The sequence below is a fragment of the Gymnoscopelus microlampas genome (genome assembly GCF_963454915.1).
Source record: "Gymnoscopelus microlampas genome assembly, chromosome: 14".
NCBI classification, from domain to species: Eukaryota; Metazoa; Chordata; class Actinopteri; order Myctophiformes; family Myctophidae; genus Gymnoscopelus; species Gymnoscopelus microlampas.
The window spans coordinates 12,303,739-12,447,742 of record NC_139951.1 but is presented as its reverse complement, the minus strand read 5'-3'; the positions used below and the strand labels follow the sequence as shown (position 1 = coordinate 12,447,742).

At 39.6% G+C, this 144,004-nt stretch overlaps 3 protein-coding genes across 5 annotated transcripts; 2 read left to right on the top strand and 1 right to left on the bottom strand.

The window, feature by feature from the left end:
• Nucleotides 1-29,127: 29,127 nt before the first annotated feature.
• On the top strand, nt 29,128-38,284 carry LOC311060679 (adhesion G-protein coupled receptor F1-like). The gene is made up of 10 exons (XM_084078957.1): nt 29,128-29,227; nt 29,522-29,580; nt 31,204-31,331; nt 31,538-31,713; nt 32,765-32,938; nt 33,294-34,682; nt 35,245-35,286; nt 36,293-36,361; nt 36,453-36,528; nt 37,403-38,284. Exons 1-10 carry the CDS (start codon nt 29,153-29,155, stop codon nt 37,465-37,467), a joined length of 2,253 nt encoding a protein of 750 aa, XP_083935083.1. The 5' UTR covers nt 29,128-29,152; the 3' UTR covers nt 37,468-38,284.
• Nucleotides 38,285-44,253: 5,969 nt separating this feature from the next.
• LOC311060678 (NACHT, LRR and PYD domains-containing protein 3-like) lies at nt 44,254-76,454 on the bottom strand. 2 transcript variants are annotated; one of them, XM_084078956.1, is made up of 10 exons: nt 76,354-76,454; nt 59,924-60,061; nt 55,120-55,168; nt 54,627-54,875; nt 51,564-53,355; nt 51,289-51,462; nt 49,838-50,008; nt 49,452-49,625; nt 47,676-47,722; nt 44,254-45,000 (listed from the first exon to the last, which is right to left on the bottom strand). In XM_084078956.1, exons 2-10 carry the CDS (start codon nt 60,011-60,013, stop codon nt 44,411-44,413), a joined length of 3,336 nt encoding a protein of 1,111 aa, XP_083935082.1. In that variant the 5' UTR covers nt 60,014-60,061; nt 76,354-76,454; the 3' UTR covers nt 44,254-44,410. The 2 variants fall into 2 exon arrangements, with proteins under 2 accessions (XP_083935082.1, XP_083935081.1); XM_084078955.1 differs by lacking the exon at nt 76,354-76,454 and adding an exon at nt 73,097-73,186.
• A 12,491-nt stretch (nt 76,455-88,945) lies between these two features.
• LOC311060677 (uncharacterized protein) lies at nt 88,946-109,555 on the top strand. 2 transcript variants are annotated; one of them, XM_084078953.1, is made up of 22 exons: nt 88,946-88,996; nt 94,240-94,338; nt 95,018-95,110; nt 95,930-96,011; nt 96,646-97,344; nt 97,502-98,191; nt 98,572-98,684; nt 99,282-99,921; nt 101,234-101,385; nt 103,149-103,206; nt 103,296-103,337; nt 104,291-104,326; nt 104,593-104,642; nt 104,736-104,785; nt 105,023-105,249; nt 105,473-105,723; nt 106,537-106,656; nt 106,765-106,900; nt 107,020-107,109; nt 107,212-107,274; nt 108,033-108,287; nt 108,379-109,555. In XM_084078953.1, the coding sequence occupies exons 4-22, from the start codon at nt 95,939-95,941 to the stop codon at nt 108,396-108,398; spliced, it is 3,765 nt and encodes a 1,254-aa protein (XP_083935079.1). In that variant the 5' UTR covers nt 88,946-88,996; nt 94,240-94,338; nt 95,018-95,110; nt 95,930-95,938; the 3' UTR covers nt 108,399-109,555. The 2 variants fall into 2 exon arrangements, with proteins under 2 accessions (XP_083935079.1, XP_083935080.1); XM_084078954.1 differs by lacking the exons at nt 88,946-88,996; nt 94,240-94,338; nt 95,018-95,110; nt 95,930-96,011 and having other exon boundaries at nt 97,247-97,340.
• The last annotated feature ends 34,449 nt before the right edge of the window (nt 109,556-144,004 follow it).

Here is a 144,004-nt window from a genome sequence, read left to right as displayed (position 1 = left end):
GTGGTCACTGGTGGACTGGTCCACCAGTGACCACCGACCGGTCCTTGAGGGGGCCCTTGAGGGAGTTCCAGGGGGGGTGCCCAGCAAAATGATTAAATATAAAATCAGTTTAATCAGCTATTTGAAAATAATAGAACTACAATTTTGTGCTATTTCCAAAACGCAATATTTTTGAAACATTTTAACAATACAAATCTTCTATTCCCTGGCACAAAATATTTTCAGATGGGGGTCTGCGGCTAAATACATGTTAATTTGGGGGTCTTTCACATGAAAACGTTTGAGAACCACTGCTGTATTGCACCAACGACAGAGCCCACCTTCATCACAAGCTCATTTCAGTCTGTTTCTATGTTCTACTGTATGTTCCTTACGTTTATGTAACCCCCCCCCCCCCCAGCAGCTGCATAGAAGAGGACGCTGGCCACCACAGACTGATAGAACATCTGCAGCATCCTGTTGCACACGCCAAAGGACCTCAGGAAGAACAGTTTGCCCTTCTACGGGTTAGAGTCCCACACACCATCAAGGTACTGGAGGACCTGTGAGGGGCCTTATCCCTCCCCCTGTTGCCTGAAAAGTGTGGGGTCCTACAGTATAAGCCAGCTGCATTATATTTTATTAGTTGAAATAAAATATAATGCACAGAGAAACCCTGAGAGGGTCAGATATACTGTATGTACATCAAAGGCGCAGTGCAAGTTTCCCTGTGCCTTAAGTGTAATTTGCGCTCTAGTGAGTGGAATTAATGTCTGATTTACCAAGGCAGCTGCTAATTACACGGTTGGTGCGCTGTACCTTCTAGCCGCATTCTACATTTGCAGCAGAGCTTCAATAGCACAACAAGTACAATGCAGTGAATATATGCAGAAGAACTACAGCATGTGACCATGGTTCTGTGAAGGCTGAAGTGAGATGGGTGTACATACACGATGTGTTCCCACAGTGTGTGGGGGTTTGACCAACACCAACAACATTTTCCACATAGTTTAAGTGGCGATGACAGGACAGTTATTTTGTACACTTTAGGATTCTCCAATTATTCTCTCAACACTACTCTCCTACTCCACCAGTGGTTACTGGTTACCCACAAGGTTTGGTTCTGTTTTCGTTCTGTAGGCCGCACAGCTGCGACTGGCAGATAGGACATAGGTGACTGTTTACAATTTAGGCATTTAGCAGACGTTCATTATCCAGTGCGACTTACAATAAGCAAGGTAAACACATACAGTAGCCTACATCAAATACATAGAGACAGTGTAGTGCCTTAGTCATTTAGGATCATAGGTAAACCAAGAATCTAGCATCAGTCTAAACAGTATAATAGTAGAGTATACAGATAAGAGTAGAGGGATAAGATTAAAGAATAATAAAAAAAAAAAAAAATGAACAGACTTAGAGTCAGCCTACACTATATGACTGGGTGTATGTACGGAGACTACGGACTGTCAACAGTGTATATGAGACTGATATATGTATGTACACTTTCAGTCGGCATTCAGCTGCGGATATCTGGATTTTATTCGTAGTGACATCTTCAAATGGTCCATCTGCTGTATTTGATTCATTGCATTACTGTGTTCCCACAACCCAGTCAATTATACTGTCAGCATGTCAACTGATTACTACACTGTCTGCTATGCTTTATTTGACAGTTTTAAGAAAAAACATTTAAAATAGTCATGAATGTAAATCACAACAATTTAGGCATTTAGCAGACGCTCTTAATCCAGAGCGATTTACAGTAAGCAAGGTAAACACGAGGTAATACATCAAATGCATAGAAATAGTCATTTAGGATCATAGGTAAACCAAACAGTATAATATAAAAAAATAAAAAAACTGTACATTTAAACTATACATACTATAGAACGCCAGGTTTACAAATTAATCTGGCATCTGTCTGCATAACATGCTATCTAAATGACTTTTTAGCCTTTTCATAAGCCTGCAAGGTTGTCAAGGCTAGGTCAAATGCTACGGGCTAAGGTGGAGTCTGAAGAGGTGAGCCTTCAGATTACGGCGAAGGTCAAAGTCTTATTTCTATTATCAAGGGAGAGACAATGACAGGTCAACAAGTCAGACAAGACATAACACTACGTCAAACACGAATACATAAATAAATGGACATAAAAATAAACCACAGACTATTATGATATAGCCTTTTTAACAGGCATTTCTTTAACTCATAATTTTAAACTCCTCTCTGCTTACAACTGTTTGAAATATGGAATGCCAAAGTACTGCAGAAAAACAAAATACAGTATAGCAAGTTAGTTGACAGTTACGTTTTTGACAACTTCAGGAAAACATTGTACATATTATGTTATATTGTATGATATTCAGTAGCAACTAGCAATGTGTGGACATTACACATGGTTCTTCAATTTGGTCTATGTGTTCATTGCTCATTGGGGCGAACCCCTCCCTCGTTTTTCATCGTATATTTGAGTCTAACTTTCAGGTCCATAATTACCCAACACGTAGCTCAAATAACCTCAGACCCCCAAAGGCCTGTACCTCTCAAACTCAGTTTAATATAGGCCTCAGAGGGTCTAAAACAGGGGTGGGCAGCATTTATTTCCAGAGGGTACAAGTGAATTGAAACACAAAGTGGTGAATTATGTTAAAACTGCATGAATTTGGTAGACATGCCAGAATACTTTACAATAAGCTCCTTGCTTTCGCGACAAGAATTTTCTGTTACAAAATGTTTCTTTTTTTAACAACTGTACTGTATCACTCTGGTGTACTCTGTACGTACAAGCTTAGTTACAATGAAAAGATTACTTAGATAAAACAATCCACGTCAATGCCGTATCAACGTTTAAATGAGCCTATAAATTTATACAGTATCTTATCTTATGTGCACCACTGCATAGGTCACTGATAAAACACATTGTATTATGTTATAAATATGTACTCAAGGTTGACTGTTTCACTGTTTGAGTACATACGGATTACGGATGGAGGAATGCAGGTATGTACTCAAATGGTAAATATTAAAGGTTTTTAGGCATGAAATCCTGTTTTATACAGTAGGTGGACCACATACGAGTATCGTAAATGATGAATGCATAATGATGTATTGATGTAGAATGATGGAACATCTACTACAGTATACAGTTTATTTATCTTAATACCATCCAATCACAGGGTTAATTTGAGATTAGTTAATTGATTAATTCATTCATTCATTCATTCATTAATGTATCAGGAATATAAAATAAAATACCAAATGGAAATAATGATAATAACAACATCTGACGTTTATGTTATTTCTCAACAATGACCTGCTCACCATTCATTTTCCCTTGCATATTGTTGCTGTCACAAGCTCTTGTTTATACATTGGTTTAATATTCATAAAACCCACACACCCATAACCACTGTCACTACAAGGTTTCCGCCCGACAGTGACAATATTTTGCTGTACTGCACAAAGTCATAGTGTCACATCATGTACTGAAAGAAGCTTTGCCCACAGCTAGCTGACGTTCATATTATCCTTTCCCAGCTTAGCAATTAGCCATTAGCAACAGCACAGCGCAGAGGCATGTCATCATGTTGTTAATGGTGTTGAATTGGGAGCCAGGATGCCCGATGGCAATCTTAACGAGCAGAGCTAATTGGCTAATTAGCTGTCTAATTAGCTACTTCGTCCCAGGAAAGACCCATCTCCTTCAGCTCCATCATCACTGTCCTTCGCCAGGTGTTCTTTGGTCTGCCTCTCTTTCTTTTCCCAATCGGGGTCCATCTCAAGGCAACTTTGGGTAACCTTTCATTGGGCATCCTCAACACATGACCGAGCCAGATGTGTTTCTGCAGTTGTAGAAATTGTTGCAGTTTCTGTAACATGACTGTTACAGAAACTGCAAGATACAAACAAACAAAATAACTTAACTTTTTTTTTTAAAGAAAAAAAAAAGAAACATTTTACTTAACTGAAATAGAAAAGTCTTTACAAAAAAACGAACTGAAACCGTATTATGTGTTTGCAAAACTAACAAAAATCACAGAGAAAATGTGTCTTTTAAAAAAAAATAACGCATCGCGTGTGAGGTTGTACTGTAGATCTGCTATTTTAGCTAGTTCAGGCAGACAACTCAATGAGCGACAATTCCTGATCAGCAGTCCGTTTGATTGGGGCAGGCTATTTAAACCTCACAGCTCATTCGTTTGCTGCTGCTCTGCTATGCTGCTGCTCTACTGCTGATTGTCCTCTGCTCTATGAAGTTTTTGCTCCCACCACCACCCTTGCGTCCACCTGTGGGCTCTGTTTCTATATGATTCCCTTATGGGTCTCTATTTCATTCCCTGTAAAAATCTATTTGGCAAATCATTTATTATAATATTTCATGCTTATACGGAATTAACTATGTGAAGACTTTGTCTTTGTCACAAATCAACACATCGCGTGTGACGTTGTCTTAAAGTCAATTACAGCAACGATGTCATGTGATATCATATCAGCAGTTCTACTGCTGTGTACTTTTGTCCAGAGTAATTCCTTACAGCAGGTTAATGATTATAGAGTTTTCTTGATTTAAAGGAATTCCTCCTCAGTGCATACAACACTTGGAGTCTGGACGTGATTCTTCTACCACACATCTTGTAGGCAGGTGATAAGGTAAGCACAGCCTGTATGAGATCATCACATATAATTACAGATCAAATTGAATCAAATTGCAGGTGTGCTTTTATAGGTGGAAGACATAAGCGCATAGAAAATGATGAATGCATAATGATGTATTGTATAATGATTGAACATCTATACAGTTTACATTAGAAGTAACATGTATAATCAGGAATATAAAAATAAAAAAACAGATGGAAATAATGGCAATACTATACAATTCAGTCAGCATTCAATTAGGCATGACCAAATTACTAAACAAAATGAGTTTTGGATTTGGATATTTTGCAAATACGAATTGTAAAGTAAATTGGAAAAGTAATCCATCTTCAAATGCATTATAATAATTTAAACCACCGGCTTCGAATGCTATCAATGCATTGAATGGGAGATTATCACGTTTTATCAGACCATTGAATGGGCGAAGTAGGCGAGCTACCGTCTACCCCGCGATTTGTCAGACCATTCATTGGGCGTAATCAGGAGCTACTGACCTACCGACGGAGGCGGAGCAGTCCCCACAACAATATTTATGATTCTGTCCATATCGGTACATAACTCGAACGGCGCTGAGTAGGCACAGGCGAGGGTCGCACCGCTCCGGACGGCAACTCAGTCGCCTTAGCTCCTTCGGTGGCCCGTCGCGGGGCTCCACCTCGCCTGAGACTGCGCGCCTCCGTCATGGTCCGAAACCGAAACAACCAAAACCAAAACCGAAACTAAAGTATTTAAGTCATCTCCGTCGGTAGGTCAGTAGCTCCTGATTACGCCCACTGAATGGTCTGATAAATCGCGGGGTAGACGGTAGGTCGCCTACTTCGCCCATTCAATGGTCTGATAGAACGTGATAATCTCCCATTCTATGCATTGATAGCATCCGAATCAGGTGTTTAAACAACCAATCAGTCAATACAAACAGAAACAATACTTCTTGCATTCAACAAATAAGATAATATTGAATGCTTGATGGTCATTCCTCAGTAATCCTTTGGTCAGAGGTCTTTGGTGAACAAAGTATACAATTATTAAATATGGCCTATCTTGGCATAGTACATTATTTATTTTGATTATTGTTATTGGTCAATGTCAGTCATCTCTTTGTATATCTAAGGTATTTGCCCTGTTACATATCTGCCCTGTGCAATGTTTGTTTACAAAGCCTAAAAGCCAAACAGAAACGACATTTTTATGTTCCAATTTACAATGGAAAACACAATTCAAATGTCATGATCATGACTAGGTCCAGGGAGACCGTGATTCAGGATCTTTGGCATCTTGGATCAGGTGTGTGAGGTGTTGCATCCCAACCCCCACACAGGACCAGTTCTTCGTAACAGAAGCACTGTTAAGTAGGCCTTGAGCAGCCTTTTGAATGATAGTATCATATTATCTCTATATTATATCATGGAGATTGAGTGTAAAAGTGGTTGTGTTAAATGTCTGTTGCACCTCAGCTGTTCTTAAGAATCATAGAATCATACTCACATGCTCCAATACATTGTATTGACAACGTTTCGAGCCTGGGTTTTTCGTTAGGTCAAACTTCAGAGGTGTGTATCCCACCTACATATATACACAGTGTGGGTGGCAAACACATCTCTCAAGTTTAACCTGACAAAAACACAGGCTCAAAATGTCAATAAAATGTATTGGAGACTGTGAGTGTGCAGGCTATGCTATTCTCTTACAATTCTCTATTCTATTATTATTCTTCCTAATCATATTTTAACCCAGCACTCTGACAAGTGATGTGTGTATTCTATTAGATTTTTATATACTTAAAAGCTGCACTTTCCTCTTCCTCCCTACCCCGGATTTGAACCGGGTTTCCTGTGCAAGTGCTGATTTTTTTTTTACCATTGAGCTAATAGAGCCTGCCTGCTTGCTCAGGGGATACATTGAATCTTGACCATCAGGTCAAAATTTGTGTCAGGTCCTGTGTCTATGTGAGACATGACCTTTGACATGATCTAAATGTCTCAATAGAAGAGCAGGGAGACAAAATACAACCATCCTGATTGTATAAGTTATATTGTATAAACATACTCTACCATACAAGGTTGGACAAAATGACATTTTATTCATTAAACAATACATAATATACATAATGCTGCTATAACAATCCCAATTCAACTGGACAAATAAATGGTTGTATTGCAGTTGCTGCAGTGACATCGTCATGGCCCATGTCTGTATCTGCTGTATTGTTACTTCATTTGTTTTTATTGCATTTCCTTGTTCTCATACCACTGTCAGCATGTACTGTAAATGATTACTACACTGTCACCTGTTTCTCCCTGGATTACTGCTACATTTCTGCTCCTCACCTCAAAGAGGGGAAAACAAGTTTTGTTCTCATTCCAGCTAAGGGAAGAGAGAGAGCATATATTTTCAGCAGAGTATAATTGATTGATTGATTGATTTTAGTTGGTGATATCAATTAAAAAGAGTGCAATAGCACTTCCTGACATGCAGCAAGTAACATCACAAATAAAAAAAATAAAATAAAAAATAAAAAAAAAGCCCAAGGGCTATTTCCATTCTGATGCTGTGTACTAGACACAAACAACTTAAAACAAAAACTTAAAAGTCAACAATCAATAAGTATAAAAAACAAAACAATATAAGAGATGATTAATAAATAGAAGTTTAAATAAAAGCTACTTAAAACATAGTAATTACTAAATATTCACAATTGTTGGATTTTTAAAGGGCATAGACCGGAACCCCTTTTAATGTGCATAAATGTGATCAGGGTAATAGCAGGCCAGTAGAGCTAAGTATATTTAGTAACACAAATGTACCAACATTAATCCAAAATGTAACTATTGTCTTTTAGCCAATTCTTAATGTCTCTTTTGAAAGAATTCTGAGAAGCACTTATTTCCAAATTGTTCCACTTCTGTGCTGTACAAGAATGTTTTTACTCATGAGGCTTTTTTTTTACAGGGAACAAAGTCCATTTAACTGTAACAAGTGGAGTACCGGTGAGTCTTATTTACATGTCTAGTGCAAAGTAATTCATCAGATACTTTGGGACCTTGTTTGATATGATTTTAAAAGTGAACAGCACTTTAATATAGATTGTGCGTTTCTCTACCATTAACCAGTTTAGTCTGTTTTTTAAAGTATCACCTCATATCCCTTAGTTCACAGAATTAAAAGTACATTCATCTATTTGTATTGCATGTATTATAAAATTACCAAAATGCATACATTCCACCCTCCCTTCCGTCCTCGCTATCTCGTTATCCTTCTTTAGACCAAGGGTGCATGCACAGCAAACTTGTTTCTTTTCTAGCTTGTAGATCTGCTTAATACAAATATGTTATAATAATAATGCACATTATTATTTATTTATTATTATTATTTCCCCCGAGCCCGGCCCGACGGGTTCGGGCTGACAATGTATGCTAAATGGTCGGGCTGGGCTCGGGCTGCTGGGGGAAATAATAATAGGCCAGGTCCGGGCTGAAATTGAGAACTCTAATCTTGATCATATGACACCAGAGATATTATGTGTGAAATGTTGACACTATCTGTAGGAGTAGTAGCAAAAAGAGCGGCCTGTTGTAGCGCCACCATTAGGCCAAAACATTTAGGGTGGTGGTTCTTCCTCGGCCTACTGGGAATGTGCATGTAAAGTTTCAGACCAATCGGTCCAGCGGTGCTGGAGATTAGCTGTTCATAGACAAACAATCAGACACAAAAATGTGCAGGGACAAAAACATCATCTCCCCCTGGGGCCATCCGGCCTTCAGCTGTCTGGTCTACTGGAGTAATAATAATAATAATACATGAATGTGACTTACTTAAACTGTTTTTCAGTTCAAACAACAGCTGTAGACAGGATGTCCAGTGGAACATCAGCTTCCATCAGAGGTGAGTTCTTCTAAAACAGAAAAAAACAGCAAACTGCTACTGGTTTAGTCACATCTGTGATGAATATTACATGTATTCATTTTTCAACCAGGGAAGAACCAGGTCTCGTCAGAAGAACTGAGAATTGTTCTGATCGGGGGAAGACGTGGAGGTGAACCCAGCGGAAAGAGTTCAGTAGGAAACATCATCCTGGGCAGAGATGTTTTTGAAACAAACAGAAGAACATCTAAGAGTGTCATGAGACAAGAGGAAGTGTCTGGTAGACAGATCACTGTAGTTGACACTCCAGGATGGAGGTCTCAATATCCCCTAGATCTGACCCTAAAACGGACTCAATTAGAAATCCAACAGAGTGTGAATCTGTGTCCTCCAGGGCCCCATGTCTTTGTCCTAGTGATGCCATTGGACTTAGCACATGTAGGAACAGGAATGTCAGTAGAGGAGCATGTCAGTTCTCTCCTCAGTGACCAAGTGTGGAAGCACACTATTCTGGTGTTCACTGTAGCTGATAAAAGCAAAATGAGACCTGTGAGGGATCTCATTAGATCTAACTATGATTTAAGACATCTTGCTGAAAAATGTGAAGAGCGCTTCCATGTTCTTAACATTACTGACAGAGGAGATGGAAGTCAGGTCACAGAGCTGCTTGAGAAGATAGACCAGATGGTGACTAGTAATAGATGTCACTATGAGACAGAAAAACACGTCTCAGAGGGACTGAAGGAGATGGAGAGAACTATGAGAAGAAAGGCAGAACAAAGGTGAACAAAGATGTTCAGAAACAAACAACTAGACTTCCAAAATATATTGGTATGTTTTGTTTTACTTGGTTAAGAAATATTGCATGTTAATTTTCAGTTTGTTTAGTTATGTAGTATTAATTTGATATAGCATAGTTTATAATAACATGGACATTGTGTCTTTTGTCCATAACAAACAGTTGTCAAAGTGAAAGTAAACCTTGTTTTCTCTCACAGGACTGACTGACCTCAGGATTCTGCTGTTTGGAAGGCATTTATCTGGGAAGAGCTCAGCAGGAAACACCATTCTGGGAGGAAGTGTTTTTAAAGATCAGAGGTCAGGGTACTGTGAGGTAAGAGATGGTGAAGTAGCAGGGAGACACCTGACCGTGGTGGACTCACGTAGCTGGCTGTATAACAGTCCAATACAGGACACCTCAGAGATGGACAAACTGGAGATCCAGAACAGTGTGTCTCTCTGTCCTCCTGGACCACATGCTGTCCTTCTGATGGTTCCTGTTGATGAAGCATTCACCAATGCACAGAGAGTAGCAATGGAACAACACATGACACTTCTGACACCAGGGGTCTGGAGTCACGCTATAGTACTGTTCACCTATGGAGACTGGCTGGGAGACACAAGCATTGAGCGGCACATTGAGACCGAAGGGGAAGACCTCCGCTGGCTTGTTGACAAATGTGGGAACAGATACCACGTCTTCAACAATAAGGAGAAAGATGACCCTCAGGTCACAGAGCTGCTTGAGAAAATAGAGGGGATGGTGGCACGAAACAGAGGTGGACACTATGAAGTTGATGGGGATGTTTCAGAGAAGCTGTCAGAGAGGAAGAGGAACATAGAGGAACATGTTGAAACATTAATCACCATGACACGCATACAAAGAACTGCTCTGAAAGCTCTGTTTGAAGGTGATTTTTATAAATACTGTCTGTCTGTCTGTCTGTCTGTCTGTCTGTCTGTCTGTCTGTCTGTCTGTCTGCCTTTATACATTTAATATTGATGTGTGTTGTATTAATGTTGTATGTACTGTGTTGGTTTTATATATTAAGGCTGCTGTACAACTAAAGTTTGTTATTGTGACCCAATGACAACAGACTGACATATACTGTATAGGGTTTCATTCATGAATGTTCAACACATTTACATTGATCACATGAGAACATACAGTCTAATACTAAATGAGTTAGTTCTACTGTTCTGTGGTCAGTTATGGTAGAATTGTTTATTATACTAAATGTAACTAAATGTTTGAATATTTAGATTAGTGTTAAGTGAACTAATATTGAGTTTCTGATTGTCAGGAGAACACCAGAGTCTACCAGATGTGAGGCTGATGGTTGCTGGAGAGGAATCTATGAGGCGGAGAGCTGGAAATTACATCCTGCAGAAGAATGCCTTCAGGATATTATGGAAGGTGAATAATATGAAATTAATTAATGTTAGAATTAATTACCTCAAAGTAAACCGTTACAAGATCAAATATAAATGTTTCTGATGATAAAGTGAATGTATCTGCTGTCATGAATGTTTGAGACAGCATGTAATCAGTGAACTGTCAGTGATCAATACACACAGATATTCTCAGTGATCAATACACAGATATTTCCTCTCAAATCAACCCTTGTGTTGTTTCCCCAGACGTTCTGGCCGGATGGTGTTTATAAAAAATAAATACATCTAAAAATGACCAAATTCTTCATAAATTGCCAAAACAGCTGATTTACATGGTTAGCCAAAGAGTCATGACAGTAGCCTGAAGTATTTTTGGGTGCTGATTAAGTTGGCCTATATGTAGCCAAGTTGTTTAAAAGCTTGTTGATAGTTTTGAAGACAATCCAACAAATATCCTGTCTGTAATTTTAAGCCTTGTCTGTTTTACATTACATTTTCACTGTGATCTGTGCTAGCTGTCACTGTATAAATAATAATAATAATGATGATAATAGCTCAGATTTATATAGCGCTTTTCTAAGTACCCAAAGTCGCTTTACATATAAGGAAAGGAATCAACTTCATTAAAAAATGTATATTCTATTTTGTTATAGTATATATTGTATAGTGTTGTAGTGTGTGGCACTGTTAGACACAGTGATGGAGAATAATAAACTCAGTGAGTTAATTGAGGACAGAATAGATTTAGTTTTATAATGGTTTTGATTAGAATGACTAACATTAAACCTCATATTCCAGGAGTTTAAAACCCAGGCTAACCTGACAGAATGTGATAGACAACAGAGACGAGTTGCTGAAAGAAATGTGACTGTGGTGACCTGTCCAGACTGGTCGACTACACCTCCATCACAGAAGATGAAAGAAGTCCTTCTACACGGTGTGACTCTGTGTTCTCCTGGACCCCACGCTGTCCTGTTGACTGTCTCTGTAAGGTCCAGTTTCTCTGAAGCTGAGAGGAGATCAATGGAGGAACACATGGAGCTGCTGGGGGACGGAGTCTGGAGACACGCTCTGGTTCTGTTCACATGGGGACAGTGGCTGGGAGGGAGATGTGTTGAGGAGTACATCGAGTATGAAGGAGAACCTCTCAGGTGGCTCCTGGAGAAATGTGGCTACAGATACCATGTTCTCCAGTTCTTCAAGTGGGACGTTTCAGAGGTGACAGAGCTGTTGGAGAAAATAGAAGACATGGTGACGAGGAACAGAGGACACTTCAGACCTTTAGAATCAAGAGAAGACAGGTCTCTCAGAGACACAGGACACTTCAAGGTGGGAGATGAGACAAGACAGATGACCCTGTTTGAAAGACTTAAAGGAAAGAAAACATTAACAGATGAAGAATGGAACAGCCTGGAAGAAGAATGGAAGAAGAGAGAGGAGGAATGGAGGCGAGAGGAGGAGTGGAGGAGGAGAGAGGAGTGGAAGGAGAGCGATGAGGAATGGAAGAGGAGAGAGCAGGATATGATAGACAGGATGTTGCAGTTTGTGATGACCCTGCCAGCTGTCAGGAGAAGGAACAGCAAGGACCTGTACCATGGTCCAAGTAGTGAGTATTCTTACAGTGAATTTTCTCATCCGGCATTACAGTTACTTTCCTCAATGTATAATTTCTTCATGTGATAAACTCCAAAATATGGATGATATCCCCCCCCCCCAGCCTCAAAGGGGAACTATCCGGGAACCCACCCCCCCCCTTCCGTTTTTCTCAGTTGTACTGGTTTCTCACATGTAGCCTGCACGCACGCACGCACGCGCGCGCGCGCGCGCACGCACGCACGCACGCACGCACGCACACACACACACACACACACACACACACACACACACACACACAATTCAATTAAATTCAAAGGGCTTTATTGGCATGAGAAAACATATGTTTACATTGCCAAAGCAGAAAGCACAATACAACAATACAGCAATACAATCAAAACAAAAACATTTGAAAGTCAGAATCTTCAATAGATCAATTTTTATGTACCAAGATCACTGGGTGCAGGTATAGTGCAGGAATATACACAATGATTAGTCTTTAGGGTGGTTGTGTTCCGTTTGATATCCTTCTCCTTTGACAGCAACTCACGAATCTTGCTGCTGTGTTTGCACATTGTTGTACTTCGCCCAGCAGATATGGGAGTTTTTTGTCATTGGTCATGTTTTCAAAATCTCTGTGTGTGGTTGTAATCTGTGGGAAGTATGTGTCTCTGATGTCTTGGTACAATGGACAGACGGTTAGGAAGTGTAGCTCGGTTTCCACTTCATTTTGTGTGCAGTGGGTGCATAGTCTATCTTCTCTCGGGATACAGGTCTGCCTGTGACGACCTTTCTCGATCGCATGCAAGACTGTGCTCACTGAGTCTATACCTAGTTAAGATTTTTCTTTGTTTTGGGTCGGTCACAGTGCTCAGGTATTCTGCCACACACACACACACACACACACACACACACACACACACACACACACACACACACACACACACACACACACACACACACACACACACACACCAGTGGGCTCTGCTATTGGTTCTGTTCCCCATGGGGGGTTGTTATTTATATCTATCTCCCTGCTCTTAATGGTTAATGATGGTTGTCTTAATTGTGCTGAGCAGGGAGAAAAATGTAGCAGCCAGGGCCTGAACACCAAGATAAAATATTACATCCACACCTGTATTCTGATTCTATAATATTTGTTCAATATATTCGGTCTATTATATTGGTTCAATCTATTTGTGAGTTATCTGACTGAAATATTATAGTTTATACAAACTGAATAGGATCTGAATGTTAATATATTTATTGACAATAATAATTGTGATCAGTTGCAGTTCATTATTAATATATTAATATTTTATTGTAAATGTCTTGCTGTCTGTTGTCCTCTGTTCCAGTGAGTGGGGGAACCAGTGGAACACCATCTGAAACAGGAAGTTCATACTATGACACACCTGACAAGTGGGTTCTTGATTGGCTCAGAAACAGACGTCGTGGATCAACAGCGCCCTCTTCAGGATTTGGCTCCATGACTGAAGTTCTCAGCCATGTCAATGTAGACACTGCTGTGATGAGTCAGAGTGTGAGAAATGAAGATGTTTCATAGATGAACATTTTGTTTGACATCAATCACACACCAAAAACTCTACACAGTTTTCTTCACCTGCAGTGAAAATACTTTCATCATGAACATTGTTCAGTGGAAAGACTTTCATCAGGTTCTCTTACAGAAACAATGGAGACAACATCTCATACAGGTTGATAAGGTTGATTGAGCGACATGGACCTATAGGTCACACTAGACTGACCTCAATTATCAAATCAAGCATCATAATATGCAGTCATGATGCCATGTACAATATAATCACACTCTATAGTCATGTAATCAAGACGGATCTGTTAGATTTTTCATATTCCATCCTCATTGGCTAAGATTGACATTGACAGTTTGCAGGAGTGGCCCGTTTTGAACAAAATGTTGCAAATCATGAACGCAGCGTCCGATTGTGGTGAAACTTTGCATGCACATTCGCACTACGTTGAGGAACAAATGCCACCCTTTGACATTGCCGTGCAAGGCCTAAGAAGAAAAGGCACCCTTTTCACATTGGCCTATTGTAGCGCAGGAGGCCACAATAACCTACCTGACCTGGCGGAGACCTGTGCTCCGAGGAGCACGTTTTCTAGTTTGTTATGTGTTTGTTATTGTCATATCAACTTCCATGTGTAAAAGTTACTTCCACTTTATTTATATATTTCTAGATGTTTCAGTTCAAATTTAAATGTGAACTATCTTTAAAGTTACCTGCTGATTCATTGTGAACTTCAGTTCACAGTGAAATGATTGATATAGACTCAGTTCTTTAATATTGTTTATAATGTTTCATATTTATGGATTCATGTTTGTTGATTTTGTTTTATATTCCATTTTGCATGTGGGATGCTCTGTATGTACTGTATATGTACAGTGTTTTCAGAAAATAAATCACTGATTAATGTAAAAGTACGGTAGGCTGGATTTTTTTCTATTAGGTTTTATCTCTTATATACAAAACAAATACATTCTTAGTTTACTATCTACATACACATGGATGACTGACACTGGGTGATTAGTAGATGTATAATCAGTGTTTTTTTTCTTCAGGGCAGACATGAACCCTGCCATGGAACAACTAATGTCAAAGTAGGTGACTGGATTTGATCTGAAGTTCATCATTTAGATACTTTATCTCATTATGTTAATGTAAATTAACTCTCTGTTAATGCCAATCTCTTCTGCCAATCAGGAAAAAGTACCCAATTTATCAGCTTGAGTTTTATAGAGTTCCAGTTCCAATTTTCTTCTGTTCGTTTCTTTGTTTCATCACTTCCAATTTCACTTGTTTGTACAGTATTCTGTATGAGTTATCTCTCCTAATTGGATGAAATTGGTATCCCGAACTGAAAATGAATTTTTCTGTTTAATATCTGGAGAGACATGGAGACTCCTGTTACTGAACAAACACTATAGCAATGAGTACTACTACTATCAGAATATAGAGCTATTTAAAACTTATTTTAACCAAAGAAAATCACTTACCCTACCTTAAGTACAGTACTTGAGTAAAGGTACTTAGTTGCACATTAAAGCACTGTAGCCCAGAAAACAGCAGATCTACAAGCTCATAGCGTGGCTCAAAGTCACACGCTATGAATTTGTATATCTGCTATTTTTGAATAGCCAAAGTATAAAATATGGTATGGTATGGTATGGTTAAGTAGTTAAAATGAGAGTGACGCTATATTGACACATTTTGCTGGGGGTCCTCGGACCCCATTTTGAGAACCAATGCTTTATCTAGTATGATTTCAGTTGAGTTGTGTTCCATTCTTTGTTTCATGTAAGTGTGGGAATCTAGGTGTGGTGACCTGGTCACATGACCAGGAAGTATAAAAGTCTAGTTCCTCCCAGTAGAGAGCCATTTGACTCTACTGCAGAGGATGGTGATTTCCCCTCTCAGCAAGGGTGAAGGAGAACACATGGTAGGCCAAAGCTCATCTTTGTGTAGCACATTATAACATTTGTAAGGCTACCATTTTGTTTGTTGCAGCTAATGCTACTGCTAGCCTATTGTTTGTTTGAGCACATGCTACTACTTTGTTTGTTAGCCTATACTGTTTGAGCACATGGATGCTACCATGCCATAGCACTTTAATTTGTATCTACATTGTTATGTTATGTTTTATTCTATTCAAATGTATTTATTTTATTTCAGTTTACAAACGAAGTGACCACCAGTGAGCTGCTGTGCGGTGTCTAGAGACCTGGAGATACTGGTACAGCTGTATAGATTTTATGTGTTGCCTCTGTGTGCATTTTAATGTATTTTTAGTTTTGTAACATCACTGTCTTCTTCTTGTAGCTGTGGTGCTGGAATTGTCCCCTGCCCTTGTCCCTGCATTGTGCTGCATGTGTGCATTCACTGCAAAGCAAAGTAGGTTTATGCTGTTTGTTCTTTTTAATGATTTGAATAGTGTTTGCATTATGTTGAAATACTAGGGCTGCATGGCAACTAACGTGTTTTGTCTGTTTCCTTTTTATTGGTGTGTATGTAAAATCTTGACACTGCATGTTTTTGTATTGATTATTATATTTTATTATTGCATGAGTTTGGTGCCAGGCCTGTCCCCTTCGCTTTCCCCCAATAGTAACCTGGTAGTAACATGTGTACGGGCCGACCCGACCTTCCTTATTAGGAGAGAGAACTGAAACTTGTCACGACTTTATATTCTTGCCTTACTGACTATTGCCTGATACTTTAATAACCCATAGTTGTTTAATAAAGTATGTTCTATTTCAACACAAACTGCCTCTGGTAAATTGTTCCTGTTTAAGGGAAAGTGGTCATATTACAGAGTTTCAACATTCTAAGGTTTAGGGGTTCCTCCTGCCCCCTCCACAAGCTGGAGGTGGCGTAGTCAGGCATATCATTTAGCTCCAGTTACTACATTAGCAAAACATTATACTGAAACCATGGTTTTGCTTGTCCCTAACCAAGACAATTCAACACAAAGAATTACTCAAAAATGTTGCCTTGAGTTTTCATTGTATATTCTCCTCCATATAGACCATTGGTTCTCAAAGTGGGGTTCTTGGACCAGCAAAAGTAGTTAACATAGCATTACAATCATTATAACCACTTCATCCATTTATACGTTGACGATTCAAAAACAAAATAGCTTGTAGATCTGTTGTTTTTGAGATTTTTTTTTAAATTTGAAAAAGTTTGAAACATTTTGAATACTTTTTATATATATTTTTTTTTCATAAATCTTGATGGGGGTCCACAATATGGTACCTTTAGTTTAGTTGTTATTTTACATGAAATACCATTAAACACCAGTGTTTTGTAGTCAGTAAATAGGATTCACTAACTCTGCCTGACTCACACAAAGCACATCATGGTTGTGAGAGATTTGGTGATAGTCTGGTCTCTAGTGACCTCTAGTGGTGCGTATAGGTCATTGCATGGTATTGGGTGTATTGTATATATTTTTTTGCATAAGTTCCTAGCTGTTTGGAGGTACATCAGTCAGCCCATACAAATACAGATGGAAGAAAATGTAAGCTTTCAAATCATGAATGGGGCTATACAGTATATCGTCTCTGTCGGGTAGAAACCTCATATGTGCAAAGATTTTAGGGTAGACTGGAGTCAAAAGTAACACTATTTACATTTTTCTTCATAATTTACAGAATACTTGAAATATACTAGTCATCTTTTGTTACACGAAACATGTATATGTGCCCTAATTAATAATACAATGTATAAGCTTTCCCTAGTAAGGACAACACTAAAATATTACTTTTAATGCAATAAGTCAATGCAAAAAATATTATTTCCAAAAATGTACATTCATTTTACATAATAAATTAAAGCTTGACGTTACATTTCAATTCAGTTTTATTGAATCGAAAAACCTCACTGAAAGTAGAGGTCACTGCTAGGTGGTTTACAATGAGCATTTTAGCTAAATCCACAACAGACTTTTGTTTAGGTATCTGGTCTCTGAAACATGTTCTAAAAGAAAGCAGCTGGCTAGGGAAGCTGAGGCCTATGTCGCGACTGTAGTGCTCACTACAGTCGGGCAGCTTCGTATATCTCCTCATCCTGAGCTTCCAACAGTGTGTTGGGGTGAATTGCCTCGAATATATTTGCAGTTACATGTAAGCTGGTGAATCTCTGGGAAAGTTGCTGTATGATGATATCAAGACAGGCATTGAAAACGTTGACCCGAAAGTTGCTTTCTGCGCCAGTAAGGCGACTGTCTTCAGAAAGTTCATCAAAGAAACGTTTAACTTTTCTCGCCCTGGTTGTTTCGAACTGTGTTGTAGCCTACTGCCCCATTTAGTTGCTAGAGCAAGAGTTGTGGATTTGGCCTCATCAAATTGCTCCCTGCACTCCTTCAAAACACTGATGGCGTTCTGCAGCAGAGTAGATGCTTTGAGGATATCAGTGTGTTTCGCTTGCATTAACTGTGAGGCAGCGTTTATACATTCCAAAATCTTGCTCTGCATGTTAACCAAAAATGTAAACGAAAATTTACTGATTGCATGCTTTAGTGCACTTGCGTCATCGCGCTCATTTTTTTTGTCACTGGTGAGGTTTATTTTCAAAAGGGCTTTTACAATGTCCCCATATCTGTGCCTTAACGCAACAAGCGCATCATGGCGAGAGGACCAGCGAGTTGGACATAAACGGTTTACTGTTATTTTTCTCACTGAGCAAAGCCCATCTCTTGATACTGTGACCGAAAAGGTTGTATAACTCCTCTACAGTGTCATAGAACGGTTTTACTTCAGGGACGTTTTTAACAGAGTCATTGAGTGCTAAATTGAGATTATGATTATTATCATCAAACCATACCACCACCCCCTCCACCCATTACTGTTTAGAGTCCGTACAGCACATATCAAAGTACAGCATTAAACAGACATGTACACAAAAGAGAAATAAAATAAGAATAATTGTTGAAAAGTATGAGTCTAGCGTCACTCGAATAGTGACGCTAGGGTTCATGTGGTTAATGTCACCTCATCCTGGGACATACAAGGTACAAACTAAAAACTCACTGCAGAGTTTTATAAGAACAAAGAAAGAAGAGATGAGATCGAATGATTTTATGACCTGTCTATTGACCATCTGTTGACCTGTCTGTTGATCTGTCTGTAGCCTCGATCTCCAGGCTGTTGTTTAGTTTTGCTAAAAAATAAAAGCCTGGAGCAGCGCGTCGGTGTACCCGATATAGGAAGTGTTTCATTTTATCCTTATCCTTAACCCAACCAACCAGAGTGCAGTGGGCGTCGCTCGTAATGTTGTGTTGACGGGGAGGGGGCTGATGGACAGATCGGTGAAATAATGGGATCACACGGATATTCTCGCCGGAGATGTTAAACACGCCCCTTTAGGTCAGAAAACAGGAGCGTTGCTGCAGCCTAATCTGTCTGTGACCTGTCTGTTGATCTGTCTGTCAACCTGTCCTTTGACCTGTCTGTTGATCTGTCTGTCGACCTGTCTTTTGACCTGTCTGTTGATCTGTCTGTTCACCTGTCTGTTGATCTGTCTGTTGACCTGTCTTTTGACCTGTCTGTTGATCTGTCTGTCGACCTGTCTGTCTGATCTGTCTGTTGACCTGTCTTTTGACCTGTCTGTTGATCTTTCTGTTGACCTGTCTGTTGATCTGTCTGTCGACCTGTCTGTCTGATCTGTCTGTTGACCTGTCTTTTGACCTGTCTGTTGATCTGTCTTTTGACCTGTCTTTTGACCTGTCTGTCTGATCTGTCTGTTGACTTGTCTGTTAATCTGTCTGATCTGTCTGTTGGCCTTATGTTTTTGTATGATGAACTTTTGGCCCAACAACAGTGTGTAAATGTTAATGTATGTTTTGTCACGTACACAGTGTCTCAGGTCTGAGTTGTCTTTGCACTTGTTAGTTGACCCATTAGATTTAACTACATTTTGAAGCCATTTTATCAGCCTTTATTACAACCTTTTCGGCAACCTATGCTCCTCTAGAGTCTAGTTCAGCTGTATAGTCTCCTTCTCTTAACCACAAACGGTTCACATCCCGTTCATCTTGTGCCTTGACAGCAAGGGGCCACCAACAGGTTTCCTGCTCTGATGCACTTACAGTTGGAGCAGTTAGTATGCATAATACACGTTCAGGGGTGGAGTGGAAGTCCGCCTCTCAGAGTTTGTGTTTCCAAACGAGCCATTGAACGTGCATTGTAAATACATATGCTTTAATGGTCTGTGACTGTGATACACAGATACACGCGCAAAACCCCGGACATTTGAAGGAATTTATAAAAAAAAAAAACGGACAGGCCCCCAAAAGAGGACACGTTCGGGTAAAAGAGGACGTATGGTCACCCTAAAAAAACAGCTGAGATCTTTTCATGAATGATGGTGAATATATATATATATATATATATATATATATATATATATATATATATATATGCGCCTGTTATCCTCAGGGCAAGTTTATTACAAGATAGAAGTGGATTTGGCCGTGTCTGAAGGGCTTCTTTGTGACATGAATGAAAGGAGTTGAGAAAGTTGCACAGAGGAGTTGGGCTGTTTAGTTGACTACACACGTACACAGTATAAAGGCTATAAGTGTTTTTGAAATAATCCCTCGTGCACACATTAATAGTTTGATTGTTACCTGTTACCTATCCACTTCGTGCCTTGTGGCACATAAGGCCTCAAGGCACGAAGTGGATAGGTAACAGGTAAGAATCAAACTATTAATGTGTTAGTTTGATTATAACTGAATAAATGTGGCATAAGCTGTTGGATTTAATAAATGCTATTTTCTCAGTTTTAAGCATATCGTTCGCATGGATCAGTTGTGATGTGACTTTGTTATAGTAACGTTAAAATAATGGTTGGATTGCTTGGACAATTCTGTACTTTTGGAAGACATTAGAATATATGTTGTTGTAATTAATTGACTAATTTAGGAGTTATACCAAAGCTCAGAAATAATTCTGCTAAGCCGTTTGTAATGGAAGTTGTTGCGATATTTTTATGAATGTTAAAAATAATGTTGGCTTGTCTGAAAAAACATGTACTGTTGGTAAACATTTAGAATACATATTGTTGTAATTAAATGAGGCATTTACAAGTTAAATAGAAGCAGGGAAATATGTAAGAAAAGGGATTTTGAAAGGGAAGTTTGGACGGTTTGAGACACAACACAGCCATGGGTTTGGGAAAGTGAAAATAATATTTGACTGTGTTAAGAAATCCAGATACGGTTAAAAAAAATAGAACAAATGTTGCTAAAATAAAGTCAGTAATTTAGAAATTAGCTTGAAGTTTATACATACTTTTGCTGGCCGTTTGTATAAGGGCAGGTTGTGGATGGTGCACACACACACATTTTGACAGTAAAGGCTAGCATGTTATTGAAGCTAAAGGCGGTGTTGGCTAAGTTGGAAAAATCCTTGTGCGTTTGATATAAATACAACAAATGTTGTTGAAATTTAATGAGTAATTTACAAGTTAAAGGGAACCTGGAAATATGTCTGAAAAGTGGTTTTGTAATGGTAGTTTGGCGGTTGTGAAGCACAGTACAATCATATCTTTAGGAACGTTAAAGTACTGTTTGACTGTGTTTGAAAAATCCAGGTTGAGAAAAATAGAACAAATGCTGCTGTGATGTAGTCAGAAATGTAGAAGTATATCTGAAGTTTAGAAAAATGTTTGCTGGATGCCGTTGCAAATGCAGATTAGTCGTTGCTTGATACACACACACACACACACACACACACACACACACACACACACACACACACACACACACACACACACACACACACACACACACACACACACACATAACCTGCGGAACTGGTGTCTGTACAGCTTCCTGGAACACAGAAAGAATGTTCTACGTCAAAGTATTAAAGCCATTTGTACATGAATGATTGTCGGTTTGTGTGTCTGCAGAGACACACAAGAGGTGCCTGATTGAGCATCAGTGACAGCAACATCCTTTGTGGCAGAGGAGTAGCCTACTGTACGACAGGTAAAAAAAAGAATTATACATGAATTGCAATATGTTCAGATTGACATGTAAGCCCTGAATATGATGTTTGAGTGTTGTTGCTAACTAAGTTGGGTGTCTTAAATATTTTATGTAAACAGTGCATCTGATTGTGCATAGATCTAAAGGAAAATACAGGGGCTTTTCTTTCATTATTTGGTATTACAGTGGAGATTGACAGAAAACAGGGAGAGGGTTAGGTAGTGAGTGACACGCAGCAAAGGTTTGCCGAGCTTAGGAATGTTGCATGTTGGAGGAGAGTGGTGTGGTTGAGAGTGGTTTACTGTATGTAGCTGGTGTCTTTTGAGGTGAGCCCCCCCCCCCTCCCCCGCATTTCCCTTTGGTAAATGTAGACTGTTTGGTTTGATGTTTCGGTCCTCATTCCAGAGTACAAGAGGGAAGCACAAAAATCCCACAGGTGCTGAATAAAAATACGTACAATGGAGAAGAAGGGAAGTCCGCACACTGATCTGTAGCTCCCAGTAGAAAATATTTCATTACGGCGAGGTCAGATCTGACCTGACGAAGGCCCACACGGGTTGAAACGGTGTCACCTTAATACAATATTTTCTACTGGAAGCTACAGATCATTGTGCAGACTTCCCTTCTCCTCCATATGTTTGATAATATCATATTTGAACACATTAATACATTTTTTATGTTAACCACATTTTCAATAAAAGAAATAGTGCAAATAGCAGATTACAAGATCACAATCCCTCATGATGTGATGCATTGTGAGTTTATAGATCTGCTATTTATTACTGTATGACAAATTATTTGGGCCTAAGTGTCCTTTTACAAATCGAACCCAGAACATCAGTATCTTTTTCATTTTTCAAATTTAACATGGGGGCAGCAATCAACAATGTTGTCCCCAATCTAGAACCCTCCCCACCCACACCCACACCAAGGCACAGTACAGGAGCAAGCACATATACTTACAGTAGATAAACAAAACAAAAACGGGGAGAAAAAAACCCATAAGAGGCACAATACAAGTTATATATAAAACAGGGGTTGACACTAGCGGTTGCCCGACTGCCCGTAAATAAAACAAGTAAATAAAACGTTCAGACAAGTAGGGTTTGCTTTCAGGTTGCCCGACGGGCAAGTGCGTTTGAGTGGACAAATATTATTCATTCATTAGAACAATGCTACCTTTCTACAAGTAGCAGTTGCACTCATTCTATCGCCACTCGGCAGTTATCGATTGCATTTAAGATTAATTTGTTCAATGCCTTTGATGTAAGTTTCAAGCATGCAAGTAGAAAGTTTAAAAAAAAAGTGTTCAAATGAACGGTAATTCATTTTACCTATCATTTTGTAATGATAGGATTTATTTTTCAGGGAAGTGGGCATGACCTTTGGGAAAGTAGAGCAAACCCTGTACTTGCCCGATGGTCAAGTGCTTCTGAGACCTTAGGGTCAACCCCTGAACATACAATAGTACAATAGTAGTCACTACGACGTTGACCATAATTCATAAAGTACATTGGGGAAACAGACCCAACCTCCTGGCACGGCCACTGACCAGAGATCCAACCATAGACATCCTAAACCTATTAATCATCATGTGAACGTCAGCTTCTTGACATAACTTATAAAAGGAGACCATGGAAGATAACATTTTGTTAGTGTCCCAGATGTCGTATATCTCATCTTCTCCAGCGGCAATAATGTCATAATCTCCTCAACCCACTGGAAGAAGGAAGGTGGTGTTATAGATTTCCAATTAATGAGAATGAGTCGTTGAATAACAAGTGAAGCAAAGGCTATAGCGTTTGACTGATGTATTGTGGGCTTATATTCAGTGGGGGAGTACCCCAAAGATGGCAGTATATGGATTGGGATTAATTGTCTTATTGTAAATATGTGAGAATGTTTTAAAAAACTGTCCCAAATGTCTGTTAAAGATTGGCAGAACCAAAACACATGTCCCACAGTTGCGGGGCTGTGGCTACAGGACATAATTTGGTCATGGAATTGTGTACAGCAACAATAACTGTTACTGTATGTTATTGCAGTTATTTGAGCCAAGTCATTTCTGTATTTTTAAACTGAATTTGCTCATTATTTACTGGTTTGTGTTACATGCATTTGTTATGTGTAAGAACAGGCTTGAAACATCTTAGAAACATTAAGTTTGCCTGAAGAAGATTTATTTTTGGTCAAAGAATGTTGTTTGTCTTTTTTAGCATTAATTATTGAAAACATGGTTATTGTCAGCATTTATTGTTAATTAACTATGAATACACACTACACTGGGTAGGGTCATGAAAAGCAAAGATTGACGTTTCTGGGTCATTGCTGAAAATGTTTGCGCACCACTATCTTAAGCCTGATTTGTGCTTAGTTGTGCATTGGTGTTACATGCCAAAAGTACAGTAGCTAACCCTGCAAGTACAGTACAGTACATGTGTCTGTTGAAGACACGTGCTGACTCCCTTCTCTTTTGCTTTTCAGAGAGTTGCTCATGCTCACAAACTAAGTGCTCGCAAAAGATTGTGCAATATCTTAAAGTAATATTACGTTTTAGATTGATTGATTGAATACTTTATTAACATTTTCAAGGCCCAGAGGGCTTGTTTCCATTGTGGTCCTACTAAGTATTCAATTAATCAAGACATATAAATACTATACAAAACATCATCAATACTAGGAGCAATAAAAGTATATTTACAGAAAAACAGTGAGGGGTAATTTCTTCTGGCAAGCTAGAAGTAACAAATAATAATATAATAATAAAAACATATAGAAAAGAATATAAGATCTTACATACATTAGCTTATCAATATGCAGCAGTAAAAAGGAGCTTTTTGCATTCGGGTTGCTAAATGTTACTATCATTTACACAAAATGTGTGTAAATCATTTATCGTCTCTATCGTCTCGTCTCGACATCGTAGTTATATGGATATATTTACCATTAACATGGTACATTGACAATGGCAGATTCATCTTCCACCCAGATACCTAAATCTCCTGGTTTCAAATTCTGGTACTTTATTCCTAATCCCTGTGATAAGAATAACGTCTGTATTTTTATTTTGTCCAGTGTTTCATAACTGCGGTATTGCCATGACAACTGAATTCCCTGTGTGGGATCAGCAAAGGTCTATCTCTCTACAATTCGTAACCTCATCATGGTTCATGCCAGAGCTGACTCTTGGTATTTACAACTCTGTCAACCTCCTGGTGGCAAACTTGGAAAATTATAGCATTATCAGTTTTGCTAGGACCGGTGAGCTCATGCTCACTTCAGGGAATAAATACCATAACTGCTATGGTGAGCACTGCAGAATTTGGAATGTACCGTAAAGATGTCATGTCTGATAAGAACAACACATACCGGTAGGCTACAGCTAGCACTGTTTCCTTATAATAGTTTCCTGTGTGACCTTCATGCCAATAAATACAAGTCACGCTGAACAGCAAAGATGAAAAGTGATTACACAATAAACCTGACTAAACTACTTTTATTTCCTCAAACATGATAACCATAATACTACTGTATACTCTGTGACACTGTCATCTGACTGAGATTCATTTCTTTGTATATTGGCATTTCACACAAACATGATGCTGTTGCTGTCCATGAATATATACTGTAATTGCTGCCCAAAGCAGAAATTCGTCTGCCATCTGTCAATATTTATGCTGCAAACATTGTTTGTAACTTTGTTGGAGTGCCTGGCCAAGTCGGAAGCACCGTAATATTTGTAGCATTTTGTGAATTCATGTTCTCTATCGTATCGAGACTACTGTATATCTCCACCCAACATATTTCATATGTATGGGGAATGACCCCACCTCGCATGGAACGTGGATATTTCTTTAAGACACACCAGTCCTACTGGCACGCCCAGCCCTATATAAGGCCCGGCTGTGCGTGATCACACTGATTTATTGATCTCCACCAAGCAGTCAAGAGCGTGGTCTTCTGAGCAGAAGCGTTGAGCAGAAAATAGTTATATAGAATAGGACAACAGTATCTTTGTGGAAAATATACTATCACATTTCTAGTCGAAACTACTCACGGGTTGGCAGCCGCTGAAATCCACTGCAAGGTGCAGTCAGAGAGCCGGTGTCAAGGCGCTCCTCTCGGGGTTGCTGTCACAGCTTGTGAGTAGTCCAAACAAACAAATAACTAAGTGTGCAGTCACTAATAGCCTGCTATACGACGTATCACCGGCTAGGTCGGTTCACGCGTTCGTGGCGGAGTCTCGTCAGTGGGAACACGGGGCGCGCTGGTGGTCTGATTAAACACACTTAAAACAGCCATTATACCCGCTATACGGCGTATTACCGGCGAGGCCGGTTCACGCGTTCGTGGCGGAGTCTCGTCAGTGGGAACACTTGACCTGTCTGGGACCTGGTCACGCCATAGCAGCTCGTAGGGATCCCGCCTCCTGTATGAATTGCTTCGTTTTACCAGCTAGGGCTAGGGAGGCTAGGTGCCTATTGTTTGGAGGACAAAAGCCAGCCATGCCCACTCCAGCCCGGCAGACTAAGCGTCCCAGGGAGACAGAGCTGGGGGAGCCAAGCTCGGGCTCTCCCTCTTCGATGACATCGGGGAGGCTGCAGCGCCACCCTTCTCAGTGCCTATCCTCGAAGATTTCGAGAAGTTGATCCGGGGACAGTGGGGTGACCCCTCCCGGCCCTTCCGCCTCTCCAAAGAGGGCAGGCTACTTGCTGCTACCAAGGATGGGGGGAACATCGGTTGTGACCGGCTGCCCCCTGTGGACAGGACCTTGGGCGCCTTGATCTTGCCCTCAAAATCTATTCTGGGCGTGGCAGGTGCCCCCAGTAAGAACTGTAGAGTGATGGAGGCCTTACTGGCTAAGATGCACGGAGCCATGGCGGTCCAGACGCGGCTAGCTAACACGGGGGCTATTCTGTCACTATACCAGCGCCAGCTCACACAGCACTTGGGGGACGAGAATAGCCCCGACCTTATTGAAGAGCTACAGCAACTAGCGTGCATACTCCCCAAGCTGCAGCGGCAGCGGGCAAGGCGCTGGCTGCTCTCTGGTCAGTGAGGCGCCATCTGCTGCTGTCCCAGTCCAGGCTGCAGCAGGAGGGCCGAGCCTGTCTGATGAAGCTGCCCGTTGAGCCATCGGCCATGTTTGGCCAAGGAGCCAGTGTCTTGCTGCAACGAGCTCAGGAAGCCCGTAGATGTGCACAGGAAGTGTCCGGTTCCTTCGGCCGCCGCAGGGGTGTGCGTAGGACACCAGCGGCTGCAGGCAGGGAGCAGGCTGGGAACCCTCAGGGGCTCTCGGACGACCTGAGGACTATATTGGATGCCTCTAGGCAGAGTAGTCAGAGGCGCGGCGGTCGGCGTGGTGGAAGAGCTCGGGGCAGAGGCCCCCGAGGGACATCGCCTTCGTCCTGACGCCAGCAGGAACCCAGCTCTCCCCCTTGTCCCCTCAGCCCGTCACAGAGCCTGTCACCCCTTTCCCAAGAAGCAGGGACTTCGGCTCTGGGCCTGGTCCCTGAGAGGGCCGGCCTCATGGCAATGGGTCTGCCACACACAGTGGTGCGAACCCTGCAAGGGGCAAGAGCTCCATCTACAAGGGCCATATACTCATACAGATGCGGGTTATTTGAGCTATGGTGTCGGGAGAACCAAGCGGACCCACTCTTGTGTGGGCCACAGGAGATCCTGCTTTTCCTGCAGGATCAGTTGGACAAAGGAAAGGCCTTTTCAACCCTTAGGGGTATGGTGGCTGCCATCAAGGCTGCCCGTGTAGGGGGGTGCAGGCTTTCGGCAGAATGCAGTAACCTGGTTACACTCCTTCTGAAGGGCGCCCGGAGACTCAGAGCTCGGGCTAGGGCCCCGCCGGTTCCACCTTGGGACCTGGGATTGGTCCTGGAGGCTCTACGACGAGCCCCCTTTGAACCCCCTTGAGTCAGCGAGTCTAAAATGGCTGTCACTCAAGACAGCATTCTTGTTGGCGGTCAAGTCGGCAAAAAGAATAGGGGAGTTGCAAGCTCTGTCAGTCTATGAGAAGCTTTGCAGGTTTAGGCCAGACGATGGAGGAGTAGTGTTACGTCCCAACCCGGCCTTTCTCCCCAAAGTAATCTCAGAGGCACATCTCAACCAGGTGATTGAGCTCTGTCCTCTCTTTGACATACAGACAGATGGAGTACAGGGACAGAATCGGTCCCCTCTCTGCCCTGTTAGGGCACTAGGGCACACTCTAGGGCACACTCCACCCGTGGGATGGCGGCCTCCTTGTCTCTATGGAATGGTGCGTTGCTGTCAGAGATCTGCACAGCAGCAACATGGTCGACTCCATCGACATTCACCCGGTTCTACCGGCTGAACGTGGCGGCATCCGCTCCCTTTGGGGAGTCGGTCTTGCGTACGGTGAGGTGAAGGTGTCACCTCACCTTCACCAGTCAAGTCGGCTTTGCGTCTGGCAGGCTGGCTTGAGTGGCCCTTTACCCCTGTGGTCACTGGCCTTAGCGTCTTGCGGGGCCGGGCTCTGGGTAGCGCCTTGCGCCCGGGCATTTAGCGGCGGATGGCTGTCTGGCTGTCCGGCCGCCCCAGGGGTTGTACATATTTTCAGTTGTACATACTTGTAAATATTCTACATTGTACATACTTGTACATATTATACATTGTACATACTTGTAAATATTTAAAAATTGTACATAGTTGTAAATATTTTAAAATTGTACATACTTGTACATATTGTAAATTGTACATAATTGGAAATATGCTAATTGTACATACTTGTAAATACTTTAAAGTGTAAAATATTTTAACGCCAGTATGTGCTGGATCGTAGCCCGCTGGTGTTGGCTCTGGGGTCTGGGACTGCTTCGCTTCCTCACGAGGTGTCTTACAGAGTTCCCCATACATATGAAATAGGGTGGAGAGATAGTCTCGATACGATAGAGAACGTTCGGTTACGCTGTAACCTTTGTTCTCTGAGTGAAGAGACTATCTCTCCACCTAGATGTTGCTCGTCAGCGGTGTCGATCAAAGTAAAACCAGTGTAATCACGCACAGCCGGGCCTTATATAGGGCTAGGCGTGCCAGTAGGACTTGTTGTGTCTTAAAGAAATATCCACGTTCTATGCGAGGTGGGGTCATTCCCCATACATATGAAATATGTTGGGTGGAGAGATAGTCTCTTCACTCAGAGAACAAAGGTTACAGCGTAACCGAACGATCTCAGACCCACAGTCCCTCCATATTTGGGATCCAAAGAGAATCCATGACATTATTAGACCCAGTCTTTTCCAGTTTGTATGTGTTTATTGCTGTTTTGTCTCTTGTCTTTCTTTAGTGATGGCATTACCAAAGGCAGTAAGATACATGTTTGCTCTTCTGGTGATCTGCTACCATCTGGTGATAGTGGGAAAGGGAGATTCTCTAAATTTATATTTAGAGGTAAGTGGGCAGTGCTACTTTTTTTCAAGTTTTGCATTGAGTTTTGGATAATTTAACCATTTAAGCGCTATATACATTGTATGATGAATAGCCTATTACAAGCTCACAAAAACCCTATGGGAAAAAGCATGGGAATTTTAACCACCACACACTGTAAACTTGCTTCCGGGTTTTAAAACGGCAAAAACTCTTCATACATTATAACAGAGATTTTATTATGATCATATATTTGAAATCTCTAAGCTCTGCTGCTATTGAATAACTGTAAAATATTCATGATCCTTTCTCAAACAGATTAAAGCTGTTGCCTTAGGAGACAAGGATTTCAAATCAGCAACACTCCTCGGTTTCAGGTATCAAAGTTTCAATCTTTTTTCATTGTCATTGTCTAGGTATGTTTGCACATACGAGAAATGTATCTTGATGCATAATATTTAAATTACTTACATTTATAACTATTTACTCAAAATATAAAGATAAGGAAAACAAATCCTGCCACCTTTGGTTTTGTGAAAGTTTCGGATCACGGTTCACATGGAATCCAGGCTGCTGTAAGGAATTGTGCCGGTTAGATTTGCACAGTCACAACTCACAACTGTGATTCAGAAAACAGAGAAGGGGGAATAAAGTCTCTATTTATCCTTGAAAGGAGGAGTTTGTCCATGTTGTTGTACGGTGAGTACACATTTGACAGGAATGTCCCTGGTAGGCATTCACAGACTTCTCTGTGAAGTCAAGATAGGGCCATGGCTCGCTTTCATCTGCACTAATTGCCTGGTTCGGGTGACAGGCAGCACATCCTAGACCAGAAAGACCATTACATCCAAGGAAAATTGGAAACATCAATTTCATTCATTCATTATTTGTGTTATGTTAACATTTACTCTCCTTTGAACGTAATCCTTGTGGGTCACAAAGAAATCCTCACCATGACTGCCTGCTTAACTCTTTCACTGCCACTCTTTCAAATCCAGACTTATTTCTGGCTGCGTTTGCCCACTGCCAGTGATTTTTCGCTTTTTGAAGTACTCACAGAATATTTATCTCCAGTATGATCGATCCCCTGATGGTTGCTAATCACAGAGGGTTTCACTGTGCATCCGGGAAAGAAAAAAAAATGTCATCGCGACCTCCCGTTCGATTTTATACACCTTAGAAAATAGCTTGTCTCGGCCAAAAATGCATAGTAAAAAAAAAAGTACACAGGAGCCGAGATACAGGATTTTTAAGTAATAAGTTAACCAAGAAGTGAATGGAGCAGCAAATCTTCGGATCACGATATCTTGGGTTCTGTGTGAGATTTATTTTATTTTATTTTATTTTATTTTATTGCGTTTTACGTCAGTGGCAGTATTGGTAATCGGTTAAAAAAAAAAAAAAAAACGTCAGTGGCAGTGCTGTCTTCTGATACCAAGATGTGGATGTAGTAGAATAAATCCAATGTTAACGTGTTAGTTTTTATCCATTGAACCACTCGGTTATTTCTAAGAAGATTCCCATTAAACCTTATGGAAGGTTTTTGCAGTGCTTGATTCTTAACAATGTAGTTATTTGAGCCTTCATGTCATCTCATAAACCTGCTCCTTTATGTAGGAAAAATATTTGCATGACATTTTTTTTCCTTTCGTTTTTTGTTCACTAGTCCTAAAAACAGATTATGTTATTAAATAAAATCATTATTGTCCTTGACCTTTTTTGTTGTTGGGCTCAAGAATACAATTTTGATCTTTATTGTCTTGGACTTTAAGAATAGAATAGAATAGAATACAAGCTACTCTCAGACACAATACATACACAGTCAAATGAATAAAACACAAGGGGCCCTATTTTGCTTGTCTTAAATATCAGGTCTTATGACTTAACTTAAGACCTGGAGGCGTGGCCAATGCAGTTTGGCCACTCAAAATAATGAAACAGCATTGGCCATGCCTTTAGGTCTTACAACAACAATATTCTTTAATTCTGTTCTTTCACAGGGAGGGAAGTGGCATTGCATTATATGGTGTGACTGCAACCTCTTTCCAGAACTCAAAACGAACTGCTCTACACGAAAATAATTTCACAAAGATACAAACAGACCATGGATACACAATAATACTTGAAGGTAAAAATGATATACCTTATTTAAACATTTCTAGTTGAAAAATATTAACACAAATAGTCTCTTAAAAAGTTGGTGAGGGGAGGGTCACCAACTCTAAGTCTGTGGCATAACACAGAGACCACTTTCACAAAACTATCAATGAAAACATATCTTGTGTTTTGTGAGTCCAGTGCTGGAGTGAGACAACCTTTTATTTCTTTCCTTAGACTATGTATGTCGTTCAGTAGAGTTTGGTGATGGAAAAGTTGGGGCCGAAGCTAAAGGTTGCAACGATGGTGAAGTGGGAGAGAGGACAGCAGTTTGTAGAGCAGATGGAAACTGGGATCTTATACAAGACACGTGCATCCTGAAAGATATTGACAATCTGATTGATCGGTCTCAGGTAACATCCACAGACTTTTTTTTACTTATTAAGTGTCATGCTATATCACATGACATACTATGACAGCTTCTGATTACCATGAAACTTTGCACGCTTTCTGTTTTGGCCTTTAACTGTTGAACCGTAAGTCAAACAATTCCTCAGATCATGATGCAACTCCCCAGATAGACTCATTTGTGCCAGACTACATTTTCTGCCAATTAGCTTTTTCTTCAAAACACTTTTTGTTACTACTCCTACAGATGTTGTCCAAAACTCACACACATTGGTACACATTGTCTCTGGAGTCACCTTTCTAGCTTGACCTATTTTCCAACAAAGTAGTTCACGTTCTTACAGATGTCTATTGTAAAAACCAGGTGTTCAAATGATATTATGGTATGTTAACAGCCTGTGCCAAAGTTCCCATACAAAAACACTGAAGCACACTCTTCTTCACTGCCTGGTCACTGCCGCTGATCAGGAGTGCGCTTCCATGTAAATTTAGGCTGTCAAAATACCCTATTTAAACTGTTGTTGCACAGCGGAATATCATTTAACCACCCCACTGTTACTACAGACAGACATCTGTACGAGCCCAAATAGTAAGGCACATTTAAATACCTTTAAATTTCCTTTACAATTTGGAGAAATAGGTCAAAAAATACACCTAATCGCCCAGCACCCCAGTCCTGAATGATAATACTATGTGACTGACATCACGCCTCGCTACAGCAAAGGGTGAGGTCACAGCTGGGGCTACACTTTGGTGGCATTGACAATTGTTCCTGAGATACGATGATTATGCATTCTAAACCTTGACCTGGATTGTAACCATGACCTTTTCAACCCAAAATATAATAATCTTGTTAGGGCAGCTTACTGATCATTCTCACAAAGTTTCATAATAATCTACCAAACCGTTTGAGTTTCTTTGTTCAGAGACAGACACGGATACATAAAAAGGAATGATTACAATACCCTGCCACACACCACTGCAGGCAGGTTAACTCTATAGCTGATCTCATGATGACCATTCAGATTTCTATGACAAAGTGCTTTTATATCTCAGGATCTACAGTCTCTGACCGAGGAAGAAGTTTCAGACTTTCTGGGAGAGTTAAGCTCAGTCACTGAAAACAACACTGCGGAAGTGGTTAAATCACCTGCCAACATTGGTGCCATTGTTGGCATACTGAATAGTGTGGCAAATACAAATATATCGCTAAATAAAGCACTAATGACGGTAGGCAACTATTATACAGCATTATTTGTTTATTTTGTGTCAAAGTTAAATTATTGTTGCATTTTAAATATTTGAAAAGTATATCGAAAAATAGTCCCTGGAGAGCAGATTTATTTACAAACTAAATTCAAACATTCATAACTTGGTAACTGCACATACTCCACATTTGGCCATTGCTGATTTGATTATTCAGGTAAGTTCAGTAATGTTTTAATAATTGGACAAAATGTAAACCAATTCTAGTCTTTAATTCTAGTTATACACAGTTTTTGTATTTCTGACTGAGGAATACCAACTAGAAATACATCTTCAAAACAACATTTTGTACATATTTGTTTTTCTCCTTATTTTGTAGGATATCCTGAAAACTGTAGATATCCTCATATCTGATGCAACAAGGGATTCATGGAAGGTTTTAAATGACGACGCCACTGAAAGCAAAGCCTCAGATAGAAGAAATGCTACTGCTGAACCTCAAAGTGGCTCAAACTTACTGAATGCTATTGAAACAATATCCGGTAACCTGACCAGTGACTCTTTTGTAATTGAAAGATCGCTCATTACCTTGAACAAAACCACATTCACAGACACCTACAACAATGATCTGAATTCATCTGTTGAGATAGACATACCAGTATCTAACATTCCTCCCAGTGCAATCACCACTGTGATATTTGTCTCAATGCATAATGTCCTTCCCGCGAGAAACACCACCAACAACGACACAAATTCCACTGTCATCAGTGGAAATGTGGTTCTAGTCAAGACTAACGGCACTATCAACAATGTATCATTCACCTTTGATATATTTAATGAGACTCTGGGAAACCCTCAGTGCGTCTTCTGGAACTTTAGTCTCTTCAGTGGTCTTGGCGCATGGGACAGTGAGGGATGTGTGTTGGTGAGTCATGCTAATGGAACTGTGACCTGCAACTGCAACCATCTCACCTCCTTCTCTATCCTCATGTCGCCCTTTATTCCGTTTGACAAGGAATTTCGAGACATTCTGGACTACATAACCTACATTGGAGTGGGCATATCCATGTTTTGCTTGGTCATATGTCTCATCATTGAAAAAGTCATCTGGAGAAAAATTAGAAGGAACGTCACCTCCTACTTGCGACATGTGTCCATCGTCAACATTTCCGTGTCGCTCCTGATTGCAGACATTTGGTTTATTATTGGAGGAGCCATTTCAGACCCAGAGACAGACAGCGTACGAGCATGCAATGCGGCAACTTTATTTATCCATTTTTTCTACCTGGCTCTGTTCTTTTGGATGCTGGCATCAGCTTTGCTGTTGCTATATCGCACAGTATGCGTCACGGGGAATTTGTCCAAAAAAAGCATGCTAGCTATTGCTTTCTCTCTAGGCTACGGAGCACCTCTCATCATCACCATTATAACCATAGCCGTAACTGCACCCGATAAGAATTATATCCGAAGAAACGTGGTCTGCTGGCTGAACTGGGACCCCTCCAAGGCTCTGTTGGCGTTTGTCATCCCTGCCCTCATGGTAGTGGCCACAAACCTCTTGATCCTCATTGTGGTGATATACAAAATGTTCATAAGCAGAACAGTTACAGTAGGAGAATCGTCGTGGCATATCCTGGTGACCATCGCTAGAAGTTTGCTTGTGCTAACGCCTTTTTTCGGAACTACTTGGGGTCTGGGAATAGGAACCATGGTCTCTCCACACGACAAAGGAATCCATATTGTGTTTGCAATCTTTAATTCACTACAGGTATTTGACACAGAGCAGTTAATGTTATGGAGTAATGTACAACTTATGAATATGGAGTACATTCAAGTTCATGGTATGAATAACACCATGAGGAATGTTCTTTAACAGGGTGTAACACTTTACCTGACAGCGTTCAATATTACAGTACCTGTGTTTTAAGGACAGTTTTGTGTTTGTATTATTTTTTTTAATTATTATTTCTATTAATTCTAACCTCTCAAATATATACTCAGGCACAGGTGTTTATTTATACTGCAGTATATTACTCTGCAAATACATAATTATGATATTTTATTATATGTCAGGGGTGCAGTACGTTAGTCCGACAGCGCATTCCTCCGACAGTGCAGCGCTCCGACGTTTCAATACTAAACCCGAACCAAACCCGCACCCTAACCCTAACCGCACGCGGATGCCACATAGTCGGAGAAATGGGATGTCGGATTATCGTACAGCTGCCATATGTCAGTACACATGGTAACGGCGGCATGACGCTATTAGAAAGTAAAGTGTTACACAGTTAATCCTGCATTTTAACTGATCTCAATGTATCTTTACAAAGGGATGCTTCATATTGGTGTTTGGAACACTGCTGGACAAAAAGGTGAGTACTGTGTATGGAACATTGCAATGAATGGCTTTCTGAAAGCCTTTACACTACATATTTTTACCACATGCAGCCTTTATTTTGCCCGTGGAAGAGGGTGATAACAGAACCACAAGGGTATAAGTACTGGTGTGACTATTTCTGTACCTAACAATTTTGATTATTGGGGTCAAAAGATTCGATTCAAAATCTCAATTGAAAATAGATAGAAGTGCCTTAAGGTATTTCTTTTTTTTTCACAATATGCACTGGCAGCACACAGACTTCCTCAGCGTGATGAGATCATTGCATGCGTTTGCTTGCTGCTTGTGTCGATTTAAAAGTACCTGAAAGACACTTCCGTGCTGGCATTCTTCTGTTTTAGCTCATCTGTACAATCTAAAGCAGTGGTTCTCAAAGTAGGGACTGGGGGCCCCCAGGGGTCCTTGAGGGGGTTCCATGTGTGTCCCCAGCAAACTTTGTTAATATAGCATAAAAACCACCAGTTTAGCCACTTCAACCCTACTATATACTGCACATTGAATAGCAGATTTACAAGCTCATTGCATGCGTTTGTGTGCTGGAGTGAGTTTGTATATCTGCTATTTTCAAAGAAATCTTGAAAAATAGTGAAACATTTTGAACATTTGTGAAATATTTTAACAACACAAATCATGTATGGTGGTCCCTGTCACCAAATACTTTCAGGTGGGGATCCGCGGGCACATACATATTCATTTGGGGGTCCTTGACATTGAAAAAGTTAGAGAACCACTTATCTCAACTTAAAGTACATTGTGAATGCTCAACTGGCACAGCGAGCATCCTAAGGAGCTCACCATGTCAATCTTGGCTTCCAAACACGGCTGTTGTGGAGGCTTTGGTCAAATAAAATAAATAAATTGTCACCCGGCATTGAATATTGCCCTCGTTACTTTAGGCGGCGAGGAGAATGATAACCTCTATTTATTTCAGGGCTTTAGATGTATTAATTTCTGATCTCACTTTTCTGATTGTATTTCAGATTCAAAAAGATGTTTTTGGTTGTGGTTGTGGTTCTGGTTCTGTTTCTGGTTCTGGTTCAACAACAAGGGTAAGAGTTGTTTTGTCTTTGAATCGCTATACTGTGGTGAACAGTGCATCAGTCACATCTCAAATATCTGTATATTTGGTTTTCCTTTCAGAGCATCCCAGAAACATTATCAACGAGACCGGGCCGCTTCTGGAATTTGCGCTTCTGGAATTTGAGAAGAGGACAAGGTATGATAAATTGCCTAGAGGGTGGGTGGGCGGGGCGGACAGACGTTGGACGTCAAAAACGTAACATGCAGACTTGCAAGGTGCAACGTTGGTCCGATCCGCACCAAACTTGGCACAAACACTGGTCCACATGTGACCCTCAGGGGCCACGTTAGGGCCCGGGGGCCACAGGCACAGTGTTGGTCCAATTTGCAGCAAACGTAGCAAAAACACTGTACAGGGGTCTGCCATGACAATAGTCGCACCAGGGGTCACGTCATGGTCCCCCAGGGGCCACAGTCAGGCACACCGTACTGCTCCAATCATCACCAATCCCAAATGCTGTTCAGGGATCTGCCATGACATGACAAAAAAAACTAAATTGCACACATACTGTATAGGGCACCACAGCAGTGTTACAGCTGTTTGTAATAATCCTGTGACCATTGCTGTGTAATATAGGGCTGGATTTGAAGGCTGTGTACCAGCCTGAAAATCTAGTCCATTATAATCACTTACTTCTGAAAGGTGATTGAAACTGACTTTTCTACTCCTGGCACATGTCAGTGTGAGGAAAATTGGCACTTCAACTGAAAGATTGCATTTTTAATTCCTCGTTCACGTCAACGGGCATTGGGTGTAAGTGCAGACAGAAAATAGCAACAATGCTAACAATGATTCAGTCATTTGGGTTTTATGGTTTCTGAAGGACAAAATGTAGAAAACATTTCCTGCATTTAACAAGAATCTAGTGAAGAAAATGGAACAAAATGAGCTAGTGTCTGGCTCGGCTTATGTCTGGTACAGGATATCTTTTAAGATGTTATCTTCCCTCATGCATCACTTGTTCCATTGCTGTACTGAACATGTCATGTTCTCCTCTCTTTTATATCAGATGTTCACAACGTGACTTCAGGTGAAACATCTACTGGTGCATCCGAGTCCTTTGCCAGCAGTTAACACCATAGCAGGCGATCAACATAATTACCAAACAAGCCAGATGGCTCAGGAGTCACAGAGAACAATAATTTCTCAGTCTTTCACCGTGTCTGGCATTAAGTGTGTATCTGGTTGGAGAGAGTTTTGGTTAAAAATCCATTCGGAAGGGGAATAATATCAGAATTTTATGACCTGTTAATGTCATTCTCTCCGGAATCCTCTGAGCATAGGTTTAATGCCTGGAGAGCAGATTTACAGGAGGACCTAACAGTGGAGCAGTGGAGTACAGCTTGTAAACTGGCTCAATCCCAGACTGGGAATACACGCCTAAAACTTCTTCAATACAATTGGCTTTTGAGAGTGTACATCACACCTGTGAAGCTTAATAAGTTTAATAGCGATATTCCGGACTTATGCACCAGATGCGGTGAAGATAGAGGCACATTGTTCCACTGTTTATGGTCATGCCCAAGATTGATGGACTTTTGGAGGGAGATTGGGCAGGAAATACAAAGGATACTTTTAATTAACATTGTACCAGAACCTAAGTTCTTTCTGCTAGGCCTCTATCCAGTTGGACACAGAATAAGGCGCAATGAGAGGATATTCATAGATATTTGTCTTTTACAAGCCAAAAGAGTAATTGCATTGACCTGGAAGAGGCCGGATAGACCAAGCATTGCACAGTGGTTCAGGGAACTGTCTTTATGCCTACCCCTAGAAGAAAATCACATATATACTTAAGGACAAACAAGAGATGTTTCAGGAGGTGTGGGGTCGTTTTATACAGTATATGGAAACCAATAATCTGCCACATTTAATGGAAGAATCTGGAGAGTGCTGATGTCAATGTATGTTTTTCTTTTGTTTTTGTTTTTTCATTGATTGTCTTGTATGTTTTATTGTAATTGTCCTTTTTGTTTTCTGTTGTGTTTGTAATATAATGTTGATGAAAAGATATATAATAAAATATTGTGAAAAGAAAGGAAAAATAAATAAACATATTGTTGAAAAAAGTTTGTATCTGGTGCATTGTCTGCAAAAAATGATTAGTAGTGCTCATATATATACAATCTGTGTGTGTGTGTGTGTGTGTGTGTGTGTGTGTGTGTTTCTTCTGCGCTCTGCCAGTAGGCCAAATCAGTACCAACACACATTTTCTTCCCCAAAAACATAATGTTTTATATTTTTCTTGAAATATTTAACTTAAATGTTATAATAGAAGTTATTGGGGCTCAGATTGGGCTGAAACTGAGCCCAAATCTGAAAATGACATCAATATGATGTCATTGATGTGCCAGATATCATTATAAAAGCATCTTCATTGTCAGCTGTACAAGGTAGTTTTTTCTACAACAAATTGCCTCGTCCTGGGGACTGTCAGTCGTCTATGACGATGATGGCTCCAAATTTGGTTAAGGTTTCAGCATGATCAAGGGCCTTTTTACTTCCATTATAAAAGTAAAGTTACATAAAACATGTTGAAAGGATAAAACATGTTTAAAGAAAATAATGGATGTACTTCTGTAGTCTACTGGCAGCGTACATACAAAGTTTGCATCCAACTGTTTCCATCCAACTGTTTGTGTGTCCATATTAGCACTGGACACAGGCACACGTACAGACCCTGTTGTGATAGACAGCTTCTTGCAGGCAAAGATAGACAGCTTCTACACTGCAGGCAAAGACAACTGAGTTACTGTCTGTTTAAAGGTAGGATGTTCCAAAAAGCAAATACGGTGAGCACGTTTACATCAGCGTTACTAAGTAAGTTGTATTTCCAGAGAGAGAAAGAAAGAGAGTCATGTCATTTAATAATTATTCCTTGCATTTACTCATCCTAACTCGTAGGATGTAAATACAGTCTTTGTATTTTATTTTATTTCACTTTGTTTTTTGCTGCAGAAATTGCAGCACTAAAAATGTATATTAATAAGATGCAAAATGGGTTTGTTTTAGTTTAATTTGCCTATCAAATCCCTTACTGAAAGGAAAATCACAGTGGCAAATTTAGACTTAGACAGGGCCATCAGCTAAATCTAATATTAAGCCAACTCGATTGTGTCGGACAGTGGACGCCTCAGCAGTGAATTGTCGGTTGCTGAGAGACTCATTGTGAATTAAATTTAGACCAAACTGTCATCTAAGTCACTGCAGAACGTCACTGCAGAAAACGTCACTGCAAAGATTGAGGGTCATTAACCACTTTCACCCTGATGTCCCTACTTTGGGGTCTTCATACAGTAGTAGGTGTATTTTTCATGTATGTCCATGTTCAGTGCGGAAAGGTCTAGCTTAGTTAGAGTTAGCCAGCTTTGTCCCCCTGGATGACTAAATATAAACAAATAGTGGTAATCATAGAAAAACAAGTTACCTTTAGGACTGTATATAGGCCACATTTTATTATGAAATGGTTCCTTAAAACAGAAAATGGTTTAGAGCACATGAGTGCCATTAGACGCAAGGACGTCAAAACTCCAACTGCTAGGCCTTTTATGGAAGCTGGTCTGTGACAGATAGTTATTGAACAAGTTAGGAAATCTCGAAGAGGTGGTGATTTGGACTCTAGACTCCTTCCGAGTGAAAGCAGATGGATATTTCATTCAACCCTGGAGGCATGAATGAGGACCTCTCCCTCCAGCGCTTCCTATAGTAATCCCTTTTCCATTTAATGGTTAGATTATTTTGTGATATCTATATAGGATAGGAATTGTTTTTTGATTCATGATAATCTTTACATTTTGAGCTGTACAGAATTGGACATGGGATAAAGTGTTTTGTTCTACTATACTAAATGGATTTTCTAAATTGAGAGATATTTCATTTGTAAAGCATGTTAAACAAGAACTTTCTACAACCATGTATTTTTGTATTGCATTGTGGTCAGTCACTGTGGTATGTAAGAGTTCATTTCTTCCTGTTTAGAGCAGCTTTTCTACGTGATGTAATACATAAGAGATGTATTTTCCATGTATTTTGTTGTTTGATGTATATATGTAACTTTGGAGTCTTTGATTTGTATATGAGGTAAAGTTGTATTATTTTCCCTGTAAATGCCATAGTGATGAACTTGCCATGCCATCCCTGATGATTCTGATCATGAGCACCTGGGTTGGTCTATATGAGAAGCATGTCAGTCGTGGTTCATATGGCAATGATGATGGTCACATGACCGAAACGTTTGCTGCACTTAGAGCACTTTGAGTACTTTATTGAGCATGGAAAAATAAAGAGAAATGTAGTCTTGAGTTTTTCTTAAAGTTTTTTCTCGATTTTCCCCCCTGACTTATTGCAGAATTACTACACTTTGATACGTGATGTTTGGATCAGTTTTGACGAAATGCATCAAACAACTTTCTCAAGAAATAGGTTCTTACATCACTATGTCATACACACTGAGATCTGGAGAATAACTCAAAACATCTCTGAATGTATTATTTGAATGGTGTCGAAACTTGGTTAATGAGGTCATACTGTAGAACTCCTCTAGTCTCATCAGCTTTATCATCGTAAAGTAAAAGATACAGTACATACAGTAGTTACATTGCTGGAACATTGCATTCTGTGTTGCTATTAATAGAGTCATGTTAAATAAAAGTGCATTGGTTCACCAAACACTACTAATCCTACTATGTTCACCACACTACTTTAACATTCATCACTGCATACAATTGTCAGTACCTCAAAATTGTATTGTGCATTGTAAGCACTTGTAGTACTTGAGTAAATGTACTTAGTTACTTTGCAGCACCACTGAGCAGCCAATGACTGACAGGCTAGTTTTCACCAGGTGTAATGATTGCTAGAGTGTGAAGAGACATGGGTTGATAGTAATGGTCTTAACTCGAAATATATACATCACAGAGCTTAGATCTTTGGATTAAATGAGAGAGCAGACCTGTGCGAACTTGGTGATGTAAAATAAACATTTGTAGCCACAGTGACACAGTGAAAACACAGGGCATTTCTCCTCTCTCTCCCCACTAGCAAAACCCATTGGAAATGCATTGGGTGCTTAAACTTAATTATTTAAAAAACTACAAATTATTTAAAAAGGAAAAGTACAAGCACACATGTACACAGTAAGCTGGATTTGTTTACAGTTTGAATGGAGTTTCTAAGTGAAAGTATGTAAGAGTAGTGTCATACTTTTCGGAGAGAAATAAAGTGACAACAGCTATAGTGTGCTTGCTCAGCTTAGCGAGCCCACAACTAGAAAAAGTGCTCCTCGGAGCACAGGTCCCCGCCAGACCAGCAATGTTTGGAATTCAGTCATATAGAGGTGAGTGGAATCACTGTGTTCATGATTTGAGGCGTTTTGTTCAAAACAAGCCACTCCAGCAAACTTTAGATGTCAATCTTAGCCAATCCGGATGGAATATGAAAGATCGACAGATCCGCGTTGATCAGATGACAATAGAAATAATGTGTACCGATTTGAGTGATGTTTGGACAAAATCTGTAATATAAAAAAAATGTTTTTACAACATCAGCCTCCTGGGTGGCGCTATAAAAGGCTGATGTGAAAAATTAGGTATTACCTTAGCCTCTTGGGTGTGTGCGTGGAAAGTTTCACGCCGATCGGTCTAGTTGTAGGTAAAAACGCGAATTGGCCTGTCATAGCGACACCAGGAAGCTGAGTTTGTGTCCGATTTTGCCATTTTGCCATCCTGATTGGCTAAGATTGACTTCCAAAGTTTGCAGGAGTGGTCCGTTTTGACCAAAATGCCTCAAATCATGAACGCAGTGTGCGATTGACGTGAAACTTTGCACGTACATTCCCACTAAGCCGATGAAGAAATGCCACCCTACATTTTTCAAATCAGCCATGTGGTTGTTCTGTCCTCTAATGGCAAGTGTTACCCGACCCATGCACCTACTGGCCATTCAATTTATTTTATACAACAGGTGTTGTATTGTCCTGATTTTTCATATTCCATCAGGATTGGCTAAGATTGACTAGTCTAAATCTAAAGTTTGCTGGAGTGGCTTGTTTTGAACAAAATGCCTCAAATCATGAACACAGTGATTCCACTCACCTCTATATGACTGAATTCCAAACATTGCTGGCCTGGCGGGGACCTGTGCTCCGAGGAGCACTTTTTCTAGTTCCTAAATGTACTCTGACAAAGTACCCATTCAGATATTTTAGATACAGAACATGTACAGTATGTATGTTGGTTTAGAGACTGTGCTCATTGTGTTTTGACAATTGTATGCAGTGCTGAATGTGAAAGCAGTGTGGTGAACATAGTAGGATTCTAAGTGTTTGGTGAACCAATGCACTTTTATTTATCATGACTCTATTAATAGCAACACAGAATGCAATGTTCCAGCAATGTAACTACTGTATGTACTGTGTAACGGTCAGATATTATATATTTGACTGATACTATTTTTTAAATCACGGGTTGTGAATGATCTCTACAGATACAATTGATTAGGCTGGAAACAGTGCACTTCAATAAATAAACAGCAAATAAACACAGCCAGAAATAAAGCACGAAAGTTTGTGGTCAAGTTTAACCCTTTTTAACAATCTATATTTTAGGCGTTAGATTAGATTAGATTAAATTATATTAGTCATTATAGGCGGAAAGTTTCCCAAAACATTTTCCAAAGATAAAAAAAAAAGTGAAAGTGAAAATAGCAGATCTACAATCTCACCTTCTCAATATAGGAGGCGTGTCTGATCAGATGAATATCAAAAATCTAATTATTGAATCAAGCAGCCAAAGCCTGAGTAGATGTTGAAATGATCCCAGAATGGTTTTAAATTGAAACATCCCTTTAAGTTACAATAATAATAATAATAATAATAATAATAATAATGGTAATGGTAATGGTAATGTTAATGGTAATAATGATAATGATAATAATAATAATATGAGTAGCCTACTTCTTACACAACAATAAAAAGTTGTTACAAATTTAACACAATAAAGACAAAGCAAAGATTAATAGAAAAGGATTGCATTTTATTTGTTAATAAACAAAAACATTTCTGGATTGCTTGAACACATTACTCCAAACAGAAGTGTCTTTTACTACAGGGGTTCTCAAAGTGGGTTCCCAGGGGTCCTTGAGGGGGTTGCAGGGGGTCCCCAGCAAAACGGTAGTTGTGAACCAAATGGACCCTTACGGGTCTCTAACTCTGAGAGTATACAAATGGAACCAAATGGATCCTTACAGGTCTTGGTCTTGAATGGGGGTCTGATGGCCTAATGGTCGTCGTTGAAATGTTGTAAAAAGTTTGAGAACCACAGTTTTACCAAACAGTTAAAACACTGTCCTAAAACTAAACACTTTTCATTTACAAAATGCACTGAGCTGTTCAAAAAAATATGCATAAAAAACATACTTTGTTTAACTTCAATTCAAATTACATTATGGTCCAAAATTCTAATTAATTAAGAAAGAAAAGCTGAATATAGTGAAAACTGCAGATTTACAACGTGTCACATCACAACATGTTGTGAGCTTGTAGATCTTTTGCCCCCCCTCTTCTTCTTCTTCTTTGAAATACTAAAAATAATAATATCAATCATTACATCAATAAACAGTGAAGAGCCTCTGTGTGTGTGTGTGTGTGTGTGTGTGTGTGTGTGTGTGTGTGTGTGTGTGTGTGTGTGTGTGTGTGTGTGTGTGTGAGAGAGAGAGTGTGCATGCTTGCATGCATGTGTTTGTGCGGGGGTGCGTGCATGTGTTTGTGTGTGCGTGTATTTTTTGTGTGGATGCATGCGAGCGTGCATGCATGTGCTTATTTGTGTGTTTGTGCGCAAGCATGCAAACAAACAAATGCACACATACACACGCACGTACACAAGCAGGCATATGCACACGCACGGACACACACACACACACACACACACACACACACACACACACACACACACACACACACACACACACACACACACACACACACACACACACACGCAGAGAGAGGACGCACAACCCCATTCTATTCTATTACAGTCTCCCTCATCCTATTTCTGACACACAGAGACACTGAGGAGTCAACCCTCCAGCACCTGAACCCAGCATAAAGAGGTTCAGTGAATGTGGACTGGAAGGTGTACAGGTGTATCCGTGTGTCAGAGGATACTGTGTAGAAGGACACAGTGCCAGCAGGGTAGTCTACATACACTGATACTCTGTTAGAACCATTCGGACGGACCGGGAGGACAGTTTTCTTATTATTGTGATGCACAGTGTAACTGTTCCTAACACCATCACATCCCAGACTCCAGGACTTGTCATTGTGTCCAAACCAACTGTCATTACCATCACTGTTATCATTACCGATTGTCATTTCCCGTCTGTTGATTCCTTTGTATGTCACTGCTATAGAAACCCCTTCACTCCACTTTACCTCCCAGTAACAGCGTCCAGTCAGACTATCTGTACACATCACCTGGTGCTTGCCCTCAAATCTTTCTGGGTGATCAGGATACTTCTGATCCTCTCCCACACGTGTCACCTTCCTGTTGTTCTTAGACAGAGAGAGGTCCCTGTGTGCTGTGTTTGGATCCAGTGTGAGTTTACACACATCTGATGGGAAGAACAACATACAATACAGCAACAGTTTACAAGTACACATAATAATAATAATGATTATAAAAGGTATTGTTATTATTAATACAAATATTAATAATAATACGTGTGTGTGTGTGTGTGTGTGTGTGTGTGTGTGTGTGTGTGTGTGTGTGTGTGTGTGTGTGTGTGTGTGTGTGTGTGTGTTTGCAGGCGATAATTACAATCTTCTCTTTGAAGATGGCAGAAATTGTGATCTACAAGCTCACAACGCCTTGCAAAGCGAGGGGTTGTGAGCTTGTAGATCCGCTATTTCCACAATATTTATCTGTGGAACCAAGTCAAACTAAATGTAATGCCTCAGCTCCTACAATAACTAGTGCCTGTCAGCGTGGGGTCCCCAGTTCAAATATGATATTTTTGGGGGGTCCCCAGTTCAAATATGATATTTTTGGGGGTCGCGGGATGAAAAGATTGAGAACCACTGGTTTAACCCATTAAGACCTGGGGTTGATTCTAAAAATGTCTTCTAAATCCTAAAGAGCTTTCTGAATTAAAAGTAGGCTACTACTTGACCATACCCGTCGGGGGATATGAGCATGGTCCGCTTGTTTCACGGATGTGGCAACACCGGCGCTTGTTTCACGCACATGATTTGGCAACCCGGGAGCCAGCGAACACAGAAACGCTAATAAACAGCTGACATTTGGGGAAAGCGAAAAACAGGCTTCGGTGTTCCGTGCACATGGTAATGGTCAATGGATGTGTGCAAATGCATATCAATTGCTCCAGCCACTGAGGAGAACCGGGAAGAAGAGATTTTGGGCACAGACAGACGCATACACAGACGCACAGACAGTGCTTTGTAGAATTATAGGATGATGTTGCTCTGTCGTTGTTGTCGGGCAGAAACGTCTTATCTCCATATTTTAACTTTTTGTGTTTTTTCGTAAATTAACGCCCTACTTCATACTGCAGTGTCGCACAAAAGTATTAAAAAAGCAGGTTTCGAGCTTGTAGATCTGCTATTTTTGTTATTTAAATCCTGAAAAGTAACAGTTTTGGACATACAAGGTTTCAACCCAACAGAGACGATATATAGCTAAAATCTAAAATGACAGATGCTTTCCTGATTTTAATGGGTTAAAACAGAACGCAGCTCAATAACGTTACTCGCTGGTTTTAAAGACACGTGGGATTGATGTTACAACTGTGTCATGCATGTCAAGGTCTTTTCAAGTGACAGGTGTATCGTTAGCCTCATAGCATCATTGCTAGGCACGTAACGATTTATTATCAATCCATTAAAATCGATACAAACTGCTGACAATTTGAATGGATTTAATAAAAAATGTATCGCGATGCAAACAAAAAAGAAAATGCAGGATATTTTCAAGAGAATTGATAAAAAAAGTGTTCAGTCATTTGCTACTGTATTGAAAAGAGGATAAGAGGAAACACAGTATTGTAACAAAAATAATAAAAGAAGAAAATACTGGATTTGTGTAAGAGAAATAATAAAAAGAATACATTTGTGTTTAAAACATTTTGAAAAAAGTTATACTTGCAGATCTACAAGCTCACAATGCGCCGTGACGCGTTGTGAGCTCCCTCTCCCTCTGCATTTATTTTCACTGTCTACCCAGACAAATATTTCACCTCACATGACAGTAAAAAAACATCCTCCAGTGTTTTGGTTTGAGTGGTAACAGATGGACTGTAATGCCCACAGGTGACAGCTAGAGGGCACACCATGCCCATGACAGAGAGCTATAAGGTGACTTGATGACATACAATGACACAGTCACTGTCAGTCTGGTGCTTGGAGGTATGTTTTTGTTAATATCACATACTGTATTAGCCTACACATTATGGTTATTGCGAACGCGGAAGGAGGCGCCTCCGCCCAAGTGGAGCTTACTATGAAATCCTGCTCGGCTTGTGTGTGTGTCTGTCTGTGTGCGTACACTGCCTGTGTGCAGCCTCCAGAGTGCGCCAGAGTGCCGAGCAGGGTTTCATACACACACACACACACACACACACACACACACACACACACACACACACACACACACACACACACACACACACACACACACACACACAAAGACGCCTGCGCTACAGTGTGGCCATGAAGAACGACAATGCTCTGATTAAAATTCACACACCTGCAACATATTTCGAGCTGCGTTCGCTTCCAGCGTTCGCGCGTCTTACTTGTTATCATCTTCATTCAGAGTAGGATGTGAATGAGTGAATGTCACATGCTTCTGTGTATATGAGCTGCTCAATCAGTGCTTCTTAAACTTTTTCGTGGACCCCCAAATGTATATATATTTGGCTGCGGACCCCCATTTGAACAGATGATTTGTGTTCAAAATGTAAAATTATTATTAACACTTTCAAGATTTTTTAAAAATGGCAGATGTGCGAGCGGCACAAATTGACGCACTGTGAGCTTGTACATCTATTTTTTTTTTAAATAACCAACGTATAAAATATGGATAAAGTGCTTACAATGATTGTGATGCTGTATTAACACATTTAGCCGGGGACCCCCTGGATCCCCTCAAGGACCCCCTGGATCCCCTCAAGGACCCCTGGGGGTCCCCGGACCCCACTTTGAGAACCAATGATCTAAATAGCTGGATGTGATGCTTTGATTGAATGAATAAAACAGAATAGACACTTACACTTCTTCAAACCTGGTGTCAGCATGATCTCTCCACCATGGTCCACACTGGAGTTGGAGGAGAGACAAAGTCAGGCCTGAATATTCTCTATTATTATACAAACAATGATTGATGATGATTTTACATCATTAAACATCAAACAATACAGAACAGCATCACAGTATGATTGAGAAAATGGTTCCCTACTCTAAACCTAGTAGATCATATAGACATCAGGGGTGTGGGTGAAAGTTCATACTGTCTACTATTCAGTGTACTGGCATGATGGGAATTGAGAATCTATGTGTATTTATGCAAAGCATCTCTGTCTGTGTGAGTTCTGCATATCTTGATGGACTTTAATCTTAGAGTGTTTCACTGAGGACCAGAGGGAGTGATGTTCTGAGTGGGAAGTCGGTTGGATCAGCTGTTTTCACCAGAACCGAAAACCCACATAATCTCTCTGTATCTGTCTGTCTCTCTCATAGAGTTAAAAATAATAGAGAGGGCACCGGATATCCCCTCCCATCCACTTGCATTGAGTTGCCCATACAGCGCATGGGCCGAAATCACCCCTTCTTCCGGGTTGGAAATATGATGAGCGAGGCCTATTTGGGGCTTCTGCGTCACAGAGGTGCACAGCCCCGTGCGCAAGCTTGTACGCAGGCTCGTGAGTTGAGCCCATTGGTCGAAACCGTTTTTGCTCGTTCATGTATAGTGGTCCCAGCTGCAGTATGAATGGCCAGCATGTCCAATGCGCTTCAATGCGACCACTGGGTTCTGGGGGCTTGGTCTCTCTATGTCCCTTTTATGCCCATAAATGGAGATCCCTGATGGCATCAATATGACGTCATAGTACTTACATCATAGACTGGCCTCCAAGTGGTTCTGCACTAAGTTACTATGACAACAGGTACAACAGGATTGCATAAGCGAGGGACATGCGTTGCAATAACATCACACCCCTCTACTGTATTAACAAGACAGGGTGTAAGAAGTGTAAAAAGCGTGAGTAAAAGTACAAAAATATGAAATGTACTTAAAGTATGAAAAGTAAAATGACTCATTATGCAGAATGTATTAAAATATTTTGAAAATAGCAGATCTACAAGCTCTGTGAGCTTGTAGATCTTCACCCTACAATCTACAATGCGTTGCGATGTAAATTAGTACTCACTAATCTAGTACTCACAATGCGTCGCGATGCGACGCATTGTGAGTACTTTTACTTACTTTTGGTAATTTAAGTACATTTTTATACCAATTCTTTTCTACTTTTACTCAAATCATTTTTGAATTCCGGACTTTTACTTGTAAGGGAGTATTTGTACGGTATTTCTACATTGCAGTATTGATACTTTTACTTAAGTAAAACATGTGAGTACATTTTCCACCACTGGTTATGAACAGAACTGACAAGGATATTGGCTGGGAGGGTAACATGGCAAATGTTGCTCTCCATATATGCCAGGTAGAGTGTCCTCTTTTTGGGGATTCAGAATATGGTCACCCTATATTAGCTGAGGACACACACACACACGCACGCACGCACGCACGCACGCACGCACGCACGCACTCACACACGCACTCGCACACGCACACGCACACACACACACGGACCAAACTGGTGGAGAAGCAGGTGCAATCGCATTAAAATATTGTGTTCATCTTTGTCTCACTCACACAGCCTCCCGCTACCAGAGTTGAATTGCCTGTATGTGATGCCTGACATTTACAAGTGGTCTGAGTAGACAGTATACACTATGAGCATTCACACACTGACCAAGTCTGTCATACCTAAGAGTGTCCAGTCTATAGTGTGGATCCTTCACAACAGCAGAGAGCATCGCTTCGCCTGATTTTCCAGGATGATTGAAGGTCAAGTTCAACTCTCTCAAATGGGAAGGGTTGGAGCGCAGAGCTGAAGTCAGAGAAGAACAGCTTTTCTCTGTGACCAGACATCCTGACAAACTGCACACACTCACACACACACACACACACACACACACACACACACACACACACACACACACACACACACACACACACACACACACACACACACACACACACACACACACACACAGTGAGAAGTTTTACAATGTTACATTCTGTTCAGTTATATTTAGAAACACATTTTGTTTAATTGTAACACAGTCGAACACAATTTCAGGCATACTGACTTGAGAGTCTCTAGAAGGCAGTGTGGACTCCCCAGTCCTACAGCCAGCTGGTTTATGCCAGAATCCAGCAGGTCATTGTTTGTCAGGTCCAACACTCTCAGATTAGATTTGGAGCTAAGAGCTGAAGATAACTCCTGACAGCAACTCTCTGAAAGGTTACAGCCTCTCAGCCTGAAGAAACATTAGTGGCATTAGCATGTATTAATTAGATTTCATAATACAATATCTATCTCTCACACACACACACACACACGCACACGCACACGCACACGCACACGCACACGCACACGCACACGCACATGCACGCACACGCACATGCACACGCACACGCACACACACAAAGGCATGCACACACACAGGCAGGCACGCGCACACACACACGCACGCACGCACGCACGCAGGCAGGCAGGCAGGCAGGCAGGCAGGCAGGCAGGCAGGCAGGCACACACACACACACACACACACACACACACACACACACACACACACACACACACACACACACACACACAGAGTGTTACATTTTGACTTTCACGCCACTACACATCGAGAAAGGAAATGTAGAGAACCAAACATAAAAAACACATTTTTGAAAATGTCTCCCTTACTTTCAAATATGGAGTGTGTTGTCTAACCTCAATGTGTCGTTGTGGCAAAAGGCGCAAACAAATCACTCAGCTCTATATTTGGGCACAAAAGGGGGCATGCCCCTGATGACATATACAGGGGGCATATACAGATGACATCGGGGATCTCCATATATGGGCATAGAAGGGATGAGAACTGACAGATACAGACATCTCCTTATATGGGCATAAAAGGGACATGGACTGACAGATACAGAGATCAATTGGATTGGTGGTGCGACGTAGGTGTGAGGGCCGCATAGCGGGCCGAACTCTAGATGTGAGGGCCGGGTAGCACAAACTTCTAATACCTAAAACTGTCTATCTAGACTGACAGACTGATGGCAATGATTTTAGAGAACTGAAATTATTGTAGGAAAATAAAACATTGCTCACATGAATAGATGTTGACTGATTCATTATTATAGTTTATGTATGTTCAATTCTAATAAGTTAAGTGTTATAGCTACAAGCCAAGATCACTTCAGGATATTGACTGATTTTGCTGACATTATTAAAAAAAGAATAGCTGTCCCACATTTATGTCCCATAACGTGAACTCACCCCATCATTGGGGGGCGAGACATAAAAGACGATATTCCTTGTTTCATTCTCTAGTTTAATACATGTTCTAATGTTTTGATAACCTGAAAAGACCTCTAAATTTGAATACAAGTGTTTAAGGGATTTGTATATCCTCTGATATTTGCATTCCACATTCTGTCTCCTCCTAATTAAATATAAATCAATTAATCAGGTAAACTCCATGTTTATTTAAGCCACGGTATAAATGTTCTTCTGTTTAAAAGGTTCATGAATGCTGACCTGAGTGTCTTCAGTTTACAGTGTGGACTCCCCAGTGCAATAGAGAGCTGGTCTGCTCCGGAATCCTGAAGATAATTTTTGCTTAGATCCAGTTCTGTCAAATTGGAGAAGCTGGAGATGAGAACTGATGATAACTCCTCACAACATCTCTCTGTGAGGTTACAGCCGCTCAGCCTGAAGAAACAATTGTGATTATAAGAAATGTTTGTATGTTATTGCCTATAACATAAGATGACATAAAGATATAACATTTGTGCAGTTATAAGTTCACCTACAGAGCTCTGTTTGAGGATTTGACCACTGGCAGCAGCCTCAGGAGAGCCTCCTCTGAAGCAGAGTATTTCTTCAGGTCAAACAGTTCCCGCTCCTTTCCTGATGACAGCAAGATGAAGACCAGAGCTGACCACTGAGCAGGAGAGAGTTGGTCTGTGGAGAGACTTCCTGAGTTCAGGTACTGTTGGATCTCCTCAACTAGAGAATGATCATTCAGCTCATTCAGACAGTGGAACAGGTTGATGATTTTCTCTTGAGATGGATTATTCCCGATCTTCTCCTTGATGTACTTAATTGTCTTCTGATTGGTCTGCGACATGTTTCGTGTCTTCATAGGAAGCAGTCTCCCTAACAGCATCTGGTTGGTCTCCAGTGAGAGGCCCAGCAGAAAACGGAGGAACAAGTCCAGGTGTCCATTTGGACTCTCTAAGGCATTGTCAACGGCACTCTGGTAGAAGCAAGTTTCCTTATTTGTGAAGGGCTTGGACCATTTGAAGGAATGTGGCAGTAGGTTGACACCAGTGTTGATGAATGAGTAAAATACATAAAGAGCAGCCAGAAACTCCTGAACACTCAGATGGACAAAGCAGAACACCTTGTCCGTGTGCAACCCATGCTCCTCTTTAAAGAACTGTGTGAACATTCCTGAGTACACTGCATCTTTGATAGCAATGCCACACTCTGTCAGGTCTTTTTCATAGAAGATAAGGTTTCCTTTCTTCAGGTGTTCAAAGGCCAGTTTTCCCAGTGACAGAATGGCCTGATCTTGGTTCAAGTCAAAAAGTGCCTGAGCTTCGTTATGATACTTAGCCTTCTTCTGTTTGGAATGGACCAGTATGAAGTGGATGAACATCGCAGCCAGGGTCTTTGGCAGCGCTACTTTCTCCTTGATTCTCAACAGGTTCTCCAGAACTGCAGCAATGATCCAACAGAAGACTGGGATGTGACACATGATGTGGAGGCTTTGTGATGTCTTCATGTGTGAGATGATTGTTGTGGCCTCGTTCTCATCACTGAATCGGTTGATGAAGAACTCCTCCTTCTGGGGGTCAGTGAATCCTCTCACCTCTGTCACCCTGTCAACATACTCAGAAGGGATCTGATTGGCTGCTGCAGGTCGAGTGGTTATCCAGATGCGAGCAAAGGGAAGCAGCTTGCCCTTGATGAGGTTTGTGACCAGCTGAGCCACCGTGGTTGGCGTTGTGACAGTTATGATCTCATTGTTCTCAAAGTCTAGAGGAGGCCTACACTCATCTAATCCCCTACACTCATCTAATCCATCAAAGATGAACACCGTATTGGGATTGTTGAAGTTGCTGATTGGTACGCCCTCGGTTTCAACAAAGCATCCATGAATAAGTTGTTCCAAGCTGTAATTCTTCTTCATAGAATTTAGCTCACGGAATGTGAATGGAAACATGAAGTGAGTACTCTGGTTGGCTTTGTCTTCTGCCCAGTCCAAACCACACTTCTGAACGAGGACTGATTTCCCAATGCCAGCCACTCCCTTTGTCATCACTGTTCTGATTGGCTTATTGTCTGGAGGTAAAGGTTTAAAGAAGTCTTCAGATTTGATCGGTGTTTCTTGTGTGATTGATTTCCTGGACACGGCTTCAATCTGTCTGACCTCATGTTCATTATTGACCACGTCACTCCCTCCCGTTGTGATGTAGATCTCTGTGAAAATCTCTTTCAGAGGTGTTGGGCTTCCTTGCTCTTCCTCGTTTAGTTTCCAGCCAAAGAAAGGCTGAAACCTCGTCTTCAGATTCATCTTGAGTTGAGGAGTAAGAGTTTCTAAATGACCAGAGAACAGATGACAAAAGTAATGTAATGGTAAATGTGGTCTTCTATAGTTGAAAGAGGATTTTTGATTGATTGATGTAATACTTTGCAACAGTTTGCAAATAGTACAGTGGTAAGATTTTACAATGATGGTTAAACGGATAACACAACATGTCGTAGGGACTTGTTTCCATTGTGGTCCTGCGTAATCAATTCATCAAGACATTCAAAGACATACAATACATACAATTATTAACAGTCAGCAACACTAGAAGCAATTAATGTGTATGTACAGTAAACAGTTGGGGGGGGCATCATTTCTGGGGTTAAGCTTAGAAGACTTTTCTAAGACCAGTTACAAATTGCAGTCAAGTGATGTTTTCAACAGATCATGTGTGTGTTGCTGTAGCTGGTGAACTACAGTATGGGACAGTTTTCACTGGGGAAGTAAATGTACATTTCCATTGAAAGGAGGTGTCATTCACTACCACCTTTTCTCCTTTGTACATGTAGTGTTTGTGTTTGTTAATCTATTATGCTATGTTGATGAATTGAATACATAGGACCACAATGGAAACAAGTCCCAAGGACTTTTTTGTGTTATCCTTTTAGCCTTAATGTCTGACTCTAACAAACTACATTTTAAGTACAGGGCTGTGCAATAAAATGATTAGATTATGGAATAACATTTCTAATACTGACTGTTGACTAAAGTTAGCGTCTAAACACCAGCATGTTTTATTGTCATGACCTGTCTCTTGTGTTATTTTGTAGTGATATTTTATCTTTTGCGTTGTATTAGGGTTTAAAATCAGAATCAACTATATTGCCTCATCACAGGTTTACAGGTGTAAAACAATGGGTGAAATTCATTTTTGTTTACTGCTGTGTTCCTTTTGTTTTGTAGTGATATAGTTGTGTTTCCTGTGTTCCTCTGTTGCTGCTACCTGTCTTGTCTCACAACAGAGGTAATTTAATGTGACTGTAGTTTGAAAATGTTCACCTGTGTCTTGTTTAGCCCCAGCCAATCATGTTAATTGTCCTTAGTGCTCACCTGTGTCCTGTTAGTCCCTGTCTCATTAAACTCCCCTGTATTTACTGTTCATTGCCAGTTTGTTAAATGCCGTCACATGTGAGTAAGTCAGTATTTGTTCTGGAGTTCTAGTGGTTTCCCACTTTTAGTTTTAGTTAATTTATTGAGCTCCTCATCTGTCATTTTAAGTCATACAAAATAAAATAAAAAAAACTTTAAAAATAGTATTTAATACTACATCTGATATTACCAATGCTCTTCAACAGGTGGGGTTGGTGTTGTTTAAGGGCATCATAAAATGCTGCTCTGACGACTGTTGCACCTGGATCTAGCAACGTTGTATACAGCATCCTCATTTGGTCGATAGGTGTCTTCTCAGCTTGAATCTTTTGATAAATCTCACGATGAACCATGGTGGTTCCTAGACTGTCTACTATAGCCATGACTGTGGTGGTGTCTTGAATGAACTTTGCCCTGTTCTGCGTCACAAACTGTGCAGCTTGCAAGAGGAAAAAAGAGTGGTTGAGATAAATACGTCACAGAAAATAATGTCATTATATGAATAGTAAATAAAGCTCTCATCTGTACACCCCCACATAAATAGTAGTGTAACAACTGGTACATTTATAGTTTTAAAATATGATATTGAAGATGTACACCTAAGCAAACAAAATGTAGCACCAGCTAACAACGTACTTATTACCTTAAGCATTGAACTGTAACAAGAACAGAAAAAAACTCACCTTTTTCTGCATCACTGAAGTTTTCTGAAGTCGAGCCATCATCAGCATCCTGTTGTACCAATTCATGTTATGTAAATCATATGACTGAGCGCTATTAAACAACATAACAGTAGTGCTTTTCAGCCACAAACCCACCACCCTTATTTATCAACTAGATGTTTATAAATAAGTACTAAATACACATTTCTTATCAATATAATATTTCTTAGAGCCTGGTTTAAAGTGTAGGTACGAGTACCTTGCTAAAGTGACGTCACATACCAAATACCCCCAAACTACTGTATATCATATCATAGCATCATAATTATTCAATGATGGAGGAAGTATTCACATTTATTACTTCAGTAAAAGTATCAACACCACAATGTAGACATACTCTGTTACAAGTAAAAGTCCAAAATTCAAAGTTTACTTGAGTAAAGGTATTGGCATCAAAATAATATTTTGATATTACTTAAGTATATTATACTTAAGTACTAAAAGTCATAGTACTCATTATGAAGATGTTGAAAATAGCAGGTCCAAAAGCTCACAATGTGTACAAATCTACAAAGTATATAACTAGTAACTACATTTTTCAAATAATTGTAGTAAAGGTGTAAAAGTATAATATTTGCTCTTTCTTCAGTGTTACAGTAGGACTTTTAGGTATGTTATTGACATGAACGACTAAGCCCTTTGACAAAATAAATACATTTAATAACCATTTAAATTAATTAAAACCTAATGTAGTAATGGATTAAAGGCTCTGTTATTGACATGAACAACTACGCCCTTTGACAAAATAAAATATATTTAATAACCATGGCGCAACGGCTCTGGCTTTTTTTAAGTATTTATTTATTAAGTATTGTATATATTTATAGAGTTTATTTATTATAGTCTGTACATGTTAATGTATTGTATATATTTGTAGAGTTTATTTATTATAGCCTGTACATGTTAATGTATTGTATATATTTATAGAGTTTATTTATTATAGCCTGTACATGTTAATGGCTGTATATATTTATAGAGTTTATTTAGTATAGCCTGTACATGTTAATGGATTGTATATATTTACAGAGTTTACATAGCCTGTACATGTTAATGTATTGTATATATTTATAGAGTTTATTTATTATAGCCTGTATGTAATAGTGTTAATAAGTGTTATATAATTACACAAAATGTGATTCAAATAAGTGCTTCTACCTGACTTAATTCTCCATGGTTCATGTGTATAAGAATACATAGTGCATTAGTGGTCACAGCTAGTCGCCTCCTTCTGTCCTTCTTTTTGTGGGGTTAATAGAGTTCATTGTGGAGTTTTTTTTCTGCTTACTTCCATGGACTGATTGATGTTTGATCTACAAACTATTGTTTTTCATGCCAGTTGCTGACATAAAAAAAAAACGTGGGAAAAAAAAAAGAGAGCGAAAAGTACACTATTGTTTTGATGCAAATTCCTCATGCTTATTTCAAGTGTGTTTATCTGAGGGTTTATGTGGTCTAACATTGACTTTCAGAGTGTGTTTTTTTTTACTGTTGCACAATATTCCATTTAATTGTCATGTCAGGGGGAGACACTGTTGATCATTGGAGGGGTGGGTCAGTGGGCCCGGCTGATTTTGAGTGATATAATGACCAGTCAATGATTAACCCACCATAGAGGATATGCGCATGCTTAAAGTGAATGGCACATCGAGTGGCAAATCGAGTGGCAAAGAAACATGCAAAATGAGTTTAACATTGTTTAATGTTGTTTAATGCAATCAGATATGACTTTTCTGTTTGGATGCATGGGCTGTCAAGGCCAGAAAGTATTTTTTTGACACTCAGTAGGCATTCCTGCATGGTCTGCATGGTCTGGAAGAAATCAGGGGACTTGAGGATCTGCACAGACTTCCGCTGGCTCAACGACAAGACCGTGAAGGATGCCCACCCACTGCCCCATCAGGCGGACTGTCTAGCCGCCCTTGGTGGTAACGCCTTCTTCAACACCATGGATCTGACGTCGGGGTTTTACAACGTTCCCCTCCATGAGTCCGATAGGCGGTACACAGCCTTTACAACACCTTTAGGCCTGTATGAGTACAACAGGCTCCCTCAAGGCCTGTGCAACTCTCCGGCATCCTTTATGCGGATGATGCTCAGCATCTTCGGCGATCTGAACTTTTCCAGCCTCCTCTGCTATCTGGATGACTGTACGAACGGATGGATGAACGGTCTTTGCCTCTTTGAGGAAGGATCCCTGAAATGGCTTGAGGTGGTCTTCTCACGTCTCAGGGCCAACAACCTAAAGCTGTCGCAGAAGAAATGTCACTTTGTCCGTAGATCAGTGAAGTTCTTGGGACACGTGGTGGACAGCAGTGGTGTGTCCGTCGACTAGGAGAAGGTGGACGTCCTCTCTCACGCCCTGTTCTACCAGCATTACATCTCAGGTTGCTCTTCTGTTGCAAAGCCCCTCTACTCTCTAACGTCAGGTCAGAAGAGAAAGGTTAAGGGTGCCGGTGGCCGCCGGAGAGCTGGGACCTTCTTTAGGCTTACGCCCCAGGATTGGACCCCTGCCTGTGAGAAATCATTTGAGGATCTAAAAAGTGCACTTGGTCCTTTTTGAACAAAATGCCTCAAATCATGAACGCAGCTTGCGTTTTCCGTGAAATTTCGCACGTGTATTCCCACTAGGCCGAGGAAGAAATGCAACCCTTTTCAAATTTGCCTGTTATAGCGCCACCAGGAGGCCACAATAACATAGCTGACATGGCGGAGACCTGTGCTCTGAGGAGCACTTTTTCTAGTTTGGCTTTGTTTAGAGAGGAGTTCTTGCACTACAAACCAAACTAACCTGGAGTGTTATATGTTGTTTCTTGTCAGGTATGTTGTATTATATTATCAATGTCATATTGCTTGTGTATTTCCGTGTTGGAACGAGAGAGGAGTTCTTGCACTACAAACCGAACTAACCTGGAGACTTGTTATATGTTGTGTCTTGTCAGAATAAATGGAGATTGTCTCCAAAGACAGTTCTGGGTCTGTCTTATCCATTCAACACAACGCAGAGATAAAGACTACACCGGTTACATGTACATGGTAATGTATTGTATATATTTATAGAGTTTATTTAGTACTAGACCATACCCGGTCGACGCATCCGTGGGGGGATATGCGCACATGATCTGGCAACCCGGGAGGCAGTTCGTCCCATAGCTGGGCAGCCCCGTAACCATGGCGACAGTGTTTGACACAAAAACGCTAATAAGAAGCTGAGATTTGGTGAAATTGAAAAACGGGCTTCACAGTTAAGTTCAGATGGTAATGGTCAGTGGCTGTGTGCAAAATCAGAGCAATTGCTCCAGCCACTGAGGAGAACCGGGTATCTTCACGTACTCACCACCGTACTCACCACCGTACTCACCACTACGCCCTTACTAGAATTATAGTATGATAACCTGTACATGTTAATGTGTTGTATGTGGGTCAAAGACGTATAAGGTTTTCTATTTTAGGGAATTGTAATTGCTGTTTGAATTTTTTGATACCTAGATTTTTATGTTTATTGGAGTGTCACCTTCACCTATTCCCTAATAATTTATACTCATGAATAAAGACAGTAATTATATGTTATTGTCATTTATATAAATTGACCCCATACAATTGTCATTCAGTGTGATATAACTCTAAGTGTTTAAATCAAATCAAATAACATTGTGCCCTTTTTTTTCCTTCACAATCACAATATTGTATATCAATGCTTATACTGTCAGAAATGTTATTAATTATGACAAATTTACATTATGTTATTTTGAATACCACATATTTGATGTATCATTGGTACAACACACAAGTTGTTGAAGTTTTTTTTTTACAAAAAGGTCCTCCCTTACACACAAAAAGCTATGAAAATATTGTTTACTTCATCATTTGAGATTTGTTTTTGTCCATCCAGTCAACAAAACAAGTTATTGTATTTGAATATAAATACTGGTATTACACTGAATGACTATCTTGTCTCCCTGAATGACACATATCACTACAGCCCATGAACATAAATGTGATTCCTGCAGCAATAACAATTATGGCCCTATGAAACACTATTCTTTTTATTTTACCTATTTTTCAGTTATAAAAAACTATGCATAATAACAGAATAAGATGTTCAAAATGTGCATGCTTCATTTACACAGATGTATTGCTTAAAAAGTCCACAGAAAAATAAAAGCCCAAAATAAGCCCAAAGTCGCTTATAGCGATGCCTTTTTTGCCTTTTTTTTATTTTACATCTGTTACGCTCACATTTATAGTTTGCAGAACAAATATGTCTAGGTCAAAAGAAGGGTATGAGTTGAGTTATTTAATATTATATTTATACATTTTTGTGTTTTTCTGTCTTTTTGATGGCCTCCGGACAACAAATTTGCACGTCTTGTCTTTGACCCATATATGTTAAAGAGTTTATTTATTATAGCCTGTACATGTTAATGTATTGTATATATTTTATAGAGTTAATTTATTATAGAGTGATAGACTTATGAACCGACCGAAGTGAGGCACGTTTGTCACTCAATCAGTGGATGAGCTGAAATTATTTCAGCTCTCTGTGACCTACGGTGAAGTTTCAATTATTTTATTTTATTTGTATTATTATTATTATTTATTTATTTATTTAATTTATTTATTTTTATTATTATTTTAAGTTTACTACACCATTTATGGAAACTTGTTTACACTTTGAAACCACTTCACTCAAATCCATACAGCTATAATTATAAGATTATGTTAAAGCTGTAAGTAAAGAATTTACAATATAAAGCATGTAGCCTACCTGGGTGTCTGGAGCTGAAGGTGGAGCTGGAGGTGGAGCTGAAGGTGAAGGTGAAGGTGGAGCTGAAGGGGAAGGTGTCTGGTCGGCCATTCTGTGTTTTATTAATAAGGTGGACTGGAGGAACAGCAGGTAAACAACCTGTATGATAAAATCATATTAATGACCAACCTGTATGATAAAATCTTATTAATGAACAATCTGTATGATAAAATCATATTAATAAACAACCTGTATGATAAAATTATCTCTGTCACTTTAACTCTGAGTGAATAATACATCTATTATTGTCTCCGCCATGGGGATGTATTTGAACAGCTAATCTCCGGCACCGTTCGCTTGATCGCAGCGAAACTGTGCACACACACTCCCTGGATGCCAGAGCAGAACCTCTGCCCCAAATTGTTTCACATGGGGCTGTTATAGCGCCACCAGGAGGCCGTTTTTTGCTAACCACATTTTTTGACAGTACTCCTACAGATTGTGTCCAAACATCACGCAAACGGTACACAGTATCTCTATAGTCATTAAACAAAACTGGTCTTTCAGATTCCTGATTCCTGATTCATATTCCATCCTGATTGGCTAAGATTGGCTTCCAAAGTTTGCATGAGTGCCTCAAATAATGAACGTAGCGTGTGATTTTCGTGAAGTTTTGCAATCACATTCTCACTAGGCCGAGGAAGAAATGCCACTTGAACATTGTTTAATCAGCTTCATAGGCTTAGTCGACACTTTCACCCTGGACTCCCTATTGTTGGCATGACATCATGGTTGAAAAAATGTTTTCAAAAACATTAAATCATTAAACATAAAAAGAAAATGGCCGATCTACCAGCTTACAAAGTGTCACAATGCGACATGTTGTGAGCTTGTAGATTTGTTTTAAAGAATTTTTAATAGGGCTTAAGTGGTTAACGTTGAAGCAAAATTGTCTGTCCGTCAGTCAGTCAGTCAGTCTCTTCAGTATCTACCCCATAGTCCTAAAAAATATAGTGTAAACACATCCTTAAATGGAATTAGGAAATAGTTTTAACCCGAGGGTATGCGGTCACCCTGACTCAGAGATTAGACGCCTCTGCCCTGCACAGTCTAATAGAAAGCACAAAGCTTTAGAAAATAAGTCTGCCTCATCCAGGCAGTTGGCCAGGAGCCACCTTGAGTGGTAGTTGGGATAAACGCAGTCAGTGGAGCAAACGCAGTCCGCACCAATAATATTTACGATTCTGTCCCTATCGGTACATAACTCGGACGGCGCTGAGTCGACTAGCAGCCCAGCGGCTGGTCGACGCGGGCACTCGCGCCTGGAGGCGCGAGGGCGCGTCTCCTCAGCCTTAAGGTCTGCTGAGTCGGCGCGCCTCCGTCATGGCCCATAACTTATAATTATAAATTATAGGGAAAACACATCCTTAATGGAATTAGGAAATGGTTTTACCTTTAGTCTAGGTAAACTTAATTATTTGCAAAACATGACATCCCTTATTCAAAACAGATGGCGAATGCATTCTTCTCTTTATAGGGCCTACACAGGTAATAAAATTGCCTGTGAGACCTTCATGAATTGAACCTCACAGTCAGCAGTCAGTCAGTCAGTCAGTCAGTCAGTCAAAATAGCCAAAGAAAAATTCCCCAAAGCAGAGAGACGCATAGCACTAATCAACTACTCAGAAGGCCTAAGAACTGACCACAAGGATATGCTGACGAGCATAAATGAGGAAATAAAGAAAGAGCCCCACCTCCCAAAGTTGCCTGCAACCAGCTTCAAAACAGACGAAGAAAACGTCCACTGGATCAAGGACACAGCCAAAGCCATGTTACAGCATTGGATAAACTCTTTAAACTAATACGGCCCGACAGCTCAAACCGGCAGGGCCTTATGGAGTCGGATATAATCGATCTGTCTCATTATTTCCAACCAAACGAACACCAGAAAACACTTCTGGAAAAAGGTTTGTCATTCGTCCCCACCCTGGACCTCTACAAGCAAAAATCACAAAACTTGAGAAGAGATGTGTCGAAATACCATCGCAGACTCAAATTAGCCACACATTTTGGAGCTGGAAACGACACGGAAATTCCGCGCTTCCATCTTCCATCATACTGGGAACCAGACAATGACAAACTACCGGACAACCTAAAACAATTGATCCAGATGGACAGAGCCACAGTACAAAATGTACCAGGACACCTAAAAGAAAAGAATAACATCACAACAGATCAGGTGAGAGCTCTAAGATCATTAGCTAACAACCAGGACATTGTAATTAAGCCTGCAGACAAAGGGAGTCGTATAGTCATTCTGGACAGACAACAATATGTTTTTGAGGGTTTAAGACAGTTGAATAACTCAAATCACTATGTGGAATTGGAGGCACCCATTTTTGAACAAACAGCAATAAGTGGGGGAAATCATTACAAAATTAAGGGAGAAAAAGTTTATAGACCATAAACAAGAAAAATACCTACGGGGCGAAAATTCCCCGAGGGCTAGAGTCCTTTATCTTTTACCCAAAATCCACAAGGACCCAAACAGCTGGACTATTCCTTATGAAATTCCACCGGCACGCCCAATTGTCTCGGATTGTAACTCAGAAACATATGCCACAGCAGAATTTATTGAATTCTACTTAAACCCACTATCTGTAAAACACCCAAGCTATATTAAGGATACATATGACTTTATTGACAAAATAAAAAACATCACGGTTCCTCAGGGTGCCTTCTTGTTTTCAATAGATGTTGATAGCTTGTACACCAATATAAATACAGTAGCGGGATTGAAAGCAATCAGAGATATCTTTAAAAAGTATCCTGACAGACAAAGACCAGACGCAGAATTATTGGAATTAACGATTTTTCATTTGATGGGAAAGCCTTCCTTCAAATCAGTGGAACAGCCATGGGAAAGAAATTCGCGCCATCATACGCAAATAGTATCTATTTGGCTTTATGGGAAGAAACAGCACTTAAAAAGTGCAGATTCAAACCCACACATTATTTTAGGTTTCTAGATGATATTTTTGGAGTATTTGAGCACTCCGCAGAGGAATTTGAGCAATTCATACAAGTCTTAAACACACATCATGCCTCAATAACAGTGAAATATGTCACAAACAAAGAACACATTGACTTCTTGGATGTCACAGTCTTCAAAGGGAAAGATTTCAACACCACCGGCAAACTGGACTTAAAGGTGTTCTTTAAGGAGACTGATACACATGCACTGCTCCACAAGACATCCTTCCATCCAACCCATTGTTTCGCAGGAATAGTCAAGTCACAACTCCTACGTTTCAAGAGAATCTGCACACAAAAAGCAGATTTTGAAAATGCCTGCAAAACTCTATTCACAGCATTAAGGAAACGTGGATATACAAGAACATTCCTCAGGAAATCACACAACACATTCCCGGAAGTGAAAGTAAGAAATGAGAAACCCACACTAGCCTTAGTAACCACATTTTCTAGCCAAAGTCTATTGGCAAACAGAGCCATCAAAAGAAATTTTGAAAACAGGGGAGGAAACCTCCTACAGAACTTTAAGATAATTTCGGCCTATAGGAAAAACAAAAATCTGAAAGACTACTTGATCCACAGCAAATTGAAGCCATGGAACCAAGTAGCACGGGCAAGGCCTAACTACTTTAGCCCGAAACAAACGGTTAAAAACAGGACAAACAAAAACATTATTAGCCTAAGACAGAACATCACATACAACACCAGAAATTGCATTTATCTGATTACTTGCCAAGTGTGTGGATTACAGTATGTAGGAGAGACAAGCAACTCCATAGCAATTAGAATAAGCCAACACAGGTACACCATTAATAATGAAAAAGATACCCATTTATTAATTGTTCAACACTTTATGACACATGGGATTGAGGCTTTAAAAGTATGCGGCCTGGAATATAATGACCGCTGGACAATTGGGCATGAGAAGATTCCATGAAAAAGAATGGATTACAAGATTTAACACAAAATAGGAGGCCTAAACTTCTAAACTGCCCAAAATAACTGAAACTATCCACATATTCTTACTAAACTAAACAATAGAGTTGATCACCTACATCAACCACAGAGTTGAGGGGGAGATCTCATTGTTGAGCTAATGAGAATATCAATGAAGGCACATTGATACCAAGAGCCATCAACATTTGGACCATCAACAGGGAGCTAATTGTCTTCCAAATTGGAGGTGTGAACATCAGAACTGTGAATATGCTAACTTGTTTCCAAAACTGTATCCCTTCAGTATCTACCCCATAGTCCTAAAATATAGTGTAAACACATCCTTAAATGGAATTAGGAAATAGTTTTAATCCGAGGGTATGCGGTTACCCTGACTCAGAGATTAGACGCCTCTGCCCTGCACAGTCTAATAGAAAGCACAAAGCTTTTACAAAAAATAAGTCTGCCTCATCCAGGCAGTTGGCCAGGAGCCACTTTGAGTGGGAGTTGGGATAAACGCAGTCAGTGGAGCAAACGCAGTCCGCACCAAAAATATTTACGATTCTGTCCCTATCGGTACATACTAACTCGGACGGCGCTGAGTCGACTAGCAGCCCATCGGCTGGTCGACGCGGGCACTCGCGCCTGGAGGCGCTCGGGCGCGTCTCCTCAGCCTCAAGATCTGCTGAGTCGGCGCGCCTCCGTCATGGCCTATAACTTATAATTATAAATTATAGTGAAAACACATCCTTAAATGGAATTAAGAAATGGTTTTACCTTTAGTCTAGGTAAACTTAATTAATTGCAAAACATGACACCCCTTATTCAAAACAGATGGCGAATGCATTCTTCTCTTTATGGGGCCTACACAGGTAATAAAATTGCCTGTGAGACCTTTAGGAATTGAACCTCACAGTCAGCAGTCAGTCAGTCAGTCTGCCTGCCTGCCTGCCTGCCTGCCTGCCTGCCTGCCTGTCTGTCTGTCTGTCTGTCTGTCTGTCTGTCTGTCTGCTCGTCTGCCTGCCTGTCTGTCTGTCTGCTCATCTGCCTTCTTGTCTGTCTGCTCGTCTGTCTGCCTGCTCGTCCGTCCGGTCGGCCGTCCGTCCGCCCCGCCCGTCCGTCTGCCTGCCTGTCTGCCTGCCTGCATGTCTGTCCCTCCCCTCCTTATAAACCTCCATAAAGAGAACATGTCTACAATGTAAAACTGGATATAGACTAGTTTTCTAGATGACATAATAAATAAATAACAACTGGACATAGACTAGTCTTCTAGATGACATAATAAATAAATAACAACTGGACATAGACTAGTCCTCTAGACTAGATGACATAATAAATAAATAACAACTGTAGTCTTCTAAATGACATAATAAATAAATAACAACTGGACATAGACTAGTCTTCTAGATGACATAATAAATAAATAACAACTGGACATAGACTAGTCTTCTAGATGACATAATAAATAAATAACAACTGGACTTAAACTAGTATTCTAGATGACATAATAAACTAGAAAGTACTGTACCTGAAGAAACAGTGTGGCATCGCTAAGAATGTTGCTGGTATTGAGTATTGATAGTGTTAGTAGTGTTAAAGTTAAAGGTGAGGGGGTGAATATATTTCAGCGTGGCTTCGAGGCTATTTTACTTTCTTTATTTCGATAATTGATCACTTCTATAGTTTGTACAAGTGGGGAAGGGTTTGAAGGGAGAGGGCCCATTCAGACCCCATATGGGTTACTGGAGTCACATGGGGTCCAGTGCGGGTATCTTTTTTGTTTTGTACTATGGTGTGGGGGGTGGTTGATCGGGGGGCCCATGGCGTGTCGTGGCCTGGTGCGTTGTGGGCCCTCCGGTCCGCCTTTCTCGGCTGGAACCTTACCAGTCATGCGGATGGTGGGGTCTGGGGGGCTATTTAATATTATTATTATTATTATTTTATTTTTTTCTCTCTCTTTCCTAACTTTCAATTTATAGTTTGTTCATAAGGGGAGACAGATGAGGGAGTGCTCATACCGAAGCATGGCTTTGAAGCTATTTTATTATTTTTATTCTTATATATCTTATCATCTCTATACCTGCCGGGTAAAAGGAGGAGGGGGTGGGGACCTATATATTTAGTTGAATTTGGAGCCTGCTAGGGTTGTCCCTTCCACAGGGAGGGGGGAGGGGGTGGGAGGGAGTAGTGCGTTCCTCTTTTCTCCTAATTTACACTTGATCTGAAGGGGCTATGGTGGGAGGGGAGGGTGGAAGCATGCTCTAAGAGTAATGCAAACTAAGCAACGAGACGAGGAGGACATCGGGTGGAGTTCCGTTGCATCTGCACTTTGTGCAACCTTTTCAGGGGGTGACAGCCCTCTGCCCAGGACGCTCTTTGGGTGGTTTTTGTTGTGTGTTTTAGGTTTTTGGAAGGAGCGTCCTATGGGTTTTTGTGAGGCCTTCTATTACCTCTATGTTTGGTGTTTTTGTTTTATGTTTTTCGGCAAACTTTTAAAGACAGGACAGATACTTGGAACTAACCTTATTTTTTTTATGCATGGCAACGCAAGATGGTCGGATATGTAGGGGAATATGTAGAGTATACCAGGGTGTCAATTAGGTTGAATAAGACAAAACATGAGTGATTTGAATTTTATTACGTACAATGTAAAAGGGATTAATAACCCCATAAAAAGAAAGAAAATTATTAGTCAGCTGAAGAGACTAAATTGTTCAATAGCGTTGCTACAGGAGACACATTTAGATGACAAAGAACACCAAAAACTAAAAAGGGAATGGGTTGGACAGGTCTTTAGTGCATCATATGATAAAGGCAAAAAAAGGGGAGTGGTGATATTGTGTCATAAGGCGGTGTGTTTTGTACCAGAAAAAATATATGATGATAAGAAAGGTCGGGTTATTTTGGTGGTTGGTACAATAGGGGACATATATCTGACTATTTTGAATTTATATGCCCCAAACGAAGAAGACCCCAGCTTCTTCAGGGAGGTTGCGTCACTGTTAGCTGATAATGCGAAAGGAATGAAAATTTCGGGAGGCGACTACAACGCAGTTGTGAATCAGCAGACTGATAAGAAGCCATCCGTGGTCAGCCCAAAATCACTAAAAACAACAGCTTTGTGTGGCATGATTGAGGAATTGGGGTTAGTAGACATCTGGCGACTGAAACATCCTAGGGAAAGGGATTTTACTTTCTTTTCCAGGGTACATGGTAGTCACTCCCGTATAGACATGTTTTGTGTCTCTAAACAGGATGCACATAAAGTAACGAGCTGCCATATTGAACCCATAACTATCTCAGACCACAGCCCAGTGGTGATGTCGGTGAATGTGGACTCAGGTACACGCCCCAGATATTGGAGACTTAATGTTTCTTTATTGAACAATCCAGAGGTGGTTCAAAAAATTAAAGAGGAAATACAAAACTACTTGGAACTAAATGATAATGGGGAAGTCTCCCCGTCCATTTTGTGGGGGGCGGCGAAGGTGGTAATAAGAGGTAGGATAATAGCCATTTCTTCTGGCCTAAAAAAGGAAAGAGAGAAAAAACAAGTACAATTGGAAAATGGTATAAAAAAACTGGAAAGGGAACATAAAAATTCAGGCAGCAAGAAGGTTTTGGGGACGCTTGACCAACAAAGAAGGGAGCTTAACGACTTACTGACATATAAGGCAGAAGGTGCATTACGATTCACAAGTCAAAAATATTATGAAGCAGGTAATAGGGCGAGCCGCTTCTTAGCATTCCAATTACGTAAGGCACAGGCAGGAAGGACAGTGTCAAAGGTGGTGGACCCGGGTTCCAACAAGATGGTCTCGCATCCTAATGATATCGCAAAAGCTTTTTCCACATTTTACAAAAAATTATATGAATCCCCTTTGGTTGAGAATAAGGAGGATAAAATTAGAGCTCTTATGGAAAAAAAATAATTTGCCCAAATTAAGCGAAGAAGACTCACAATTTATGGTGGACCCAATCTCAATGGAGGAAATTGAAGAAGTAATAAAAACATTAAAAAATAACAAGTCTCCCGGGGTAGACGGATACTCTGGGGAATTTTACATATGTTTTGGGAAAGAGATCATCCCTCTTTTACAGAGAGTATTTAACCATGCTCTTGGAGGAAAGGACCCCCCTAAAAGTTGGTCAGAAGCTATCATTACTGTGATCCATAAGGAAGGAAAGGACCCTACTCTCTGTGCCTCATATAGGCCTATAAGCCTGTTATGCAATGATGTGAAGATATTGAGCTCTATCATGGCTAAGAGAATACAGAAGTGCATTACCAAGATAATTAACCCTGATCAGACAGGCTTCATGCCCGGACGACAGGGAATACATAATATTAGGAGAACTCTGAATATAATGTCTATAGCTCGTAAGAGTAAACAAACGTCGATGCTGCTTAGTCTCGATGCCATATTGAACCCATAACGCGTTTGACAGGCTAGATTGGCTGTACTTGGAACATGCTTTGGAAAAAATGGGATTTCATTCATTTTTTATTGACTGGATTAAGGTTCTGTATTCTGCTCCAGTATCCAAAGTTAGAGTTAACGGTTATACATCTGACCAATTTGGGCTGAGCAGAGGCGCAAGACAGGGTTGCCCACTGTCTCCGTTGCTGTTTGCGATAAATATAGAAGTATTAGCGGAATTAATAAGGGGAAATCCTAACATATCCGGGATATCAAACGGATTTAATCCACATGTCATATCGTTATATGCAGATGATGTCATTTTGTATGTCAGTGACCCTTCAAAGTCCATCCCAATAGTCATGGACTGCCTGAATGAGTTTGGGATAGTGTCGGGTTACAAGGTCAATGAAGCAAAATCGGAGGCTATGATGCTGGTCGGGGAGTTTCCATCTCATCTGGCGGGGAAGGTTTCATTTAATTGGTCGCCCCATGGTTTCAAATATTTAGGAATAAAAATAACGTCAGACACCTCAAACTTATATAAAGCAAATTACGGTAAATTAATAGATCAATTAAAATTAGATTTGGCACGGTGGCAGATTCTCCCGCTTTCACTAATTGGTAGAATCGAGACAGTCAGGATGAATATTCTCCCCAGATTGTTGTTTCTTTTCCAGGCATTGCCTGTCTGGATTCCGGCCTCGGTGTTTAAGTCACTAGATAAGATGATGTCGGCTTTCATATGGCAAAAGAGGAAACCAAGGATCAAATGGAAAATGCTAGGCTATCCAAAAAATCAAGGGGGGCTTAATCTTCCAAATTTAAGACATTATTACTGGGCGGCTCAATTATGTGGACTGGTGGAATGGATAAGACAAGATAAAGATACAAATTGGCTAGATTTGGAAAGCGATTCATTTCCACAGGTACCTCTTGAGTCATTGCCTTCTCTGGAGCTTAAAAAATTGAATAATCTCAAGTTAAATAATGAATGGATGAGCTGTACGTATAAAGTCTGGTCCTTGGTAAGGAAGAAATTGAAGCTGTCTCTATCAATATCAAGAGCCACTAGAATAGATAGGAATGAGGATTTTCTACCAAGTAAACTGGACTCGGGTTTCAGAGTGTGGACAGAGAAAGGTCTTGTTACAATTCACCAGTTGCTTGAGGGGAATTCCATTAAATCATTTAAGCAGTTGCAGGATAGATTTGGTTTGGATACTAAGGACTTTTACAAATACTTGCAGGTGAGAAGCTATCTGCTGTCACATAAGGATTGGGAGATTGTGAGACAACCGCCAACCCCTTTGGAGCTGGATTTAATTAGGATAACGGAGGGGAAAAAAGGGAGAAAAATGATATCTCAAATATATAACTGTTTGCAGTCCATAGTTTCAGGGAACACATTAGAGATTAAATCGAAATGGGAACTGGAAATGACAGTGATAATAGAAGATGAGGAATGGGAAAGGGCTTGTGAAGAAGGTCACAAAATCACAAACAGCCCATTGTGGAAAGAATTCAATTGGAAAATCAAAATGAGATATTTCAGAACCCCCCTCATGGTATCCAAATTTGATGTAAATACAACAGAATTATGTTGGAGGGACTGCAAACAGATTGGGGACCATACCCATGTGTTCTGGGATTGCCCTAAATTGGAGAGTTACTGGAAGGGAATACGCACGGAAGTCGGTGCCATTCTTAATATAGATCTACCTTCAAAAATATATATTATCGGTGTGGTTCCGTATGGGTTGGCAAACATACAGACTGTTTATATCCTGCATATCCTTTTGTTGATTGCTAGAAAAATGATTACCCTATCCTGGCTGAAACCTCTACCACCTACGATCAGCCAATGGCGTGAGAGGATATTGAAAATGTATACTATGGAAAAAATTACTGCCATGCTCCAGATGAAGTACGATGTGTTTCTGAAAATATGGGCCCCAGTTATAGGGTACTTAAATTTGCCTATATGAAAGTATTACCATGTATGTGTTCTTATGTGTCATGATAATGTTTGTGTTGTAACTAGTTATATTTTTCCAAGTGAATGTCCTGATATTTAAATCTGATTTAATTTGTAATCTGCCAAATTGTCCTGTTTGTCTTTCTTTTCTGTTGTGTTTTTCTGTTGTGTCTTTTTCTTTATGTGTTTTTTTTTTTAATTTATTTTTATTTTAGTTTATTTGCTTAAAAATAATTGTACAATGTACATTTTCTGCAGAAAAGCAAATAAACGCCTTTGTTCAAAAAAAAAAAAGAAAGGTTTGAAAGGTTTGAAAGGTTTGAAAGGTTTGAAAGGTTTGAAAGATGTGAAAGGTTTTAAAGGTTCTAAAGGTTTGAAAGATGTGAAATGTCCTAAAGGTTTGAAAGGTTCTAAAGGTTTGAAAGGTTTGAAAGGTTTGAAAGATGTGAAAGGTTCTAAAGCAGGGGTGTGGAACTCATTTTGGGGTCGGGACGAATTGATCAAATGGTGACTTGATGTGGGCCGAAACCAGTTGCGGACGCGCATGCGTGCTCACACGCATTCAGTCAGCATCTGTTGTCTCGTCAGTGGTGTAAAGTATCTAATTATATTTACTCAAATACTGTACTTCAGTAAAGATTTGAGGTATTTTTACTCTACAAGAGTATTTTCAATTTCCAGTACTTTTACTTCTACTCCACTATCTCAGTCACTGCTATAACTACAGTATATCAAATTATTGGCCAAAACCGAATACCGAATATAGGAAACACTTGGCCGATTGGCTGAAAATTAATGTATATATATATATATATATATATATATATATATATATATATATATATATATATATATATATATATATATATATATGAATAAAAAAGGGGACTCCTGCACATCCAAAAGAAAACGTTGGAGGTGCAAGTCTAGTCAGCAGGTATATAAATTGTAAAAAAGGGAAGGGCCTTCAAGGAAGGGACTGCACACTCCAGGGAACAGAGATGGACAACTTACTACTGCATTAAGTATTTTATTAGCACGACGCGTTTCGCCGTGAGCTTCGTCAGGTGCTATACAAAAGAGTGTTCAATACAGTGACACATATATAGTGCCATTCATTAGACAGTTCCACCCCTCCAGGCGTGGTATAAATCATTCAATTATTTAAATACATTTAAATAAATGTCAATACAGGAGAGGGCAGACAAAGATGCTGTATGCACACAAATAACACCAATAAAAAAAACAGCACTGCCATTTTCTATAAATCTTAAATGTTATTAATGTGTCATTACCACACTGCGCATCTTTTTAAATGTAACAGTCCAAAAAAGTTTTCAATGACTGACTGACCTGGCCTGATCCATGTTTAACCCACGTTTTGATTGTGCCTACCATGACATTTGTTTCAATTTTAAAAAGTTTTTAATTCAAAGACTTATACTATGTATACATTTGTATAAATGGGTTGCCTTGCATCTGTATAGGATTTCTTGTCAGTACTATAGATATTCCTTTTGATATGTGTATATAAATATGTGTATTTATATTTTCTCCCTAAATGTGTTCTTATTTGATCTGTTTGTTTATTGGTGTTTGTGCATACAGCATCTTTGTCTGCCCTCTCCTGTATTGAAATGTATTTAAATAATTGAATGATTTATACCACGCCTGGAGGGGTGGAACTGTCTAAGGAATGGCACTAGGCCTATATATGTGTCACTGAACACTCACACTTTTGTATAGCACATGACGAAGCTCACGGCGAAACGCGTCGTGCTAATAAAATACTTAATGCAGTAGTAAGTTGTCCATCTCTGTTCCCTGGAGTGTGCAGTCCCTTCCTTGAAGGTCCTTCCCTTTTTTACAATATATATACATATATGTATATATATATATATATATATATATATATATATATATATATATATATATATATATATATATATATATATATATATATATTAGTAACTGTTCCAAGATGCATATAGATTTCTATGTATTTTAGGGTTTTGGGGGGCTGGCGCGCGTGTGTGTGTGTGTGTGTGTGTGTGTGTGTGTGTGTGTGTGTGTGTGTGTGTGTGTGTGTGTGTGTGTGTGTGTGTGTTTCTCCATGTATACTGGATGAGCAAGTCATTAAAACAGGTATTTATCGTAAAACGTGTGTGGATGTCCTTTGGATAATTATTATGAAGAATATATATTCACAGGGGTGCACATAACTTTTTTGATCTAGTTCTCAGAAGAGCACCTGGAGATGTAACTTGGTGTGCGCCAAATAAATGGTCAATAAAAGGTCCGGCTTTTATCCGCCAGAATGGGACGTTCACGGCATATTTTGCACCACCACGGTGCGTTCATCATCTGTGACGAGTGCCTGGCTGTAACACAGCCGCTGCTGGCTGCGTGCAGCGTGTCTTCAGGAAGTAAATTCCTAGCCTCGATCTCCAGGCTTTTAGTTTTTAGTTTTGCTAAAAAATAAAAGCTAGGAAATTCCTGTCCCAGCTGTTGGTACGTAAAAGTGCCTCGCGTCGTCTGATGTGCCGCGCAGAATTTACTTTGGCGACGCATGCGCACCTGCACACCAGTTATGTGCACCCCTGTATATACAATATATCTGTCTATTGGACAGCGTTGGAACACTTCCAATAAATCAATGTGTTTATACCTGAGCTGCTGCATATTAATTACCCATAAGGTACTATTCTCAACTCAAACTGGATTCATAAAACACAGTCATAACAATCAAAAAGGTCCAATCAGAGTGCTTTACAGATTATAATAAAGAACAAGACAGACAACACATTCACTCCATATATTCCTTACCTGTTGTTTAGAAGCTGCTGTCTAAGAGGTGAGGTGAGCAACTGGAACACACTGTGACCTCTTTAGAGACAGCCTGGTAGTAGTAACTGTAGAGGGAGTGATGAGAAGTTGATTAATGACTCAAAAGAGCTGATGTGGAATAATGTAATAATAATAATAATAATAATAATAATAATAATAATAATGCATTGTAGTTGTGGAATTCAGAATCAGGTTTATTATAGTTAAACTAAACTAAACTAAACAAACATAATTATTTTATTGTAAAAAATAATCATTTTAAGCAAATGAAATAACAATAAAAATGAGGCTTTGTGTGTTTACACAACTAATTAAAACCCACTGAAATCATAGAGAAAATCGGATGCTGCGTTCATGATTTGCGGCATTTTGTTCAAAACAAAGCCACTACTGCAAACTTTAGATGTCAATACTTAGCCAAGTAATATGAAAAAAAAAAGGTTTTACATAAGTCACACACACACACACACACACACACACACACACACACACACACACACACACACACACACACACACACACACACACACACACACACACACACACACATACATGCACTACCATCCAAGATAACATGTATGACCTACGGTTCAAGAGTTATAGGATAAAACATGAAATGGGAGGTTATAGCACCACTATGCGGCCAATTTGAAGAAAAAAGATAATAACAATTCTGTATCCTACTGGGAGAATAACGTTAGATTTGATTTGATTGTAGTGGAATAGTACTTTATAATCGCACAAGACTTCTTTAAGCGCGCAACACTTCCATACTCAGTCTGGCACTGTAGCAATAGCTGCTGTTTATCATGGGAAAGAAACATTTAAAACAATAATGATGAACTTTATAAAATACTAACTTTTATTACAATTAAATGATTCATTCGTCCACTAACATGGACGAATGAATATTTTTTTAGGTTTGGGTCGTTAGAAGTGATTAAAGTCAGTGTGTGCGTGTGTGCGTGTGTGCGTGTGTGTGTGTGTGTGTTTCTCCATGTATACTGGATGAGCAAGTCATTAAAACAGGTATTTATCATGGATAAGGAAGTCATTAAAACAGGTATTTATCGTGGATATAACGTGTGTGGATGTCCTTTGGATAATTATTATGAACAATATATATTCACAGGGGTGCACATAACTTTTTTGATCTAGTTCTCAGAAGAGCACCTGGAGATGTAACTTGGTGTGCGCCAAATAAATGGTCAATAAAAGGTCCGGCTTTTATCCTTCAGATTGGGACGTTCACGGCATATTTTGCACCACCACGGTGCGTTCATCATTGGTGACGAGTGCCTGGCTGTAACACAGCCGCTGCTGGCTGCATGCAGCGTGCTGCGTGCAGCGTGCTGCGAGTCGCAGCGTGTCTTCAGGAAGTAAATTCCTAGCCTCGATCTCCAGGCTTTTAGTTTTTAGTTTTGCTAAAAAATAAAAGCTAGGAAATTCCTGTCCCAGCTGTTGGTACGCAAAAGTGCCTCGCGTCGTCTGATGTGCCGCGCAGAATTTACTTTGGCGACGCATGCGCACCTGCGCACCAGTATGTGCACCCCTGTATATACAATATATCTGTCTCAATATGTATTGGACAGCATTGGAACACTTCCAATAAATCAATGTGTTTATACCTGAGCTGCTGCATATTAATTACCCATAAGGTACTATTCTCAACTCAAACTGGATTCATAAAACACAGTCATAACAATCAAAAAGGTCCAATCAGAGTGCTTTACAAGATTAGAATAAAGAACAAGACAGACAACACATTCACTCCATATATTCCTTACCTGTTGTTTAGAAGCTGCTGTCTAAGAGGTGAGGTGAGCAACTGGAACACACTGTGACCTCTTTAGAGACAGCCTGGTAGTAGTAACTGTAGAGGGAGTGATGAGAAGTTGATTAATGACTCAAAAGAGCTGATGTGGAATAATGTAGTAATAATAATAATAATAATAATAATAATAATAATAATAATAATAAGGGTAATAATAATAAGGGTAAATGTAATAATAATAATAATAATAATAATAATAATAATGCATTGTAGTTGTGGAATTCAGAATCAGGTTTATTATAGTTAACTAAACAAAACTAAACAAACAGAATTATTTTATTGTAAAAAATAATCATTTTAAGCAAATGAAATAACAATAAAAATGAGGCTTTGTGTGTTTACACAACTAATTAAAACCCACTGAAATCATAGAGAAAATCGGATGCTGCGTTCATGATTTGCGGCATTTTGTTCAAAACAAAGCTACTGCAAACTTTAGATGTCAATACTTAGCCAAGTAATATGAAAAAAAAGGTATTACATAAGTCACACACACACACACACACACACACACACACACACGCATGCACGCACGCACGCACACACACACACACACACACACACACACACACACACACACACACACACACACACACACACACACACACACACACACACACACACACACACACACATACATGCACTACCATCCAAGATAACATGTATGACCTACGGTTCAAGAGTTATAGGATAAAACATGAAATGGGAGGTTATAGCACCACTATGCGGCCAATTTGAAGAAAAAAGATAATAACAATTCTGTATCCTACTGGGAGAATAACGTTAGATTTGATTTGATTGTAGTGGAATAGTACTTTATAATCGCACAAGACTTCTTTAAGCGCGCAACACTTCCATACTCAGTCTGGCACTGTAGCAATAGCTGCAGTTTATCATGGGAAAGAAACATTTAAAACAATAATGATGAACTTTATAAAATACTAACTTTTATTACAATTAAATGATGCATTCGTCCACTAACATGGACGAATGAATATTTTTTTAGGTTTGGGTAGTTAAACACACGCGTGTTTGCGTGTGTGTGTGTGCGTGCGCGTGCGCGCGTGCGTGCGTGCGTGCGTGCGTGCGTGCGTGCGCGTGTGTGTGTGTGTGTGTGTGTGTGTGCCTGCCTGCCTGCCTGCCTGCGTGCGTGCGTGCGTGTGTGTGTGTGTGTGTGTGTGCATTGGTGCCTGCATTCCCCTAAACTCCCCTCCCCTCCCCTCTCTATTCATTGTGCTTGCACATGGTCACAAACAAAATAGTTATTGCAACATTAGCCAACATTTACAGAGATTTGGCTTTTTATAGATGGCCACATTTTATAGACGGTCGAATCAAAGTGCTTTACAAGATTAGAATAAAGAACAAGACAGACATCACATTCACTCCATATATTCCTTACCTGTTGTTTAGAAGTTGCTGTCTAAGAGGTGAGGTGAGCAGGCTGCCAGGTTTCAACTGGAACACACTGTGACCTCTTTAGAGACAGCCTGGGGGCGGGGTAATCTGAGTTCCCAGAAGTTTTTGCCAGCTCACGCATGCAAACGGGAGGGGCGAGGAAACTTCTGGGCCAGAGCCCTGGTATTTGTGGGCTGGATGTAACTTACGCTCAGAATCTGAGCGGACACGCCTCTTACCGGTCTGAGAGCTGTGCAACTCGTCTAAACAGTCTGATGAGAGGCAAACAGCAGTACACAACTATGGCGGCCGCAGTTTCTCAAGGAGAAAGGAGTCATGAGGAAACGCTGTGTGTGTGTTTTCATGCACCCAGTGGTGAAGCGTACACAAAGGCGTTGAAGTGTGTGTTTCACCGTCTTTGGGTGGACGTCTATGTTAAGATCCCTTTGTGTTTGGCTTTGAAGAGCGATGGGGCTGGAAAGACCAGTTATGTGGCATTCAGTTTCGCATTTGGCTTAAGCTTAGGGGATCCCTTTGTGTTTGGCTTTGAAGAGCGATGGGGCTGGAAAGACCAGTTATGTGGCATTCAGTTTCGCATTTGGCTTAAGCTTAGAAGACATTGGCATTCACCCGTAGGCCTAATGTTTAATTCCTCTATGGGGGTTCAAGCCATGGATTAATTAAATATACAAGCTAGACAGTATAATGGACATTTAGCTTGTTGTGTTCCACCCGCCATGTTTAATTCCTCTATCCCCATAGAGGAATTAAACATGGCGGGTGGAACACAACAAGCTAAATGTCCATTTATACTGTGCTCACAAGTGCTCATTTTCAGCAACGCCCTGCACATAGAAACAGACAGACAGACAGACACATTAAAACCTGGGAGCTGACTAGTACAACCACAGTCTTATACTGTTGGCCACTACGCAGCTCCACTGGAGCAGTTGGGGTTCAGTGCCTTGCTCAAGGGCACTTCAGTGATGTTGGGGAAGTGGTGAACATTCACTTCCTCACCCAGATTTTTCCTGCCGGTCCGGGGATTCGAACCGGCAACCTTCCGGCAACGAGGGCGCTCCTCTAGTCTAGCTTGTTGTGGTTCACTTAAGACACTTTATTATCCCTAGACACTATAGAGGTGGCATTCAGTGGACTGGACAGAGATAGGTTCTCATTCAGTCAATGATGATAGAGTCTTGTAAATAGATTCTCGTTTTGGCATTTGGTCTTGCTAGCCACTTGTACACGAGCGCCCCAGATATTCCCATAGATGGAAATGATTTGGTCCGTTAAGAATATCTATTAGATGAGTAACGTTAGGACAGCCCAGAGGTGGCTGGAAAGCACTTAAAAATTGGATCCTGGTATTTATTATGTATGGTGACAAAAGCTACTTTTCTTATATATATTACATTCGTAGTATTTCCTTCTTTAAACGCTTGTATGAGATTCCTTTTGTTTGGATGGAATAAGATCTTTTGTAGGGAGTAAGTATTTATTTTTGTTTTATATATTTAAAATAATTTCACTTTTTACCCTGTAGTTGTACAAGGGCTCTTCACACGTGTAGTAGGCATGAGTGTTGTGTGTAAATTTCAATATCGGTGGTATTATTAATAATCAAATTAATAACCATAAATTTGGAATTATGTGTATTTAAAATTAAGAGTCAAAACATTTACGAGGCACCATGAAAATCAACTTGACTAAACACAAGCTTAATTTGTATTTAACCTTAACTTTAAACCACCAATAAAATAATAAAAGATTATAACTATTATTTTATTTCAATAAATCTACAAGATCTGAAGGGGAAAACGTTCTTGTCTCGGCAGAGCCTTTTTAAGATGTGTGTCAACATATGTCAATGTTCTATAAGGAATAATAATTCAACTTGAGCAATGACCAAACTAGATTTGATATATATATATAAAAATGTATGAATTGATTCAATCAAACCTAAGCTAGGCATGCAACATCTAAGAAAAAGGAAAATCTCAACATTAAATGTAATCAAGGCTTTAGCTGGATTCAGATGGAAGCTAAACCTAACTTTAAATCCTGTAAGAAAACAACAGTTAAATTAAATAAGAAACTATGAATGATATGCCATGAGCAGCTGAATTGATCTGTTTCAAAAGTTGTTCCTGCGTTTACCGCACATCACAGTTGTCATGTGATGTGTCCGATGTCCAGTGATGAACGTTGTCTGTTTGTGACGACGTGGTGGAATTCACGCTGGTTTTAGGGTGGAAACGTGAAGTTGTAGTTGTCGATCCGTCCTATTGTCTCAGTCTCCACCCAAGCTTGGACTTGAGGAGCCTGTGTATGGCAGAATGCTGCCCATGTGCTATGCCTATGGTCAGGCAAGAGCGCAGTCGTCGTAGCGTTGAGCAGGGGTGCAGATACGACCGTCAGTAGAGGAAGGACGTCGAGACGTGGTCGTAGTGGGGGTCAGGTCTGGAGAACCCGAGATGCACGTCCTTATACTGTTCTAGTCGGAGAGAGAGAGAGAGATGAGCCGCATTCGGCTATGGAAGGTCAGAGAGCGTTGTGGCCTTCCAGAAGAGATATCCATCCAGCCATGGAGGGCATCTTCTTCTTCGCAGTCCCTTGCTTGATTCCTCGCAGAGAGGGGGCTTCCGAAGTTTGGGAGCTTCCGAGTTAAGAGGGGGGTCACACACACAGTGCTTATATACGTTGCGTGTTGGCAGTAACATGAGGCTGTTGCAACACACGTGTTCTTCTGAAATACATATGCTGTTGTTTTGAGGCAAAGACTTGTCCAGAGAGATGTCCATCTTGGGAAGATGAAGTCATGCACTTGCATTGCTCATGGCTTAAATTACACATATTCTGCAAATGTCGTGTTTATTTTACTTACACAGTTATTACAAACCATTGAATCCAGTGCAGTAAACTACGATGGATATTGTGCAAATAGTATAAGTAGTATGTCATAATTACAATAGTATGTCATAATTACAATCAAAATCATGATTAATGGATTGGAGTGATTACATGAATGAAACATTCAAACTTGCTTTCTTTCTATTTAATAGGAAGACTTGTCTTTTTAAGAAACCATGGATCAGGTTTCGGTTGTTTTTTAAGGTTCTCTGTAATGGTGTTACTTGTCTGCTTGACACGGTGAGTGTGGAGCAGTGTCTTAATTTACGTTGATATGTTTTACCATTGTTTTTCCTTTGTAGTCGTTAAGTGGTCGTTGTGGGAAGGGTTAAACTGGGGGTTAGGCTGTGCAGCCGCACAAGTAGAGTGTTTCTTTTCGCGTCTCTGGGACACTTCTGTTCTGTTAAATGGCTTAGTTCCTTTGTTGGGAGAAAAAAGGGCTGTTTTGAAGCTTTTTTCTTCTTATGTATTGTCGATTGTTTGTTAGTGCTATTGTTACAAAAAGAGCATAAGTGTGCTTGTTTGTTGTGTGGGAAGATGGTGAAGTTTGTTTCTTTATGTTAGTGTTGTGAGTATGTGTGTGTGCTAGTCACGTAGGTGGGGGAAAATGTTTGTGTTTGTGTTTTTTTGTGAGTTGTGTGTATGATTGCTTATTGAATCACTGTTTCTCTGTTCTTGAAGGGGGAGTAAGGTTTGGTTGCTGGTTGTATTGTTTCATGTGAGGGATAGATTAAATTGGCTAAAATCACTGTTGATGTTCAAGTTAAGTGGGTTAAGGTATTGTATCTAAGAGACATACTGCTTTGTTTTATGGAATTGAATTCGGCTTTTAATTATTAAATTGATTACCAATAGGCCGTCATGGGAGTGATGTATTGGCACTTAGGTTACTCTGGTTTCGCTGGCTGGTCCAGGGACCGGGGGTCTATTGCTTTCTTAAAAAAAGGACCAATGTCCAACTTTATTTGAATAGCATTTCTGTGGAAGCATAGTGTTACTTTTCCATGTTATTTTTATATGTCTGCCTGTAGTGTGTTATATCTGTGTGATTTAATTCATAGATGTGTCGTATTTAAGCTGACCGAGTTGTGGAGTGAGGAGCTAATCCTGTTGAGACTAATTGTTAGATTATAACTTAAATGATAGGATACATTTGATAAAGGTTGCCACTTAAGTACACATGGTAAGATATTTTTCCCATAAATATCCGAATGTGTGTACAAAAGTGTCTATAAGTGGTTTTAAAACCTTACTAGAAGTATAAATTAAAATTGTTTATTTACCCGTAATCATTCGATGGGGCACAACCAGTCTAGACTATTTCTGTCCCTTTAAGCTGATGAATATTGCCCACTGGTGGATAAGATGACTTGTCACACCCTTCAGTAAACCATTTAACCTCTTTCAACCTGTTTTCCCTATTTTGGGCGTGTCATTATATTAGACATTTTCCAAAAAATGTGCGCTTGTAGATATTTCATTACATTGTGGAATAAGATTTATTTTCTTTTTGAATTGCATTTGAATGTGTGTGGTATTTTTAAGTGCATGGCAAATACAATGAACCTTATACATTGAACAAGTGCTTTTTATCATGTTACCTATAAGCTACATATCTGAGACTGTGTTAATTAAACATGATGATTTTGTATGTCTACTTGTGTGTTTTATTGTTTACTAGAGTTTCGGGGGGCTACGCCCCCCTCAACCCCAGCCGCGCACGGGGCCCAGCGTGGGCGCGTGTATATTGGGGTACCCAAATCGCCGGAGTAAAACTGTGGAAAAGTTTTTAAAAAAAATAGAAGAAATTATATTTTTTATGTTGCAGGGGGTCCGCGGACCCCCTGTGGAGTGTTGGGACGCGCGGGGACCCCCCTGGAACATTGCGGACCCCTTCGGTGTTTTTTTTTTTTTCATGAAGGTGGTTGCTTGTTTCTGGCGCTTGTTTTTAGAAAACCTGCCATGCCAACCTGGCATCCCAATGGCGGCGGTTTGTTTACCAGATTGAGCAGGACAGCGTGCTGTACTGTGGCCGTCGCCGTTTGTTTTTGTGTTTGGGATGTACATGGCACGTGAAGGACGGACATATTGTGATGAAGACATGAGTGAAGTGAAAGTAACGGCCTGGGTGGAACAAAAGAGGTACGTAAGAAGGGGGGGGGGGGGTTGAAGTGAAGGAGCTGCTTGTGTGTTGTTGTGGAGGAGATGCGCATTGTTTAATGGCGGCCGCTCGTGTTGTTTCGGCTCAAGCCGTCGCCGTTCGGTGTCGGTGGTGCGCACGGTAAACGGTACGAAAGTGTTTCACCTTCCGTTTTGTCCGTAATGTGGTGAGTGGAATAAATTATGTTGCGACGTGGAAACTGTGAAGTGAGCAATGAGAGGTGCCCTACGCCACCCGGAAAATCTGCACGTTTGCCGTGGCTACTGTGTTGGCGAGCTGTGGTGTGGCGCCGTTGTGTTTACTCGATTACAGAGCTGTGGCTATAGCGTCAGCGCCGCGCGGAAGTAACTTGCCGTTTATATAATTAGATATTGCAGTTCACCTTGAATAATGATCAACCCAGAGACAGACAGTCTATTTATTGTAGCTGTAAGACAGCATGCAGACAGACAGAGTGTCTGTCTGTCTGTCTGTCTGTCTGTCTGTCTGTCTGTCTGTCTGTCTGTCTACTGTAGCAGTGAGACAGCATGCAGAGAGACAGACAGACATTGAAAACATTGGGACCATGTGTGGTTTCACTGACTGTTCTATTACTAATATTACTGATACTATTTAATGTACTGGTGTAATGTAATGTTAATATGTACTAATAATACTATTAATGTTCATATTATGTTTATATTACAACCATGTCAGATATTAATTCCCCTGTCTTGCCACTTGGTGGTGGCGCCCATCTACACAAATTCATAATTAAGGCCTGTTTGTCATTTCATCTTAATTAATCATAAAGTTGAGGGTGAACACTGAAGAAGACGCATTGTGTGGAGGACTTCAACTCCAGACACAGCTGCTACACACTCTCCTCATAATGTAGCTTTTTGAAGGTTGTGTAAGTGAAGCCTATCTGTTTTGCACAAAATCATAACTTGTGTCAGATGTAAGATGGGCGGGAAAAGTTTGGAAACCACTGATTATGGGATGTGTGAGAGAGTGGTACAAAGGTAAAGTTCATGTCCATCACTATGGAGACTGATTCCTCCACAGTGCAGTGAGGTGACGAAACACACCCTCTGTTCCAAATGACTACCTTTTTTGCACATTGAACATTTTCAGTCTTAATTGCATCAAGGACTGTCCAGCAGAGGGAGACTGTGTGTTTCCTTTATTGTTTAACAGCAGGGACTTAAACAGCTGAATGTAGATGACTGTAACAAATAGTATGTGTAACCAGGGCACTTATTGGCCCGGAACAGAATACCAGACTATGCTACCCTGTGAGTTTCACCCAGAGAATATCACATGAATGCACACAGTTCAGATTGAATACCCAACATCAGAATAAGAATAAGAGGAGCAGACACTCGATTCCAGTTCAAAGGATTATATTTATTTTGGCATATTTAATATGTAATATCAGTACAGCCAGTACATGCTTTCATTGCACATTACATGAACAAAATAAGGACATTATAATGGGAAGAAAAAGTTGATTATAAAAGTATATTAATCAAAGATTTGCCACGGACAAGCACAAGTCTTGCCACAAACACATTTGCCTGTGTACAGACACACTGATGACCCTGGCAATTTTATTGACACCGTTCTGAGCCTATGCGGTCTCATCCGTCAGGTCAAACTCGAGAGATGTGTATCCCACCCACACACATAGACATTGCGGGTGGTTTCTCGAAAGAAGGTTCAAGGTTCAACCGCTCAAGTGCTCTTTATTGTTACGTCTTGTGTACAGGTAGTTTATTCGGCTCCTCTGTAATTGCAGCAGCATAGTAACATGATACACAACAATAGTGTGATAGGGGATAAAAGACTAAGAGCAACAAACTTCTATAGACAAATCCACAGCAGTGCTGCCTGTAGCTGCGGTGTCGCCGTGCGTGTGGATTTGTCTATACACATTATGGTAGCAGCAAATACAGACTAAAATAAAGTGGCTCCACACTTTTATACATATTGTTTAATGTAGGTGTGTCTGTATATAGCGCCTTGCCCTGTAAACAGGGGCAAGGATGAATGAATTAATTAAATGAATTCACACGACGGTGCATTCTTCTCAAACAGTGTAAAAAAGTGAGTGTATCTCACTTTATATAAAGCTTAAATAGTGCAATAAACAATCACATTCACTTAAAATTCAGAATAGTCATACCAGTGCATTCTTTCAGAATGACTATACAATATTTAGCAGCATTACAGTATCTCCACAACACTACTACAATAAGCATGTGACCCTTTGACCATGAATTACTCACAATGATATTCAGTCTATTAACTGTGGCATCACAAAATAATACTGACATTAATCAACAATAAATGCACAATATCACAAAATAGAAAAGGCACTTGATGTGCTTAAGCCTATAAATGTTACCATTACTGGACCAGTACAAGTGCTTAAATGCAAAGATTAATGAATACACCTGTAAACATATACATTCACATTTGTTCAGCTTTTAACTAAATCATAACTGCATTTCTTGACATCACTCTTTTTATCCCTTTTTAACCTTAATTTATTCTCTTTATGAAATAACACTCATTATTCCTTCATGAATTATCCCTGGTTTTAACTGTAACAGTAGCCTACCGGGGGTCCCTGCTTGATCTCTCTCTCAGCTAAGGGGTCCTTGACCTGAAAAACGTTGAAGACCCTGGACCTGGACTGTATTATTATATTATATATACATTTAATCCAGTATGCTATTTTTAAATTTATTATGTTTTAAAAACATAGCAGACCTACAAGCTCACAATATGCGTCACATCCACGACGCGTTGTCAGCTTGTAGGTCTGCTATTTTAGGAATGAAGTATGCTCTATAGCCCCTCTTCTGTCGGCAGCAGACAAATAGCTGCATCAACAGTGAAAAGTTGTAAATCAGACTTTAGAAGACTCGCCCCAAAACACACTCGCCCCCATTTTCTTGTATTCGTTTTACTTGAGGATAAGGGGTGTGTTCTACCATCATACGCTGTATACGGCGTACACAGTCCAGATTATTTTGGGAAGAAGCGTATACAGTCTAATAAATATTTCATCCATTGAAAACGCAAAAGCGTATACCCACGACCACGCGCATCGTATCGTAGCGTATACCCTCCGAAAAAACCTAGAACACAACACTGGGATAAGGTTAGAAATAAGTTTAGGGTTAGGCATAGTTTTACTGAGGTTAAGTTTAGGAATAAGGTTAGGTTTTGGCACCGTTTTACTGAAGTTACGTTTAGAAATAAGGTTAGGTTTAGGCATAGTAGGCTAGTTTACTGAGGTTAGGTTTAAGAATGCCAGGTGAATAGACCGCCGGATTTGCCCGGGGCGACTGTGTTTTGGGGCGAGTGTTTTGGTATTTAACAGCAAAAAATCCACAGCCAGCTGAAATCATACAGTGAATTCAGCGAAGTTTCCTTGTGCCTAGTTCAGAGTCAGTCACACTAATTGTTAAGAACGGTGTTTGGAGATACTGACACCACCAGGATAGCCTTCTGACCCCAGCATAAAAAAGAGCTTTATTCCAACGATGGAAAAGATTCAGGTTATATAGGATTAGAGTTATACCTGATTTATACTCAGTTGCGTGGGAAAATAACCGATCTAGCTCACAGATCTGCTATTTTCCGGCTTTAGGCTTACGCTTTGTATTCTTGTTTGAGAACCACTCTGCCTTAACACTTGTTAACCACAAGTGTTAATGGATTTGGGCTCTTTGGTCTGACCTCTGTGATCAAGGGTCACAGAGGCACTCAAGCCTCCACGCCACCACAAGGCAGAGTCCATGTGGAGAGAGGTCAAGGGGGTCCCCAGCAAAAGTAGGTAATATAGCATCAAAATCGGTTCATCGGCTATATGAAAATAGCCGATCTACAAGCTCACAACGCGTCATATGACTCATATTGCAACATGTCGTGTGAGCTTGGAGATCTGCCATTTTACGAAAATCTGTGAAAATGTTTTGAATAAAGATGAATATTAGAACATTTGTGAGCAGGTCTGGTGTTTAGGGCATCATGTCGCCCATTGACAAAGACTAGAAAATAGCTTTTAAACTTTTTTTTGTATAAGTGCTCAAAATGTTACTTGAGTTCAATCAAAGTAAAAGTACTAAAGTCTTGGTATCAAAATGTACTTAAAGTACCTAAAGTATAAGTACTAAAATGTTTGAAAATAGCTGATCTACAAGCTCACAACGCGTCGCAATGCGCATTGTGAGCTTGTAGATCAGCTATTTTCAAATAGACTATGTATAAAATAGGGCTAAAGTGGTTAATGTATGTTTTATAATGTAATAATTTATATCTGCAAAGTAACTAGTAACTCAAGTTTAAAATGATTGTAGTGGAGTAAAAGTACAATATTTTCCTCTGATCTGTAGTGGAGTAGAAGTTAAAGTATTGGAAATACTCCAGTAAAGTAAAAATACCTTTAAAAAAATGTAATTGTGTTGCATCAAATTTCTATATGGTGGACAGCTGACTGAAAGGTGTCAATGGGGGAGTGATTAGAGGAGTGGCTAGGTTGAATAAATTACCCATTGTTCACGCCCATTACCTGGAGCTGAGAGGTGCTAGAAGTGGAAATTCTTTAGGAGGGATTATCTCAGTTTGGACTATTATAGATAACAAGATTAAAATGGTCACATCTTCTTCAAATGTGTTCCAATTTCAATGAAATGAAAAATGCCTACTTGATGCCTAAAGCACTGGACCCGCTCACATTTTAGCAACACAAATGGGGGTCCCTGGCCCAAAATATTTTCAGGTTGGGGTCCGCAGCCAAGTACATATGTTAATCTATATAAATACATATTGATATATATAAATACATATGAATTTTATATAATTGCACATTCATTTATAATATATACATATTCATTTATATAAATACATAACTATATACAATGTTATTGTCTCTGTCGGGTGGACACCTCATACAGTATGTCCAAAACTGTTACTTTCCCCCCCAAAAAAGTCTAAATCTGCTATTTTGGATACTTTTGTGTGACACTGTAGTATGGTCAAGTAGGGCATTAATTTACAAAAAAACAAGGTTTATATGACAACACTAAAGTGTCCCAATCATGCAAGTAAATAGAATACATTTCAATACAACATATATTGTGGGTTAATAAATAGGCCTACATATTAAAGAGGTTATTTCAATCGGCGATTGCCTATACATGCGTGAGCATGTGCGTGACGTAGCGCTCCACTAGTAAAAAGAAATCCACAGTACACCACTAGTCTCAATCTTTTGATTTATCTATAACTAGATAAGCAACTCTGGGTCATTCACTTCTGTAATCAGTACAGGTGGTTTCTTTAGCTTGCATTGTAGTTCAAGTTTAGTGTAAACACACCAGCTTATCTGATTGATTGAATACTTTATTAACAGTTTGTTTAAAAAAAAGCACAGAAAGAAGTTCTATACAAAAGGATGCTTAAAGCATTAAACCCAAGAAAGCACTATGGCTTGTTTCAATAAGTTAATAACTTGAGCTTGTGTGCTTACGTTTGAATGAATTTCAGAATGACTTGTGTTCTACTGGATCTCTTCTTCACTGGTCCCTCTAATATATATTTTTTGATTTGTTGACAAAACTGTCTGTGTATTTAGTCATAGTTTTTGTTATAATAGCTTAGTTCTTAAAAAAAGGGTTGTCGACGAACATTTTGCGTCACGTTTTTAGTCAATGAAATGAATACTGGTGACAAGACTAGAGAAGGGAGAGGCGAGTTTAAGGCACACACACACGCACACACGCACGCACGCACGCACGCACGCACGCACGCACGCACGCACGCACACACACACACACACACACACACACACACACACACACACACACACACTTATGGCAGGCAGGCACTCAAAACAGACATGTTCTAGACTCTGGTGAAGTGCTCTCACCCACTCTGTTTTTTCTTTATGTAAATGATTTAGCTCAGGAAATCAAGCAGGCCAATTTGGGTCTATCAATTGAAAATATTAATTTGAGTATTCTTTTATGCTGAGTATATTGCTCTGATGGCTGAAAATTAGTAACATTTACAAAAATGTTTGGATATTGTGAGTCTATGGTCAGAATGCGCCTCCATTTCCCACAATGCTTTGCGGGAAGTGGGCAGTTCCTCCAGAGACTTAAAATGACATAATGCCCGCTGTGTAGTCTTTAAGCACTGCTGCTTTCCGCAGTTATTTAGGAGCAGTGGTGGAAGAAGTACTCTCTGTTACACTCTGTTACAAGTAAAAGGCCTGTGTTCAAAATGTTACTTGAGTAAAGTATTGGCATCAAAATATACTTAAAGCACCAAAAGTAAAAGTACTAAAATGTTTGAAAATAGCAGATCTACAAGCTCACAATGCCTTGCGAAGCGACGCGTTGTGAGCTTGTAGATCTGCTATTTTCAAACAGCACATGTATAAAATAGGGCTAAAGTGGTTAGTGTATGTTTTATAATAATATTATAATTTAAGAGTAGCACGTTCATTCAATCACATCTGTGTAGTTTCACTGTGTATGCATGTTGTAATCATGTAGGCCTACTTTACTTTACTTAAAATAATTTTCATTCCAAACTTGGAGTTCTGTGTCACTCAAGAAGACTACATGTGAAACCCCGCCCAGTGGGTTCTGAGCACGGACATTCTGTCCTATTGGTTGGGGGTTAAACCCCACCCTTCTGCCTCGCCTGAAGTACCGCCCTGCTTCCTGTCTGCTTGTTTGCCTTGCGGCCCTCTGGCTCTACCCCCCTCCTTCAAGGCAAGTCAGTTTTATCAAACCATAGGGAATGAATTGAAATGGCCTTATGCCTCACGTAAGGCATAAGGCAGCCACAAAACACTTGTTTTAACTGTGTGAGGGAGGCCATAGAGAAAGCATGGCAGTTGCGTTGGAGGACGATGTACCCGTAACCCACAGCTTGGACAATCAATATGTTTATGTATTCTGTTTGTGGTGTATCTTGTTGTATGTGCATTGTGTGAGTGTCTTATAAGCCTGTGTGGGCTGGGCATCTTCTGGTGCAGGACACTATGATCTATCCAGTTATGTAGCTGGGATTTTTTAATTGTTGAATAGACAACAATGACTGTACACATTCAGCAAAACCTTTCACAAGATACATTCATAACTGGCATAACTGTATATTCAACTCCAGGTGGAATGCATTCATTGTGGGTTACTTTATTTTTATTTTACAGTTTTTTAGAATAAAAAGAGACAGTGCATTGCCTCAAGAAACTGTACATTGAAACTATAGGATACCAGACAAACAATGAAACTAGCAGCTCTTTAAATATTATCTAAATGACATCCTTAATATTGAAGAAAACAAACATACTGTAAGTAACAAAAACATGAGAACGAGTGACCGCATGGTAGCCATATCTTGGCATAGCATTCGCAACTGAGAATGTGCTTCCTTTCATGGACAGCTCCTGTGCAAAGTCCTGTGAGAGACAGGTCCTGTGAGAGACAAGACGAGTTCACTCTTGTCAGTTGCAGATCTGCACTGAGACACTTCAGATGTCTTCCTAGACGGCACCACAAAAACACAGGTAAGACCTGGAATGGAAATGATGGAATAAAATCTGACTGGATTTAGGGGAGTTGAGTGTTCAAGTAAACACTTATTGGGAAATATTGATCAGCAGCTCAGGTATAAACAAATTTTTAAAATCACTTTAATCAAAATACTTTATTGGAACAATCTAGTAATTGTCCAGTATATTGAGATATTTTGAAAATAATTATCCACAGGATCTCCAGCCAAGTATGTGTATGTGTGTGTATGTGTGATACCTATTTTGATTATTCATGTATGCTTATGTGTGAGTGAATGTATCTGTGAACATTGCTTTGCGTTGCATATTAGCTGACTGTGGTTGAGGGAGGCTAATGATCATTTGTTGTTGGAAGAGGCTGCTGGGTGATTGGGTACTTAATACTCCTCATCAAAGTGAGCATAGGGCTGGGCTCTACTGTTAATATGATGACACTACCAAATGCTACCAAATTAATCACAATTTTATTTGCAATACAAAATCAAAATAACTTGAAGCTTGTATTTGCAGCAGAACGGTGTACTACTGATAACTTTGGCTTGCCTGTACATCTCAGCATGTTGAATCAAGTTGCAGCAGTGGATTTGTTTTGTGGGGTGGGGCGGGGGGGGGGGGGCAGCCAGCACCGACCTGTGTCGCGATGGAGTAGGCCTGTTGCCGTTGTAACTATACAAGCGTGGTCATTTGATTGGATTGTGCAGGAAGATTTGTGAAACATTTGTGTGTGATGATGATGATCCGTGGTCATTTTATGATCTTGCGTAGAAGGGTTTGGAGGTGGCCACCGTGGCTCTGCGACGCTGTCAATCTCAGGGACCTGGCTTGTTATTTTGAGGGCAAAATATCAAGCCAGGTCCCCACATGAGTTTTTGAGACCATTTTAATACCTGGGGGGAAAAAGAGCATTACTGCAAAAAGTAATCAACAAACTATACTATAAAAACTGGTCAAACATTGGCCAAATTGTCAAATAATATAAGAAAGTAGCCGATCAAGCTCACAACGCCTCGCAACTTGTAGATCTGCCATTTTCACAATATTTACCTGTGGAACCGAGTCAAACTAAATGTAATGCCTCAACTCCTACATTCCAAGTGCTCAGGGTGGGAGTTTACAGTTCTACAGTTCAAATATGATCATTTTAGGGGGTCACGGCCTGAAAAAGATGAGAACCACTGACTTAAACAACATAGCCTACTTTATAAAACATCATGCAGTGAGTGAAGAGACAAAGTGTTGAGGTAGTTTTGTTCCCTGGCCCGAGTCTGGCTTCTGAGCAGCATGTATGCACAGGGAGCCTACCGAGCTGCCCTAGCAATTTTCTTTTTTTTTTGTGGATACAATTTTGAATGGCTCATGCTAGCTGTACAGGCTAGCTGCCTACTACAACTATCTCGCCAGCTAGCACTTAAACCCTCTAAATGGGTAGTAAACTGGACTTGTAAATTGTCTCTGTACTTGGACTGCTTATGTGTGCGTGCGTGCATGCGTTGATACAGCCTATCTCCTATTTAGTCCTCCCACAGTCTCTCTTCTCTTATTTCCGCTCCTCTCCACCCCTCCATGTGTGTGTGCACGTGTGCTTACACACAATCTTTATGTGTTGCTGAGTTAATATAATTCCCCCAGCTGGTATAGTTAGTGGGGTGTGGGGTTTTCAAACTCAGATGCTGTAAAATAAATGTATAGTAATTTCAAAAGTAAGTGTCATGTTTTACACAGATCATAGACACAGATCATTGTTGCCACTTGACAAAGAAGTAGCCTACAGTATATATAGGGATGGTTAATGTATGTTTTGTAATGATGAATGAATCTAAATCTACAAATTAACTAGTAACTCAAGTTTTCAAATAATTGTAGTGGAGTAAAAGTAGCTACAATGTTTGCCTCTGAGATGTAGTGGAGTAGAAGTAAAAGTATAGAAAATTGGAAATGCTCCAGTAAAGTAAAAGATACTCAAAATTGTACGGAAGTACAGTATAGAGTACATCAGTACTTAGTTACTTTCCACCACTGGTAACATGGAGGGGAGAGTAGGAGAGAGGGAGAGACAGATCTCCGATCTCAGTGATGCTTGTGCTGAAACTGCATGCATGCAATAAGATATATGCATAATCTGACTGATTATTAAAGGGATATTTCACTTTCAAAAAAACTTTGGGTCATTTCATCATCTACTCAGGCTTTTTTGTGAGCCCCCCCAGACCGTTTTTAAGTTGCTTGATTCACTATTTAGATATTTGATATTCATTTTATCAGACACGCCCACTTCCTATACAAACCCATTATAACTTCAAACTCCATTTTTATTTATGGTATGGACAGAAAAAAGCAGTACAGAGATGTTTTTCAGGCCAAGGACCCCTTAGCTGAGAGAGAGAGATGAAGCAGGGACCCCCACTGCATATTGGATTCATGTTAAATGTGTGTTTTCAGACATTTAACCACTTAAACCCTCAATACTTTATAAACTTGACCTTTGGCTCGGTACTTGGTCCGATATTATCTTCCTGTACACCAAACCTCTTCGCAGAAAATAGCCGATCTACAAGCTCTCAACGCATTGTGAGCTTGTAGATCGGCTAATATTGCCCCCTAGGGATGCGAGGGTTCAAGTGGTTCAAGTCCTTATCACACAAAGATTTGCCGGCCTGCCTGCAGTATTTCTGAGGACCCCCTAGGGGTCCCGGACCCCCTGTTGAAGACCCATGATTTAGAGGGTTTAAGTGCTAGTTGGCAAGATAGTTGTAGTAGTCAGCTAGCCTCTGCCGTGCCCTCAAAAGATTGAGAACCACTGCTATAATGGACCAAACGTCCATCAAGCTGTCTTTTAGCAACTGGAACAGAGAGGGCGGCTTTTCTTTTTAGAAACACAGATGTATGGTCACATGTGTGTTTTATTATGTATGTTTCTTCTATGTTTAAGTATGTTTACATTGTCTCATATATCTCTGTTAATAATACAACTTTCCAAGGGTGAGTGAACGATTGCATTCCAGATGTCCTTCTGATGGATTTTGATTGGCTGTCAATGTTTCTATCATTCATAAAATCGCTCTGAAAGTGAACATTTCCCCCACACTAGCCCTGGCATGTGATGTTTGTGGACGTTCCTGTCTATCTCTGTGTGTATGTATGCTTTGTTTTAGTGGAGGAATGCTGGATGGGAGGGTCAACACCAGTGCTCTTTCACCGCACACGCACGCACGCACGCACGCACGCACGCACACACACAAAGCACTCATTTTTGGGCTTTATTTGTCCTTGTCCCAGGCCTCGACTGGGACAAATATTCAGCCCTGGCACGTAATGCCTTGACCGGCCAGTCCGGCCTACTTCTGAAGTGGAAAGAAAGTAGCTCCATTAACGTTATTTTCATCCATTGTGCTCATCACATTTCATTTCAGCGTTAATTGATTAATTAAAAGGTTTAACAGGCTCCTCTCTGTTGCCTTATTGTGCATGCAGCCTCTCTCACGCTCTGCCTCAGGGTGAGTGTTTTACAACTTTGCAAGGGTTATCTGAGTTCCTAGTCACACTCTGCCAGAAGCTATACTTTCCTTGCCACAATGACTTGTCCCAACCCGTGTGTTTGTGTTCGTATAGAATGTGTTGTGTTGTGTCTGTTATGAACTGGGTCATAGATACGTATCTGTGGCTGTTTGAACATGGCTGTTTGAACATTCCACTGCGCAGGCTCAAAGGTTCAGTCCACGCACATGGTAATTTTCCCCTGCAGCCGCTGTGGCCGTGTACGCCTGTACCGGATCGGCCTCGTCAGTCACAACTTACAAGCAAGCCTGGAGCAGACGCAGTCACGCAGACATCCACCTTCCTTCGTTCATGAGGCCAAGCCACTGACATTAATTAATAAACATGCAATTAGTACATATTTCCATTACAAGTAATAGGCTAATATCTCAATCTGAATAAGCATAAAGTAGGCTGTTATATAAAAAGTAGGCTCTTAAAATGATGATGATTATATACAGTGCTTCTATATATTATTCTATTATCATTAAACGTATAATACAATGATCTTATTCCCTCAATCACACTCACACAGTTACGTTATATGCAATGCAGTTTTCTTTGTATAGCACATTTCCACAACAAGGAAATTCAATGTGCTGCTTACACATTAATAATCTCTCTCATTCAGCCTCTTACATACAGACAGTATGTATCAGTGGAGTCAGGCAAATGTTATATCTGATGCTCATTGACATGTTTTAACAGGTGTAATTTGACAACAACCACTTGTAAACTGGAAACTAGTGTCCACTCATCCCCACTTTAGGATAGCATGCTAGAGCAAATACATGCAAATAAACTACAAAGTGCAACACATATGATAATGGTACACTACATAGGAATTGTACAGGATAGTCTATTACTGACAAACTGTCATGCTTATATGTCATTGAAAGAATGAACAGAAAACACAGAAGTGAGTCCGCTGGTTGTTAAGCTGCCAGCTGAAGATGCATACGAGGGGGCTCCAATGAAAGTGTCTCTGGAGCAATGAAGATGGCCTGGCGGGCAGTAGCCCGATCTCAACTCTGTGGCAAAGAAGGCATACATTCCTTCCCTATAGTGCCTACCACATCACCTCCTTCACATGGCCTTCACCTTTCTCTACAAGTGTGAGCCTGGCTGTCACACATCACCTCCTTCACATGGCAAGCATTTCTCTACAAGTGTGAGCCTGTCACGTCGTTTGAGAGAGAGAGAGAGAGAGAGAGAGAGAGAGAGAGAGAGAGAGAGAGAGAGAGAGAGAGAGAGAGAGAGAGAGAGAGAGAGAGAGAGAGAGAGAGAGAGAGAGAGAGAGAGAGAGAGAGAGAGAGAGAGAGAGATCAATACAAACAACTCTGCTCACTGGGCGATTCTAATAAAGTATTGGCCAGCACAGATGAGGGACAAACTAGTGGGCCAATTACATGATATCTTTCCACTTTGTGGGCTGCCAAGGCTGGTAATTACCGCAATTAGCCTAAGACAGGGCAAAATGAATGAATAAATTAATTAATACAATTAATTTAGAAAAAATATATAATGTGCCCACTACCCATATTATTGGCCGGCCCACCAGGCATTGTCCCCGTATGCCAGTTTGCCAATCCACCCCTGCCTTGTCCCAAGGGTTTTAAAAAAGGTTCTCCTTGTTTACCTGAATGCACACCTGGCCACTGTTCTAAACCAATCAAAATCTATGTGTTTCCTTTCATGGACAGGGCCTGTTTCAAGTCCTGTGAGAGCTATGAAGACGAGTGTACACTGGTCAGTTATATACCTGCACTGAGAGACTTCTAGACTGCACCACACAAACACTGGTAAGACATCATGTCCATGGAATGGAAAATATGTAAAATATAGAATCAATGCAGAATTGATTTTAAGATTTGAATGTACACTTTTAAAGCTCTTAACGGCCTGGCACCTCAATATCTAGCTGAGCTGCTGGAACCCTGTGTGCCTGTCCATAGCCTGAGGTCCTCTGATTCGGCTCTAGTTGTTCCTAAGTCTAGGCGGGTGACCAAGGGTGACCGGGCCATTGCCATCAGGGCCCTCTGGAACAGCCTTCTATTGGACGTCAAGCTTGCTAGCTCCATAATTATTTTAAATTAAAATTAAAATGAAAAAATAAGAAAAATAAGAATACTGTCAGTGTGTGTTGCTGTCTTGTCATCCTATTTTTTTAGAAATTGTTTATGATTTATTGTTTGGTGAGGTGGTGTTCAGGCCAAAGACCCCTTAACCGAGAGAGACATGCAGTACTGTATAGAGCGTGCCAAAATTCCTGAAAGGGGCGTCAACAAGTGTCTTATGGTAGCGGCGGACATCTTTGAGGGGTGAAAAGCAGGTTGACTTAACATTGCCCAATGCCACGCCCAATGCCAACGCCCCCCGTGGTGACGACACGTTGGCACGCTCTATAACATTGTGTAACCCCATAATACAGATGCTAGGGTTCAAGTGGTTAATGTCAACCCCCCCCCCCCCCCCCTGTAGTAACTCCGAGGGACCCCTAGGGGTTGGACCCCCTGTTGAAGAACACTGAAAGTGAATCCATTGGCTCCTGGCAGTGTCTGTCTCTGTATAAAGGTAAGGCCATCATTATGATATTGATAAGTTCCAAATAGGACTCCCAGCGCACAGTGCACGTTACCGCTGCATCACATGTATATTGGACATGAGGTGCTGTTAAGAGTTTTGTAATATTCTCTTACTACTTGGCTGTCATCTGTCCAACTATTGAACTTGGACTTTGGTGAGATAGGTTTTAACCATTAACCATGTCTATAACCATTTATACCACGTATAGATCATTTTACTCCCATATAAGAAGTGTGGCACAAACTGTAAGTGCCAAATGTGGCAAGAAAAAAACTAAAAGCTGGTTCACCAAATACAGACATCAGATATATATATATCCTCTCTAAAAGTGTTTTATTGGAACGATTAACCGCAAAAACATAAGAATTGACACCACATATGTTGGATAATTGTACATAGACATATATTTATCACCATTTTACCAAGATGTTGCCACTCTAAAACCTCAAAACATAGATTTTGACCTTGAAAAAACACAAAAAACGTTTAATATATGATTAAGGAGGGTACTAGGACCAATAAAAAAAAGAAATCCCTTTTTTTGCTTAGATTGACTGGACCACTAATGCCACATTCGGTGATTATCAAGGTGCATCGAATTCCAACAATCCACCTATTACATTGATATGTAGTTTTTCATCTTTAGTCACACTAGTGAGAGTGCAGGGTTTTAAGGATGGTTCAGAAAAAGAAAAGAGGTTGTGATGCATTTTCAACCATCAAGGTCCAGCTGGTATGAATTCACCTTATTTTGTTCCAATTGATTGAAATGTAATGCATGTTTTATTTTTAATGTATTGTGTCCAGTAGGCTACAATGTATTCCAAGAAACCACTGCAGCAGAGAGAGAGAGAGCTCTTCCAGAATCATACTACCAGCATGCCAGCAGGTGAAACATTATGTACACTACAATACACTACAATTTACACATTGATTCATTAAACCCTACATATTATATTATTTGACAGGTGTCCACCAGAGCTTTATACACACTAAGCCCCATCCTGTTTTCACTATACAATAGAATATCTTGAAAATAACCGATCTATAACCTCACAACTTAAGGCCATGTTACACCAATGCAACTGACATTGGGGATAATGGTTTCAAGTAGTTGCATGTTGCAAGGAGTTGCATTAGTGTGGACTGGCCTCTAGACATTGAATCCTGATACAACCTTATTTATTTTTATTTTGTCCTGGACTGTCAATCAGTTCTCAGTGTACTACAACAAATTCATAACTGTTGGAGTTGCAATAAATTATTGAATTGAAATCATTACAAAGTATAATCATAGGAAATGTTTAAATCTATAGAACTGAGAAATATTATGTACACACACACACACACACACACACACACACACACACACACACACACACACACACACACACACACACACACACACACACACACACACACACACACACACACACACACACGATGGATGGATGGATGATCTCAAACTGATACTAGTTTAGTCACATCTGTGAGATTTATGAAAATTATCATTTTCCAACCAGGGAAGAACAACGACCCCACAGACATGAGAATTGTTCTGATTGGAGGACGATGTGGAGGTGGAAAGAGTTCAGTAGGAAACATCATCCTGGGCAGAGATGTTTTTGAAACAAAAAGAAGATCATCTAAGAGCATCATGAGACAAGAGGAAGTGTGTGGGAGACAGGTCACTGTAGTTGACACTCCAGGATGGATGTCTCATTATCCCTTAGATCTAACCCCAAAGCTGACGCAGTTAGAAATCCAACAGAGTGTGAATCTGTGTCCTCCAGGACCCGACGTCTTTCTCCTAGTGATGCCATTGAACACCACATATGTAGGAACAGGGATGTCAGTAGATGAGCATTTGAGTCTTTTCACTGACCGAGTGTGGAGACACACTATTGTGGTGTTCACTGTAACTGAAGACACAATGACACCTGTGAGAGATCTCATTAGATCTGACAGTGAATTAAGATATATTATTGAGAAATGTGAAGAGCGCTTCCATGTTCTTCACATTGCTGACAGAGGAGATGGAAGTCAGGTCACAGAGCTGCTGGATAAGATAGAGCAGATGATGACTAGTAATGGTTATCACTATGAGACAGAAAAACACGTCTCAGAGGAACTGAAGAAGTTGGGGAGAACTACCAGAAGAAAAGCAGAACAAAGGAGGGCAGATGCTCAGAAACAAGCATCTACATGTCCAAAAGATGTTGGTATGTTTGGTTTTAATTTGTTAAGAAGGAATATTTCATGTTAATATTCAGTTGATTTAATTAGTATCCATTTGATTATTTGATTAAGAACATAGTATTTTAACATGGCTTTGGCCTTATAAACAGGTGCGAAAGTAAACCTTTTTTTCTCTGACAGGACGGACTGACCTCAGGATTCTGTTGCTGGGAAGGTGTTCATCTGGAAAGAGTTCAGCAGGAAACACCATTCTGGGAGGACGTTTTTTTAAAGCTGGAGGTCCAAGATCAGTGCAGTGTGAGATAAGACATGGTGAAGTAGCAGGAAGACATCTGACAGTGGTCGAGTCGCCAGGCTGGTTCTACAACAGTCCACTACAGGACACCTCAGAGATGGACAAACTGGCGTTCCAGAACAGTGTGTGTCTCTGTCCTCCTGGACCACATGCTGTTCTTCTGATGGTTCGTGCTGATGAAGCATTCACCAAAGCACAGAGAGTAGCAGTAGATGAACACATGACCCTTCTGTCACAGAGAGCCTGGAGTCATGCTACAGTACTGTTCACCCATGGAGACTGTCTGGGAGACACAAGCATTGAGCAGCACATTGAGGCTGAAGGGGAACACCTCCGCTGGCTTGTTGACAAATGTGGGAACAGATATCATGTCTTCAACAACAAGAAGAGAGATGACACTCAGGTCACAGAGCTACTGGGGAAGATAGAGAAGATGGTGGCAGGAAACAGAGGAAGACACTATCAAGTTGGAGAAAACGTTTGTGAGAAGATATCAAAGAGGAAGAGGGACATAAAGGACAATGTCCTGACATTCATGACCAGGACACACATGCAAAGATATGTTCGGAAACCTGGTGATGATTCTATCTATCTATCTATCTATCTATCTATCTATCTATCTATCTATCTATCTATCTATCTATCTATCTATCTATCTATCTATCTATCTATCTATCTGATGTAGTAAACAATAATACGTCACTTGTCGATTACAGGAACTGAGAGAAATATTTATGTTTTCAGTTTTGCAGCTTTTATACATTTTATATGTGAAGGCTGCTGAACAATTTAAGTTTGAAGTTTAATGTTATGAGTAGTCTAATGACCAACACATTATGATACATTAGTTCTGCTGTTATGTGGTCAGTTCAGTCAGATTTCTGTGTAATAATTCATATAACTCAATCTCTGAATTCAGTGTTAAGTGAAGTAATATTGAATTTGTGTCTCTCAGGAGAACATCTGCCAGATGTGAGGGTGATGCTGGTTGGGGGAGAGCAGAATGAGAGGAACAGAGTTGGAAATACCATACTGCAGGACAAAGTGTTTACAGAAACTCCATACAAGGTGAGTCATTAAATGAATGACCTTAAAGCAAACAGTAACTGGTTTAAAATAAATATATGTTTTCTGATGATCATGTGAAAGTATATGCTGTCATGAATTATTGAAATATCATGTGATCAATGATCAGTGTCAGTGATAATTACACATACTACTAGTCCTTACTCGGTGAAGTGCGCAGGGAAAATAATTACTGGTCTACCTTAAGTCAATCCACCTTAAGGCCAGGAGCTGTCTAAATGACATCATGTCAAATGGTGGCGAGCCAATATTAGCGTTGCCGTTATTATTATTACTGCGTCGCACCCCCCATTTTTGTCCAGTGAGCCAGACCAACTTGCGAGACGCCCATCAGCCTAACACACAACCATGACCACTTCAATACCAACAACCCCTCTGAAAATTCCAGTCTAGTTTCCGCTCCACCCACAGCACTGAAACAGCTCTGGTCAAGGTCACATGGATTTGTATTTGTATTTGAACACATTAATCAAGAGTTAATCTCTGTCATGGTTGAGAGGGAACTCTAAGCTGAGGACAGAATAGAATGAATGTTTTGATTATTATTATGACTAACATACAGCAAACCTCATATTCCAGGAGTTTAAAACCCAGAAGAAACTGACAGAGTGTGTCAGACAACGGAGACTAGTTGCAAAAAGAAATATGAGTGTGGTGACAAGTCCAGATTGTCCAGATTGGTCGATTACACCTCCATCACAGAAGATCAGAGATGTCCTGCTAGACGGTGTGACTCTGTGTTCTCCTGGACCCCATGCTGTCCTGTTGCCTGTTTCTGTCAAGTCCATGTTCTCTGAAGCTGAGAGGAGATCAATAGAGGAACACATGGAGCTGCTGGGGGACAGAATCTGGAAACACGCTCTGGTTCTGTTCACATGGGGATACTGGCTGGGAGGGAGATGTGTCGAGGAGTACATAGGGTCTGAGGGAGAACCTCTGAGTTGGCTACTAAAGAAATGTGGCTACAGATACCATGTTCTCCAGTTCTCCAAGGGGGACATTTCTGAGGTAACACAACTGATGGAGAAAATAGAAGACATGGTGATGATTAATCGAAGATGCTTTGGAACTTTAGACTCAAGAGAAGACAGGTCTGTCAGAGGCACCGGACACTTCAGTTTGGGAAAATCATTTGCATCAACTGCAGAATGGAACAGACGAGAGCAAGAATGGAAAAAGAGAGAGGAGGACTGGAGAAAAGAACCAACCCTGCCAAGGAGTGAGTATCAATATAATTGATCTACTAACAGATTTCAATGTGATCGTGATCTTACGGTGAATTATTTTTGTCAGATAAACTCACCATAGGCGCCTAGCCCATGGGGTTGGGGGTACTTTTTTTTATTTGAATCCAAAAAGTCGACAAGCCCACAACATGTTGCAGCGCGACATGTTGAGAGCTTGTAGGAAACGATGCTTTTGGCAGAGAGAGAGTGAGAGCGCTGCTGTTTAATGTGACCAGCGTAGTTAAATGAAACCGTTGAAACAGACAGGAATTAGACTGTACCTGTATATGTGGGTGTCACGAGAGTGACATTATGTTTGTATGTCCAGTAGCTCCACTCTGCCAAACAGTTACTGTATGTGATTTGTATCCACCAAAAACGCTGGTCTAACATGCCAAACAAAGTGCCCAGGTCCGCATCCCAACGTCTTCGGGGTAATCATGCAGCTTTTACACTAATGCACAACAACAGGACTTTAACTCTGCAACAAAACTGTTGTTTACCCGAGGACACATCGTGTGTGTGTGTGTGTGTGTGTGTGTGTGTGTGTGTGTGTGTGTGTGTGTGTGTGTGTGTGTGTGTGTGCGTGCGTGCGTGCGTGCGTGCGTGCGTGCGTGCGTGCGTGCGTGCGTGCGTGCGTGCGTGCGTGCGTGCGTGTGTGTGTGTGAGTGAAAGAGGGGGAGAGAAAATTAATAAAAACCTGTTGGATGACAGTTGATAATAACATCAATGTGTATGCTAACCAAATTAGTGATCAATAAAGTTACTCTTAATATATTATATTATTAATAATTAAGAAATACGATATCATTTTATATATATATTTTTTTTATATAGTGAACTAAATCAACTGAAGTCATTACTAGTCCAATCACATTTCATTTGAATAAAAATAACTTTTGTGCGCATTCAAAATAAAATGACCCCTACTTCAGTCTATGGGCTGAATGTGACAAACATTGAGACCAATATGACTTTGTACAAATATTGGTAATTTGCTAATACATTATATTGTGAAATAAATGGGTTATATTTCACTGATAGTTATACTGTACTACTATATTAAACTTTAATCATCCTTAATCTAAGTTAAATTAATTATTTCCATGACCATGGACTTAAAATCCTTGTTTTATTAGATGGCCTTCCTGCCCTGGCTGGCATTTGGCCTTTGTGCCTTCAAAAATATACAACACCAAAGGGTAGGCCTAAGTGGCTATGCCTCTAAAATGACGAAATCCCAGGCCTGGTTGCAGTTCTTGTAACCATTGTAAAGGTCTTGCTGTCTGTTGTCTTCTGTTCCAGGGGGAACACCATCTGAAGCAGGAAGTTCATACTGCTGGTCACCTGTCAAGGTCTCTGATTGGCTGAGGAGAAATCCTAGAACAACAGCGTCCTCTTCAGGATATGAGACCATGAGTCAAGTTCCTACCCAAGCAGACACTGATGTGATGAGTGTAAGAGCAAAGTTATTATTTCATTCATTAAGTGAAGTTTAATTTAATTTAATTTTGCACATTCAAAATAAATCATTATTAATTATGCAGATGCATAGGATGAGTACAATAGGTTCAAAAGTAGGCCTATACACGTAAAAGTAGATCCAAATGGGCACACATAATCATTGTAATTATTTGCTAAGTAATTATTCAGGTAGGTTGGAGCTTGATAGAATCTCCTAGAATATGCCCCTTGACCAAAGAAGAGAGAAGAAATTAGAGAAAAAGAAAAGACAAAATGCAGCAAAAAAAATCATATAATAAAATAATTCACACAAAACCTAAAATACAAATCATGTCAGAAAAAGCGCATGATCCAACATTAAGTGAAAATCCACATAAAGCTTCACATCTACTTTCACTGTCACTGCTTCAAGACTCTGTGGCATAATGATTACATCACGCACACACAGGCCGTCACGCACAGAGAGATAGAGACAGAGAGTGATGTTTATTAGTCTCTGTACACATAATGTTGTGACTTGTTTTATGTTATATGTATGCTTTGGCAATGTAAAACATATTTTATCATGCCGATAAAGCATTTCAAATGTATTGAATTGAGAGAGAGAGAGGGAGTGATAGAGAGAGCCAGGTGTGGAACTGCTTTGTTTTAATTATATATTATATATTATTATTATTATTATTATACATTTCTATTTTATTATTTTAATAATAGAGAAAAGCGCCTATTGGTTTCACCTGCTTTTATGGGAAATAGCCATAGCTTGAATTTATTTCAACTTGACCATTCTATGTGCATGTGCAAGCTATGTTCAACATTTTCAACGTTCAAAAGAATTTATTGAGAATGTTTGTCTTCAGTAAAAAAAAACACAGATTTTCCAAATCCGATTTTATAATGTTGTCTCATAGATGATGTTGTGCTGAGAAAAACCTGACCACACATTGCTATAGTAAACTTTTATAGTAGAAAGGCAAACTCAAAAGAAGAAAAACGGCAACAATAGACTACACCTGTTTTTTGTAGGCAATAAATATATATATAGCTTAATTCTATTTCAATTTGACAATTTGTGTTGACATGGGCAACCAATATTTACTTTTTCAACCATTAACAGAAATAGCTGAACATGTTTGTGCTTTTTACACTGACATTTTCTAATCAAATGTATTGAAAAGAATGATACCAAACATTGGCAGGTAAACATGTGTTTATGTGGAATATTATGAAGGCCCAGGGGTAATGAAAAGTATGCAAAAACGGCCAAAGTATAGCCTAGACTCAGAACAAGTCAACTCTTTTATCAACAATAAAATAAAATAAAAGTAATACTAATTTAATTATATATCGTCATTCATGTCATTTGTTGGTCATGGGTGGTCATGGGTTAATAAAAGACCAATCCTTGGCCATAACGTTTTTTTTTTTAAATAAAAAGAATCCCGAGAAGTGAGCTGCTGTGCTCTGCAAACGGTCTCCATGCAAAATCTTCAATGCATCCGATATCTTGCTATATATTATTATAGTTGCATGTAGACTATAGCCTCGCATAGCCAGACTATATTTATTTTTGCACTGGCAGATTCGTCTGGTCCCAGGCTATGTAGACTATGCTTTATGTAAGCATTTATAATTGAACTGGGGTCATAATTTAGTTAAGTCACTTGAAAAATGCTATAGCATTCTGAGTTTGTATTTCTTAGACTGGCTGACTCTGGTTGAAAGTTGTGCTTTATGATTTCTCTCTTCTTCTTAGAATTTCTCTGTAAATAGCTCATCAGAAGAAGAGGAGGAAGAGGAGATTGAGGATTCCGGTGAGAGACATGGATCAAATCTCTTTTACACTGTAAGCTTCCAAGCTGCCTCTGATCCACTAACTGTCCACTGTCTTTTCTCTCCACAGAAGGCTGGATGAGGATGATGAAGATAGAAAGCATAGAGGAAGGTAATAATCGAATCATGTAAATCTCAACATCCACATGGGAACGGCGTGGCTCCAATGTGGATCTTGCATGGACTTCAGTGACCGGCCTGTGAAGTCAGTCATGTACTGTATGACGTCTGTCATTTGTGACTTATCTATGACATAATATGACTCCAAATTCGGGCAAGGTTTCTGCATCATCAGAGCCCCGTTGTCTTCAATTATAAAATGAAAGTTAAATATTTCAATAAGGATAAATTACGTAAATAAACTAGAGGGTCGGGGCGCTGCGCGCCCCTCCCCCCTATCCGCTGCGAGGTGCTTTGTGTTTGTTGGTCTCTATAATATATAAAGCCATAATAGGAGATGTTCCCAATGGAGCTATGCCCAAATATGGAGTGTGTTGTCTGACCTCACTTGGGTCTCGTTGGGCGGTGGTCGGCGATGACGCTAAGGAACAACATGGCCGACTGTAATGTTGTGAGTTTGTGTTGGCCGCAATTAATTATGCTGGGAGGGGGCAGATGTGTGCTGAGCAGTATGAAGTGGCCTACAGACTGCGCGTAGTAATTCTGCACGTTGTGGCGTGTCTTGTTAGTGACATTGATATGTTGTTTTTGTGTTTAGTCCCACACAGTGGCAGGTTTTTTTGGGGGTTTTGGGTTTAGAAATGTATTATAGGATGGTACATCTGTGGCCTACTGCTAGTGTGCACAAGACATTTGGTGCTGATCGTTCCAGGGGTTTAGGAGATCACCTCTGGGCACACTGACAGACGTCTAGCCTTCTAGCTGACAAGAGGCTCACACCATAAGAGGGTGGCTCTTATAGACCACAAGACTCCGTCAGAGCCTCGCCATACACATTTTAGTACTTCTTAATCAGTTGTACAATGAATTGTGAGTCTTGGTTTGTATACAAAATGGAGGATTACATAGAGAACTAAATGTTGTCTCCTTAATGTCGTCCTGCAGAGCACAAGAAACCTGACCTGGATCATAATGAAAATGGTAGGTGAAAGATGGATGAATGAATATACGTATAAATCTACGAATCACAAATCTGAATCTACACCTGGACAAACTGGAATGCATCACCTATCTCAGAATGTTGTTCCCTTTCACATCATGATAGCATATGTCTTGGTGACAGGTTCTGCACATGATTAACCTCTGGTCCTGAAGTGAAGCTTTTCAATAGGAAACAAAATTTGTATTAAATCTAATATCACCAATATTGTTTAAATATGGGTAACTATTGTTATTTGTCCCCCCAGATGAGGGGAACTTGGGATCACACTGTGAAAAATGTCAACACGTCCAGCAGGTCAGTTTGTTCAAAGCAGATACTCCTCTTTGTATATGTACAGTATGGCTGTTGGTGATCCTAAATGATCTCCTGTGTATATTTGCTTGGTAGAGCTACGACAAAAAGATAACTCCTGAGAAGCTCTCCAGAGGACGTTTGCAGTGAGTCTGGACATCACTTTGACATCATCTGCTCATCTGGTTAAATATTATTCTTATTCTGTAAAAGACTTTGATTTTGGCGTGTGTGTGTGTGTGTGTGTGTGTGTGTGTGTGTGTGTGTGTGTGTGTGTGTGTGTGTGTGTGTGTGTGTGTGTGTGTGTGTGTGTGTGTGTGTGTGTGTGTGTGTGTGTGTGTGTGTGTGTGTGTGTGCATGTTGTGTGTCTGTATATGCTTTAGGGCTCAGCTGGAAGGAGAGGGGACATATGAGTGTGTGTTCACAGGCTTGATATTTGAGGCATTGGAGCGAGTTCTGGTGTGTTATTCCGTCCTGTCTTGGTCCAAGTTCAGCGAGTTCCTCCAGAACCCCTGGATGATTGCTGGCCCCATATTCAACATACAGGCAGTCGACAAGAATCCATCTGCTCTCAAGTCCATCCAGCTCCCCCACTCCCTGTGCCTGGCTGGTGAGAATATAATGCTGGCTCTGAGATATTTATTAATAATTGTACTAAAACATCTTCCATGTCTTATATTTTACAATAATATGATGAATCCAAATCACAGTATCCTGCTGTATGTTTCTGTTATCCTATTGTCTGTGTTAAGGCATTTTTTAATTTTGTCTTGTTATCTCTAAACTGTCCCTCCATTTTCCCTCCAAACTTCCTTCTCATTATCTTCACCCAGGCCAGGGAAAAGAGAGGGTATTTGGTGCCCTGCACGTCACTGGCAAGAATCCCGTCATTGAGAGAGTCCAGTACTCTGGGAGTCATCTGAAGTGGTCAGTGTCCTCCCTGTCACCTGTGGGATCCATTGCCCGAGACACACAGCAGGATGAACACCACGGAGTGGTGCTGGTCTACGAGGATCTGTTCAGTAGCATCGACTCTCACACTTTCCGCATCTACATCACCAGCTGCAACTCATCGCATATTAAAGTGAGGAGGCCACCAAGATATATGCAGAAGTTTTTGTTTAATGATAATATTTATACGCATTTGTTTACCTTTTAAAATAATAAACTTTTAGAGCTGAAGGATAGATTGCAAAGGAGCTCACTGAAAAGTGAAAAGAGGATGTTGTACATGTTTAATCCATCATCCACAGCTCTACCTGTATACAATAAGAAACTGTTTACTCCCTCTTTCCTATATTGTGTGAAGTCACAGTACTTGTACCTCTATTGCACATGAGGGTTATCTGTCCACACAAAGTCAGCAGTTTAACTTTGGTTTTGACTCATCAGACATGACTCCTCTAGTTGGTAGCAATCTGTCGAGTTCAACTAACAACCACAGGTGTCTTTATTGACTATTATATCAACCCTACATCCAGTCCAAATATATGCCGAAATCAAGAGAAATAGAAAATAAAGTAGATCAAGAATGCTTTCCTATGAGCTGTTTTGGAAATCATTGAACACAATGTCGACTACAGGTTTTAATTATTTTTTATTAGATTTCTAGCATCATGATCAATGACCAGCTATTATCAAAATATATGTGACTATTATTATTAGACATTATTTTATTACTAGCTATATACTGTGCACTGACTATAATTCTTGACTAGTTGAAACGCATCAGGGAGTTCTCATTTTGACTAAAACTTGGTCTTCAGTATTATCCAGTATTGACAACCTGTCGTTATAACTTCTAATTGTCAGGAAGGAAGTCACAGTTGTTGTTGTTATTATTATTATTATTTTGTCTCTCTCCTGTTGTCATCACCTTGTCCACCTTGTCCACCAGGACATCAAGAAGAAGTTGAAGAAGGGACGTTTCAGTACGGTTGACAAGAATACCTTCTGTCTACTGGTAGAGCAGAAGTACCATCTGTTGAGTGAGCCAAGCGGAGAAATTGATCCTGAGGTGTGTTCATGTGTTGATAGGTGTAACTATGAACATTCATGTATTTATTGTGAAGTGAATGTGTGATGTAAGTTAATTATTAATTATTCATGTTATGTGTCTGTGCAGTGCTTGCCATTCACCCTGAAATCAACTGAGTTCAGAGGTTTCTTTGAAGCATACTATGAGCACCCACCTCCATTCAAGTTCAATCTGAAAGCGAGTGGTACTGATGTTCCTGCATGGACTGCAACCATTCGACAAGGTACCTATGTAAACAGTCACCTGTCTACTGTGTGTATTTGTGCTTGATCATAAGGTTTGCTTTGCTGACTATGCAGTGTATTTCTGAATGACAAAGCCTATCTGTTATTGTCGTGTCAGGTGACTTGGTGGGCAGCACAGAGAAATCACCAAGCAGGATGCAACTACTACTTGGTCAGCTTCAGTTGGGCTCAAGCAAAGGGAAAACGAGTAAGAGTGATCAATTTGATTCATTTACTTGTTATTATTACTTGGTTTAATTTGGATTTTCAGCATTGTAGAACCAGACAGTAATTTCCATCTCTCTTACAGTCAGAAAGCAGAGATCCGATGCTTTCGATGAAGGAGCCAGTAAAAGACGTTCTCTCATGCCAGGTGAATTTACACTTCCTCACTCCTTAAATTAATTTGAGATTACTGTAAACATTAAAAAAGAACAATCCTCCTCCTAATGTTTGCAAAATTCCTTCTTGTTTTGGAGTTGCACTTCATATTTTTCATATTCATATCAATTTACTTGGGCAGAAGAACACCAGCAAAATATTGCAGAGATCTAATTTCATTTCCATAAGCAGGCATCAATGGTACGGCAGCTCATTTACAGAATATTTTCTCCCCAAACAAGTGTGTTTACGGTCACATACTGTAAACATACAATACTGCTGATAGCGGAAATAGGTAGTGAAATCCTTGTATTTCAACCTTCCCATAACTATGAAATAGAATACAATGAAATAGAAAGGTAAGGCAGCCTGTAATATATTGTATACACAGTATATACAACTATCAACAATCCTATATTATGGTTGTGCTCAAAATATCGAATATTGCGATACTTATTGTATCGATACGACAGGCATGTATTGCAATATTAAGTTTGATTGTGGTTTTGCTTGTTTCTTTGAATGAAATGTCTGCATTTGTATTTCACTGAGCTCTACGTATACTGGACATGAAAAATGGCAGTGCAACTAAAGATTATTTTGGGCTTTATCTTGTGGCATTTTGGTGGTGTACAATACACCATATCAGCAAAAATCGTATTGTGACTCCTGTACCAGGATACGTATTGTATCATGAGTTACCAGCAAATTCACAGCCTCAAATTCATTATATGACACTATTTTTTACAGACATGAAAGCTGACTTTGTGAAGAAGAACTGGAGTGACCTGATTCAGCGCGTCAGAGGGGTTCTACGTGTAGCCGATGACCTTCTTGAGAAAAACATTCTCACAAATGAGATTTATAATGAAATCAAAGTAGCAAAGACCAGTCAAGATCAAATGAGAGTACTACTTGACATTATTTGTCCAAAAGGAAAAAGAGCAATGTCAGCGTTTTACGATGCTCTGCGAAAGCACGACTGGCTTCTTGTTGAAGATCTGGGTAAGAACCAACAACTTAAGATCCCTCTTTCAGGCCCGTTTGTTGGAATTCTGTGTGACATGGTTTTTGTTTGTTTGTTTTCAAATTCCAGAAGAAGATCAGGGCAGATAATCATGCTGCGTTAGCTCTCAGTGGACCCTGAAAACCTGGCTGATCTCGAACATCCCAGACACGTCCATACATCCATACATCTCTGTGAAACAACTAGAACACTTGTGTGAAACACAACCAGCAAGGTAAAATGTGGGGGAGTGTGTTTCATGGTTAACTGAACTCATGATGCACTGATGTGGAAGTATCTCCCAGTCCTGTTCACTAGTGGTAGAACACCTTCACTCAAGTGTCAACCATTTGTCCTACCAACGGAATTCCCCATTCTATTAACTGCTGTTAATAGGGATGAACTAGAACATTATTACAATGGCAAGGATTCCAGGTTCATGTGGCAGTGACTGCAAGTGACCCATACCAGGACCTTTTACCAACTTCACCACTTCACTCTCAGGCCTCCCTCACACAGTTAAAAGAAGCGTTTTGTGGCTGCCTTATGCCTTACGTGAGGCATACGGCCATTTTAATTCATTCCCTATGGAAGTCACATGGTTTGATAAAACTGACTTGCCTTATGGGAGGGGGGGGGGTAAAGCCAGAGAGCGGCGAAGCAAGTAATCTTTATCAAACCATGTGACTTCCATAGGGAATGAATTGAAATGGCCTTATGCCTCACGTAAGGCATAAGGCAGCCATAAAACTAGTGTTTTAACTGTGTGAGGGAGGCCCTAGATGACTGAACAGGTTCTATCCCTGTTCTGAGTGCGATTCAGGACTAGCAGAACATGCACAGAAACTTGTAGAGCTCTCAGTCAACAAGGTAGCACTTCAAAGTGATGGGAGTAGGAAGGGAGGTTCATACACTGTAGATCCCAGTAGAAAATGTATTTAGAGTTCTCAAACAACGTTTCGACCACTGTGGGTCTTCATCAAGTCTGACCAAGCTGTTTTAACCTCTTTCAACCTGTTGTCCCTATTTTGTGCGTGTCATTATATTAGACATATTCCAAAAATTGTGAGCTTGTAGATATTTCATTACATTGTGGGATCAGATGTATTTTCTTTTTGAATTGCATTTGAATATGTGTGGTATTTTTAAGTGCATGACAAATACTGTACATTGAACCTTGTACATTGAACAAGTGCTTTTTATCATGTTACCTATAAGCTACATATCTGAGACTGTGTTAATTAAACACAATGATTTTGTATATCTACTGTGTGTTGTTTATTGTTTATATTGCAGTTGACCTTGAATAATGATCAACCCAGAGCTAATCATGTGTTCTACTTTAACTGTGAGACAGCATGCTTGCATGCATGCATGCATGCTTGCAGACAGACAGACAGACGCTGTAAGACAGCATGCAGACAGACAGAGTGACTGTCTGTCTGTCTGTCTACTGTAGCAGTGAGACAGCTTGCAGAGAGACAGACAGACAGACGTTGTATTACTAATATTACTAATAATATTTAATGTATTGGTGTAATGTAATGTTAATATGTACTAATAATACTATTATTAATGTTCATATTATGTTTATATTATAACCATGTCAGTATTAATTCCCTTGTCTTGCCACGCAAATGAATAATTCAGGCCTGTTTGTCATTTCATCTTGATTAATCATAAAGTTGAGGGTGAACACTGAAGAAGACGCATTGTGGAGGAATTCAACTCCAGACACAGCGTAATGTAGCTTCTTGAAGGTTGTGTAAGTGAGGCCTTGTCTGTTTTGCACAAAATCATAACTTGCATTTTGGGGGGCATTATATTGCCCAAAATAGGTTAACATGCTCAAAAACACATATGGGATGTGTGAGTGGTACAAAGGTAAAGTTCATGTCCATCGCTATGGTGACTGAGGTTTGATTCCTCCACAGTGCAGTGAGGTGACGAAACACACCCTCTGTGTCTGTTTCAACATTATGCACATTTAACATTTTCAGTCTTCATTGCATCATGGACTGTCCACCAGAGGGAGACTGTGTGTTTCCTTTATTGTTTGACAGCAGGGACTTAAACAGCTGAGTGTAGATGACTGTAACAAATAATTGTATGTGTAACCAGGGCATTTATAGGCCCGGAACAGAATACCAGACTATGCTACCCTGTGAGTTTCACCTAGAGAATATCACATGAATGCACACAGTTCAGATTGAAGACCCAACATCAGAATAAGAATAAGAGAAGCAGAGACTTGTTTCCAGTTCAAAGGATTATATTCATTTTGGCTCAGGGCATATTTGATACGTAATAATGATTCAAAGCTGCAAGGTAGAATCAGGTTAAAGATATTGTTCTTTATTATCACAATAGACTAGCCTACTATTTAAAAATAGAATTGCTACAAAATAGATTGCAAAAGTAAAAATTACAATTATTCTAAGTTCAGTATCTTACCACAGTTACCAGTATAGCCGAGAGTGCCAGTGGTGCCCACAACCAGGAGGGCGATAGGGAGTGAAGGAAGTGAGGGCAAGTTTTCACCGCCAGTAGAAGAAGAGCACACGCACACTGGTTGGTTACATACACACACACACACACACACACACACTCACACTCACACTCACACTCACACTCACTCAATCACATTATAAGGCACAAAACATCTGATTAACACTGCTTAATGGCTTTCTGCACTCCCACACGGAAAGGAAATATATGAACATACATTTTTTTTAAATATATGTCACATATATGTTCATCATATATGTGACATATTCGAAATTGGCCGCCTACATATATGTATATTACATATATGTACATATATGCACATATATGTCTATATATGTTTAGAACATATATGTAGGCGGCCAATTTCGAATATGTCACATATATGTATTCAATATATATGTTAAATATGCACATATATGTATTTAATATATATGTTAAATATATGTCATATATGTTTATTTACACATATATGTTCAGGAATACATGCATATACCTACCTACATAAATAAATAAAAAACAAATCTAAAAGTCATTAACATTCATTTATTCAGAAAAACAAAACAAATTATATATATATTGTTCACGCCTCTACCACATCCTTCCTATCATAGGCATGTTTTTAATATTTGTTTCAGTATAAAACAAACAAAATAGCTGATCAACAACCTCACAATGAACATTGGAGCACAGCTTTCTTTCCCATCATGGGCATGTTTTCAATATTTGAGTTTCAATATAAAACAAACAAAATAGCTAATCTACAAGCTCACAAAACATTGGAGCACAGCTTTCTTCACTTAGTCTGCCTTTGGCGATAACGGAGCTCTGTCAGCTTGGAATTGATGGGTGTACCCAGCTGGCCTTTGGTTGCATGTGGCCACTTCTTCTGTGTTGCCTCTACAGAGAAGAGAAAGGGAGATAATGAGCTAGAAGACAGGACTAAATGCTCAGTCTACTATAGACTCCAAGCATTCCACTCCATGGCAAGAGGAACAATTTGATTAGTGATTTTTAGTCATGATCTTTTCTTAATATTAGAATTATATAGAACTTTCTGAAAAATCTGTGCATTTATTGAGTCTGTCCAAGTTTACAATTATTAGTGACAACTTGTCAAATGATCTCACACGGAAAGGAAATATATGAACATACATTTTTAAAATATATGTCACATATATGTTCAGCATATATGTGACATATTCGAAATTGGCCGCCTACATATATGTATATTACATATATGTACATATATGCACATATATGTCTATATATGTTTAGAACATATATGTAGGTGGCCAATTTCGAATATGTCACATATATGTATATTACATATATGTACATATATGCACATATATGTCTATATATGTTTAGAACATATATGTAGGCGGCCAATTTCGAATATGTCACATATATGTATTCAATATATATGTTAAATATGCACATATATGTATTTAATATATATGTTAAATATATGTCATATATGTTTATTTACACATTTGTTCAGGAATACATGCATATACCTACCTACATAAATAAATAAAAAACAAATCTAAAAGTCATTAACATTCATTTATTCAGGAAAAACAAAACAAATTATATATATATTGTTCACGCCTCTACCACATCCTTCCTATCATAGGCATGTTTTTAATATTTGTTTCAGTATAAAACAAACAAAATAGCTGATCAACAACCTCACAATTAACATTGGAGCACAGCTTTCTTTCCCATCATGGGCATGTTTTCAATATTTTTGTTTCAATATAAAACAAACAAAATAGCTGATCTACAAGCTCACAAAACATTGGCGCACAGCTTTCTTTCCCATCATGGGCATGTTTTCAATATTTGAGTTTCAATATAAAACAGACAAAATAGCTAATCTACAAGCTCACAAAACATTGGAGCACAGCTTTCTTCACTTAGTCTGCCTTTGGCGATAACGGAGCTCTGTCAGCTTGGAATTGATGGCTGTACCCAGCTGGCCTTTGGTTGCTTGTGGCCACTTCTTCTGTGTTGCCTCTACAGAGAAGAGAAAGGGAGATAATGAGCTAGAAGACAGGACCAAATGCTCAGTCTAATATAGACTCCAAGCATTCCACTCCATGGCAAGAGGAACAATTTGATTAGTGATTTTAGTCATGATCTTTTCTTAATATTAGAATTATATAGAACTTTCTGAAAATTCAGTGCATTTATTGAGTCTGTCCAAGTTTACAATTATTAGTGACAACTTGTCAAATGATCTCATGGTATGTTTGACATCACATGAACTTCACTTGTACGAACAACAGATTATCAGCACAGGTTGTTTACCAGTAAGAGCAATAAGATATGCTTCGCAATCAAGCAAATAAATTAAAGGCATGAATGAAAATGAATTAAAGGCATGGTCTGGTCATTGCATGAGTATGGGTGAAGGAGGGATGAAGATGCCGGTGTTCTAACAGTGTTCTAACACAGAGGACCACCACAGTGGAAGCAGACTAAGCCAGATCTATTAGAATCCTGTGATCAGGAAGTGAGCAATTGGAAAGTTGGTGTATGATCACCCTACAGTAGGTGCCAAGCCGTACAAGATACCAATGGTGTCGATGCTTACCTGATGCCGTCTCCACTGATAGCTAATAAATAGTGAAACAGGGATGTTAAAGTAGCCAACTTAAGGCATCAGCTATTACTATTACCCATTTTCCTTTCTCAATTCTTTTGTTTTTACTCACCAATTATGGCTGTCTTTTTCTCAGCGTCCAGGGCTTCCAGCTGATCCCCTTCACCTCGCTTTGGCTTGCCACCTTAAGAAATATTTCATGATTATTATTTTAGAGGAGAAGAATGTCAAACAACAACAAAAAAAGTATCGAACGAAAGTACACAGTATCCCAAAATTAAATAAAAAATAAAGACATCATCAGACTAATGCAAGTAAAGACATCATGTAGCAGCAGATATTCTTTTCACCTGAAAATCGTCTTCGCACTTCTTCTTGTCGTGTTCAGTCTTTGCACTGGTGCTCACTGCCAGCCAGGTGTTTCTTTCAGCAACTGTGATAGTAGAAATATTTTAAAACATTATTTGTGTGTTAGTAATTTAAAAAGTAATGTTAACTCATCAGATTGCTCATAATTTGCGCCACCGTGCCCCCTTCTCATAATTCATTCAGTTCTTCTGATGAACTTGGCGTTTTCACAATGCACAATGCAGAACTGAATAATGAACTCATGTTATACAAATCAGTGGTTCTCAAACATGTTCATGTCAAGTACCCCCTAATTAGTATGTACTTGGCTATGCAGACTCAAGATTTGACAAAAGTGCTTCAAAAATATTCCACACATATTGTTTACAGTGTTCTTTAGTTTTTTAATAGCTGGTAGATCTGCTATTTTCAAATAGGCACTTTGTATAGGGTTTAAGTGGTTAAACTGATTTTGATGCTTTACCAGGGGACCACCTAGAAACCCCCCAATGACCCCTGGGGGTCCCTGGTGCTCACTTTGAGAACCATTACTTTTGTTAGCTACTGTCTCTGTAGGTTCAAAATTCACAGATATAATAATAACAATAATAATAATAATAATAATAATAATAATAATAATAATAATAATGAATTACAGTTAAAACAAACGCCAACATTAGCTCACTGAGGTGGACTGATTTATACCTGAAATAAACACTCATTATGCACCACATGGAAATTAATTAGCCCTGAAACATGAGAAATGAATATGCTAATGCCATATCTAAGACTGTGTTACACAACCCAAAAACCTTATCTCAAGCTCACAATGCGTCGCTGTGAGCTTGTAGATCAGTGATTTTTGGGAGTGCAACACAGTCTTACGACAAAACATAATTTAAGCTGAACCGGAGCGAATCACTGTATCATGACGAAACTTCAACCTGGTGTTTGCACTTTATCCATTTACGGCCCTACATCTACATACACGTTCTGATTTCAGATATATAGTGCTCAACTCCTGGCCACGGATGTTACAATTCACTTCGGGTGGGTGTAAGTACTCGTATTATTCCGGATGGTTCAATAAAAAGCATTTTAATCCGATCGGTGGCCATTGTGTCATAGAGTTATAATGTATCAGAGTGCAGTACACCTCCCAACCAATAGGGTCGCGTAGTTGAAAGCATGAGGAAATACGGAAAAAATGGCCACCGATCAAATTAAAATGCTTTTTATTGAACAATACAGATAATACAGGTATTTCCGAGTGCCCTAGTAGACTTGTAACATCCGTGGCCATGGAGTAAGCACTTTATATTTAAAATCTGAACGTGTATGTGGATGTACAGGTTGTAAATAGAGAAAGTACAAAAACCAGGTTGCAGTTCAGCCATGACGCTCATGACGGAGCGTCGTGTGATCCATGGCTAATACGCTAATATAATTGCACTTTTACGATACTAACAAGTTGGATAACATAATTCCATAAACTAATTAAAGAACTTACCTGCTATCTAGTAGAGTAGAAGCACGGAAGCACCCGATTTGTTTGTAAATAAATGTTCGCCGACAGACGTTAGATCCACCTGACGAATTCAAAACGAATAGGCTCCGCCCAGAGCTGCGTGACGTATTTCTGTGAGCGTGGTTCTCAACCTGTGGGTCGGGAACCACAGGGGGGTCCCCATATGATTTTGGGGAGTTTCCCAGATGACAGTGAAGTAAAATTTAAGTAAACTTTTTAATACCTAAAAAATAAATAAAAGAAAGCAAAGAAAAAGACTATTACTGCATCAAAAGTAATCAACAAACTATACAAAAAAAATTGTCAAACATTGGCCAAATTGCCAAAAATATAAGAAAGAGGCAAACATAACCCATCAAGCCGTTGTTGTGAGCTTGTAGATCGGCTATTTTCACAATATTGATCTGTGGAGTCAAACTAAATGCATCAACTCCTACATTCCAAATACATATTAGGGTTGGGGGTCCCCAGTTCAAATATGATTATTTTGGGGGATCTCGGCATGAAAAGGTTGAGAACCACTGCTGTAAGTAACAGGATAGATGGGCACGGCATGGGATATCTGCACACCTCAATGTAAATTGGCTATTTTGTCCAAAATGTAAAAAAAAAAAAAAGGAAAATATTTTTAAGTAAAATAAAGTATACATGATTAGAACATTCTTAAACATTCGACAATTAGGGTCTAATATTTCCATAATTGCTACAAAATTGCTACAAAACCTGTATAGCAGTTGGGGCATAAACAAGAAGTTGAAGGATACAACTACTAATGATAATAATAACTGATAATGATGAGTATGTTCACATCATGTAAAACATTTTAAATTGTTGTGCCTCTAGAAGGCAATGGAAAACAGAAAGGTCTTTAGTTGTGTTTTAAAATAAATAAGAGTGGCAGCAGACCTAATTAAACAATATTGTCTTTAAGTTATAATTCCACAATCCACAAACCACAATCTACATTGAATGGAAATACATACAATAATGAATACATTTTCTTATATAACTTTGGACTGATATGCACATATTACCTTGCAAATAAAAAAGGGAGATATGAGCTATATATATATATAGGCATTATGTATGACATATATGCAAAAAGTCAAATACATATTAGCTATATATGTAGGCATATATGTAGGCATTTATGACATATATGCAAATATATGAACCTGATTGTGGCATATATGTGAACATATATGAGCTACTATGAGACATATATTCCCTATATATCAACATATATGCACATATATGAACCTGATTGTGGCATATATGTGAACATATATGAGCTATATATGATACATATATTCCCTATATATCAACATATATGCACATATATGAACCTGAATATGACATATATGCAGCATATATTCTGCATATACCTGCCATATATTGGCATATATGTTCATATATTTCCTTTCCGTGTGGGGTTTGACATCACATGAACTTCACTTGTACGAACAACAGATTATCAGCACAGGTTGTTTACCAGTAAGAGCAATAAGATATGCTTCGCAATCAAGCAAATAAATTAAAGGCATGAATGAAAATGAATTAAAGGCATGGTCTGGTCATTGCATGAGTATGGGTGAAGGAGGGATGAAGATGCCGGTGTTCTAACAGTGTTCTAACACAGAGGACCACCACAGTGGAAGCAGACTAGGCCAGATCTGTTAGAATCCTGTGATCAGGAAGTGAGCAATTGGAAAGTTAGTGTATGATCACCCTACAGTAGGTGCCAAGCCGTGCAAGATACCAATGGTGTCGATGCTTACCTGATGCCTTCTCCACTGATAGCTAATAAATAGTGAAACAGGGATGTTAAAGTAGCCAACTTAAGGCATCAGCTATTACTATTACCCATTTTCCTTTCTCAATTATTTTGTTTTTACTCACCAATTATGGCTGTCTTTTTCTCAGCGTCCAGGGCTTCCAGCTGATCCCCTTCACCTCGCTTTGGCTTGCCACCTTAAGAAATATTTCATGATTATTATTTTAGAGGAGAAGAATGTCAAACAACAACAAAAAAAGGTATCAAACGAAAGTACACAGTATCCCAAAATAAAAATAAAAATAAAGACATCATCAGACTAATGCAAGTAAAGACATCATGTAGCAGCAGATATTCTTTTCACCTGAAAATCGTCTTCGCACTTCTTCTTGTCGTGTCCAGTCTTTGCACTGGTGCTCACTGCCAGCCAGGTGTTTTTTTCAGCAACTGTGAAAAAAAAAAAAAAGTAACTACAAAGTACTACCAATCAACTATAAATTGCCTGAAACGTACTCCTAACAGGTTTTTGGGGGGACGATTTTGGCCTCCACACTTTCGGTTTCGGTAGTTTGATTACAAAATGTAAGTTGTGTAAAAAATAATCTGACTATACTAAGTTGTTATTTGTTTGTTTAAGTCAGGCTATACTCTACTCAGAGTCATAAGTTTACAAAATGTACTAAAGTACAGTGAACGTCTGTGCGGTTTGTATTCATCACTGAAAATAACGTATATGTAAACTGATATAAAACTGCTGTCATGTGCAGTTGGGGTGAAGAAACACAACCATTTCACTCCTAATAATACCTATTTGATTTGACATCCTGACTTACTGATGTAGCTGAGGCTTGAACCTGTTACCTGCGGCTCACTAGTCAGTGACTCTATCCATTCACCTACAGCTGTTTCCTTGGCATCTGTGGTTCTGAAACGCTTTGTTGTCAACGCCCCAAATTGACATGTATTTGGGCAGTGGACCCCAATGTGAAAAGATGTAGTGTCAGGGCCCCCCATGAAAAAGATTTATATTTATGCTGTAACACATTTTTTTTAAGTTATTTGTCTTGTTTGTTGTTCAAGTCAAAACACCAGGAAGGCTGTACTTGTCAGCCATCTGTTAGCTCAATGGGTTGAGACGCAGTATTCATGATCCAGAGGCCATGAGTTCAAATCCCATTGATGTCTTTCCTATGATTCTTTCCTTTGCAGACTGGCTTCCAGAAGATCAACTGAAAACTACCTGGAAGGCTGTATTTGTCATCCAACTGTTAGCTCAATGGGTTGAGACGCAGTATACATGATCCAGAGGCCATGAGTTCAAATCCCGTTGATGTCTTTCCTATGATTCTTTCCTTTGCAGACTGGCTTCCAGAAGATCAAGTGAAAACTACCAGGAAGGCTGTACTTGTCAGCCATCTGTTAGCTCAATGGGTTGAGACGCAGTATTCATGATCCAGAGGCCATGAGTTCAAATCCCATTGATGTCTTTCCTATGATTCTTTCCTTTGCAGACTGGCTTCCAGAAGATCAAATGAAAACTACCAGGAAGGCTGTACTTGTCAGCCATCTGTTAGCTCAATGGGTTGAGACGCATTATACATGATCCAGAGGCCATGAGTTCAAATCCCACTGGTGTCTTTACTGTGATGCTTCCCTTTGCAGACTAACTTCTAGAAAAACAAGTTAAAAGCACCAGGAAACCTGTAACTCTCAGCCAACAGCTTAGCTCAACTGGTAGAGCGTCTGTCCAATAACATGACTTGACTTGACTTGAGTGGGTTCGATTCCCACTCGAGTCAAGTGTCCCCGGTAACTTGGGGCAACGGATAAATTGACTGATATCCTTCGTGATGCTTCCCTTTGCAGACTAACTTCTAGAAAAACAAGTTAAAACCACCAGGAAACCTGTAACTCTCAGCCTACAGCATAGCTCAACTGGTAGAGCGTCTGTCCAATAACATGACTTGACTTGACTTGAGTGGGTTCGATTCCCACTCGAGTCAAGTGTCCCCGGTATCTTGGGGCAACGGATAAATTGACTGATATCCTTAGTGATGCTTCCCTTTGCAGACAAACTTCTAGAAAACAAGTTAAAACCACCAGGAAACCTGTAACTCTCAGCCAACAGAATAGCTCGACTGGTAGAGCGTCTGTCCAATAACATGACTTGACTTGACTTGAGTGGGTTCGATTCCCACTCGAGTCAAGTGTCCCAGGTAACTTGGGGCAACGGATAAATTGACTGATATCCGAATCGAACCCACTCAAGTCAAGTCAAGTAATGTTATTGGACAGACGCTCTACCAGTCGAGCTATTCTGTTGGCTGAGAGTTACAGGTTTCCTGGTGGTTTTAACTTGTTTTCTAGAAGTTAGTCTGCAAAGGGAAGCATCACTAAGGATATCAGTCAATTTATCCGTTGCCCCAAGATACCGGGGACACTTGACTCGAGTGGGAATCGAACCCACTCAAGTCAAGTCAAGTCATGTTATTGGACAGATGCTCTACCAGTTGAGCTATGCTGTAGGCTGAGAGTTACAGGTTTCCTGGTGGTTTTAACTTGTTTTTCTAGAAGTTAGTCTGCAAAGGGAAGCATCACTAAGGATATCAGTCAATTTATCCGTTGCCCCAAGTTACCGGGGACACTTGACTCGAGTGGGAATCGAACCCACTCAAGTCAAGTCAAGTCATGTTATTGGACAGACGCTCTACCAGTTGAGCTATGCTGTTGGCTGAGAGTTACAGGTTTCCTGGTGGTTTTAACTTGTTTTTCTAGAAGTTATTCTGCAAAGGGAAGCATCACGAAGGATATCAGTGAATTTATCCCTTGCCCCAAGTTACCGGGGACACTTGACTCGAGTGGGAATCGAACCCACTAAAGTCAAGTCAAGTCATGTTATTGGACAGACGCTCTACCAGTTGAGCTATGCTGTAGGCTGAGAGTTACAGGTTTCCTGGTGGTTTTAACTTGTTTTTCTAGAAGTTATTCTGCAAAGGGAAGCATCACGAAGGATATCAGTCAATTTATCCGTTGCCCCAAGTTACCGGGGACACATGACTCGGAGTGGGGATCGAACCCACTCAAGTCAAGTCATGTTATTGGACAGACGCTCTACCAGTTGAGCTAAGCTGTTGGCTGAGAGTTACAGGTTTCCTGGTGCTTTTAACTTGTTTTTCTAGAAGTTAGTCTGCAAAGGGAAGCATCACAGTAAAGACACCAGTGGGATTTGAACTCATGGCCTCTGGATCATGTATACTGCGTCTCAACCCATTGAGCTAACAGATGGCTGACAAGTACAGCCTTCCTGGTAGTTTTCATTTGATCTTCTGGAAGCCAGTCTGCAAAGGAAAGAATCATAGGAAAGACATCAACGGGATTTGAACTCATGGCCTTTGGATCATGAATACTGCGTCTCAACCCATTGAGCTAACAGATGGCTGACAAGTACAGCCTTCCTGGTAGTTTTCACTTGATCTTCTGGAAGCCAGTCTGCAAAGGAAAGAATCATAGGAAAGACATCAACGGGATTTGAACTCATGGCCTCTGGATCATGTATACTGCGTCTCAACCCATTGAGCTAACAGTTGGATGACAAATACAGCCTTCCTGGTAGTTTTCAGTTGATCTTCTGGAAGCCAGTCTGCAAAGGAAAGAATCATAGGAAAGACATCAATGGGATTTGAACTCATGGCCTCTGGATCATGAATACTGCGTCTCAACCCATTGAGCTAACAGATGGCTGACAAGTACAGCCTTCCTGGTGCTTTGACTTGAACAACAAACAAGACAAATAACTTTAAAAAAAATGTGTTACAGCATAAATATAAATCTTTTTCATGGGGGGCCCTGACACTACATCTTTTCACATCGGGGTCCACTGCCCAAATACATGTCAATTTGGGGGGTTGACAACAAAACGTTTCAGAACCACAGATTGCAAGGAAACAGCTGTAGGTGAATGGATAGAGTCACTGACTAGTGAGCCGCAGGTAACAGGTTCAAGCCTCAGCTACAGCAGCAAGTCAGGATATCAAATAGGTATTATTAGGAGTGAAATGGTTGTGTTTCTTCACCCCAACTGCACATGACAGCAGTTTTATATCAGTTTACATGTACGTTATTTTCAGTGATGAAGACAAACCGCACAGACGTTCACTGTACTTTAGTTTAGTTTAGTTACGAAAGTTTCGGTAAATTGTCCGCCCAAAAACCTGTTAGGAGTACGTTTCAGGCAATTTAGAGTTGAATGGTAGTATTTTGTAGTGACTTTTTTTTCCGTCCCTAACATTCATCGAGCTCTGGACTTAGTAAATTTTCTTTTTACCGAAACTATTTTCTTTTTACCGAAACGAAAGTTTCGGTAAATTGTCCCCCCAAAAACCTGTTAGGAGTATGTTTCAGGCAATTTAGAGTTGAATGGTAGTACTTTGTAGTGACTTTTTTTTTCGTCCCAAACATTCATCGAGCTCTGGACTTAGTAAGTTTTCTTTTTACCGAAACGATTTTCTTTTTACCGAAACGAATGTTTCGTCCCTAACACTCATCGAGCTCTGGACTTAGTAAATTTTCTTTTTACCGAAACGAAAGTTTCGGTAAATTGTCCCCCAAAAACCTGTTAGGAGTATGTATCAGGCAATTTAGAGTTGATTGGTAGTACTTTGTAGTGACTTTGTTTTTTCGTCCCTAACATTCATCGAGCTCTGGACTTAGTCAATTTTCTTTTTACCGAAACGATTTTCTTTTTACCGAAACGAAAGTTTCGGTAAATTGTCCCCCCAAAAACCTGTTAGGAGTACGTTTCAGGCAATTTAGAGTTGAATGGTAGTACTTGGTAGTGACTTTTTTTTTCGTCCCTAACATTCATCGAGCTCTGGACTTAGTAAGTTTTCTTTTTACCGAAACGATTTTCTTTTTAACGAAAGTTTCCGTAAAAAGAAACGTACTCCTAACAGGTTTTTGGGTGGACAATTTACCAAAACTTTCGTTTCGGTAGAAAGAAAATCGTTTCGGTAAAAAGAAAATTTACTAAGTCCAGAGCTCGATCAATGTTAGGGACGAAAAAAAAAGTCACTACAAAGTACTACCATTCAACTCTAAATTGCCTGAAACGTACTCCTAACAGGTTTTTGGGGGGACAATTTACCGAAACTTTCGTTTCGGTAAAAAGAAAATCGTTTCGGTAAAAAGAAAATTGACTAAGTCCAGAGCTCGATGAATGTTAGGGACGAAAAAAAAAGTCACTACAAAGTACTACCATTCAACTCTAAATTGCCTGAAACGTACTCCTAACAGGTTTTTGGGGGGACAATTTACCGAAACTTTAAGAGAAGACTGCGCTAGCTGTCATCCCCGATCCAATATGTGCTCTAGCCTATCTCCCTGTCTGCACTGTTGCCTGGTCTGATTATTATAAGCCACATTGGGCTGGCTTTCCTTCATTTATTTTATTTTATCCAAATACATGTTTATATTAATTTGTAGCCTATTGTGTTCACAATAAGCAACTTGAAAGACATTTAAAATATTTATACTATTGGTACACACCGGCTGCTCCCAAATAATTAATTACATCATGTTGCAACAACGCTCCTACAGGCAGCCATGGACCTCCCGATGGTCGACCACAGGGCTGGGCGGTGGTACACAGACATACAGTAGCATATGGCTCTAATAAATTGGCCAGTTTTAGGAAAGGTCAATATGTACTCACGTTGGCTGTTATTGTTCTATTTCCACCATTCTAATGGATTCCAGGGGTGTGTAAAGTAGCTCCATAGTTTCCTCTGAAGTGACGCAGTTAAAGTTAACTTACATCCATATTGTCCTTGTTATCTTTCATCATCCACCTTTGTTCAGTAATCCCGAACAGAGCTACACTTTAAGTTTACATCAATCATAGCCTCTCAAACCCAGATACATTGCTGCGATGCGTATGTGCGTCGCCTACCTACCCAAAATAACAGACATACAAGATATCAATGCGCTGCGTCATGTCGTGTCGACAGCTTACAGATCTGTTATTTTGGGCAGCATAAACAATGAGGCGCGAACGAGCAGCGCATGAATGAAACACTAAACCAAAAACATTACATTACGTGGTCAATAACATACTAGACATGTAACTTGCTTGGAGCTTTTAATGCAGTGGTTCTCAACCTGTGGGTCGAGACCACAATGGAGCTCCCAAGGCCTGGCGAGCTTGTAGAGCTGCTATTTTCACAATATTTATCTGTGGAACCGAGTCAAACAAAATGGGGGGGTCCCCAGTTCAAATATGGTTATTTTGGGGGGTCGATGTCCTGAAAAGATTGAGAACCTTTAATGCAGTAAACATGAACGTAGCGTTTACGTGCAGATATAATAATAATATAATATATATAATATATAATATAATATTCACCCACAGCATGGGTTTAACGAGACAGCAGCCAAAATGAAAATCACACTAGATGATCCGATCATCTTATAAAAAATGTAAGTGCTTAAGATTTTAGCCCAAACCCAACGGGACCTGACCCGTCCCGTCGGCACCAGCTGGGCCGGGTCGACGTTTTTTTTTAATCCAAATAAATTCATATATTAATTCATTTGTAGCGTATTGTGTTTACAATAAGCAACCTGTCATATTCAGATCCCCAAGAGTATATGAAAGCCATTTAAAATATTTAATACTATTCTTACACAGCTGCTAAGCAGCTAATAATCACCATAGCGCAAAAGTAGGTCAAATCAATCAATCAGCCAGCTGTTTTCTGTCACTGCGCAGCACTCTTTAAAGTTTAAACCAACATGACATATAGAATGGATCTTCAGACAAATTGGATTATTTCTTCAAATGACAAGAGCAGGCAGCGGGCAGTACGAGGTAACATTGGATGTGATTTCTCCATGCAACTCTTTCCCATCAAACAAAGTAATCCAAACTTATCTTACTTAACCATATTTTGTACTGCTTATTTTGCTTGTTAAAAGCATGATTTTATTAAGACATGACAGCAATATGGAAAAAAACAAAATATCTCAATCTAAAATATATTTCATAGAATAACCGAATATATTTTTTTTAAATGGTTATAGGGCCAGTGTATTTATTTATATAGCCTATTTGCTCCATGCTGTTTTTTTTTTGTTTTTTTTTACTAAATTTTTATCCCGCGATTTTTGTAACCCATTTTTTCACCCGGTGCCAATTTCCTAAGTGATCCAAGGCACTACACCAGCCCTACACCAGCGTTAAACCAGTCCCCCACAGCCTGGGGAGGCCAGGGCCGAGCTCATGCTTCCTTCAGTGCATGAAAGCCAACTGACCTTCTTGTCACCTGACAGGGGGGAGTTTTCCTGGTAGGACGTAGCGCGTGGAAGGAACACATTATTCCAACCAGTTCCCTCCTCCATCAGGCGCCCCGGCTGTCATGGGGGAGGCGGTATAGTGACCAGGATTACTACATGTTTTTGTGAGGGTATTAACTACCCTGGGAGACACGGGGAGAACATGCAAACTCCACACAGAGTAGGCCCTTTCGCCAACCCCACCTAGGGTATGGGCGCTGATGACGCGGAGGAGAAGACACGCCCCCAGCGCCCACAGCGTCCCCGGCGGGAATCGAACCCAGGACCTTCTTGCTGTGAGGCGACAGCGCTACCGACTGTGCCACCGTGCCCCCGCTCCATGCTGTTTTTTAAATAAAATGTAGACTGTTGGAAATAGGGTAGAATGACTCCTGTTAACGAATTACCAAGATTTAATGAGAAAAAAGGCTTTAGAAAATTGACTGACGGGCTGGTCTGGCCCTAATTTGCCAATTATTAGTCGAGCCAGGCTGAAATATTTAGGGGCTATGCAAGCTAGTTTGAAGTGCTCATGTGGCCTATATATTATAGTCGCTTCTTTTTGTTTTCATAGACCTGTGGTTGCTTATTTCTAGCCAAGGCTGGCAACACAACTCATGGTCCAACGCACAAAGCCATTGCAGTGTCTGCGTGCACTTGGCTGGTGCTTTTAGATTCCACTCTCCCCCCCACCAAAGCCGTACCCATGTGTGTCTGCAGAATGGCAACGTGGGGGATATAGCACGAACAACACGCCCACGGGCACGCCCCCACGCGCAAATAACGGTGTCGGCATAATGGGTGACGGGTAGAGCGGGTGCTAGAATAACATATTGGGGCAGCGCAGCTCCATTTTCCGTATTTAACAGGTTTAGGGTAGGGTTTAGGCTGGCGGAGGTGCCACGGAATAGGGCCCAAAGTCTGTAAACAGACTATATTCTCTAAAGTGACAAGTTTGAGAACCACTGCTTTAAACAACTACACTTTAGAAACAAGCCCAAAAAACGACAAACACCACTGTTGTTTGCAAAGCTACTTTGCAAACAACCAAGCCCAAAGTCACTTATATAAGCAGACATGGCAACACTGATCACAGGTTTTCCATTGTTGCCGGTCTTCAGAATTTACTACAGACTAATACTACAATTACTTCACGATACAATGGTGGTGGTTGCCTTAAATAAGTCTTAATGTGATGAGCTGAACAGTTGCCTTCAACAACAATAATAAACCAGAAACAACAAATTAAATCGGGGCAGTAGAAGATGGAGGGGCTGGGGGGGACACACATGTTGTGTGTGTACATGTTGTCGATCTTCGCAAAAAATAGCAGATCTACAATTTCACAACGTTATGAGCTTGTAGCCATGTACATCTGCTATTTTTGACGAATGCTTCCCCCAGAATAAAAAGTTAAGTATAAAGTTATTTTCAACTTGTGTTTGTTCAGTAACAGGAGTATCCATGTCTCTCCAGCTCTTTAATAAACAGAAAATATATGTTCAGGTAGGTGACAAAAACTCAGCCAATCAGGAGAGAGTACCCATTAATCAGCTTCATTTATACAGTGATCCAGTACTCAAATGTTTTACTTAAGTAAAACTATCAATACTCAAAACTTTTCAGGCAATCATTTACCTAAAACGTTTGTATTAAAATTAAGTATTCAGAACTTTTTTAGTTAATTGTACTTCTTTATATAGATTACCAAACTCAAAAGTCAGATGTATTCAGAACTGAAACTTTTTAGTTACTTGTACTTCTATACAGTAAATCGATAACCATGATTTATTATCGTTTACTCAAATAATTGTAGTTAGTACTACAAGTACTTTTTATTCCTGATTAATTAAATGTATTTATTATATTTGTTCTAAATGGCTACGCTGAGCTTGATCGTCACACCCGTCTTTGCGACTTCAGCATTATTATTGCCTGACCAGAAGTCTAGCTTCACATTCGCACTTTTTATAGAATGTCATATCAGAAGACATCCGTGCAGCATGGAGAATAGTTATACCCTTCCAGACAAGAGTCATATTCCCGGCGGACACAGTCGTCTTCAAGGCAAGAGTCAAAGTCAGAATGCAACATATACCTTATAGACGTCGGTAGGGATGGGCAACTATTATTCGCTTATAGATTCCAAGGACTTGGAATCAATACTCGATAAATGTTAGAACAGAATCCTAACAACACACAACAGGCTCCTTTTGGTCAGAGGAGGCATATCTGTGCTTTCAGAGCTCGCTCTATTCAGGACGGACATAGGGTCCTTCAAGACATAGGAGCTCTGACTGGAAGGGTATAACTATTCTTTATGCTGCAAGGATGTCTTCTGATATGACATTCTATAAAAAAGTACACATGTGAAGCTAAGATTATGGGTATTGATTCATTGTTATATGGGTATTGAATTCCCATTATATGGGAGCGCCAATGGAGGGGGAAGGCTGCTTCCGTAAACGCTCCTCAGCGTCGCAACGTTTTCCTTCCATTCAGTACTTTTAAGCCTTTTCTTTTTTCCCCTACACCGTCGGGTGTCTAAGGAGTTATGACAGACAAGCACTTCTGGACATCAGCACAGCGATCGCACACAGAATTCCAGACTTTTTCGCATATAACCCTCCATCCGGCTGGCTGGTGGGAGATCCTCCCTTTGTCTCGGTGGGGATCATAGTATGGAAACAGCGAAAGAGGCGAGCTGGCCGTCGGGGGACAAGAGCAGGCCTTCGAAAATGTTCAAAAATAGCAGATGTCCAAGCTCGACACTTCGTGCCGGACCAAGGATCACCATAACAGGTCCATTTGGTTCCATTAGTACACTAAAGAGTTACAGACCTGTAATGGTTCATTTGGTCATCAACAATTATAATGAAAGATCCCAAGTCCCAACCCTACACAATGAACATAAAGAATAAACCATGTAAGGATAAATACAACACTATGAACATAAAACATAAACCATGTAAGGGTAAATATAACACTATGAACATAAAGAATAAAACATAAACCATGTAAGGGTAAATATAACACTATGAACATAAAGAATAAGCCATGTAAAGGTAAATACAACACTATGAACATAAAGAATAAACCATGTAAGGGTAAATACAACATGTGAACATAAAGAATAAACACACCATGTAAAAAGGGTAAATACAACAATGAGCAGGGCACTGCAGGGAATTGAACCCCATCCCGGCAAACCAGGAGAACCACACCAGAGCCTTTGTTTTTGTTTTGTTGTCATTTACAATCACATGGTAACATTCACTCATTTACATTTCAACAGTAAAGTCACTTCACAATTTACAATGCAGATATTCATCTATACTCTTTATCCAGAGTGACTTACAATAAACAAGGTAAACACATACATAGAATGCAAAGACAGTGTAGTATCTCAGTAAACTAGGATCACAGGTAAACCAAGAACCTAGCATCAGTCTAAACAGTATAATACAACAATAACAGTACATAGAACCTATAGGATGCCAGGTCAACAAATGAACCCATCTGAGGTATTTTTTACTTTACTGGAGTATTTCCAATTTTCAGTACTTTTACTCCACCATCCATCTCAGAGGCAAATATTGTACTTTTACTCCACTACAATTACTACTGAAGCAGCACAGCTGTACAGCTACAGATAATGAGCCTATTGAGATTAGATACGGTAATGTTTAGTGATATGGCGCCTTTTATATTTAAAAAAAAAGAGAACACAATAAATAAACAATAAATACAATTTAAATAATAAAAAACATCACATTAAGATACAGTACATGGAAGTTAAAACAAAACGTACATTACAACTGAAAGTGCTAGCGAAACAAGTCATTTTTTGTGCAAATGTTACATAACTAGAAGTTCGGGCCGCGTCGTCTAGCGTGACGCGTCGTTCACTTTGCAGTGCCACCTTACAGGCACCTCACAGTGTGAGAGAGAGTTTTGTGCTCTCCTAAATCCACGGCAGGCTTTGAAAGTACCCACTTCAGAAAGAGGTGACGTGCATCACCTCTCCAATGACCAAAACCCACTATGGAAGCCGTCGAACTGGTGCGATCTGACGGCATCCTAGAATTTATAGGTAGGATGTGATGTCATGCGTGATGTCATGCTGTCGCGAGATTACGTCACACTGGCGTTGTGTCCATATTCGGAGTGATGCAACGTACATACAACATACTGACAAACATACTGACAACCGACATGGCTCAGGATTCAAATTGTATATATAGATTTCCAGTGATATTATCCATCTAAGACTAATGCTATTATGTAATTTTGACAGTCCTATGAAGTCATGACGACCAAGAAGAAAACAGGAAAACAATACCACAAAATACATGTCAATAATTAACAGTACAACAATAAAAAAAGGAGGAAAACTAAAACAAAACACAGATAATAGATACAACAGATAATAAAACAGATATTCAAATTAATATTTTCATCTATCCCATCACAGTTCATCCATTTACCAATTGAGTTTAACCACTTAACACGGCTGCCATGTTAAAGGACAAGTCCTGACTAAAATAACAGCCTTTTTTCCTACTTATATTGATCCCAAATGACGGCCATGGAAAATTCATGAACAGACCATAAATAGGTAGCCATGTTTTCACTCCACAAAAACCTTAAAGGAAAACTCCTTAGACCGAGACTAAGCAAATATATTAGTGTTTTATTTTTTCATTCTCATAAAGTGCTCCATGTGCTAAAGGTGAAAGGTGCAGCAGCCCACGTTTGGGTCAAAGCACCATCGTCAGTGCCTCGCCTATTGACCGGCGTGAATAATTAAGCTTTACCCGCAAATGACAACACATAAATCCACATCACATACAGGGCCTATGGTCATATGTGATGTGGACTGACATGATGAAGACTTACCTGCAAATGACTTAAGGGACGTGATATTATAAGACGAGACGCAAATCAAATTACGCGAAATGATACGAGACATAAGTCCACATCACATTCTACACTACACTACACATACACACTATGGTCATATGTGATGTGGACTGACGTGATGAAGCTTTAACCGCAAATGATTAGATCTGATGATATAGCACTGACGATGGTCCTATGACCTAAATGTGTGTTGCTGCACTTTTCACTTTGAGCACTTGGAGCACTTTATGAACATGAAACAAATAAAACAAAAATAGCTTTTCTTGGTCTACGTCTAAGGAGTTTGTGGAAGGAGTCTTTTTTTCTGCCAGTTTTGCTTTGTTTTTGAGACCAGCTACAGTCAGTAAATATTCCCCTTTCCTTTTAGTTTCCTACAATTAAAAAATAAGACATTTACAGAAATAAAGTTTACATTTTTCAAAGAACCTCATACATTTAAGGCAACAAACGGAACCAAATGGACCCTGGTCCACTGTTTCCCAAGTTATGGGTTGGGACTCAATAGTGGGTCGGGGACACATTTTCTTGGGTCATGAGCCCCCCCCCCCCAACCTGTTAATAAAGTATTCAATCAAAGCGTCCAGCAGGTGATTGGCCCGTGGATTACAGTTTATTGAACATTCATTTATTAAATACATTTGAAAATGACATTGGTTTGTTCTGCATGGAGCAGATATGACATATTGGAATATTGTTGATGTCCAAAAAAACATTATAAAAAGTGAAAATAGCCGATCTACAAGATCAATGTAATTTAAGAAAATGCTATAAGAAATTCCATGAAGAAAAGAAAATAATGAAAATCTACAGGAGTGAAGATCTACAAGCTCGCACAAATTTCACAAAGTAAATAAAAAAGAGCAATTCCATAAAGTATGGAGAAAAAAAGGTATTAGCATACATTTATTTATTTTTCTCATTTGTTTAACGTACAACTTACATTTAGTTGAAATTTAAACCAGTGGTTCTCCGCCTAAATAATTGGCAAAAAAAAATTGAAAAAGTTATACCAAATAAATAACTTAGTACTAAGTTAGTTTCAATGGATTGATTGGTCTTTAAAGCATGCTCTGAAGAGGCCCACCCATCTGTCCATTTAACACGGCTGCCATGTGAAGTGGTCAGATCCAGAATAAGGTTGAGAAGCACTGATTTACACATTTCAAAGATCTACAACTACGGCAGATGAAAACATAACCCTGTCGATTAACGCTCTGTACATGAGCAACATTTAATTAAGTTTCACAATTATCATTTTTAGAGGAACCATATTTTATTCAACACTTTTTTAAAGCTCTGTGGAAATTGTTTTACTTTGTTTTAATAAAAACCTGATAATGCTTTTAATCGGGTAAACAAGATATAGATCATAACTTTATCAAAAAACTAAAATGTCCACAGAACTTACAAGTGTGAAATAAAATCTTGACTCCCCCAACCATTTAAAAAAAAAATGTAATAATTTAATCCTTTACAGACCATAAATGGGTAGCCATGTTAACATCTTTATACAAAAGGAAAACCGGTAGAAGAAAAGACTCACTCCACAAAAACCTTAAGGAAAACTCCTTAGACAGAGACTAAGAAAATTAATTAGTGTTTTATTTTTTCATGCTCATAAAGAGCTCCAAGTGCAAAAAGTGAAAAGTGCAGCAGCAAACGTTTGGGTCAAAGGACCATCGTCAGTGCCTCGCCTACTGACCGGCGTGAATAATGAAGCTTTACCCACAAATGACAACACATAAATCCACATCACATACTACACTACACTACACTACACTACGGTCATTATGTGATGTGGACTAACGCGATGAAGCTTTAACCGCAAATGATTGTATCTGATGATTTAGCACTGACGATGGTCCAATTACCTAAATGTGCGTTGCTGCACTTTTCACTTGGAGCACTTGGAGAACTTTATGAACATGGAAAAAATAAAATAAAAATATATTTTCTTAGTCTCTGTCTAAGGAGTTTTCCTTAAGATTTTTATGGAGTGAGTCTTTATTTCTGTCAGTTTTCCTATGTTTTTGAAACCAGCTACGGTCAGTAAATATTCCTCTTTTTCCTTTTAGTTTCCTACAATTTCTAAAATAAAACAAAACATTTACAGAAATAAAGTTCTCATATTTCAAAAGAACCTCATACATTTAAGGCAACAAATGGACCCTGGTCCGTTGTTTCCCCAAGTTATGGGTCGGGACTCAATTGTGGATCGTGGACAAATTTTCTTGGGTCATGAGTAAATAAAGCCCCCCCCCCCCCCAACCTGTTAATAAAGTATTCAAAGCTTCCAGCAGGTAATTGGCCGTGGATTACAGTTCATTGAACATTGTAATTTATTAAATACATTTGAAAATGATATCAGTTTGTTCTGCACAGAGCAGATATGACATATTGGAATATTGTTGATGTCCCAAAAACATTATGAAAAGTGAAAATAGCCGATCTATGTCGGCAATGTCACGAAAATAAAACATTCAAAATAATGTATTTTAAGAAAATGCTAAATAAGAAATTCCATAGAGAAAAGAAAATGGAGTGAAAATCTCCAAGAGTGAAGATATACAAGCTCACAAGCGCAAACACATTTCATAAAGTAAATTAAAAAAAGCAATTCCATAAAAGCAGGGAAAAAAATATTAGCAAACATTTATTCATTTTCTTCATTTGTTTAACATACAACTTACATTTTGTTAAAATATAAACCAGTGATTCTCCGCCCAAGTAATTGGCAAAGACATTAAGATTTAATATAAAAAAGTGATACCAAATAAGTTAGTTCCAATGGATTGATTGGTCATTAAAGCATGCTCTGAAAAGGCCCACCCATCTGTCCACTTAACACGGCTGCCATGTTAAGTGGTCAGATCCAGAATAAGGTTGAGAAGCACTGATTTACACATTTCAAAGATCTACAACTACGGCAGATGAAGACATAACCCTACCGATTAACGCTCTGTACATGAGCAACATGTAATTAAGTTTCAAAATTAAGATAATTTTTAAAGGAAAAACTATTTTATTCACTTTTTTTAGAGCTCTGTGGATTTTGATAATGTAACCTGATAATGCATTTAATCATCGGGTAAACAATACATCATATTTTTATCCAAAAACAAAAACATCCACAGAACTTGCAAGTGTGAAATACAATCTTGACTCCTCCAACCAAAAACATTTTGACAATTGTAATAATGTAATCATTTACAGACCATAAATGGGTAGCCATGTTAACATCTTTATACAAAAGGAAAACCGGTAGAAGAAAAGACTCTCCACAAAAACCTTAAGGAAAACTCCTTAGACAGAGACTAAGAAAATGAATTAGTGTTTTATTTTGTCATGCTTATAAAGAGCTCCAAGTGCTAAAAGTGAAAAGTGCAGCAGCAAACGTTTGGGTCAAAGGACCATCGTCAGTGCCTCGCCTACTGACCGCCGTGAATAATGAAGCTTTACCCACAAATGACAACACATAAATCCACATCACATACTACACTACACTGCACTGCACTACGGTCATTATGTGATGTGGACTGACGTGATGAAGCTTTAACCGCAAATGATTATATCTGATATAGCACTGACGATGGTCCTATGACCTAAATGTGTGTTGCTGCACTTTTCACTTTGTGCACTTGGAGCACTTTATGAACATGGAAAAAATAAAATACAAATATATTTTCTTAGTCTCTGTCTAAGGAGTTTTCCTTAAGGTTTTTATGGAGTGAGTGTTTATTTCTGCCAGTTTTAATTTGTTTTTGAGATCAGTCAGTAAATATTCCTCTTTCCTTTTAGTATCCTACAAATTTTTTTACATGAATAAAATAAAACATTTAGAGAAGTAAAAAGTTCTCATGTTTCAAAAGAACCGATACATTTAAAAACAAAAATCAAAGAAATTCCATTTAAAATATTAAAATAAGAGTAGTGGAAATAGCAGATCTACAAGCCAAGCTTGTAGATCTGCTATTCTCACTAGGTCCCAGGGAGACATCACGTCTTTTGGGTCTCGAGCTAAAACATTATGATAATCCTTACACTGGAATGTTTACATCCCAGTGTGTTTTTGCCATTGTTTGTTTATTGTTAATTTCAGATCCAGATTCATTAGTGACTATTCTTCCTGGGGTCAAATAGTAAAATTAAAATTAATTAAAAGTACATATAAGAAGCAAGCAAAAATAGAACATATTTCGTGAAAACAACAAATCTAAGCAATAAATTAGAAACAACAAAAAAAAGAGGTTGTGAAAATAGATTTACATGCTCGTTGTGAGCTTGCAAATCTTATTATTTTCACTAGTTTGGGTCCAGAGCTAAAAGGTTTGGGAACCTCTGCAGTGGCACAATGCCTGGTAGCTGTTAAATATAGAGCTTACACATTTTGATTGACATCAGTTATGACTGTAATGTTTAGAATGCAACACACAGTTATGACATGTTTAGAATGCAAATCACACAGTTATGACACATGTTTAGAATGCAATCACACAGTTATGACTAATGTTTAGAATGCAATCACACAGTTATGACTAATGTTTAGAATGCAATCACACAGTTATGACTGTAATGTTTAGAACGCAATCACATTTATGACTGTAATGTTTAGAACGCAATCACATTTATGACTAATGTTCATTTTATTTTCCAGAAGTAATACAGTCTACAGTGACTGAACTGCCTCTTACAGTGTCACAGTGGCTGCTAGCTGATGCCTATGAGTTCAATTCAAAGTTTACAATTTAAATGGTGCATTTATCTATAGTACCTTTAACCAAAGCACTTTGTAATGTGCATTACATTCACCAACATACTTACCAGGTGGAGAGATAGAGAGATGAGGGATAGAGAGACAGAGAGAGATAGATAGATAGAGAGACTTGTATAATTTACATCATTTGTGCACGATTGACATCAATTATACGAGGCGCATATGACGCAATGGCAGCAGCATTCTTTGCTTCATGTTCTCTGCATCAGTCTCAGTCCAGCATCAGTCCATTTTCTTCATTATTCTCCTGCCAAATGACGAGCATTGTACGCAAACAACGTGAAACGAAGTCCACATCACATACTGGTCATATGGTTGTATGTATCGTTTATATTATTATTATTATTATGTGATGTGGATTGACGTGATGAAGCTTTACTCGCAAATGACGGCACAAATAACGATTAACTATACGTGATGCACATGCCGACATCCGTCACACACCTTCACATCACATACTGGTCATATGTGATGTGGATTGGCGCGATTAAGCTTTAACGCAAATGGCGCAACGCAAAATCAATTGTGCCAATATTTGTCAGCAATACAGCAACAGCATGAATGACATTAGTACACAACATACAACACTATGAATGACATTAGTAAACAGCATACACTATGAATAACATTAATACACAACATACAACACAAGCAACAGGAATAACCAAAGTCATTAACCCTTTAAGACCTGAAGCCGATTCTACATGTCTCCTAAATCCCAACAGTTTTCTGAAAAACATACATTTCTATATCAGTGGTATATCAGAAGCAAAGATTTGAAAGATTTGATATTCGCTTTAAAAATATATATATTCAAAGATTTGCACACATTTTCAAAAATAACAGATCTACAAGCTCATAGAGCGGCACTCGGTGCTGCGCTATGACCTTGTATATCTGCTATTTTTGAATAGCCAAAGTGTAAAATAAAGCTTTTTAGCTCATATCTAAAAATGACACAGTTCCAGGTCTTAATAGGTTAAATGCATATGATATGAATGATGGCCCTACATCTCTTCCTGTTCTGACCTACTGTAAACAACGGCGTGTACCTCGCCTAAAAGAAAAAAACGATGTGAATGACGAGCTATCCGCAAATGTCGTGAAATAATCACAAAAATCCACATCACATACGACCAGTAATGTGATGTTATTATTATTATTATTATTATTATTATTATTATTATTATTATTATTATTATGTGATGTGGATTGACGTGATGAAGCTTTACTCGCAAATAACCTGAAACGGTACAACGCCAATCAAATTACGGGAAACGACACACGACGTAAAGGACGACATGCATCACATACCTCCACATATGTTCATATGTGACGTGGACTAACGTGATGATGTTTTACCCGCATACTGTATGTTGTGAAATGACACAACACAACACATACATCACATCAATCCACATCACATACGGCCCCTGTACGGTCATATGTGATGTGGGCTGACGTGATGAAGACTTACCTGCATATGACGGAAGCGACGTGAAATCAAATGTAATTTTTACCCGCATGTGTTGTGAAATGACAACACATACATCACATCAATCCACATCACATACTGCACTACACTACACCATGGACTTATGTGATGTGGGCTGACGTGATGAAGACTTACCTGCACGGATGTGACGTGAAATCCTGAGACGCGACGCAAATCAAATTACTTAACGCAAAATGCTACGAGACATAAATCACACAAACGCTGGCCGTGACCCAATAATAAAAAAACACTGGTCCAGTCCCTCCTTACTTATTCTTCACGAATGACGGGCATTGAACGCAAACGACGCAAACCGCTGGCCCGCCACCCGTTAAATGACGCAACGCAAGCGGCGCTACGCGAACGACGCTGATAGTGCAAATTTTACGGTTAAAGCTAAAAAAATGTTTAGTTGATACTATGACAGGGCAAAAAAAGCTATATTTTTAATCAAAAATAGATAAAGCACAAATAGGTTTAACTATGTGAGTTTGCTATGTGACCAAGAGCCACATATACTATACCCTGTCACTATATTATACAACCTAGTATACATATACTGTACCCTGTCACTATATTATACAGCTTAGCGTAGGCCTACATATACTGTACCCTGTCATTACATAAACAGCCTGGATACGTATACTGTCAGTACTACAAATGGAACCAAAAGACACACGAAAACAAAAAAGTTATAACTTTATTCAAGCGAAAAGAGAGAAAAGAGGGGAAGTTAAAGTATGGAGGTCAGGCAGAAACCTTGTATGTCCAAAATTGTTACTTTTTAAAATGGACACAAAATAACCTGTGTTCTAATGGATCCAATGTAATTATCATGATCTTTGCGTTGTGAGCTTGTAGATCGGCTGTTTGTACTGCTTTAGTGTGTGACACTGTCACACGGTATGACCAAGTAAAGAAATGTATTTACGACAATATATATATATATATATATAGAGAGAGATACAAGGTTTCTGCCCGACAACCAATCATAGACCGTGTCACTACTATCACTTACCTTGAACAGCAGCCACGACTCAAACAGCAAATGAAATTAAAAAACACTAAGAAAGAAGCAAATGACACAACACATCATTTGCTTTCTCTTTTAGTTTGCACAGACCTACAGCATAGATGAAAACACAGTGTTAATGGGGCTACATGCTACCATAATGATACCAGACAAAAATCACATAGCTCCACATCACATACATTTGTACACACAAACCACTAGTCAAGAACTAGTGCAATAGACAGGCAAGAAGAAAGAAACGTGTTTGTGAAAAGAAAGAAAGTTTTTCTAAAACAAAAAATCGATCAAATAACTCAGACACAAAAGTAAATAAAAACAAATAATTTTGTTATTGCTTTATTAAAGCAAAGAATAGAGAAAAAGAGGAGAAGTTACGACCACATATGGTCGTATGTGATGTGGACCGATGTGATCAAAGCTTTGGGCGCAAATTACGTGAAACAATACATAAAATCACATAAATCCACATCACATAAAGGCACATGGCCCTATGTGATGTGGACCGACTTGATGAAGCTTTACCCAAAAATGACGCGATGCAAATGACGTGAAACGATAGACGACGCAAATGACCACATACATGGTATGGTAGCATGTAGCATGTAGCCCCCTTAACAAGCAGCAGCTGGAATCAAAAGGTTCCTACCTTCCTGCCATCTTCACGGAAGTCTTCTTCTTGTCATCTTCGTGTTCTGTAAAGACACAAAGAAAACAAAAACGTTGAGTTGAGCAGGCCTTACAGGGTGACATTTTGGAAGCCATGATGGTCTGTAGAGCCATAAGCTGGTCACTGACAGGGCTGTGTCACCATTATGGCATTTTACTTGAGTAATTGTCACAAATAATTGCGATTAACAATTTCATTGTATTTGTTTGGCATTGAACATAAAACAATTGCTGGCTTTTAAGCTTTGAAAACAGGGCAGATATGACAAATAACTTTAGATTAATTGAATGCCATATTACCCGACTTGACTTTTTTTGTTTTTAGATTTTGGAAAATCTACAAGTTCACAACGCGCTGCGATCACGGCGCGTTGTGAGCTTGTAGATCGGCCATTTCCTCCATTTTATGAACATGTTTGAAAATAAATGAACGTTTTTCAAACATGGAAACGAATAGCGATTACCTCAAACAAATGTGCGATTTTGTAACCAGAAGAGTGGGCACCCGGGAAAAGTGGGCACTTAAATGTGTAATTGGCCATTTCTATTCCTCAAAGTAAGTAATTAAGTAACTAAAGGAGTAGTTCACCCACAAAATGACTTATTTTCTATCAATTGCACAAGCCATGAAGCCTTGAATTCATGGATTTGTTTTTGTCGCATTCCTATGCCAATAATTAGAATCCTGTCTCCTACCGGCTAATGTATTCGGTAGGAGACAAAGTCAATTATTTATGTCTCCTACCGGAAATACACCCGGTCATCAAATTATTGGCTTAGTAATGAGACAAAAACTAAAACAAATCCATGAATTCAAGTGTCCATGGGGTGATAGGAAAACGTTTTTTAAACTATCCCTTTAAGAAAGAGGTCTTCAACGTTTTCAGGCCAAGGACCCCCTAGCTGAGAGAGATGAAGCAGGGACCCCCTCTATATTGTATAAAAGTGTGTTTTAGATAAACTTTTGCTGCTCTTTTTTCGCTCTACACCTATAACTCTTTTCCAAAAATAGCCGATCTACAAGCTCACAACGCCTGTGAGCTTGTAGATCTGCTATTTTTGGCTTAAGTTCTCCTCAGCAAAGGGATGCTAGGGTTCAAGTGGTTAATGTAAAAAAAAAAATCATATCACACAAAGATTTGGCAGACCCCCTGTAGTAACTCTGAGGATCCCCTAGGGGTCCCGGACCCCCTGTTGAAGACCCTTGCTTTAAGAACATTTTGCAAATTCTTCATTTGTTTTACATTTTGGGAGAAAATTGCCAATTTAACAAAGAGGTGCCGTCTATTCCTGTATCAAACACCATGTTCAAGTAAAGTCTACAATGCTTATCAATTCATCAAGTTCCAGAAACAACTAAAGACGGTGTCTCAAAAGTTTCATATCAAGGACCCCCAAATTAATATGCATTTGGCCAAGGATTGGGCGTCTTCCTTACTTCCTTCACATGTGTTACCAATGATGCCAATGAAGGCTCTGTTCTATTTAGTGTAGCTAAATAAGGACACCCATAACTCTGTGTACAAATGGAACCAAATGGACCTGTGATTTGTTTCCATCTGTACACTCAAGAGTTACACACGTCCATTTGGAACAGAGCCTTTATTAGCATCATTGGTAACACCTGTGAAGGGAAGTGAGGAAGAGGCCCAATTTATTTCCAATATGGCCGCTGATTCCAAAACTCCAGTTTGTGCCTCCTACCTCCAGCAAGCTGTTGTGTTACAGTGAAATTGGTGACCTTCAGAAAACATGCGACCATCTCGTGGACTTCACAAAAACATCACCACGTCCAAATGTAAATAACAACCGTTAGTTTATGAACAGAGCAACTCTGTTCATAAACTAACAGCAGTGCTTTGGATGGACAGTACTTTGGATGTTTGACGTCCACAAGATGGACACATCTTTTGTCAGGTCACCAATTTCTCCATAACACTGGTGGAGGCAGAATGTTGAGTTTTGGGATTCGGCTTGAAAATAAAACCACAGACGTCTTGGTTCAGCTCTCAGCCGCTAGACCAGTGGCTCTCAAAGTGTGGTCTGACACCAGTCATCAGTTACCATGGGTATAAACCCTAAGGTTTATACTAGACCTGTCACAATTATTACATAATAGCCTAATTGCAATTATTTGAATTCGCAATTATGTTTTGCATTATCGTCATAATCATTACCATGTTAAAAATGTTAATATATTTTCAAACATTTTGTGGAAATAGCAGATCTACCAGCTCAAAACATGTTGCGATGCGACACGTTTTGAGCTTGTAGATTGGCTATTTCCACTCTGCTAATCCCACCATGAATGTATTTTTTTGTAATTAAATGATGTATATTATTTGTCATATCTGCCTTGTGCAACTTTTATTTACGAAGCCCTAAAAGCCAAAAATAAATTACATTTGTATTCATAATGTTCCAATGCTCAACGTCAAAAACACAATTAAATCTTTGCAATAATGTATGTGACAATGAATCGTCAACTTACATTTAATAATATATAATAATAATAATAACATAATGGTGACACAGCCATAGTTTATAATGGCCAGCAGTGGTGGAAAAAAATACTGTTGTAAAAGACAAAGTATCAATACTGCAATGTAGAAATACTCTGTTACAAGTAAAAGTCCGGAATTCAAAATTCACTTGAGTAAAAGTACAAAGGTACTGGTATCAAAAATAAGAAGTACTCATTATGTAGAATATCCTGTTTCACAAGTTTTCAAAATATATTAAAATCTTTTGAAAATAGCAGATCTACAAGCTCACAATGCGTCACATCGCAATGCATTTTAAGCTTGTAGATCGGATATTTTCAAATGGCTGAAATGTATATAGGGCTGAAGTGGTCAATACATTTTTTGTAATTATAATCAAAATCTACAAAGTAACTAAAGTTTTCAAATAAATGTAGTGAAGAAAAAGGGACAATATTTGGATCTGTGATGTAGTGGAATAAAAGTAAAAGTATTGAAATACTCAAGTACAAATCCCTTGACATTGTACTTAATACAGTACTCAAGTAAGTAGTACCTAGTTACTTTCCACAACTGCTGGCTAGGTGTGATCCAGGTACGTACCGTGTGGGGTCTCCCGCCGCGTGGTTGAAGATAGCTGGTATTAATAGAGCCACGTAGGTTGTATGGCACCACGTCCCGAGCACCGTACGCCTTGTATCTCCAACGGAGAGCGTTCGTTGGCACCGTTATACGTTTCAGCTCTCAGGGCTCGTTGCTGCGTCGAAGTTCCATCTTCCTGCCCCTTGTCCCGAGTTACAGACACTCTATTACCAGCTATCTCCTGATGACTCCATCCATCCAGGACCTTCACTGTAGAACTCATACAGCGAGTTAAACGCTGAGTCATAGCTAGAAGTCATGATTCAGCGTTTTTAACTCACTGTATGAGGTAGATTTAGTCCACTCTGCAGAAGGTCACCACATGATTAACCTGCAAGACACAGATATACACCAACAACATTACATTTAATATATTGTAGAATATAATATTAAGATCGTAAAAGAAAAAAGAACCAAACAAAATACATTATATATTCCTTAAAGGTAGGGTAAGTTATATTTTTTGGTATTTTTCTAAAAGGTTAAAGTATTATATTCTGATATAATCATTGCTACAGAGCGTTTGTTCGGTCACAGGGGTCTCTCCAGCTCTTTAGTAAACACAATATAGTACATGTTCAGGTAGGTGACACAATTTAAGCCAATCAGGAGAGGGCACTGAAAATGCATTGTTCTGTTTAATAAAGAGCTGGAGAGACATGGGAGACTCCTTTTAATGAACAAACACTCTATAGCAATGAGTACTATCACAATATAGAGCTATTTAACACTGTTGCTGAACAAACACTCTATAGTAATGAGTACTATCACAATATAGAGCTATTTAACACTGTTACTGAACAAACACTCTATAGCAATGAGTACTATCACAATATAGAGCCATTTAACACTTATTTTAACCAAAGTAAATCACTTACCCTACCTTTAATTTTTTTAGGCTAGTGTTAAGTATACGTATAAAGCATCAACAGTAGAAAATCTACAAGCTCGAAACACGGTGCAAAGAGACACGTTTTGAGCTTGTAGATCTGCTACTTTTGCCATTTTTTAATCCTGAAAAGTAACAGTTTTGGACATAATGAGGTTTCCTCCCGATGGAGACGATATTATAGTTTCATCTTAGCATTGGATCAAGACTCATAGATTTATAGTTATCGAGATTTAGATTAATCTAAAGAGTAAATAGCTTAACACCGTTATCTCTCCTATCTTAGGCTTTTACATTTGTTTTGTTCTAGATATTTTATGAAAAGTATGAAATGTGAAAGGTGCTGTGCAAATAAGGTTTTATTATTATGATAGCCCTGGTCCAGAGAGTCAGTGAGTTCTCTCTAACGCTCTGCCAGGCGCTGTCCTGTGAGGGCTCCAACTGTAGTACAAATAAACAAAACCACTTCGCTACTCACCAAAACAAAGGTTGTTTTATGTTGTTTAAAGTCTATTCTCGGAGGTGGGAAGCCTCTCAGCACCCCACCTTCTCTGTAAAATACACTTTTTGGCCAGAAAAGAAAATATTTCACCGGAAGAAAAAAATGTTTTTGGTTACTCCGCTGCGCCTTCTACAGATCTGGTCAATGGCATTTTTCTATTGACCAGATTTTGCCTTCCGGTGGAATATTTTCTTTTCTGGTCAAAAAGTGTATTATGCAGAGAAGGTGGGGTGCTGAGAGGCTTCCCACCTCCGAGAATAGACTTTCAACAACACAAAACAGTCTTTGTTTTGGTGAGTAGTGAAGTGGTTTTGTTTATTTTTACTACAGTTGAAGCCCTCGTAGCCCTGGTCCAGAGCGTTAGTGAGTTCTCTCTAACGCTCTGCCATGCGCTGGGCTCTGCGCTTTTACAAGGAATTCCACTGTCCTGCGAGGGCTCCAACAATATAGCTGCTGCTGATGCAGCAGGTAAACGCCGGTATTACACCCCATGTAATCCAGGAAATACAATGATGTTCATCCACAGACGTGATTAAAACACTTCTTTATTAAACTATACTGAATATCAAGAGAACACCAACACCCCGTATGTACGGATAACATATGTGGCTTTAAGATAATCACCTTATATTTACAATGTATACAGACATGTAGACGCACGAGCCTTAAAACACAGAAAACCACACTATTTGGGAAAGTGGCGCCGTTACTGCAGGTGACCGCAGGTATTACACTCCAAGTGAATGTGGAAATAGAACGGCGTTCAGACACACGCGTGATTAAAACACGTCTTTATTCAACGTTAAGTAATATTACGGAACAAACCTGACTCGTCTGGACGGGTAACACCCGTGGCTTTGGGTTTAAACGCTTTATGTGTTGGATTGGGTTCATTTATGGGGATTTATGAGACGTTTAAAACTACCAACAAACTCCCTGTCCCTGTCCAAAAATCCCTGACCAGTCTTGATCCAAGGCCTAAATAGAGTATAAGCCCCTCATGAATGTAATGTTTGTATGGTGGGGTTAGATCTACAAACCCCCACACAGTGAGCGTGGTTTAAGGTTTAAACTTTAGGTGACAATTTAGTTGTGATCATTTGGAACAAATGTTTGTTTGATGCCATAGCCTTGAATCAAGACTATTATAGTTGTATTTTATCAATTTTGACTTATTTGCATATCTATGAGGTAAAAATCTGACTTCTCAAAATGACTAGTTTGATGCATTTTCTCCCTCGGTTGTAAAACACAATATTTCATATTTATGTCCATTTTTGTGTCATAATAATTCACAGTCCTAGAACACCTCGAATGCTTAAATAATAATGGTGTTAAATATTGGTGGATAAAAACGTGTCATGTTGGTATAAATCAAACATCAGTTACCTTCTACATGCAGAGCAGCGCACCACGTTTCAAACCAGGAACCAGACGCGGTGCGCTTGCGTCCAATTTAAACCCATATTCACATCCGGTATAGAGCCCCGCCTACTGGATCCGGTGTGTTGAACCCGTACGTGGACACACCATTTCCGTTTCCGTTTTCCAACCGGATCTTCTTCCTGCAGAGTGAATTGATCCCAAGACTGCTTTCAAGTAATCAATATTAAATCATCTACTCCTGTGTGGAGGATGCAGTGGTGTAAAGTAACTAAGTACATTTACTCAAGTACTGTACTTAAGTACAATTTTGAGGTGTTTGTGCTTTACTTGAGTATTTCCAATTTCCAATACTTTTACGTCTACTCCACTACATCTCAGAGGCAAATATTGTACTTTTACTACACTACAATTATTTGAAAACATTAATGTTTTCAAACTAATTAGTAACTAATTAGTTACTATAGTTACTTTGTACATTTTTATTGTTATTACAAGACATGCATTAAGCACATCAGCCCTATGAAAATAGCTGATCTACAAGCTCACAACGAGTAGCAAAGCGGTGCGTTGTGAGCTTGTAGATCTGCTATTTTCAAAGCATTTTTATACATTTTGGAAACTTGTGAATGTGAAATGGGACACTCTGCAAAATGAGTACTTAATTACTTTCAGTACTTAAGTATATTTTAAATACGAATACTTTTGGTACTGGTAAATGTTGAATTCCGGATTTACAGATTATTTCTACATTGCAGTATTGTTAATAAGTAAAAAATGTGAGTACTTTTTCCACCACTGCTGGTATGGAGTTATGAACAAATGCTAAAC

Bases quoted from the DNA above. Each gene is read 5' to 3' on its own strand.
- LOC311060679 (XM_084078957.1), top strand. From the start codon at position 29,153: ATGTTTGCTCTTCTGGTGATCTGCTACCATCTGGTGATAGTGGGAAAG. The intron at 31,714-32,764 runs GTAACATCCACA...TTTATATCTCAG, and splicing joins ATCTGATTGATCGGTCTCAG to GATCTACAGTCTCTGACCGA. The intron at 35,287-36,292 runs GTGAGTACTGTG...ATTGTATTTCAG, and splicing joins GAACACTGCTGGACAAAAAG to ATTCAAAAAGATGTTTTTGG.
- LOC311060678 (XM_084078956.1), bottom strand. From the start codon at position 60,013: ATGGCCGACCAGACACCTTCCCCTTCAGCTCCACCTTCACCTTCACCT. The intron at 50,009-51,288 runs GTCAGCATTCAT...ATGTTTCTTCAG, and splicing joins TGTAAACTGAAGACACTCAG to GCTGAGAGGCTGTAACCTTT. The intron at 47,723-49,451 runs GTATGACAGACT...CTCCAACTCCAG, and splicing joins TATAGACTGGACACTCTTAG to TGTGGACCATGGTGGAGAGA.
- LOC311060677 (XM_084078953.1), top strand. From the start codon at position 95,939: ATGTATTCCAAGAAACCACTGCAGCAGAGAGAGAGAGAGCTCTTCCAG. The intron at 105,724-106,536 runs GTGAGGAGGCCA...CTTGTCCACCAG, and splicing joins GCAACTCATCGCATATTAAA to GACATCAAGAAGAAGTTGAA. The intron at 106,657-106,764 runs GTGTGTTCATGT...GTGTCTGTGCAG, and splicing joins GCGGAGAAATTGATCCTGAG to TGCTTGCCATTCACCCTGAA.